The sequence below is a fragment of the Triturus cristatus genome, chromosome 4_2 (assembly GCF_964204655.1).
Source record: "Triturus cristatus chromosome 4_2, aTriCri1.1, whole genome shotgun sequence".
Classification (NCBI taxonomy): domain Eukaryota; kingdom Metazoa; phylum Chordata; class Amphibia; order Caudata; family Salamandridae; genus Triturus; species Triturus cristatus.
Window position 1 is genome coordinate 884,257,322 of NC_140586.1, and position 144,179 is coordinate 884,401,500.

At 46.0% G+C, this 144,179-nt stretch overlaps 1 protein-coding gene and 1 pseudogene across 2 annotated transcripts; both read right to left on the reverse strand.

Annotated features, from left to right (window-relative positions):
* Nucleotides 1–959: 959 nt before the first annotated feature.
* LOC146835335 (uncharacterized) lies at nucleotides 960–72,553 on the reverse strand. 2 transcript variants are annotated; one of them, XM_085602919.1, is made up of 3 exons: nucleotides 72,423–72,538; nucleotides 71,542–71,605; nucleotides 960–4,099 (listed from the first exon to the last, which is right to left on the reverse strand). In XM_085602919.1, the coding sequence occupies exon 3, from the start codon at nucleotides 3,431–3,433 to the stop codon at nucleotides 2,219–2,221; it is 1,215 nt and encodes a 404-aa protein (XP_085459045.1). In that variant the 5' UTR covers nucleotides 3,434–4,099; nucleotides 71,542–71,605; nucleotides 72,423–72,538; the 3' UTR covers nucleotides 960–2,218. The 2 variants fall into 2 exon arrangements, with proteins under 2 accessions (XP_085459045.1, XP_085459044.1); XM_085602918.1 differs by lacking the exon at nucleotides 71,542–71,605 and having other exon boundaries at nucleotides 72,423–72,553.
* Nucleotides 72,554–124,974: 52,421 nt separating this feature from the next.
* LOC146835336 (uncharacterized) lies at nucleotides 124,975–125,628 on the reverse strand (annotated as a pseudogene).
* Nucleotides 125,629–144,179: the final 18,551 nt, after the last annotated feature.

Consider the following 144,179-nt stretch of genomic DNA (forward strand, 5'->3'; position numbering starts at 1 on the left):
AGTCACCTACAGGTGCTGCTAGAGAGTCTAGAATTGGTTGGGTTTATGAGAAAGTGTTCAGTGTTCACTCACCAGCTGTCTACAGGTTCTGCTGGAGAAGGAGTACAATAGGTTTGGTTTGTAATGGGTCTATTGTTCACCGCCACTCTTCTACAGGTCCTGCTGGAAAGAGTGTAAAAGAGGTTGGGTTTATTATGGGTCTACTGTTCACCACCAGTCTTCTACAGGTGCTCCGGTAGAGGGAGTTGAATAGATTGGGTTTGTAAGAGAGTGTTTAGTGTTCAGTCACCAGCCATCTACAGGTGCTGCTGGAGAAAGGGTAAAACAGGTTGGGTCTGGGAGAGTGTTCCGTATTCACCCACCAGCCGTCTATAGGTACTGCTGGAGATGGTGTAGAATAGGATGGGTTTGTAAGACAGTGTTTAGTGTTCACTTGCCAGCTGTCTACAGGTGCTGCTAGAGAGAGTGTAAAATAGGTTGGCTTTAACAGGGAGAGAATCAAGGCATGGCTAACCTTTTTCACAAAGGGGCATTGTTGGCAGATAAATGTACACACTCTTGCTAGCAGTACCAACAGTGTCACACAGGGCTTGGCATCGCCCCCACCGTTCCTTTGTAATGCTTACATGTTTCCATTACTTTCATGTTTTACATCACAAAACCTTGATTTACAAACCTGTGTTGGAAATTTGCCCAGCTAGCAGCCCATCTGGATATGGTAGGAGGGGACCTGATCCAGTCACGTATTGCAATCAGTGACGATGATTAAGTGTTGATAAACAAGCTCAACACTGAAATCCTCTGGCTTTGAGACTTTGTGCCCTGCCCTTTAAGCTTTGACTAACCGATAGTGTTGCATTGGGTGCCTCACACTTGCCCGATGAAGAAGACCCTAGACATACATTTCAAGCATTCTCTCTTCATAATTAAAAAAGAATCACAGAAGAGCTGACAAAAAGTGAATGAAAGAATTAATCATGATTTATTTAGGAATTAATGAACATTTCACAGAAGTTATACAGTATTAGTACAGAAGAATAAGTCAATGACAAAAATGCATTTTAACATTAATCAATTCATGAACACTGCTAGGAAACAAGGAACTGATACATCAAAAGTATTCAATAAAGACAAAACTTTATTACAATCACTGTAGATTAAAAAAGTACTACACAGAACAAATTACTTACAAACACATATGATACAACATAAAACTTTTGAATACTCTTGTTGTTCCAGGAGCAGAGAAAGGAATTTTTCATTTTAAAAGACCACAGAGATTCAACATAAATACATTTGTTTCTAAAAAAAAGCTGTAAAATACAAAAAAATATCTTCTATAAATGCAAAAAAACATAAGTCAGCAAGAGTTTGTCCAAATGGCACAATACAGTATGAAGAGACCCTTGCGAGGGTAGCAACTTAGGGACTACCAAGAGAACACTTGGCATGTCTGATCCACATTGCCATTAGCAACTTGGCCATGCAGAATACAATAATACGAGATGTGTCTGTCTGCAGTATTCTGAACGCCTCCTGGTGCTTCCTGACTCCCAGGTTTCTGCAAAGTGGAACTATGCACTTAGCTCAAGAATGACTATATAGAGAGCAAAAAAATAAAACATGCTTAAGTGTCTCAGGTCCTCATTGGCAACAAATACAGTTCTCATCCATCATGTCCATTTCTTTGTGCAACTTTCTTTTAAAAGGTAGACATTCATACCTGAACTCTTAATATAGCTTCCTTGCCAGAGGAGGAAATGTTTCACCAATAGCACTCTTCACACACTCACTGCAGTGAAATAGGTTTTCTCTTGTGTGTGTTTGCTGAGGTGTTTTTAGGTTTGATAATTGACTAAAGCTCTTCACACATTCAATGCAGTGATATAGGTTTTATCTTGTGTGTGTTTGCTGATGTGTTTGTAGGTCTGATGATCGACGAAAGCTCTTCACACATTCACTGCAGTGATATGGCTTTTCACCTGTGTGTGTTCGCTGATGCTGTTTTAGGCCGGATAATTGACTAAACCTCTTCACACATTCACTCCAATAATATGGCCTTTCCCCTGTGTGTGTTTGCTGAGGTCTTTGTAGGCCTGATGATCGAAAACAGCTCTTCACACATTCACTACAGTGATATAGGTTTTCTCTTTTGTGTTTGCTGACATGTTTTAAGCTTTGATAATTGACTAACGCTCTTCACACATTCACTGCAGTGTTATGGCTTTTCCCCTCTGTGTGTTCGTTGATGTCTTTGTAGTTCTGATAATCGACGAAAGCTCTTCACACATTCACTGCAGTGATATGGCTTTTCCCCTGTGTGTGTTCGCTCATGTTGTTTTAGGCCGGATAATTGACTAAACCTCTTCACACATTCACTGCAATAATATGGCCTTTCTCCTGTGTGTGTTCGCTGATGTCTTTGTAGGTCTGATGATCGACTAAAGCTCTTCACACATTCACTGCAATGATATAGGTTTTCCCCTGTGTGTGTTCGCTGATGTTGTTTTAGGCCGGATAATTGACTAAACCTCTTCACACATTCACTGCAGTGATATGGCTTTTCCCCTGTGTGTGTTCGCTGATGTCTTTGTAGGTCTGATGATCGACTAAAGCTCTTCACACATTCACTGCAATTATATAGGTTTACCCCTGTGTGTGTTCGCTGTCTTTGTAGGTCTGATGATCGACTAAAGCTCTTAACACAATCACTGCAATTATATGGTTTTTCCGCAGTATGTGTTCTCTGATGGTGTTTTATGTCTGATAACTGACTAAAGCTCTTTACAGGTTCACTGCATTTGAATAGCTTTTCCCCTGTGTGTGTTTGCTGATGCTGTTTTAGACTGGATAATTGACTAAACCTCTTCACACATTCACTGCAATGATATGGCCTTTCCCCTGTGTGTGTTCGCTGATGTCTTTGTAGGTCTGATGATCGACTAAAGCTCTTCACACATTCACTGCAATGATATAAGTTTTCCCCTGTGTGTGTTCGCTGATGTCTTTGTAGGTCTGATGATCGACTAAAGCTCTTCACACATTCACTGCAATTATATGGTTTTTCCCCAGTATGTGTTCTCTGATGGTGTTTTATGTCTGATAACGGACTAAAGGTCGTCACAGGTTCACTGCATTTGAATGGCTTTTCCCCTGTGTGTTTTCGCTGATGCTCTTTAAGGAGTGCAGATTGACTAAAGCTCTTTTCACATTCAGTGCATTTGAACAGTTTTTCTCCTCTGTGTATTTGCTGATGGCGTGTTAATATTGATGACAAAATAAAGGTCTCACTGCATGTGTCTGATACTTCTTTCTTGATTAGTGTCTCAGAGTCAGGTATGTATTTGTCTACATCCCATGACTGTTCTTGATGAGCCAAAATCACCGATAAAGCACTTGTATTATTCCCACATTCCCTGTATCTGTGTGGCATTTTGCATGTTTGCTTTCCGATATAACAATAAAGTGCAAAGGTCACTAAATGCTTGCCACACTCATAATGTGTGTAAGGCTTCTTTATGGATGATTATGTCTTTAAACTGGATAAAGGTACGGCACGCTTTCGGGTAAAGATCCATCCTCCTTCTGGAGGTGCAAATTGGGACAGTACTCTGTATTTTAGATAGCAGAATGCCTGTTTCCTTTACCCTTCAGTTGTTTGGCTTCACTCCCTTGTGCTTTTCTCTGGTTGCTGTGGAATGGCCTGAAGAAGTAACAATACACATCTAGCACTGGATGGTGGTCTGATATCACTGTTGAAAGGAAAGCAGTACTGTAATTACATCATACCAATCGCACGATTAAAGCTGGTATTGGACATGTTTACCCAGGAAGTGGATTATCAGCGTTGTTGTCATTTTTTAAAGTTCATTTCTTAGTTTTGTGGTGTGGAGCTGCAGAGCTCAGACTCGTAGAATCATTGAATTGCCCTTGATGGATGCATCTTACAGGATCTGTCAGTTTATGTTCTGGTTTTCTGTCTCTGACTGCGCTTATGTTTTCCTGAATACTGGAGCTCAATATTTCGGACTGTGTTTTTGCAGAATTACAAGATTATCTTCATTATTCTTAAACATTTTGTACATTCAAGGATTGCTTTCTGTCGGATGTAAAGAGATTTAAAATTACTTACATGGAAACATTATGGAATGTGCATACACAATTTCTTTTTAAATTAAAAATAATTTTTATTTAGTTTTAATACACAACAAAAACAGAATCAAACTGAGTAGACGGAGGAAATAAATGGGTGGAAAGGAACTAATAAGGTATAAGGATCATGGCTAATTCACAACGTCACTTAATGTAAACATCACAGCTGTCATTGATAATGTCATAACATTATACACTTACATCTTACATGTTGATAATATCATAGCCTTAAATGCATAATTTATCACATTTATGTGTTATAAATAACATATGACAACGGTAATATCGTAAGTGTCATTGATAAACAACATCAGTATGCATCATTTGTCTAGATTGATTGGTATAGATTGAAGTAGCAAATGAAAAGGTATAGAAATAGGGCCTTCAGTTTATGGGGGTTTGTTGGTGGTGAAGTAGTTATCAAAGTATTCCCATATAGCTCCGTGTTGTGGTTTCTATGGGGAGTGTCGCATAGCAATGCTATCAGCACCTAAGATATGTGATACCAAACTAAGCCTGGATTGAAAGGAAGCCTTGTGTGTAGTCTTCCAGTTAGAGGTGATCGTCTTAACTGCCGATGTCAGTAGAAGATAAAGTAGAAGGCAGTCGGCAGGGTATCTGATGTTCGGGTCGAGGAAGCCTTTAATGAGATATGAATTTTCTTTCTTAGCAGCTATATTAAATAGGTTTGAGAAAAAGTAGAAAACCTTATCCCAAAAGGGGCCTACTGATTTGCAGCTGAATATGAGGTGAGCAAGATCTCTGTTTTGTTCATACCAGTTCCAACAGACAGGGTTCTCTAAAAAGTTTAGTGTGTGCAGGGGAGAAGGTGTCCCAAAAACTTTGTGAATTAGCCAGAATTTCATTTGAGGTAGTACTGATGAGATCTTATGTGAGGTGACAGATTTCCATATGTTGTCTAGTCGGTCTCAGATGTGGGTATAGAAGAATGAGTATCCCAGTATTCTGTTGTTCTCATATTCATTCTCAACTCATTGGGTTGCATTAAGTGATATAATTTTGACACCTGATGGCCTAGAATGTTACATTTATGAAGGAGTGTTGGCAGGGAGGTTTATCTATGGTTTAAATGTTTTTATTGAATATCAGCCAAAAGGACATGCATCGGGTCGCAAGCATACATTGCCATGATATTACTACAATCCGGGTCATTGTCATGCTTCATATAATCCAAGTGTGTGTAGCTGAATAATCATTTGTCGAACACAACTTTTAAGTGTAAAGAATACCTCCCAAAAAAAACCCAATCCCCCGAACTCCATCCCCCCCTCCCTGGATCCGTGTCTTCCCTGGGACCCCGCCGAATTTTAATGCCCATCTCCCTCAGGAATCTCTGCGATACGTAACAGTCTCAAATATCGGGGACACGTGACTTCCCTAAATTCAGAGGCTAAGAGCGACAAGAAGGGCTTCCATAACTCCCCGTATCTGTCCCCTTCTCCTGCCATGGTTAGTGCTAACTTTTCCATACCCAGGACATACCACAAACAGTGCAACCATCCCGTGAAAGTCGGTAATTGGGGCGTACGCCAGTGTGTGAGTAGGTTTTGTATAGCAGACCCTAGCGCGATGGCCATCAGCCTGCCTCTACGTGAACGCAATGGATAGGTCAAAGGATTGGGCAGCCCTAAGATTACATAAGCTGGGAAGCGCGGTATCTCCGTCTCAAAGTGGTTGTCCACTTCATCCAGCACCTGCTTCCAGTAAGATTGGAGATGTGTGCAGTCCCACAGTACGTGAGTTAGACTGCCCACTTGGCCACAACCCCTCCAGCACGTCGCCTCCCGAGAGTGGTCCATCGCATGTAAGCGCTCTGGGGTGTAATACCAGTATGTCACAATCTTCGTGAGAGTCTCCGTGAGCCCGTGTGGTATGCAGAATGCAGCGCCCTGTAATAGATGCCCTCCCATTCTTTATGACTCAGTGCTCTTCCCAGTTCTCTTTCCCACCGGTTTCTGCTAGAGTTACATGAGTGTTTGTATCTGACCTGCAATGGTTTATAAAGATCGGAAACGAGATGTTTGTCTGATGTGCGTGTGATAAGCCATCGCTTATAGGGGAAGAGGCGCCTCCCTGCCCTGGAGCGAACCTGTGTCAAGAATTCCTGTCATACGAGGGGAGGAAAACGGTAACCAGCGAAAACGGACTACATCTCCCAGGATGCTTAGCGGTTGAGAGGTTATGTAAACAGGAGAGCTGTTACATAACTCAAGGGAAACACGCCCTTATGTAAACAGGAGAGCTGTTACATAACTCAAGGGAAACACGCCCTTATGTAAACAGGAGAGCTGTTACATAACTCAAGGGAAACACGCCCTTATGTAAACAGGAGAGCTGTTACATAACTCAAGGAAAACACGCCCTATAAAGGGAGGAACCGGGAGGTACAAGGCTGTCGGATATTGTGTTTACACCGACGTACCTGCTTCGTGAAGAGCAGTGTTCCGGAGTGGTGCTCCAGTAAGGCAAGAACGGAGGTAGGTCGAGTCGTTACTCCCTGGGCCGTGTCTTGCCCCATCGTCACCTGTGAAGGACCCGGAAGCTCTACCGGTCAACCATTGAGCTTCGCTTTTTGACTCGGCTGAGTCCAAGCGCAGTGGCGCTTTTGCTGGTTGGAGTCGTAACTCCCAGCCCGACCAGAGACACAGGGACTGCCAGCTGTAACGCACACCAGGAGGTGTTTGCCGCGTTACAGACTCGGAAGTCCACAGGATCGATCGAGCGGCTGCTCTCGGTTCAGTCTTCTTGCTTGTGATTGGGGTATCGGTGACGCATCACCAGAAGGTGACTCCGCGTCCCGGTGCAGTCTGAGGAAGAGGTTGAGCGGCTGCTCCCTTCAGGTAGAGACCCCGGCTGGGTGTTTCCCTGACTCCTCGATTCTCCCCAACACTCTTCGTGCCCCTCACAGCCTACCGATTGGCATTGTCGGCCATTTCATTTCTGCCCTCTGTTGGCATACGCCGGGATCGGCGTATATGCAGAGGACGGTTAGGACCATCCGTGCTGTGGGCTGGTAACGTACTTAGCCTGGAGGATTCCAGTGACTATAACTTTTGTTTGTTCTTTGTATTTTATTTGCCTTCATTAAAAGAACTAACCCTTCACAAGTGGTTGCGTCCTCATTGTCGTGTCTGTTAAACGATCCTGAGACGTTCAGGGCGTTACAAAATATCCGACCTTAATAACACTAACTGTCTCCCGGTCGATAACAGACATGGCAACACTTGATGATGTGCTGGCTGCTTTAGTGGCCATGCAAGTTGAAGTGGCTGCCTCTAGGCAAGAAACAGCCGATGTAAAAGCCAGACTGGATGCTATCCAATTGGACCCGCTCACGCCCAGCACCTCCCTCACGAACCAGACACCTGCGGTAGTAGTGGAAATGCTGGTAGCCATCCCCTTGGCAACACCAGAGAGGTACAGTGGGGATCCTAACACAGTGCAGGTATTCCTCACACAAGTGGCGCTACATTTATCGTGCAAACCAAAGGCGTTCCCCACGAGTCAGGCTCGTGTGGCTTTCCTTATATCCTATTTGGCTGGAAACGCGGCACAATGGGCCGTACCTCTGGTGAGCAGGGACGACCCCCTCTTATGTGATTGGGGTGCTTTTCGCAAGGAATTCCTGAAGGTATTCGACAGAAGGGCTGACTCGTACACGGCGGACCGTGAAATGCTTGAGTTGAGACAGGGATCCAACGACCTGGTGCAGTATCTCAACGCGTTCCGAAGGCTGGTTGCGGAAACCAAGTGGCCTGTTGCTAAACAGACGGCGCTCTTCCATCAAGGGCTGTGCGATGAGCTCAAGGACGCCGTGGCTCATATTGACCCTCAACCCAAGACATGTGAGGGCCTTATCAACCTGGTATTACGGCTGGAACATAGGCTAAGTGAAAGAAAGGGGGATCATGGGAGAAAAGGAAAATCCCTTCCATCCTATGTGACGGTGGGAAGTCCTGAAACTTCCACCGCATCCAAGGGAGAACCCATGGACATCAGCGCAATACGAGCGAGCCTCACAGCCACGGAGAAAGAGTCACGCCGTAAACAAGGATTGTGCCTATATTGTGGCAAAAAAGGCCACTACGTACGTGAATGCCCTGCCAAACCGAAGACGTCACTTTATCGGGCCAACCGGTCGGTAACTGCCGTGGTGGACATACCGGCGGAAAACTAGAGGACTCCAAGACCAGAGAAGGGGCATCTCGGAGTCACTCATCCATCCCTTCACTTTCCAACTCGGTCACTAAGGGACAACGACACCTGTTTATCACGGTGCACGTGGGAGTGCATGACCAGTGGATACCCGTTGTGGCCATGGTGGATTCAGGGGCCACTGGCATGTTTATGGACCACAACGAGGCATGCAGGCTAGGGCTAGTGCTTCTTCCCAAAGCAGTACCCAAAGACGTCTATGCGGTAGACGGAAGGCGATTGGTGACGGGGCCCATCGGACAGCACACGGGGGTCCTTCCGATGAGATATGGGAGGAACCATTTGGAACAAATCGATTTTAACATCATCCGAGCTCCCCAATATGGCGTCATATTGGGATTGCCGTGGCTACAGAAACACAACCCCTTTGTGGATTGGCCAACACATCGCATCGAAATGACGTCACCGTATTGCATCCTGCATTGTGGAATAAGAACGGAATCCCTTGACGCAGATGAGAGCAGGAGTCAGACGGTGGCTACAGCAGCAGAAAAAGACGTGGCTCTCCCCCAGGCTTATCACAGTTTTGAGGATGTATTTGATGAGGTGAAGGCGGAAGTGCTACCACCACATAGACAGTTTGACTGCCAGATCGACCTGGTGCCAGGGGCCAGCGTTCCCAGCGGCAGGCTGTATGCCCTGACGGAGCCTGAAAACGTGCATCTCCGGGGGTACCTGGATAAACTCCTCAAGCTAGGATTCATCCGCCCGTCCAAGTCTCCGGCCGCCTCGCCACTCTTCTTCATCCCGAAGGCTAATGGGGAGCTGAGAGCCTGTGTGGACTTTAGGGCATTGAATGCGATAACCATAAAAAATCGGTACCCCTTGCCTCTCATCAGTGTACTTCTGGAACAGGTCAAGAAAGCTCGTATCTACACCAAGTTGGATTTGAAAGGGGCATACCATCTGGTGCGCATGAGGGACGGAGACGAGTGGAAGACCGCCTTTAAGACCAGGTTCGGCCTTTTTGAGTACCTCGTCATGCCGTTCGGTCTGTGCAACGCCCCGGCAGCCTTTCAGTACTTTTTGAATGAGGTATTCAGAGAGGAGTTGGATATCTACGTGGTCGTATATATCGACGACATCCTCATCTATTCGTCCAGTGTGGAGGAGCACGTACACCACGTCAAAGCTGTGCTCCAAAAGCTGAGGGAAAACATGCTGTTTTGTAAACTCAGCAAGTGTGACTTCCACGTCACATCCGTGGAATTCCTCGGAGTGATGCTGAGTCCAGAGGGACAGGAGATGGCAGAACGAAAGATCAAGGCGGTGAAAGAATGGCCGGTGCCCCAAAGCGTGAAGGACGTCCAAAGTTTCATTGGCTTCGCCAACTTTTACAGGCGGTTTATAGATGGATTTTCAGGAGTGGTGGCCCCAATCACACAGCTACTGAGGAAGTCCAAGGAGTTTGTCTGGTCCCCTGAAGCGAACAAAGCCTTTGAGGCCCTGAAAAGCGCCTTTGGTAAGGCGCCGGTGTTGGCTCACCCCGATCCGGATCTCCCCTACGTGGTGGAAGCGGACGCGTCGGATGTGGCGCTGGGGGCTATCTTGTCCCAACGCAACCACGACACAGGGGTGCTTCATCCCGTTGCGTACATGTCCCGCAAACTCAACGACGCCGAACGCAACTACCATATTGCGGAGAAGGAGCTTCTCGCAATCAAGGACGCCTTCACCGAATGGAGGCATTGGTTGATGGGGGCAAGACATGTGGTATCGGTGTACACGGACCATCGGAACCTACAGTTCATGATGGCCACTAGACACCTTTCTCCCAGGCAGCTGCGGTGGATGATCTTCTTTGCGGGGTTCAACTTCCGCATCACATATCGGCCGGGGACGGAAAACCGGAAGGCAGACGCCCTGTCCCGTCAATCTGCAGTTAAGGAACCATTGCCTGCAACCGAGCGTTCCATCATTTCCCCGAGGATGGTATTGGGGGTTATCCAACCGGATACTTTCCTGAGGGGAATAAAGAGAGGGATCAGGTCATTCGCATGGCGGAGGTGGCTCCTCAGTCACAGAGAATGGCAGCTGAAGGACGGGATACCCCTGAAGGGCAGGTGCCTGTTGATACCCACGCCTAGGCTAAGGAAACAAGCATTCATCTGGTGCCATGACTCTCCATGCGCAGGTCATTTGGGCTTTGAAAAAACGGTGGCTAGCATGGGACGGCATTTCTGGTGGCCAACCATGAGAGTGGATGTCAGGAGGTGGGGACAGGAGTGTCCTACGTGTGCTACCATGAAGGCCGACCATGGCCGAACCCAAGGGCTCTTACATCCACTTCCGACCCCGGATAGACCATGGGATAGCATATCACTGGACTTCGTGGTGGGCCTACCGGTAGACCAGGGGATGACGGCAATACTGGTGGTGGTGGATTACTTGACGAAAATGGGGCACTTCATCCCCTGCAAGAGAGTCCCTACGGCCGGGGAATTGGCGTCACTACTCCTAAAGAATGTGGTACGACTGCATGGATTACCTGGGGTGATCGTGTCGGACCGGGGGTCGCAGTTTACTGCGCAATTCTGGAAGACTTGGTGCACTGCGCTGCATGTTAAGACCGCCCTGTCCACCAGCTACCACCCTCAAACGGACGGCCAAACCGAGCGCCTGAACCAAACGCTCAAACAGTATCTGCGATGTTTTGTGGACCAGGGCAGGGAAGAATGGGTCGACTTGCTATGGGTTGCAGAGATAGCCTATAACAACGCCACTCACAGCTCCACACAGTCATCTCCGTTCTATAGCAACTATGGCCAACATCCCAGGTTCTTGCCATTTCTACATCCGTTCAGAGAGGACAGGATTCCCGCCACAGCGGACAGGGTGGCACACATAAAAGACACGTTGATGCGCTCAAGGGCTGTCCTAATAGAGGCCAAGAGAAGATACAAGGCTGCGGCAGATAGGAAGAGAAGGCCCGGGCCACTGTACCGCACTGGAGACTACGTCTGGATATCCACAAGAAACATGAGGTTTCGAAAGAACAGTGTGTTCCATCCCAAGTACATGGGCCCCTATCGAATTACCAAGTGTATGGGTCCCGTGAACGTGAAGGTGTGCTTGCCCCAGTCATTGCGGATACACCCTGTCTTTCATGTATCATTGCTCAAACCAGCACCCTCCAAGCCGTCTGGGACACCTAGGCCGGTATGCGTGGAGTCGGAGGTGGAGTATGAAGTGTCGGGCATACGGGCGTCCAAATGGCGCAGGGGGAAGCTGTGGTACCTGGTTGCGTGGAAAGGCTATGGCCCGGAGGAGCATTCATGGGAACCGGCTGAAGGGGTTCATGCTCCGCGCTTGGTCTCCTTGTTCCATCGGCGTTTTCCTGCCAGCGCTGGACCCGTGGGGAGCCGCTGAGAGGGAGGATGTACTGTCAAGAATTCCTGTCATACGAGGGGAGGAAAACGGTAACCAGCGAAAACGGACTACATCTCCCAGGATGCTTAGCGGTTGAGAGGTTATGTAAACAGGAGAGCTGTTACATAACTCAAGGGAAACACGCCCTTATGTAAACAGGAGAGCTGTTACATAACTCAAGGGAAACACGCCCTTATGTAAACAGGAGAGCTGTTACATAACTCAAGGGAAACACGCCCTTATGTAAACAGGAGAGCTGTTACATAACTCAAGGAAAACACGCCCTATAAAGGGAGGAACCGGGAGGTACAAGGCTGTCGGATATTGTGTTTACACCGACGTACCTGCTTCGTGAAGAGCAGTGTTCCGGAGTGGTGCTCCAGTAAGGCAAGAACGGAGGTAGGTCGAGTCGTTACTCCCTGGGCCGTGTCTTGCCCCATCGTCACCTGTGAAGGACCCGGAAGCTCTACCGGTCAACCATTGAGCTTCGCTTTTTGACTCGGCTGAGTCCAAGCGCAGTGGCGCTTTTGCTGGTTGGAGTCGTAACTCCCAGCCCGACCAGAGACACAGGGACTGCCAGCTGTAACGCACACCAGGAGGTGTTTGCCGCGTTACAGACTCGGAAGTCCACAGGATCGATCGAGCGGCTGCTCTCGGTTCAGTCTTCTTGCTTGTGATTGGGGTATCGGTGACGCATCACCAGAAGGTGACTCCGCGTCCCGGTGCAGTCTGAGGAAGAGGTTGAGCGGCTGCTCCCTTCAGGTAGAGACCCCGGCTGGGTGTTTCCCTGACTCCTCGATTCTCCCCAACACTCTTCGTGCCCCTCACAGCCTACCGATTGGCATTGTCGGCCATTTCATTTCTGCCCTCTGTTGGCATACGCCGGGATCGGCGTATATGCAGAGGACGGTTAGGACCATCCGTGCTGTGGGCTGGTAACGTACTTAGCCTGGAGGATTCCAGTGACTATAACTTTTGTTTGTTCTTTGTATTTTATTTGCCTTCATTAAAAGAACTAACCCTTCACAAGTGGTTGCGTCCTCATTGTCGTGTCTGTTAAACGATCCTGAGACGTTCAGGGCGTTACAACCTGTGACTGGATCGCCCAGTGTCTCACTTGCAGATACCGCAAACTCTATGTCTCCAGCAGCCCAAAATCTCTCTGCATCTGGACGAACGAGTGTACCCCCCCTCCCCATAAACATGACACAGAGACCGGCAACCCGCTGCCCTCCAGCTCGCAAAGGTGGCATCCTCTAGTCCAGGGGTGAAGTCGGGGTTGCCCATCAACGGAGTAAGCGGAGACGGGAACGATGTGAGTTCATGTGTGAGACTGGTGGCGTCCCAAACTTCAAGAGGGACGCGCGTAATATAGGAGGCATACAGGTTAGGAGGCCGGTGTATTTTGCGTAAGAAAGGAATGTCCTGCAAAGGTCGCGCTGCTACCGCCTGATCTTGAAATAGCCAATGTTTCTCGGATTCCCATCTGCTCCACTCCACTAGATATCTCAGTTGGGCTGCTTGAAAGTAGAGCCCTAGATCGGGAACCCCAAGTCCACCCGCTTCCGGTGCTAATACCACCAGCGCCCACCACATTCGCGGCTTCCGCCCGTTCTAGATAAACCGGGACAGATCCGACTGCATCGTTCGAATCCATCCCACTGGTGGACGGAGAGGTATAGCGCGAAAGAGGTAGAGAATCTGTGGGAGAATGGTCATCTTAACCGCTGCAACCCTACCCAACCACGAGAGGGGATAGTGCTGCCATCTGTCGAGTTCCCGGCGGATCCTGTCACGTAACAGTGTATAGTTCGTATGAACCACTTTATAGAGCGACGGGGCAAATTGAATCCCTAGATACGGTATCGTGTCTTCCGCCCAACGGATGGGGAGCCGGGTTTGCAAACGATCTCGGGTAGGCCGTGATAACGATAAGTCTAGGGCTAAGGATTTCCCTGCATTCACCTTGAACCCGGCAGCCTGCGCGCAAACCTCTAATTCCGCCCAGCACGCTGGGAGAGCGGCCCTCGGATCAGATAATGATATTAAGACGTCGTCCGGGTATAGACTGATTGTATGGACGAAGCCCCCGAAATGCATTCCCGTGATCTTTGGGTTTTGTCGCAGCCTCTGAGCCAGGGGTTCCATGTAAAGGGCAAAGAGGAGGGGGGATAATGGACACCCCTGACTCGTGCCCCTCTCAATGTGGAATCAGGAGGATGTGTAGCCGTTCACCCTGACGGCAGCTGTGGGGAATCTATAACAGTTAAGGATATGCGTGCAGAATCGGTCGCCTATTCCTGCCCTCTCCAGCACCTGTTGCAGAAATGGCCAATGTACTAGTTTGAACGCCTTTTCGGCGTCGATGGCCAGCATTATAAATTACCCCGGGACCCGAGTAGCCTTTTCAATAAGATGCAAAACCCGCTTCGTGTTGTCTGTCGTTTGCCACTCAGGGATGAAGCCCGCCTGGTCCGGATCTGTGAGACCTGGCATATGGGGGCTGAGGCAGGCGGCCAGTATCCCTGTATATAGTTTAAGGTCTATGTTAAGGAGTGATATCGGGCGGTAAGTTCCACATTGTGAGCCATCTTTCCCTGGTTTGGGAATTACTGCTATCGAAGCGTCCAAGAGGTCGCCTGGGATAGCTCCCTGAGTAGCAAAGGAATTGAACAGCCGGGAAAGGATCGGGGCCAACAGGGAACAAAATTTCTTATAAAAGATAGCGGGAAAGCAGTCTGGACCAGGGGCCTTTCCAAGTTTGAGACAAGAAATGGCGGACACTACCTCCTCCATTTGAATGCTTCTATCTAGATGTTCGGCCTGAGCCGGGGACAGAGCCGGCAGTGTGACGGAGTCTAGGAGAGCCATCCCATCAGAGCGGGCCAATGGGGCCCCCGCGTACAAAGTCGCATAAAAATCTCGGAATGCCTCTGCGATCTCCCTATCCTCCGTTGCTTCTGTGCCATCTTCCCGAGACATCAATTTAACCCCCTGTCTGTGACGAACCTCTCTAAGCTTATGGGCCAAAAGACACCCACACCTGTCCTCACCCGCATAGTAGGCATGTCGCAGCCTCAATGTCTTGGTCGAGTGCCGCTAGCTGTTGGCGCACCGCTTTGAGTTGCCGCCATAATCTCGGGGCTCCCGTCCGCTGGTGCATCCGTTCCAATTCCCGGGCCTGTTGTGTAAGCTCTTCCCGTTTGCATCCGTGCTCCCTATTGTCTGCCGCCAAGATCGAAATGAACTCCTCTCCACCGCTGCCCATTGAGTGGCAAGTGTAGTGTCTGTGTTGTCATTATGTGTGAGATAATCATGAATGTTGCGCCGGATGCGTTGAACCACCTCCTCTCGGTGCAGGAGAGCGTCTCTAAGACGCCACACTCTGGAGGAACGCGATGTGGGCGAGAGGGTGAAAGTCACAGTCACCGGAGCATGATCCGATATAGACGCCACCCCTATGTCAGCTGCTGTCGAGAGCGACTTGCGCCAAAGCAGATACTAAGAAATGGTCTAGTCTGGCGTAGGTCTTATGCGCATTAGAATAAAAGGAGTATTCCCTGTCACGAGGATGCATGGTGCGCCATAGGTCGCATAGCCCCAAGTCCTGCAAGCGCGCAAGCCCCTCCGCAGAAATGGCCCCGGCTTGATGAGAGCGCCGGCTGGATCTATCCTGAGCATTATCGAACAGCAAATGGAGGTCCCCCCCAAGAATGACATTGCGGTCAGGTGTAGTCGTGGCCTCTGTGAGTGCAGAATGTAAAAATCGCTCAGATCCCTCATTCGGGCGTATATGGAGCTAATAGTGAACGGCACCCCTCCGAGGGCAAAGCGATAAGTCAACAGGCGCCCCCTGATCTCAGCAACCTTATGCAGGACCTCCCCCCGACACCGCTGTGCCACTAAAATCGCCACCCCTGCTGTTTTAGTAGACCCGGAGGAGATGAACTGGGTGGGAAACCTCCTAGACCGAAGGCGATGGCAATCACGCGCTAATAAGTGGGTTTCCTGCAGGAGGCAGATATCTGCGTGGGAATTTTCTAAGTATAATAGGACAGCCCTACGTTTAACTGGGTTGTTAAGACCCCGGACATTCAGGGTCAGTACCTTACGGACATTCAGGGTCAGTACCTTAAGCGTGGTGGGTGGCATGATGTGTGTGACATGGGGGATGCTGCAACTGTAGATTATCGTGTATTGCGGCTCCGGAATATCCGGTGTGTAAACGAATCAGGGACACAGGGGCGCAGGGGGTAGCCCTAGGGGACGTTTATCTATAATGATGTTTAAATTTGGTAATAGCTGTCTTTAGTTTCAGAAAATTATAGAATTTTTGATCTATCTCGTATTGGGTTTGTTAGTTCGAGAAGGTTAGAGAAGAGTTTCTGGATCCTAGTTGTTGAGGAAAGAAGATGCTTCTGGTGATCCATGATTCCAAGTGTAGAGTCCGGCCATCATATGTGATGTTCAGGTTGTGCCAGAGAGGGCATTACTAGTATTTTTTAGAATGTATTTAGAAGTTGTGATATGCTTGCAGTTGGTTGTTAAGTAGAGTAACAGGGTCTAGTTTATGCAATAGGTTTCTTTCAACCTCTAGCCACGTGGGGGTGTAGTTATCAGGTACTTGGAACCAGGAGGTACATTGTTTAGCAGATGTCTGGCAATCTCTAAAATTGGCTAAGTTGACGCCACCTAAAATTTGGGGCAGGCAGAGTTTTTTCAGAGATATTCTAGCTTTTTTACCTTGCCAAATAAATTGTGTTATTAATTTCTCTAATTTATATTTCTTTTCTGAAGAGTGAGTTTTTCATTATGTTTTATAGTGTTTCACAACTTTCCTGTGGAAATTAACTCCTGTTATCTTCGGGTTGCCTTGTACGTCAAGAAGGAGAGGTTCAAGCGCCAACAGGAATAAAGAAGGGAAAACTTTTTCTAATTTAAGTGGGTGCGACAGGGAACTGTTAGCGCAGATGCGGGCACTTGGGTTGCTTTATTAAGCCATAATCATTGTTATAAATCCCTCTCCTAAATTGAAGGCTTTAAGGGATTTCCTTGAGAAAGATTCAGGATACTCTATCAAACGTCTTTTCAGCATCAAGTGCAATGACTATAGAGGGCGATGTGGATGATTTTGCCTTGTCTAGAACATGGCATAGGAGGGGGGTGTTATCGTTGGACATATACATTTTTTTTTAAATCCGACTTTGGTATTACTTATTAACTGTAGTAGACAAAGGTTTAGGCGCTTGGCTACCATTTGTGCATATATTTTGCAATCTAGGTTTATCAGGGAAATGGGTCTGTAATTTTCGGGAAGTGTAAGGGCCTTAACTTCTTTGGGTATCAGTATTATGTCAGCTTCGGCTGTGGTACCGGTGACAGTTCCAGAGTTTGCAAAGTCGTTAAATAGATGTAACATAGTTGTTTGAAGTGACTGGGTGAATGTTTTGTAAAATGTGGCTGTAAAGCCGTCCAGGCCAGGAGCCTTCTTTTCTTTGAGTATACCAATTACTTTAGCGATTTCAGTCAGAGAGATTGGTTTTGATAGGGTCATTTTATTTTATTCAGATAAACGAGGTATTTCCTACATTGCTCCTGTGCAGTTACTTGTTCTTTAGAATATAACGTCTCATTAAGTTTTCTAAAGGTGTCTAGGATTTTCTTCAGATCTCATTTTTGCTATCTTTGATTACCACTATCTTTCTATGGTTCTGTTTGTGTTTAATGTATGAGGTCAACATGTTGCCTGCTTTATTGGCTTCGCAAAGTTTGAGGCATTCAAATGTATTAATCCACAGCATTTTCACTAAGAGTTTTGTTGTAATCGTATTTTTCCTGTGTGAGTAGGGAGAGAGTAGTTTTTATTTAGCTTTTTAATGTTTGTTAATTCAAGCTGCTTGATTTCTTGTGCGGTGTACTTTGTTTTGTTGATTTTTGCTTTCCTATCGATGAGGGGAGTTCTTAGTGTAGCTTTGAGAGCATGCAATAAAGTTTGTATGTTTATATACGTTGAGGTGTTATCAACAATGACATTTGATAGATGTTTCTTCAAATTTCTTAATGTTGTCTGGATTTGCTATATTATCGTTACTGAAATGCCGTGTCCTAGTTGGGGTTTTAGGGTTCGTTTTGGCTAAAAGTGTATTAATGCAAGAATGGTCAGAGATTAGTCTTGACAATATATTTGTTTGGTTTATTAGATGGGTGTGCGACCCGGAAATGCGGATGTATATGATTCTAGTTTAAGAGTTGTATGGAGCAGAAAAGAAAGTGTATTATCTGGAGTCAGGATGTTGCAACCGCCAGGTGTCTTTCAAGATCATATTTAGAGAATATTTCTTTTAGGATTTTGTGGGATTTAGGAGGATGGTAATTACAGGTGGGTTGGCGATCAAGGGTCGTGTCTAGTGGGAGACTGAAGTCGCCACCTACAATTTCATTTGAGGGTACATGACTAACCTTGTCTGTTATTTTATTCCTGAAGGAGGTATCATATTTGTGCGGGATACATATATATATTCATATTCATTGAAAAAAACATAGGTTTCAGGGACATTATAGTTAGTTGAACATTTCTCTCATACAGAACCATAGAAATTCCACCGTTATAATTAGTTCAGCTAACTATAACTCGAGCACCCGCAATGCATTTCTGATGACGTCACATATTATATCATTCATGACATGGTCAGTGACATCACTGATGACATCTCAAATGACATCACTGATGACATCATCCAGTGACTGTTTGTTTCTGTAAAGTTTAAATATGTTTTATATACATATGCCAAGGTGTATTGAAGAATGAGTGAGTGTATAAGTGTGTGGATGGAGGATTTTGTAGGTGCGTGACTGTATAAGTGAGTAATTACACGTGTCTTACTGAATGCATGGGTTAGTGACTAAACTATGTGATGTCTGTATCAGTCTGTCTGTTGTTGTGAAAGCTGCTGCAAGGGTTGGTCAGTAGCTACATGAGTGTCTATATGGGCTATTGATTGGTTTCCTGAGTATTTGTATGGGTGCCTGAGTGTGTGTGTGGGTGTATGGGTGGGAGGGAGGTGTGTGACTGTGCATAGATGTGTGAGTGGTTGATTCACTGGGTGTATGGGTTCAAGAGTGCATGTGCAAACAGCTGTATGGGTGGGTGAATGTGTGTATGGGTGTGTTGGTGAGAGAATGGATGTCTCAGTGGTACATGTCCAAGTAACTACATATGTAAAATGCAATGTATGTGAGAGGTGGAGTATATAAATGACTATACATGATAGTCAGTGATTGTGAGAGTGGCTGTATGGATGAGTATGTACTTGTTTCAGTGATTGTATAAGAGAGTAAGTATGCATTTGTTTCTGTTTGAATAAGTGATGTGGTGTGTGTATAACTGTATAGGTTAGTAAATGGAAGTGTGATTGATTCTTTGCATGACTGACTAGGTGTGTGAGTAACTCCATGGATGAGTGGTGGTGTTAGTGTCTGTATAGGTGTATGAGTGCTTATGATAGTGTTGCTTTGATGAGTGACTGCATCTATAAGTGACTGTATGGGTGAATGAGTGGATGTGTGTGTAGACCTAGGAATCAGTGAGTGCGTATGTAGTTACTGGTATTGGTGTGTCAATGGTTTCGAAAATGGTAGTCTGTATTTTACAGTGGGTGTATCAAAGGTTATATTAGAGTGTGAGGAGGTGCATCAGATTTTCATGTGGATGATGTCATCAGTGATGTCATTTAAGATGTCATCAGTGATGTCACTGACCATGCCATGAATGATGTAATATGTGACGTCATCAGAAGTGCATTGCGGGTGAGCGAGTTATAGTTAGCTGAACTAACTAGAACAGGGGAATTTCTATGGTTTTGTACGAGAGAAATGTCCAACTAACTAGAACGTCCCTGAAACTTATGTTTTTTTCAGTGAATTTCTAAGGTTCTTTCAATGCTAATTTTGAACTATAACGTCCCTGAAACCTATGGTTTTTTCAGTGAATTTCAATGGTTTTTTAGATGCTAATTTCTAACTATAACATACCAGTCGCGTTTCCAGAGTAGTTGAGAAAGGTAAGCGTGGCCTCCGAAACATCTCTTAGCAATCCCACTGTGTGGGATTTACTGGAGGTAGCAGGAGGAGAAGTTAGCCCCCAACGTCAACCTTGGGGGCCAACTATCCCTTTTATTACCAAGTTCCACACAGCAGGATTGCTAACTTCTTATACAAGGCCCCGCCCCCTCCCTGCACCACTGTGCAAACGTGCCCTCTAGCACGTTGTAGGTTGGGAGATTAAGTCCCCTTGAATCCTGAAGGTCCCTGGGGGCCAACTAGCCCACCAGGTACCTCCAGGAAGCGGCACAGAGCTGCGTTGTAGAGAGGTGTTCCAAGGCCATGCCCCTTTTTACACTTCTCTGCGACGCAGCTCATGGGCGCTACCTGGTGAGCTAGTTGGACCCAAGGGACCCTCAGGATTCAAGGGGACTTAATCTGCCAACTTACAACATGCCAGAGGGCCCGTTTCCACAGTGGTGCATGGAGGGGGCAGGGCTTGATGTGACAAGTGTGCAAACACGCCCTGTGGTGCGTTTTAAGTTGGGGGATTAAGTCCCCTTGGGTCCAGCTAGCCCACCAGGAACCTCCAGCAAGCGCCACAGGGCTGCGTTGCAGAGAGGTGGTCCGAGGCCACACCCCTTTTTACACCTCTCTGTAACAAACCTCTGTGGCGCTTACTGGAGGTACCTGGTGGGATAGTGTATATATACAACAGTAATTGTTTGAATTTGCATTTTACATCGGCCATAAGTAAGAACTCTGCATATTTTTGGGATGTGGAGTTATATGTTGACAACAATGTATTGGGTACAAGACTATACAGAAAACCCACTGCAGGGAATACAATCCTTCACGCCTCTAGCCACCATCCGCAACACTTAATACGTAGCATCCTGTATGGCGAGATGCTGCGTATAAGACGTATTTGTAGTTCAGATGCGGATTGCATTAATGCACAAGAGGCCAGTAAACATCGTTTTTTGACAAGGGGCTATTCACATGAGATTATAGACAGCACAATCAGAAAAACAAGAGGTTTATCTAGATGTGAGATCTTGGTCCCAAAAATGAAGCAAACTCTTTCTAGTGAGACTACTTCCAATGTCCAATCCAGGATTATTCTAACCTATAGTAGACAACATCAGGAGCTCAGGAAAATCTACTACCGTAATTGGAACGTGGTACAAGAGGATCCCATTATTGGTGACCTAGTGGCAAAAAAAACAGCTCTAACTTTCAGAAAATCAGCTTCGATGAGCAACAGGTTAGTTAGCAATTGCCCTGAAATAGCCACTCCAACGACTTGGATGGCACAAATCAAAGGTTTTAAGAAGTGTTTTACTTGTAAGGCTTGCAAATTTGGACAAAATAAGACCCATTATATTAGTCCTTTTAAATCTGAACCCGTCCTGATAAAGAAAAGAATGACTTGTAAAACAGAATTTGCTGTGTATGTGCTGGAGTGTCCATGTGGGCTGAGATATGTGGGCAGCACCAGGTTACCGGCCCACAAGAGGATACTCCAGCACATTAGGGCTATTACAGGTAGGGATCAGGCATATCCTGTCGCTAGGCATTTTGAGCTGTTACATGACAGTAACCCTAATTTTCTCCATCATTATGTAATAGACACGGTCCCACCAATGAAACGGGGTGGTAACCGCGAGGGCAAATTACGCCTCTTGGAGACCCGTTATATTTTAGAGCTCAATACTAAAAATTCTGCTGGATTGAATGCTAGCGAAGACTTTTTTACCTGTTTATAGTCCCTATTTTTTTAATGTGGGCTCACATTATTATAGATATGAGATACAGGACAGCTTTTTTTTATATATACAGTGATAAAGGATGGGACAAACAAGATCTGAGGAATTATCAATAGTTAGAAATGCTAAATGAAAATATAAATCCCATATATCTTTTAAACTGTTTTAAATGGGGAAACTATCTGGTGCTTCCTTCAAGTTCATTGAAAAGAGGAAGGAATGAAAATAATTTTCTTATATTTTTTGCACTATTTGCACAAACTTTTTTGAGTGGTTATATTTTAGATTTAATATTTGGGAGAGTGGCTCAAAACAATGGCCCACTTGGGCTTTATTCTATAGTCGATAAAGAAAATGATTGATCAGTACATTGTCTATGAATGTGTTGGCAGCTTCTTGACTTAGGGATTTACTGATATAAGTGCAATCAATTTAGGGAATTCTACTTCGATACCTAAATAATTTTTAGACATTTATCGATGTCACAAAATGTCTATATTTGTTATGACAAATAGGAATAACATAATTGACAAGCACAGGAAAATCTGTTTTTACATACATTCAGGTTTTTATATACTCTATATATTTATATGGATTTATATTTATATTATATATTTATGCATTGACAGATTTTTCTGCGTACTTTTTGATACAACAAACAAATTTTACATGACGATATGTTTCAGTATTTCTTCTTTGTCTATGTAGCTGTCACAACACCTGAAGGCCATTTCCTGTATGCTACTTTAAATACCACTCCCTCCGTTAGCAATGTGTCATGTGATCAAGACCCGAGTGGGGGTCGAAACGCGTTATGACGGACAGGCTGGGTAACTAAATAAAGCACTTTGATTGGCACAATTCTTCTGGGTCCGCTTTTCGTTTCTGTGTCTGAGTAAGGCACTACCAGCAGCGATTTGTGTGTATATATATATATATATATATATATATATATATATATATATATATATATATATATATATATATATATATATATATATATATATCTGGCGGTCGCCAGTAGGAAGTTATAGTTAGGACCTATTTTCCATAGGAAATCCGCAACATTCTATTTGGAATAACTTTGGCGCCCGTTGACGAATCTTCGCGAAATTTCCAAACCTTTTGGCCAGCTCCGGTCCGCTCCTATCCTGAAAGTCTCGGGATGATTCATGTAGCGGAGGCTGAGAAAAAAGGGGGGTCCCAAAACATGTTTTCCCCATGCAATTTCCCATAGGATCTTCAGCCGCAGCTACAGCCCAAACTGCTGAACGGAATTACACCAAATTTGGCAGAAAGGTAGACCTTGGTTCAGAGTCGTGCCTTTTGCTTAAATGGTGTAAATCCATTCAGTAGTTCCTGAGAAAATCAAAAGTAAAATCACATATATATCTGGGCGTAGCCTAACCACACATCTCATAGTGAGATCTGATTGGCTGTCAGCACTTCATCCAAGAAGTGTTGGCAGCCATCTTGGGACCAATATACATGATAGCACCTCATTAAAAAGCATTGTAGTTAATAGAAGGTTTTAGGACTTTAGTTACATTATTAATCATTTGTTGATGGTACCATACTCATTTTAGGAATTGTGGTATGTTCTAAGGTGATTTTACCATGTGAAAAAGCCTTCTGCTGGGATATCATGAATCATGTTTGAGAGAAAACTATTTTCTCATGCTTTTCCCACAGAGGTTTGGAAGGTGATCTATAAGCTAAACTGAGAGCATATTTTCTGCAAATTCACATTATCTTTCTCAGTGATGTGAGAATGAAGTCTGACATTCTCAGTAAAACATGTACATCCAACAAGGGCGAGACTGTCAGTTGATTCCTTTGTGTTCTACTGCAGCCTCCCAGAGTGTTCCAAAGAACAACTAGAGTGCTAACAGTCCTACTTATGATAAACGTATGGCACACCTGAAGCCATCTTGATTGGAATAAAGTGGTAACTCTTAAAACATTTAATTTAAAAAGGAACAAAATGAGGGGGTTCATTTTGCGATAGAAAGTATGATTAGTGCTGCAGAAAGAAAAATTAGGGCACATTTTGAGTGACTTCTCAAATCCTCTTCTATTTCATTAAAAACATCTGACACTTCCCTGGTGAGCAGTAGCTTTACTACAGTGATCTAATGAGCAACTAGAGTGCTAACATTCTGAATTTATGGCAAATGTGTGACACATCTGAATGCCTTCTTGATGGAATCAAAGTAAAAAACTTGAAAGTATTTCTACTGAGGAGACTGTAGTAAATGAGGAAATTAGGAAACTTCATAACAAATAAGTCTCCCAAGATGGCCACCAGAGACAAAAGAGCCCAAATGTAGCGCAATTATCACCCAAAGTGAGGAGTAGAGAGTGAGTAGTAGAGTAGTAAAGAGTGCGTGGTAGAGAGTGAGTAGTAGAGAGTAGTGGAGTAGTAGAGAGTAGTAGAGAGTAGTAGAGAGTAGTAGTGAGTAGTAGAGTGAGTAGTAGAGTGAGTACTAGATAGTAGAGAGCGAGTAGTAGAGAGCAAGTAGTAGAGAGAGTAAGAGAGAGTAGTAGAGTAGTAGAGAGTGACTAGTAGAGTGAGTTGTAGAGAGTAGTTGAGAGCGAGTAGTAGAGAGCGAGTAGTAGAGAGCGAGTAGTAGAGAGTGAGTAGGAGAGAATAGTAGAGAGTGAGTAGTAGAGAGTAGTAGAGTTGTAGAGTTGTAGAGAGCGAGTAGTAGAGAGCGAGTAGTGGAGAGTGAGTAGTGGAGAGCGAGTAGTAGAGAGCGAGTAGTAGAGAGTGAGTAGTAGAGAGAGAGAGTAGAAGAGAGTGAGTAATAGAGAGTAGTAGAGTGAGTAGTAGAGAGTGAGTAGTAGAGAGCGAGTATTAGAGAGTGATTAGTAGAGAGTGAATAGTAGAGTAGTAGTAGAGAGTAGTAGAGTGATGTCATCAGTGATGTCACTGGCCATGTCATGAATGATGCAATATGTGGCATCATCAGCAGTGCATTGCGGGCGCACGAGTTATAGTTAGCAGAACTAACTATAACAGAGGAATTTCTATGGTTTTGTACGAGTGAAAAGTCCAGCTAACTATAACACCCCTGAAACCTATGGTTTCTTCTGTGTATATATATGTGTAAATATATATATATATATATATATATATATATATATATTCACTGAAAAAACTATAGGTTTCACACATGTTATAGTTAGCTGGACATTTCACTCGTAAAAAACCAATGAAATTCCCCCGTTATAGTTAGTTCAGGTAACTATAACTCGCGCGCCCACAATGCACTGCTGATGACGTCACATATTACATCACTCATGACATGGTCAGTGACATCACTGATGACATCACTGATGAGATCTGAAATGACACATTGTGGATTGCGGTCGCGCGAGTTATAGTTACCTGAACTAACTATAACGGGGGAATTTCATTGGTTTTTTACGAGTGAAATGTCCAGCTAACTATAACGTGTGAAACCTATGGTTTTTTCAGTGAATTTGCAAAGGTTTTGTAAATGCTAATTCCTAACTATAACGTGTGTGAAACCTATGGTTTTTTCAGTGAATTTGTAAGGTTTTTTAAATGCTAATTTATGTATGTTTGAATTTTTTTTTTTTTTTTTTTTTACCGGGCGCGCACCGTCCGTGCACAGTGCGCGCACCCCGCGGGTTTAAAAAAAAAAAAAAAAAAGTTTTTTTTCACCCTTCGGGTGACAAAGGCTACGGGGTCAGTAACTCTCTACCCTGCCCCCTTAAACAGTTTAAAATGTTTTTTTTTTCTTTAAGCGTTTTTCTCCTTGCGCGCACGGTTTGCGCACCCCGCGATTTTTTTTTTTTTTTTAAAAATGGTTTTTTTACCCTTCGGGGTCCTTCAGGGACCCCCTGACAAAGGCTAGGGGGTCAGGAACTCTCCACCCTGCCCCCTTTTTACGTTCACCACCTTTGTTTTTCAGTGCGAGACACACAAAATGGCGGCCGACACTTCCTGATTTCGACCGATTCGAATGTTGATTGTCATGTAACCACCAATCAGAATTACGCTCGCGCACGGTGCGCGGCTATAGATATTTATGTACTTTTAACTGCAATGTTCTCAGGAACTACTGAACAGATTGACACCATATATGCAAAAGGCACATCCCCGACCTGAGGACTACCTCTTTGCCAAATTTCAAGTAATTCTGTTCAGCCGTTCGGGCTGTACCTTCGACTAAAGGTCCCTATGGAAAATTGCATGAGGAAAACGCGTTTTGGGACCCCCCTTTTTTCTCAGCCCCCGCTTCACGAATTACCCCGAGACTTTCAGGGTAGGAGCGGAGCGGAGCGCCCCATTAGTTTTGAAAATTTCGCGAGGATTCGTCAACCGGCGCCAAAGTTATTCCAAATACAATCTTGCGGATTTCCTATGGAAACACGGTCCTAACTATAACTATCTACTGGCGACCGCCAGTAGATTATATATATATTATCTACTGGCGGTTGCCAGTAGATAGTTATAGTTACAACCTAGTTTCCATAGGAAATCTCAAAATTCTATTTTGAATAACTTTGGCGCCGGTTGACGAATCCTCGCGAAATTTTAAAAACTAATGCGGCACTCTGTTCAGCTCCTACCCTGAAAGTCTCGGGGTGATTCGTCAAGCAGGGGCCGAGAAAAAAGGTGGGTCCCAAAACACATTTTCCCCATGCATTTTTCCATAGGACCTTTAGACACAGCTACAGCCCGAACGGCTGAACAGAATTACTTGAAATTTGGCAGAGAGGTAGCCATAAGGTCAAGGAAGTGCCTTTTGCAGGTCTGGTGTAAATCTGTATTTCCTGAGAAAATAGCATTTAAAAGCATATATATATGTGGGCGGCGCCTAACCACACATCTCATCCTGAGATCTGATTGGCTGTCAGCATTTCATCCAAGAAGTGTTGGCAGCCATCTTGGGACCAATATACATGATAGCACCTCATTAAAAAGCATTGCAGTTAATAGAAGGTTTTAAGACTTTAGTTACATTATAAATCATTTGTTGATGGTACCATACTCATTTTAGGAATTGTGGTATGTTCTAAGGTGATTTTGCTGGAGCAGAGTTTTCTGTTGAAAATTTATTGGGTTTTTAAGCTCCAGTTTTGTCTATATGTCGAGACTTAAAATACTAATTTGTAATCATTAATTATTTGTTTCTGTGTGAAAATTCTGACTAACCAACGCAATTAACAAGAGAAATTACACGTGGGAATGCATATATGTTGCTTAATAATAATGTGCAGGTTTAACTAAATGAATGTTGCTAAGTGCTGTTTGTTTAAAGCACAAAACGCTTTTGAAAATAACGTGTATTAATGCTTTACTGTGTTGCAAAAGGCTAGATAATTACATACACATAAGGGTATTAGTGGGGTTAACACTGTTTAATCACTATGCTGTGGTAACGTTGTTGTTGTCTCTTTTAATTAAGATGGTCCGTTTTGGCCTGTGACAAAATGGCTGCCTTTTACAGCCTGCACTCGAGTGATCGAATTTTGATGAGAGGGCCTTGCTGAACATGGTTGACAGTCACCTGACCATGGCTTCTGCTGGAGTTTTGAAAGTTTCCGTGATGACAGTGACTCCAGGCAAGCGTCCAAATAACCTTGGAGGACAAGAGAGCCACAATGAACTTTGTGATTACAGTGGTGGTTCCGAGGAAATGTGTGCGCGAAAGTAACATTTGCAAAACTCGAGTTTCCTTCTTCCGTCTTTTTATTTTTGTGATTTTTCTGAGCGGAGATTTTCCAAATGTAGCGATGCTACATCCTTTCCTGCTCGCTCTGCTCAGTGGTTTAACGGATATTCAGAACATTTTATGTTGCGTTATTTTTGTAAGATTTGCTATAAGTATTGTTAGCCTAGAGAGGGTCTAAGGCCACTTCTTCCCAAACCTGCGTTGGTGAGGATCGATGCTGTGAGGACGGCGACTCGGGAGACTTCTACTGAGAGACCTGTCCTGACCCATTCATGACATTTAGCTAGAATAGGTAATTATGAGAATAATGATTTGCTTTGATTGAATTTCATTTGAACTAATTTTAGATAAAGTACCATTATTTTAAATACAGTGTTGGTGGTTATTTCTTGTCGTTTATTGAGTACTCTATTTTGATTATTGTTGTTTAGATCATGACTCAGGACAGTATCAAACTGATCACATTGACCTTCCTGTAGATACAGGGTGTTTAGGAGTTTTCTCTCCGCAGGTTCAATGCTGATAGAGTAATCGAGCGTATGTTAGTGAAATGGGCCCAAGTGTGTGATGAGTGCATGTGCGTGTATCTGTGAAATTACTCTATCCGTGGAAGTAGGGAGAATTTGTATGCCCTGATCTGCAGCAATTTCCTGGTAGCAGAGGATGGTTTTGATTATTGTCTTGATCTGATTAGATTGCTTGTACATTGGCTTGTTGATTCATTGATTATTGATTGATGTTGGTATGTACTAATACTATATGTTGGAGTCGTCGTATTGAGTTATATGTAGTGCTTCTGGGACTTGGGAGCTGGTAGCAGTTCCGTAGTAGGGCAGAGGGAAGTATATACTGCTCTCGGGAAAGACGGGATTGTTGGTCCTGTACGTATGCAGGAGAAACGTGTGACAATTGAAGTTGCGCGTCACATTGTCTGGGTTCGGAATCAGTGATATCGTCGTGTGTTACTATTAGGGACATATTTTCAGTATAAAAGGAGTGCGTATGGTAGCGAAGGTTATCTGTGAAACTCTGGTCTTAAGTCCCAGGGATCCGTAAGGTTCGCCGTTAAAGCTTATCGCGGGAGAAGTAATAGGTATTCTCTGAGCTTGTTTGAAGGACTGGGCAGAGGTATATACTGCTTGGTTAACGTGTGTTATAATTCTGTAGTAGGGCAGACTGTTTGCTGTTCTCGGAAAAAGCAGGATTCTGTGTGTATGTACTACATTTTCTTGTATGAAAGTGCGTGAATGTATGAGCATTTAATTGATTGTAAGACTCTTTGGAGAAGTCCTAGAGGAAACAGTTAATGGATGCATGTTAGAAGGGCAGAGTAGAGGGATGTGCTACTGTGTCAACGAGAGTATTAATTCCGTAGTGGAGCAGAAGTGAGTGCTGTTTCAGGGAAAGACGGGATTCTTGTGAAATAGATTTTCTTTACTATTCTGTGGTTAGCAAAGCAGACAATGGAGATGTTTATATGTTGTAACTAATAGATTTTGTAGAATTTGACACGAAGTCTACTGAGAAGTTTTGTAAAGGAGGGGTAGACGAGTGACAGGAGACAGAGCAGAAGCTGCAGTCAGCGGCTTCTGACGTCATAGAGAGCGCTCTCTGATTGGGTAGTGGATCAGAACAGGGTTCGCGCTGGGATTGGTGCGTTGGTGTGAGCCGCGCAGGGATTGGAAGGAGTACAGGGTGACGTAGGCGCTCCAGGATTGGTGCGTTGGTGTGAGTCGCGCTGTTATTGGACGAAAGATTGTATCGTACAGTTGTATTACGGAAGGGATTAGAAAGTTTTGGTAAACGCTACAATGTATTACCAAGAAGAGAAAAAGAAGAAATCCTTGTTCGGAAAAATTAAAAGATGGTTTGACAAGGATAAAGATGTTAAAACAAGAGAAGGTGAATTGTTACCTCCAACGAAAACGCCTGCATCCTTCATGGCTGCGAAATATGGGTATCATACCTGTATATGGTTGGACAATTGGGTTAGGTACACTAGAGAGGATGGTGTTTTGGCTTTCCCGGAACATGGTTCATTTAATATGGCCGTGTTGAGAAATTTACGGGAAAAGATGTTGTGTCTTGACCCAAGACCAAGGCCGACACAGTTTGAGGCATTGGTGGAATGGGAAGATGAAGTACATGAGCGAGAAAAACAGAGGTCTGGAGGCAACTATAGGTACATGTTCGGGAGGAAATATGATCGTGAAACTCATCATGATCGAATGAGGAGATGGCGAGATGCTAGTATGTCAGAGGGATTATATCCTATGAGAACAGTTGACGAGAAGGAAGAAAGGAAGGGTACGGAAAGGGTTCTTGAGGCAGAAGTAAAAAGATATAGAGTTAATGATTATGAGGATGAGGTCTTGGATGACATGATTTACAAGAGACCACCTCCATATAGACCAGAACCCGAAGAGAGCACACCAGTTGCTTCTCCGATAAGAGATACATTGCGTATCATTGAGACAGAAGTTGTGACACCTGATTTAAGAAGTGGTAGTTCTTTCAGGGAAAAAGAGAAAAGATGTGGTGATGAGAATACGAGAGAATTAGCCAGAACTACATCAGAACTGACTGAAAAGATTAGAGAACTGACGAAGAATCTAGAAGCTGTTACGGTGCCTGTAACCATAGGTCCGGTTATGCCTATTTTTGATAAGCAGTGGACGGGTGAAAATGGTTTGGTGGTTCCATATGTTGGGAATAAGATAACAAGTTTGGCTGGTCCCTCAGGAGAGTCAGGAAAAAGGACAGAAAGTAGTGATTTGAGACAATCCAGACATGACACATGTAGTGGAGGATTAGAGGTACAGTCTAATTCGAGATTGGATACTAGTAATACTAGATGTTCAGGGATGCCAATTTTAGAACCACAGAGGATGCCAGAAAAAGTGGTTCCAGTGAGAAAAACTACTGAAATAACAGCTGAAGATTTGAATGATTGGATGAGAGTCCTTCAAAAGAGGGATAAAGATTCACAGGCAATTGATGTGGCCAGGTTACGCATAGAATTAGAGGAGCTTGTTGTAGGGACAATTCCTACAGACATTCTAAAAAACCATCATGATGGAGAATTATTATTCATGTGCAAAAACATCACCTGGAGAGCTAAAAATACACATGACAGGTTAAGAGCAATAGCGAATGAACAAGGAGTTGACATTGATAAGGTGAAAGCATTGCAGAAGTCTTACAGGATGGATTTCACGGGCAAAGATATTGAAAATTTGAATGGTGCTGGTAGAACAGGACAGATTAAGGAAATGATTGCATTGTTGCGAAAATGGGGTGATGTAGAAAAATGGAAGGATAGGTGGTATAAGAAAAGGGAAGAATCAGTGGACAGGACTTATTCAGCATTTCCTGTGAGAGAAAAAGAGAAAACAGTGGATGCTTATCCTATGAGAGAAATACCTGGAGGAGGATATGTACATGTTCCATGGACCAGACAGGATATTTTATCATTTACGAATGATTTCCCTCGACTGAGAGAAAAGCCTGTCGAGTGGTATAGGCAGGTAGACAGGTTTGTGAAATTGTCAAAAGTGCTGTGGATTGACCTGAATAGTCTGTTTGATATAATTGTTCTAGCAGACTTGTGGGCTGAGTGTAAAATAGTTGTAAGTTGGCCTACTGAGGAATATCCAAGAGATCAGAGAACAGGAGCACCAGATCCAGAGGTAATGAGGAAGTATGATCAGGTGATTGTATACCTGAAAAGTAAAGTACCTCCAAAAGAGACAGACTGGGTTAAGATAGATCGAACACATCAGGAAGCAAAAGAATCAGTTCATGCTTTTTATGAGAGGCTGATACTGGCTTTTAAACAATTCAGTGGGGATGAGCACCTGGGTGACAAGGATTTGAGTCATTTTGTATACAGATTTGTATATGGCCTGAGACCTGAGATTATTGAGAGAATTCGTGAGCATACAGTGGACTGGCAGAGTAAGAAAATAGATGAGATTCTGAGACATGCAAAGTACTTCAGTGATGAAAATGAAGCAAAACAAAGAAAGCTGAAAGAAAAGGCAATGTGGGCACAAGTGAAGGTTGCGGAAAGACAAGAAGCACAGTTGGTGGAACAGGCAAATAATTCAGGGAATAGGCCCAGATATGCAGGGAAAGGAAAGGGGAATCTTGAGGAAGCTAAGAAAAAGTTCCCTTGTCACAACTGTGGCCAATTAGGACATTGGAGATCCGAGTGTACCAATCCACCATTAGCGAATAACGAGAGTAAACCCTTAAATCAACAGGTGCAGAACGAGGGGAATAATCAACAGCAGCAACAACAGAAGGTTGTCAGACAGCAGAGCCAAGAGCCAAAACCGCCCTTGCCGCAAAATAGAGGGTCACAAAAGTACAATCAGGATTCAGGATTCTACAATGATGAGCAGGTAAACAAACCAAGGCGTTCTAACCAGGTACAACAGTATTTGTTAAAGAATGAAGGGAGTGAGTCTGAAGGTGATTATTGACGGTGCCGAGGAGAGGAGGAAGAGTGCATACTTGGCAGGACCATTTGTAGATGGGAAAATAAATGAAGAAAGTGTTACTTTTTTAGTAGACACAGGTGCGACAAGATCAACTGTCAGGTCAGCAGATATTAGAAATCTTCCTCTCTCGGATGAAGCAATCCAAGTAGTGGGTGTAGCAAATACACAAATCAAGACACGTCTTACTGAACCAGTAAGGGTAAGAATAGGGAAATTTTCAGACATGCACAGATTTGTGGTCTGTGACACTAGTCCAGTGAACTTGTTAGGCAGGGACCTGCTGTGCAAGATGAATTGTACAATTTTTTGTACACCGGATGAAATAGCTTTTGAACCACCAGATGAGGATGTTTTGTACCGAATGACTCTAGATAATAGAGAGAGTGAGATGGTTGGTGCATATGCTGTGTTTAATCCGGAGGATTTGCCTCAAGAGCTGAGAGACACAGTGAAAAAGACAGTTTGGGATTTTACTGGAGAGGATGTGGGATTGATGAATAATGTAGATCCTGTGAAAATTTCAGTGAAAGAGGGAATTACTTATCCTAACATTCCTCAGTACAAAATGACACCAGAAATAATTGAAGGAATAACTCCTATAATTGAGAAAATGATTCAGCAAGGAGTTTTGAGAGAACTACTGAGTAGCCCGTGTAATTCACCGATAATGGGGCTAAAGAAACCTAATGGGAAGTTCAGGATTGTACAAGATTTGAGAAAAGTGAACAAAATTGTGGTGGCATGTTGTCCCATTGTGCCAAATCCGTCAGTGATTTTGTATCAGATTCCACATGATGCTGAGTGGTACACAGTGATTGATTTGTGTCATGCTTGCTTTTCAATTCCATTGCATCATGACAGCCAGCCGATTTTTGCATTTAGATTTGGCCAGCGGATTTTAGCATGGTGTCGAATCCCACAGGGGTATACAGAGAGTCCTTCGATATTCAATCAATTATTGAAAAAATCATTGGAGAGATTGATCATGCCTGAAAACTCAGTACTAGTGCAGTATATTGATGACCTACTTGTGGCATCAAAGACACGTGAAGCTTGTGAAGTAGATACTATAGCTTTACTGAATCATCTGGCAGATGGAGGGTTAAAAGTATCTCCAGCCAAATTGCAATTTTGCAAGAAAGAGGTGCATTATCTTGGACACAATATTGAAAAGGGTCTGAGAAAGGTGACTGATGACAGGATCAAAATTATCAGGGGAATGAAGGCCCCAAGGACCCAGAGGGAAGTGAGGATGTTTCTGGGGATGGTGGGTTATTGTCGTCAGTGGATTAGTAACTTCTCTCTGATAGCAAGACCACTGATTAAGCTGACAAAGAGTGAGGTAAAAGACCCATTGGAACTAGATGGAGAACAAATGGCAGCATTTGAGGAGCTGAAGAGCAGAATGTGTGAAGCCCCTGCTTTGGGCATGCCAGACTATGAAAAAGAGTTTGAGTTGTACTGCAGTGAGAGAAATGGATGTGCACTTTCAGTGTTAATCCAGAAGCATGGACAACTGAGGAGGCCTATTGCGTACTTCTCATCGACACTTGACCCTGTAGCTGTAGGTTTACTAGGTTGTTTGAAATCTGTAGCTGCAACATGCAGAAGTCTGGAACAGAGTGAGGGAATCATAATGGGATATCCTGTAAGGGTATTCGTACCTCATAATGTGGCAATTCTTTTGACAAGAAGCAGAACTCAATACATGTCACATAGTCGGCTGACTAAATATGAGAAAGTCATTCTGGGAGCATCAAATGTGACTCTTGAGAGATGTGTGAATGTGAATCCAGCAACATTATTGCCAGATACTGAAAGTGTGGGTATAAAGACAGAAGATGATCACAATTGCTTGGATGTGCTTAATTACTGTACAAAACCGAGACCAGACATAAGAGATCTTCCATTGCCTGAAAGTGACCATGTGCTGTTTGTGGATGGATCATGTCTGAGGAATGATGAGGGTGTGCTGAGTGCAGCATATGAAGTGTGCAAGGTTTCAGAAGTTATGGAAGCTTCACCATTGAAAGGAGTGAAATCTGCACAAGTTGCTGAATTGGTGGCATTGACGAAAGCTTGCAAAATTGGGAAAGATCTGAGAGGGACTGTGATGACTGATAGTCAGTATGGATTTGGAGTTGTGCATGATTTTGGCCAGCTTAAGCTACAGAGAGGTTTCTTGACGTCGAGTGGGACTCCAATAAAGAATGCTGAAGTGATTGGAAAATTACTTGAGGCGATACAGCTGCCTAAAGAATTAGCAGTTGTAAAATGTGCTGCTCATGGACAAGGAGATGATTTTGTAACTCTTGGAAATCGTTTTGCAAACGATATAGCACAATATTGTGCGAAAAATAATCACTCGATTAATAGGGAACGAGAAGGGGAAATGTCTTTTTGTTCTGTGATGTTTACTAATGTCCTAGAGACGTGGGATGAAGTGAAACAGTTGCAGGATGAGGCAGGAAAGGAAGAAAAGAAAGACTGGATCAAGGTTGTGCCCCAAGAGAAACAGATCATGTTTGGGTCTATAGAGATGGTAGACCAGTCATGCCTAACTCTATGTTGTCGACAATGGCAAGAATGTATCATGGCCAGGGACACTTGGGAAGGGATGCGATGATCAGGTCTTTTAAACAAACTTGGTACAATGCAAAGTTCAGGATGATTGCAGAGAGCATCTGTCAAAGGTGTTTGATTTGCCAGCAATTTAACACTGGGAAAAAGACAGTGGTGAGTCTGGGAACGATAGGCAGAGAAGGTGGTCCTTTTACGAGAATGCTAATTGATTTCATTGAAATGCCACAAGTGAACAGATTGAGGTATGTTCTAGTGGTAGTCTGCTTGTTCTCGAGATGGGTGGAGGCCTATCCGACTAGGAGAAATGATGGAATAACAGTGGCAAAGTTACTGTTAAGAGAGTTGATTCCTAGGTACGGGTTTCCAGTAACGATTGAGTCTGATAGAGGTGGACACTTCTATAATGAGCTCATGAGTTTGATTTGTGAAGCATTGAGCATACAGCAGAAGCTACATTGTGCATACAGACCAGAGGCTTCTGGCGTGGTGGAGCAGATGAATGGCACAATCAAGAACAGGATTGGTAAGATGTGTTTAGCCACTGGAATGAAATGGCCTGATGTCTTGCCTCTAGTGCTAATGACTATTAGATCTACTCCAGATAGAACTACTGGTTTAAGTCCACATGAGATTTTGATGGGACGCGCAATGCGACATGCATTTGTGCCTGTCAATAAGTTGATGACAATAACTGATGACATGATTTTGGATTACTGTAAAGGCCTGGCTGACGCAGTTCATTCTGTGTTTCACCAGGTTGGAGAAGACGCTACAACACTTGAAAAGAAGCAAGCTCATGATCTGAGTCCAGGGGACTGGGTGAGGATTAAAGTGCACAGAAGAAGAAATTGCTTGGTTCCAAGGTGGGGAAGGCCAAGACAAGTTATTCTGACTACGACAACTGCAGTAAAGTGTGCCGGTGTGAAAAACTGGGTGCATGCAAGTCATACTCTGAGAGTTCCTAATTCAAAAGATGGGACTGGTAAGGAGTATTTTGAAGAGTCAGATTCCAGTGATGATGAAGAAACAGAACCAGTGAGAAAGAATCGGAATTTTGAAAGAACTGAAAGAGAAAGAGAGTCAGGTGATTCTTTCTTTCCAGGAGAAGCTTCAAGAGAAGCATTGAGAGTCTCAGAGGGAAGATCAGATTCTGTAAGAGAGCCTGAAGTTCCAACAAGCAGTGGAGAAGAAAGAAGAGAAAAGAGCAGTTCCACAGAGACTACTCCTGAATCAGATGAGGAGATTGAAAAACCACTTGAGATTATACCTGAAGAAGCAGGGTCAGAAGAAGATAGAGAGGGACAGATTGCGGAAGACCCCCGAGGAGGTGTAGGGAACATTCTTGATAAGCTAGGTGAAGGGACAAGTAGACAGCAAGAAGATTGCGTGTTGGAGACCCAAGGAGGGACAGAAATAGGGAAGTCTCAAACAGTGGTGGAAAAGACTGTGGAGCGTAAGAAAACTGCTGAAGAACAAGAGGCATTTGAAACAGAATCGGATGAAAGTGAGAATGAGAAATCAGAGGGTCGAGTTCTGAGGAAGAGAACTTGGATTGGAGAAAGAAATAATAAAGAAACAAGACAAAAAAAGGTTATAAGAGGAGATCTTTGGCCTAACAACAGAGTAAAGAGGCTGAGATATAGATTGACACGAGCAAATACCTCGAAAGCTGAACAAGTGAATGAGGTGTCGAGTCAGAATCCAGCAAAAGGTGAAAAAAGAAAAGAGTCGAAAGAACCAGAGGAGATCAAAAGGATAAGAAAACCTAACCAGAAGTATAGGTCGCCGGAATGGACGTACGTGGCACTGTCTGAAGGTGAAGAGGCAGAAAGTCAAGGAAATCCAGAGGAGACCGTACGAGAAGTGGTTGAGGAGGAAACAGGTGAAATCCTGAAAGTTATCTTGACTGACATTGATGAAAAGTCAGATACTGAGGATGTTGTTGGAGATCTAATACAATTTGATGTCGAAGAAGTTGAAGTGAAGAATGATGAATATCCAAATTGAGTGAACTAAAGGAGTCACTTGGAGAAAAGTGAAAAGAGAAAGTCTGAAATTAAGCTGTTTGAAGTAATCCAAAGTTCTAGAAGTGCCAGTAGTGATATAATAGAGGCTAAGTCAAAAGACACGGTCAAAGTAGTAAAATGGCTAACATAGAGAATAATCAAAGTAGATGTGCCTTCTTAAAAAGATGGTGTAGAATGTGCTGCTGCTGTACTGGATTATTAATGCTATTATGGGGTGTACTAGCTTTCTTAGTTACTTTTAGAGTTACAATAGGTACATTTGGAATACACACTGAGAATGTGACTAATATAGAGAAGAGTTCGCAGAAAGTAGTTCCAACTAGAATTAGCAACACTTACATACATAAAGATAGGTCAATTAATGATTTTTCTAGCAATGTTTTTTCAAAGTTGTTGTACGAATATGTGAAGACAATGGAAGTTAGGGATTGCTACGTATGTATGCAGCTACCTGCATCCGTTTCAGAGGGTGTTACTTATCACCATTTACCAGCTACGTATGGAATTTCATGTAGTGTATTGAGTAGTGTTTTTTATTTGCTAGGGAAAATAGATTATGAGATGTCTAACAAAGATAACATTTTTGGGCAATTGCCAATGAATAAAAAGCTGAATCCAGCTAAAGAAGCTAATATTTTTGGTGAGATTTTTATTGAAAAAGAAGAATTAACATTAGATTACATTTTTAAGAACAATTTAACTTGCAGTTTGAAGGAAGAGGAGAAGGCTTTCCTAAACATGGTGGAGGAAAGGAGAATGAGTATGCATGAAAAGGCAGGGAAATATAAAATGAGTGAGACAATTTGGGACATTGAGATGGGGAAAGAATTGAGAAATGGGGCTAGTCCAACTTTAGCTCTAGATGCACCACAGAAGGGTAAGCTATGCATTACAAGAAAGAGATCCCAATATGATACATATTTTGTTGGGACTAGTGAGTGTCATTATACATACTTCATTGCAACATGATGGGGTTTCAAGGGAGGAGAAGATCCAGTTTTCCCAGGAGTGTATTATGTTTGTGGGAACAAGGCTTATTACAGGTTGCCTGACCATTGGTATGGCACGTGTTATGTGGGCCTGGTCTTTCCAAAGATCTTTCATATAGATAGAATAGAAGATGTAGAACATATTAATTTACTAACACGTTTTAAGAGAGAAACTTGGTCTGAAATTGTAGGTGATATTTTTGGAGCTTTAATTCCAGCAGTGGGAATTTCTTTAAATGCATATGGAATTAGGAAACTGTCAACAGTGGTGGATCGCTTAACGACAAATACCGCTGGAGGGTTTCTTTTGGTGAATACGGAGATGATTGCCATACGTGCCATGTCTATGCAAAATCGACTTGCCCTTGATATTTTATTGGCCAAGGAGGGTGGGGTCTGTGGAATGCTGAAAGTTCAACATTGTTGCACTTACATTCCTGACGAAAGCAAAGACCTGAAGGTCTATATCAAAAATATTACTGATTTGCATGAAAAATTAGTACCACTGGAAGCTGAGAGTATCTGGACCAAAATAGCTAATAAAATAGTTGTTGTTAAGAGTTTTATTGCAAAAATAGGTAGTACTATTATAGGTAAGATATTGTTTCCTTTGACTTGTGTGATTGTTGCTTTATTGATACTGAGATTGGTGTGTTTGTGTTGTAAAAACAGGGGAGGGAAAAAGAAATTAATCAAAAGAAATATTGAAAAGAGAAATAAAAGGTCAAAAAGAGAACCACAAGAAATAGAATTAGAAGAATTGAGGGAGAGTGTTTACTTGGAAACGAAGAGGGATGATGAAAGGGAGTCTGGTGTGTAGTGTTGTGAAAAGAGAAAAAGACATTTTCAATTTCTCCTAAAATGGGACTAAATTTTTTTGGGGTTGTTTATTTGGTGATAATATCACCAAAGGGGGGATTGCTGGAGCAGAGTTTTCTGTTGAAAATTTATTGGGTTTTTTTTTTTTTAATTTTTTTTTTTAAAAACCTTTATTTGTGCATAGTAATAGAACAAATACGGGCCTACAACCATCCGGCCGGCCACAATACGGTTAAGCACTGAGTCAAACATTACATCCCTTGTGCATTGATGATCAAGCTTAGCTACGATTGACGAGGTATACACTGGAGAGATCCTTGACACCAGGGGAAGGAGAAGTGAGGGTTAATTTTAAGGTTTTTAAAATAATTTTTCGGAGAAAACAGTCAGTAAAGGATAGAACCAAGGAGATTCGAGTCCGCAAGATGGCTTCACCACACAGGAGAGCAGCAGCATCATTAAAACGACCATAGAAAATCTCAGACAGTGAGGCGGTACAGTTAGATAACAGGATAGTCACGTGAGTAAATACGCACCCCTCCAAAGCCGCCCCCACTCAATCCACCCCACACCCGGACCCCGAATCGAAACAAGTATAGCGCAGAGACATAGAAGAAAAAGGCCCATAGAACTAAAAACATTGAATTACCCCCCCACCCTACACCAATGCGGAGGCTACGGCCTGCCCCCCCCCCAGCATAGTGCCTGTCGCCCAATGAACCCGAAATATAGACAAGAGAGAAAGTAGGAATAGAACGAAGAAAATAAGAAAACAAAGAAGAAAGAAAGCGGGGAGGAGCCCCACGTAACCTCGGAGCGCCCGGGACCCCCGGCCAGCCACGCCTCCACACACTGAAAACCCACTATACCCAAAAGCGATCGTGTGAAGATAACGTGTCACAGCAATTTAAATGAAGGCAGACAATTCGCGACGAGAGCGCACAACCTATGCAAACAGGTCCATTCCGAGTCCAGTCCAGCCGTGAAACCATGGTGATATAACTCAACCTAGCCCTGGCCCGATCGCGGGCTTAAGATTAGACCAGCCCCCACTTGAAGGCCCCGCATCCCGTGCAGACAAAGACAATATGGCCGCTGGGGAGAAGATGGAGAAGTAGAGTCACAAAATGGCCGCCGATCGGCTATTGAGGTCCCCTTGTGCACCATATAAAATCCAGACCTGGCCTGTAAAGTACACGAGTTCCACATAAAAGAAGCCGTAGGCCACCGTGAACGATTCCTCGAGGACGTCAGGTGTCGCTCAGCTGGATACTCTTGCGGGCGCGGTGGGGCAGGCAACAACAAGGCAGGCCGCGATGAACGGGGAAACAAAGTATCCGCAAGTGAGCAGGAGAGCGATTGATCCTGGATGCCGGGAAAGCCAGTTGCAGACACCAGCGTAGCACGGTTATACACAGTCATTGCGGCCCCGCAAGAGGACAGAAGCACCGGCCGACCCATGTCTTGCTGATAACAAACGGGGCGCTCACGACCCGCAGCCGACAGTATGGAGTCGAACCGCTCACTCAGTGTTTGCAAGCCAGCACACAAGTGCAGACGAAAGTCCCGCAGGGCAGCCAGAACGGAGCCGCATGTCAGCGGAAGCTGCGCCCCCACATCGGCAGCAATCCGGGACGGCACTGTGGAGCTAGAGCCTGGTAGAGGGAGGGCGAGGCGGGTAGCGGGCGAGACCGGAGCATCCCCCCCCAGCAGCAGGCAGGCAATCAACGCCATGTTTTACCGCTGAACGGTGCAGTGGCCAGGGGGGGGTCGTTACCAGGAGGCAATTCCCATCAGGTCTGCGCCGCAACAGGTGAAAGCCAACAGTCGCTTCCCCTCCCTCGGGCTCTCTGTGCCGCCGACTGGGCGATAGAGGAAGGGGGTCTGCAGCCTCCCACAGCGCGGTCCACAGAGCGGGCCAGGAGACCCGCCACACCGGGGCCTACCCTATAGCTCCAGTCCGTCAGGTGCAGGGTGCAGGAGGTGTCCGGGCTTCTCTCCCCCGGCTCATCTGGCGACAGTCCGCGGTGTGAGGCGGGATCGGGACCGCGGGGATCAGGTTTGCGCCAGCGGGTACGGTGACTGCGGAGCTTCCAGGGGGCCGGCCAAGGCCACAATAGAGCAGGGGTCCAGTGCGAAGAACAAAGGCACCAAGAACTCTGGCATCCGGGCGGGCTAGGACTCCGGGAAAGCGGCGGCGCGGTCAGCGCGTCGTCGCACACGGTGCACCTCGAAAATCGGCGAGGATAGGAATCAGGATGATAGTCCGAGGCCAAGGGCCGACGGAGCCGGGCGCTCAAGCGTCTGCTCCGGTCGCCATCTTGGCTCCTCCCCTCATTTATTGGGTTTTTAAGCTCCAGTTTTGTCTATATGTCGAGACTTAAAATACTAATTTGTAATCATTAATTATTTGTTTCTGTGTGAAAATTCTGACTAACCAACGCAATTCACAAGAGAAATTACACGTGGGAATGCATATATGTTGCTTAATAATAATGTGCAGGTTTAACTAAATGAATGTTGCTAAGTGCTGTTTGTTTAAAGCACAAAACGCTTTTGAAAATAACGTGTATTAATGCTTTACTGTGTTGCAAAAGGCTAGATAATTACATACACATAAGGGTATTAGTGGGGTTAACACTGTTTAATCACTATGCTGTGGTAACGTTGTTTTTGTCTCTTTTAATTAAGATGGTCCGTTTTGGCCTGTGACAAAATGGCTGCCTTTTACAGCCTGCACTCGAGTGATCGAATTTTGATGAGAGGGCCTTGCTGAACATGGTTGACAGTCACCTGACCATGGCTTCTGCTGGAGTTTTGAAAGTTTCCGTGATGACAGTGACTCCAGGCAAGCGTCCAAATAACCTTGGAGGACAAGAGAGCCACAATGAACTTTGTGATTACAGTGGTGGTTCCGAGGAAATGTGTGCGCGAAAGTAACATTTGCAAAACTCGAGTTTCCTTCTTCCGTCTTTTTATTTTTGTGATTTTTCTGAGCGGAGATTTTCCAAATGTAGCGATGCTACATCCTTTCCTGCTCGCTCTGCTCAGTGGTTTAACGGATATTCAGAACATTTTATGTTGTGTTATTTTTTGTAAGATTTGCTATAAGTATTGTTAGCCTAGAGAGGGTCTAAGGCCACTTCTTCCCAAACCTGCGTTGGTGAGGATCGATGCTGTGAGGACGGCGACTCGGGAGACTTCTACTGAGAGACCTGTCCTGACCCATTCATGACATTTAGCTAGAATAGGTAATTATGAGAATAATGATTTGCTTTGATTGAATTTCATTTGAACTAATTTTAGATAAAGTACCATTATTTTAAATACAGTGTTGGTGGTTATTTCTTGTCGTTTATTGAGTACTCTATTTTGATTATTGTTGTTTAGATCATGACTCAGGACAGTATCAAACTGATCACATTGACCTTCCTGTAGATACAGGGTGTTTAGGAGTTTTCTCTCCACAGGTTCAATGCTGATAGAGTAATCGAGCGTATGTTAGTGAAATGGGCCCAAGTGTGTGATGAGTGCATGTGCGTGTATCTGTGAAATTACTCTATCCGTGGAAGTAGGGAGAATTTGTATGCCCTGATCTGCAGCAATTTCACCATGTGAAAAAGCCTTCTGCTGGGATATCATGATTGAGAGAAAAATATTTTCTCATGCTTTTACCACAGAGGTTTGGAAGGTGATCTATAAGCTAAACTGAGAGCTTATTTTCTGTAAATTCACATTATCTTTCTCAGTCATGTGAGAATGAAGTCTGACATTCTCAGTAAAACATGTACATCCAACAAGGACAGAGACTGTCAGTTGATTCCTTTGTGTTCTACTGCAGCTTCCCAGAGTGTTCCAAAGAACTACTAGAGCGCTAACAGTCCTACTTATGATAAACGTATGGCACACCTGAAGCCATCTTGCTTGGATTAAAGTGGTAACTCTTAAAACATTTAATTTAAAAAGGAACAAAATGAGGGGGTTCATTTTTCCATAAAAAGTATGATTAGTGCTGCAGAAAGAAAAATTAGGGCACATTTTGAGTGACTTCTCAAAGCCTCTTCTATTTCATTAAAAAATTCTGACATACAGACTGAAACATGCACTTTCAATACCAGCAGCAGTTTTCCCTGGTGAGCAGTAGCTTTACTACAGTGATCTAATGAGCAAAAAGAGTGCTAACATTCTGAATTTATGGCAAATGTGTGACACATCTGAATGCCTTCTTGATGGAATCATAGTAAAAAACTGAAAGTATTTCCTACTGAGGAGACTGCAGTAAATGGGGAAATTAGGAAACTTCATAACAAATAAGTCTCCCAAGATGGCCACCAGAGACAAAAGAGCCCAAATGTAGCCCAAATATCACCCAGATGTAGCCCAAGTATAGCCCAATGACAGAATGTCCCAGAATGTTCTGAAAAACAACTAGAGCGCTTACTGTCTTCATTATGACAAAAGTATGGCACACCTGAAGCCATCTTGATTGGAATAAACTGGTAACACTTAAAACATTTAATTTAAAAAGGAACACAATGAGGGGGTTCATTTTGCCATAGAAATTATGATTAATGCTGAAGAAAGAAAATGAGGGCACATTTTGAGTGACTTCTCAAATCCTCTTCTATTTCATTAAAAAATTCTGACATGCAGACTGAAACATGCACTTTTAATACCAGGAGCAGACTTCCATGGTGAACAGTAGTTTTACTACAGTGATCTAATGAGCAACTAGAGTGCTAACATTCAGAATTTATGGCAAATGTGTGACATATCTGAATACCTTTATGATGGAATCAAAGTAAAAAACTGAAAGCATTTCCTACTGAGGAGACTGCAGTACATGAGGAAATTAGGAAACTTCATAACAAATAAATCTCCCAAGATGGCCACCGGAGACAAAAGAGCCCAAAATCACCCAGATGTAGCACAAATATAGCCCAATGACAGAAGTGTGCAAAACACTTATTATTTTGTGTTTTTGCAGTGTTATATAGTGCAGACTTGTCAGGTATTGGAGTGCTTTACATGAGCATTGGTTACATCACACAAGAACAAATTCATTTTGGTTGTAGACATGGGGAGACTAAGTGATTTGAAAAAGAATCACAGAATGTCGAGCTGAAGCAGAAACTTCAACCTGGTTCCCCAGTTGCAAAGTCTGCAGTTCTGGAAGTAACACCACATCCTCTCCCCTAAGTGCAACATTTAATCAAGTGGTCAACTGGATAAAAAAACATAAAGATAACAAATAATTTAAAAGTGCTTTGTCGCTATTTGAAAACTCAGAAAATATGTCCTTATTTTAGTCTTTTAGAGCACTAACCATAATTTTGATGCCAATAAGACCCTCTCATATATGTAATTTCTAAAGGAAATGCTCTAGGTATTACAGTTTTGATTACATCAAGATGATGTCAGGCATTCCACACTTTTGTAATAAATATAGAATGTTAGCAATCTAGTTGTTCATTAGGATACTGTTGAGAGGCAGAGGCCAGGGGCACGGACTCTGAAAATTGAAGGCATGTAGGAGGGTGCAAAGGCAACAATGTAACCACACTGAGCAGGCAGGAAGGGCCGTGGAAGCACAACAGACTATGGAGGGCAGTGGAAAGGGGGGCAGGGGCAACAAACCAACAATACAGGACTTGCAAGAGAGGCTGTGGCAATGTAATAGACCATTGAGGGCAGAAGGAAGAGGCAATGGTAGTACAACCATACATGCCAACAGACCCGATTCAGCCAGGAAACGTCCAATGTTTTTAAGCTCAAATGGGCTTTATTTGATCTGTCTCCTGTCTACAATATCCTCTTTTTCAATGTAACTCAAAGGGGAAAATCAAACCCCAGTTTTTTTTCAAAATCTCCCTCTAATCAAGTTCAAAATGTTCGCAAGTATGGCACATTGGATCATGGAAGGAAATGGGATAGGGACATGGACTTGGATAACAGAGGACAGGAGGGACATGGAGAGGTGCACCAAACTGACCCTGCAGGGCAGGCATCAGGGTTTGCAGCAGCACAATACACCACACAGGGCATGCAGGACGGGAGTGCAGCACAACAATCCATAGAAAGCAAGAGGGAGGGGACAGGACCATGCACATGGACAACAGAGAACAGAGGGGCAAGAGGCAATGGTAGCTAGCTGACCATAATGGACAGACAGGAGAGAAAGCTGCAGCATAACAGACCATAAAGGGCAGGAGGGACGGATCAGGGGCATTACAATGGAACAGACAAGCCAGGAGGGAGGGAGTAGGGGTCTGCACATGTAAACAGAGGGCTGGGGGCAAGGGGGCAGGGCAGGAGCAGCAAGATAGCCATGGAGGTCAGGCAGGATGGGCACTAGAAGCAAGACACACCATGAAGAGCAACAGTGAGACTGTGATGGCATACACACAGACCATGGAGGGAAGGTGGGAGGGAGTCAGGGGCAGCTAACTGACCACACAGGGAAGGTGGGAGGGGCCATGGCAGCACAGAAGACCATGCATGGCAAGTGGGAGGGTTAGTGGCAGCACAATGGCTATGATGGGCAAGAAGGAGGGTGCAGGGGCATGCACAAAGGACGATGGAGGATAGAAGGGAAGGTCAGGACCTGTGCACAGACAAGAAAGTTCAGGGGAAGGGGCCTCACAACAGACCACACGGGGCAGGCAGGAGGAACAGTTGCAGCACAACAGACCAGGGAGGGCAGAAGGGTGTGGCGGTACAATGGACCATGTAGGACAGGAGGAAGAGGATAGGGGCATGGAATGTGGACAGGCAGGGTGGAGGTGGCAGGGACAGGTTACAGTCATCTGACAATGCTAGGCAGGTGGGAGGGGAGTGGCAGCTCAACAGAACACTCAGCGTAGATAGGAGCGGCAGGTCCATGGGACATGGTGGGCAAAAAGGATGGAGCAGGGGCATGCACAAAGACATCGGAGGGCAGGGGGGAGGAGAATAAGGGCAGCAAGCTAAGCACAGAGTTTAAGCAGGAGGTCAATGATGGGGCATAGAATTGGGCAATGGAGGGCAGGAGGAGTGGACTGGTACATCATACTAAATTGAGGGCAGTGGCAGCACATCAGACCATTCATGGCAGGAGGGAGGAGGCTCGTCCATGGATTCACACAACAGAAGATAGGGAGGAGGGGGATGGGGCAGCAAGCTAACTGTTCAGAGAAGGCGGGTATTAGGAACTTTATTGTTTTTAAAACATTGTGTCAGTGTGAACTACTTAAAATATGAACAAGTATGCAGCATAATCTCACTTTTATTCAGGAAGAAGAGGACGTTTGTGACTGTGACTCAGGGCTCACTTGGCAGAAACACCCCCTGACCCTCCACCCCCTATCGCAAAATGTAATGCCCGTGAAAAGGGTAGGTGAACACAGTGTTATATAGAACATAGTCCTGAGAGCACGATTGAAAATGAAAACTAGATATAGTGTATGGTATAAACTATGCACCAAAAAGTGTGATATAAGATGAACCGGGCGTGAAATATAATATGCAATACATTGTGCGCAATGACAGATTCATTGGAGAGCGCGAGATAGCACAGGCACTAGCGCGTGCTATGCGATATGCGCCTTGGAGTGTAAAATGCACAGGGCAGTGTTGTGTAACCTAACTAGTCTCTTAAGTTGTAATATAAAATATGTGCTGGGGAGTGTAACGTTGCATATGCACTGTGACAAAGATATGGATCCCAGATTGTAATATGTATGGCATAGCACTGTGCGTTATAACATAGGCATCGAGGAAGGCACGTTAGATGGGGCAATATAACCCGTGCGAAGACAAGTGTGGCATGACATATTCACGGGGTGGTGTTACAGTGCACATGGGCTAGAGAGTGTCATAGCATATGCACTAGCTAGTGGAATACAACACAGAGGTGTGTGGCACTCGGCAGGCAATGGTGGGTGTAACACAGCATTGGGCTCTGTCAGGAGCGCTCTGTGACTCTCAAGGGATGTTCGTCCCCTTTCCAGAGAGTAAAATAAAAAGTATTACAAATCCGGCAGTGGATGTGTGTTTTATTAACCGTGAGAGGGGTTTCTTGCATAGTTTTGGTCGAATTTTTGTCGAATCCCCTTTGAATGGCTTGGTGTGCATGTGTATTAAATGTGCCCGTCAATAGCTACCCATGTTTGTATAAATAAACGACAAGGGTGTCTACCGGGATTAGGCACGGTAGGGCATCAGACATGTCAGAGCTTCACTAGTGGTGTAAATACATTCCACGTGGATTCATTGCATGCATAGTCGCCTTTTAATGAATATCACGCAAATCGTCATGGTGATAGGTACGTACGGTTTGTCCAGCATGTCCTAGGTGTGTCTATAAATATATATTTTTTAAAAATAATAAAAAACAGTGGCCGGCCCTGGGGATTGGGGTCAAAAAAACGTAATTAGGAGACAGGCCCTGGGGGATGGGGTCATCAGGGCCAATAAATTAGAATAAGAAGGGGAACCACACAGCCCCCCTTCTTAAAAAATTAAAATAAATAAAAGACTGGCATTGTGCCGGAGGCCATGCCCCCTCCGTGCAGCACTCTGCAAATGCGCCCCCAACAGGCAACTCCAGTATGCGCCAGGGAGCTGCGCTGCAGACAGGTGTTCTGAGGCCAAGCCCCTTTTTACACCTCTCTGCAACGCAGCTCTGTGGCGCTTACTGGAGGTACCTAGTGGTCTATTTTGACCCTAGGGACCCTTAGGATTCAAGGGGACTTAATCTCTCAACTTAGAACAGCCACAGGGCGCGTTTACACAGTGGTGAAGGGAGGGGACGGGGCCTGAGGTGACGTGTGCAAACACGCACTATGGCACGTTTTAAATTGGGGATATAATTTCCCTTCAATACTGAGGGCCCCTGGGGGTTAACTAGCCCACCAAGTGCTTCCAGTAAGCGCCACTGAGCTGCATTGCAGAGAGGTGGTCCAGGCCGTGCCACTTTTTACACCTCTCTGCAACGCAGCTCTGTGGCACTTACTGGAGGTACCTAGTGGGCTAGTTGGACCCTAGGGACCCTCAGGATTCAAATGGACTTAATCTCCCAACTAAAAACGGACACAGGGCGTGTTTACACAGTGGTGAAGGGAGGGGACGGGGCCTGAGTTAACGTGTGCAAAAACGCCCTGTGGCCTGTTTTAAGAGGTAGTTTTAATCCCCATGCCCTATTATATACTAGGGGCTTACAGGGGAGGTCATGCTAATCACAGGGGGACCCCAACGCATAATGTTCCCTAGTGTATGTAGGTGTTTTCACTGTATTTTAAGTGTCTTTTAACATAGCACTGGCTTTAGGACTGGTTAGTCAGACTCAGTTACCACCAGTATCCATCTGAAAAAGTTGAGGGTACAGGATGATTTTGCAACAAGGCTTCTTTCTGCTCTTCTTTTTGTTCTTTCTGCACGTTATCCTTCTTCCTGCACTTATCTTCGTATTTGAGGACTTCTGTTGCTTCTTTCTGCACTTCTTTTGTTTCTTTCTCTGCATTTTTTCTTCTTTCTTCACATGTCCTATCTCTGTAGGCATAGTTAGAAATTAGCATTTAAAAAACCTTTGAAATTCACAGAAAAAACCTTAGGTTTCAGGCACGTTATAGTTAGGAATTAGCATTTTAAAAACCTCAGAAATTCACTGAAAAAACCATAGGTTTCAGGGGTGTTATAGTTAGCTGGACTTTTCACTTGTACAAAACCATTGAAATTCCCCCGTTATACTTAGTTCAGCTAACTATAACTCGCGCGCCCGCAATGCACTGCTGATGACGTCACATATTACATCACTCATGACATGGTCAGTGACATCACTCATGACATCACTGATGACATCTCAAATGACATCACTGATGACATCACTGATGACATCATCGTTGTGATAGAGTGGCAGACCTCCTCTCACCCTAATATAACCTTTGATACACACATTCAAAAATAGAGACTAAAATTTTCAAAACAAAAGACATACCAATACCAGTTACAACAACCTCTTCAGTAATTCTAAGATCCACATACACATCCACTCATTCACCAACAGTCCTATACAGTCACTCATACATGTACTCACTCATCATATGTACTCATACACCTATACATCCTGTTACACAATGCCACTCATCCATAGAGTTACTCACACACATAGTCACTCATGCTAATAAAGAATCAAACATACATTTACTTGCATATACAGTTATACACACACCACCACACTTACTTCTACGGAAACTTACACATACTTAGTCTTTTAAACAATCACTTATAGAAACACATACTTATTCATACAGGAACACTTTCAATCTCTCACTCTCACATATACTCACATATATACACCAATAGTCACATATACTAGTTTAAAACATATGTAGTTACTCATAAAGACACTATTGAGACAGTCATTCACTCACTAACACACCCATACACACACTCATCCACCCATACAGTCCTGCACACATGCTGTGTTCAACACATACAAACAGTGAGTCACTCATTCATGCACCTATGCACTACGTAATACCCCCACCGAACCATGCAGACACTTAGACTGATACTCAAAAAAACAACTAATAACCTATATAGACACCCATGTAGCTACTCACCAACCCATGCAGCCACTTATACACAAAGTGAGAGACTGATACAGATATTTACATATTTAAACATTACTCACTAAGCCATGTATTCACTATGATACACTTAATCAGTCAGTTACACAATCAATTTTTCAAAAACAAATCATCCATTTAGACACTTATATACCCATTTATTCTTCCATCGACCTTGAGATATACATATATAAAACATATTTAATTTTCAGAAAAACACACATTCACTGGATGATGTCATCAGTGATGTCATCAGTGATGTCATTTGAGATGTCATCAGTGATGTCATGAGTGATGTCACTGACCAGGTCATGAGTGATGTAATATGTGACGTCATCAGCAGTGCATTGCGGGCGCACGAGTTATAGTTAGCTGAACTAACTATAACGGGAGAATTTCAATGGTTTTGTACAAGTGAAAAGTCCAGCTAACTATAACACCCCTGAAACCTATGGTTTTTTCAGTGAATTTCTGAGGTTTTTTAAAAGCTAATTCCTAACTATAACGTGCCTGAAACCTATGGTTTTTTCTGTGAATATATATATATATATACACATATTAATTATTCCCATCTTCGTAAGGTTGCTATGATCCATGTACCTTCTTCATCTATAGAGTATGATTCAACTGTGGCGTTGGAGTGCTTAGAGATTTAAATAATTACTCTTCTCTATTGCGAGGGATTAATAGAATTCAGAAATACAATTATTTGTAAGAGTGATGGCTTCTTTGTCAGTGATTTTCGTCTCCTGAGGGAGAATAATATCTCCTTTGGTTTTATACAGATAGTCTATTATTTTGCATCTTTTAACTGGATGGTTTAATCTCTAGCCGTATTAATAAGTCGGAATATTAAATGAGAAGAGTGATTCCTAAACATTGCTGTTGAAACAGTTGTCTGTGGAAATCCTAGAAGAGGTAGTGTCGATAAGAATAGTGTCTCTGATGTAAAATAACTAAGGGTAGGAGACAAGCTAAAGGGCTATGGTCCTCCCATGTGAGTGAGAAGGCGTAAATGGGGTTATTTAATAATGTTCTGTAAATTAGGTGTTGTAGTGATAGAAATACAGTGAAATTAAAAAAGAATAATGTGTGGATGAAAGTAATATGAAGGAAATAAAACACCAAATCCCCATCCCCAACCACTTGTCCCTTTCTCACACCCTTCTCCCCAGAACCATTGATCGCAGGGGAGGCGACGAAGTAGAGTGCTCATTCCCCAGCGCTGTGCAAACTATAAATTGTAGATAGCAACTTGTTCAACGTTAAATTCGATAGAAAGACAAAATGAAAAACATTTGATTTGCTTGACAAAACCGTTTGCGAGTGAATAAGGCTAACTGTGGAATAAGGCTAGCTATAGACATAAATATCTCTAAAGTTTTAACTAGATTTGTAGCTACAACACTCACAGAATAGGGTAGTGATGGGGAACTGGCCGCACCTCTTTTGTCATGTGCAATTAAGTAAATGATAGATTCCTTAAGTACTTCTCAGGGTGCATTTGGTAAATTTGCATCCCTCTACCCAAAATGCAATACCCACTCGAGCAATGACTCTCGTGTTACACACAAAACACTAGAGACCAACACACTCCTGCAAAAGTCTATAAACAGTTAGATACACAAATTTGTGATGTAGTAGTTATGAACCGAAGAATTTCATCCGCACTGCAGACTCCAATGTTGTTTAGATGATGTTTATATATTTTTTCAGATGATACAAGCAACAGCTGACATGTGTTTCATCACGAAAGTGACTTTTTCAAGGCTGCAAAGTATATATGTAAACCTATCAGAGAACAATTCATGATATTACAAATAAGTGATCAAAACCGAATAATACAAAAAAATCATTTTATTATTCCATTTTTGTGAACAGTGCGCAGAACTGCAAGGAAAAACCTGCGCTAGGTGTAATAATTAACAAACCGTTTTAAGAAGGGCTGGATTCAATATAATGCCCCTTGTGTACATAGTGATCAAGTTTAAAGATAAAGCAAGTGTCATGCTATGTGTTGCCATCCCACAGGTATGTGCATACCATTAGCCAGGTGATCCAAGAGTGTGAACAAATAAAACAGAAAGAAGAAGAAGAAGAGCCTACAAACCTCATTTGACTAACTATAAAGTGCACTGGAAAAAGGAAAGTAAAGGCACCACACCTTCCATGTCTGCAAAGTTGTGGATAGTGAGACATAGAAAAGATGAAAACGTCATGTACCACTGACCTAGAGCATCAACGTAAAGGTCGCTGGTCTAAAGGCGATCCAGAGGATAACTCCCAAAACAAACAGGAGCTACTGATGTAATACAAAGTAATAACGATAATAATTACAGGGCCCATCTACAAAAAAGAGATTTGTGATAACGGTAACCACAAATACAAAGGAAAACTAACATGTAATGTTGGAATATTCAAACACAGTCTGTGTGTTTGTTAGAAATTGCGAATTTCAAAGGTGGACCTTCTAAGGTTCTAGAAATCAAGACATGTTATTAATTAGCCATCTCCCCATCGATTAAATGTGGAATGAAACACCAATAAAAATCCGTAAAAATATGATGACTCACCAAAGGGAAAATAAGAAAGAGCATAGGTATTCTCCTCTTGTGGTGCAGCAAAGAAATGGTTTCTACACGCGAGTAGCGTCCTCCTGCTATCCAACCATTGACATGAACTGAGAAACAAGCCATGATAAGCCCCCTAAACATAAGATAACACATTACGTAGTGAATTATACTAAATGAAGTATATAAATGGTTGGTACAACCATAATGCACTAACAAGAGTAGAAAGTGCCCAACGCAGGTTACCGGTATCATAAATTGTAGGCACAACATCTATGTTAGGATAATGTAATATGAAAAACAACCAATTCACTGTTACGTCACGTTATCAATAAAATAAATGCTATTGTACTCGTCAGATTACTGCCAAGGTGGCAAGTTCATTAGTAGCCATGCACATAGAGAATCTCAATAAGTGGCTGTTATCATCATAATTACATCCAAGGGGTCTAAATGTTACTTGATATTCCCCTAGGCCACTCAAGATTCGTACCTCAATAAACAACATGAATCAAAAATATTCTCATCAGATTGCAGTCAGGGTGCAAATAAATCAATCGCTATACATAAATAGAAATTTCATACAGTAGTTATTATCACATAGGGGGTCTGATTGTAACCAGATAAAAACCCTACGTTACTTGGGATACGTATCTCAATCAGCAACACAAATGGAAAAGAAGAGAAAAACAGTCCTTTAGGCCACCGATGTACAAGAAGCCAAAAAATATACATAAGTGGCATGATAACAGCAACGTCCGTCAAATACAAATGCTAAGAGAAAGCATACATGAAGGGTCAAAACCTTTACTTCTGTTAGTAGTAAAGGCGTCCTGCACGCGTCCAACAAGTCGATCCCCGGTGGCCATGAGGATCGCGGTTTGAATACTCGTGTAATCTCAAAAAATCAAAATAGAAAAAGGACTCATGGAAATTCCAGGGCCACCCCAATTGTAGTGTCAACAAGTGAGTCAGACATCTCAAGCATAACAAGTGAAACCAGTGAACACTCTGACATGTCAAATTTTAGACCCACTGGTTATGTAGCATCTACTCCGTCTTTTTTAGCGGAACTGGAGAGGTTCAGAGGGGACAAGACTACATTTCACGAAACAAACAGGTACAAAACAACAAGAAGAGGGGGGCGTAGCAAACGTAGGAGAAAGGATAATAGCAAGGTCTGTGTCCCGCTACTAAAAGAACAGACACCATTACATAATGCCCCACTTGATCTGTCACAACAAATAACAGGTGATAACAGTGTATCCGTTATTAACTTATCAATCAATCAATCAATCATGGGTTTGTTAAGAGTGACTACTCATCCGTGATGGGCTCAAGGCGACGGGGGTTGCAGGTTCAAAGACCATCAAGGAGGGGGTCTGTCGAAGAGCCAGGTTTTGAGGTTTCTCGTGAAGATGGGGAGTGATGTTGTCTGCCTGAGGTGGAGCGGTAGGGCGTTCCAGGCACTGGCCGCGAGGAAGGAGAAGCAGCGGCCTCCTGTTCTGGTCTTCCTGTTGCTGGGAACCACAGCATAGGAGAGCTTGGCTGATCGTAGTGTTCTTTGGGGTGCGTGTAAGTTGATTCAGCTGTTGAGGTATGTTGGTCCGTTGTTATGGAGGGCTTTGTGTGTGTGTGTGGGTGAGGATCTTGAAGGTGTTTCTTGCCTCGATGGGGAGCCAGTGGAGTGTGCGCAGGTGTTGGGAGATGTGGCAGCGTAGTGCTAAGTTGAGGACCAGTCTTGCGGCGGCGTTCTGGATGTTTTGTAGCTTGCAGTGAGGTTTTTGTTTATTCCAGCGTAGAGTGCATTGCCGTAGTCAAGTCTGCTGGTGACGAGGGGGTGGGTGATGTTTTTTCTGTGCTCAAGGGGGATCCATTTGAAGGTCTTACGTAGGAGGCGGAGGATGTGGAAGCAAGAGGATGCGACGGAGTTGATCTGGCGGTCCATTTTGATGATGAAATGCCATTGTTATTTTAACGGTCATCAGCAAGAATATGTCTAGGTGAAGTGGGCAGTGGGAGCGTCCGGGCTGTGTCTTCTGCAAACATTTGCCACATTTTTTTAATGACGGGCATCGGAAATCCTTTTCAAAGTATTCTCATAGTGTTAAAAATGCCATTGGAATAGTATACCACGTTTATTTTTATTGTTTCAATGCTCCTAATGTAAGAGACTGGAAAAACGATGTTCGTAATATTTCCGGTCCTACATAAACATGCGCTTGAATGCTGCCCTACCTCTAAAGTGCAACACTCATGTGGCACATTCGCAGTGTTTTGTTACCTTCCGAGAGCCTTGCGGTGCTTAGTGCAGTGTTGTAAAAACTTTTAACGGTTCTTTCGTAATTGGTGAATGGTGATGTGCCGTGCTGCTTTAAAGATGCAGTGTTGTGTGTGTTGGATATTGAATATTGAAAAAAGAGAGTTTGGCGACCCGCGCAGGAGAGAAGAAAGGTGCGTGGCTGCCATTATAAAAGATAAAGCACTTAAAACATACACAAATACAGTGTCCACGCTGGACATGGGGAGGTGAGGTGAACTACTGTAACACTTACTACAAGGCAGGACTTGGTTAAAACAAATGTTCAGCTTCCTCCTCACGTCGTTAACCTATTATTCTTTTGCCCACCGTCCCACCTCAGTTTGGACCCAGTCATATGCAAACCAGTCCCGATTAATTTTTAAGGGAAGTTCTTCTGGGGACTTGAATCCTTTGTGGAATAACTAAGAGAAGGGTCATAGAAGGGAATGGAAAGGGAGAATAAATGAAGACACTGCAGTTGTTGGAGGATGTGCTGCCACAAGCCCCAGCAGATTGCTGCCCCATGGGGGACAGGCAGTGCTTAATTTGATCTGCTGGTTTTTGGTGCTGGGTACTGGCACTTAATTGTCAACACCGGCGCTGATGACACTTTGCCATATGGTGGCTGTTAGACCTGTCAGCCCTTTGGCTGTTCCCTCCTCATTTTTTTTTTTTTCCCTTTACCCTCTCATTTTTTATTCCTGTCCATTAACTTTTTTTGGTGTTGATGTAGAGGCTCTGGGCGCCCCTTTCTCACTATCTGAGGGAAAGGCGCAAGGTGCTTCACTGAAGAAACAGGAAGAGGGAGGTTAGTCTCACAAAATGGTGGTTCCAACTGTCGCCTCAGAACCTGGGCCATAGACTGCCATGAGAGGTTCCGGAACCTTCTGGGCCACTCTGGCCAGTCAGGCCCCAGGTGATAAATAGAGGTGAGGGCGGGCGGCCATTTTAGGATTTAGTTGAGCTGTGAGGTAGTCAGGAGTAAGGCACCTGAGTGGGGAGGTGGTTGCGCTAGATAGGGAATGGACAGGTCTTAGGGTCTGCATGACTTCCCTCTTCAGCTGACACCACCCTCAACCTTCTGACCGGTCCCTGAACACAGCCAATGACTTTGGAAGTCATCGTTCCTCTGGGGGCTCCCATGTAGTCAGTATCCCTGAAGGAGGACCAGGGGAAGAATCGCCGTCTGGGACTACCTTTCCCTCATCCCTGTTGTGCCTGGGATGTTGAATCAGACTGGCCCTAGCGATTGTCCTTCATTCCTGACTAAAAGGGGAGATGTCCGTGCCCAGTAATTAAGAGAGCTTTGTTAGCCCATTCATCTGCTCCAGTGAAATCCTGGCACCCTTAAGTTCAGCCCCCCACCTGTTTCACGAGTCCCTACCTGGAACGATCACCACCGCCACCCAGAGGTCGGGAGGTTGCCTGTTGTCCTCCGGAGGTGGCCCGCTGTTGCCGAGAGTTCTGTGGAAGGGCTTCATGTGAGCGACCGGTGAGCAAGCGACGCCGCTGTCAGGGTGAGGAGAATCATACTCCGGAAGAAAGGGACGGGCTTCGGCCTTGAAGCCGCCATCCTGCGGTCACGTGAGTGGGGCAGACGCCGAAGCGCCGCCCCGCTGTTGCCAGACCAGGGTGAAGGCCGCGCCCCCGCAAGCCGCGCTGCTACGGGTGGCTGCGGGCGCGCTTCCCCTGAGGAAGCAGAGTAGAATTAAGCCTGCGCCTAGCCTAGGAGTCCACTGTAGAGTGGGTCAACAGCGGTGAGAGAGCTCTAGAGCGAGGCCCCCACCAACTAAGGAGACCACACTATGGAGAAGCCTGTGGGATAGGTAGTCGGTGGTTGTGCTCTGTCCTCGCCCCCCCCCCACCTCTGGAGAGGACTTCCGTTTATCAACCAGTGAACTCCGCTTCACGAAGAGAGGGAACGCACCTCCCGGCATCGCTGAACTTCCTATGAGAGGGACCCAAGGTGTACACAGTAAGCTGGGCAATATCACACGGGGGAAGGTACAAGAGAGTACGTGTTGAAGGCCAGATGATGGCCCGTTAGAACCGATTGTTTGTTCCTTGGAGAAGCCAGGGGCCAGTGGTAAATACCGGCACTTTGGCACAACCACATGTGTGACTGAAGTCAATGTAATAGCAGTTTCAAGCATAGCACTGAAGGCAGCAGATCGAGTTCTAGTGACAGCGAGAGTTCATGTGTACTGCCTATCTGGAATGGATTAGTCTTGGTAATGAAGTAACCTACAAATAAACTGCCTAGAGATAACTAATTGCCTGCCAGCAGCATTGTCGTTTTCCAGCTAGTATCTAAATGTAATGAGTTGATTATTGGTGACAGTATAAGAGTCAGAAAGTATAGCCGTTAGGGAAACCATCTGTCAGAAGAACACCATGCAGACTAAATGATTTTCTGAAATTGTGGAATATGTAAATGCTGTGTGGAGCGCTCTCTGTGAGGATTTAACTTAGCGCTCCTGAGTCAAGGCAGGATGGTAATCTCAGAGGGTGCTTAAGTAGCTGCTGTACAAAAGTAGAGAAGGGAATGGTACTGTCAATTTAAATGCAATTAAATGTTTTACCCTGAAATGTGAACCTGATTAACCACGTTTGAGAAGGAAAGATAAAGACTTCTGTTAAACTTTATAATTATCCGGTGTAGTGTCATTTTTAAGTGGTGTTATGTTAAGGTGTGAGTTGAGTGTGATGCAAACACGATAGGCCATATTGGGATAAAAGCCTTTTGACCTGAGCCAAGCTACCTCAAGGGCGTTAGGTCCAACAAATTGGTGTTCAGCGGTGGGATTCTGAGTCTGTGCTTGCATCCACTCATTAGCAGTTTAGCGCGCGCCACACCCTACACCTGATTGTTTTTATTGGAGTTTCCTCCAGGTTGTCTCCCTGATTGAAATTTTTCGAAATGGTCCTGTCCTGTGGTGTACTTCCTCTTAAAGGAAGGGCCTCCTTTCGTGAAGTTCTTTTCTGCAGTGTTGGGTCCCACCTGGTAGGATGGAGTTTGAGTTGGGTAGGCTGGAAGAGTATACCGTAACCCAACTAAAGGAATTCTGCCAGGAGAGGGAGGTATTTTTTAAGCAGGGGGCGAAGAAAATAGAACTCCAAACTAGCTTGAGAGCCTGGGTTATGGCCCACCCTAGCGGAAAACAGGAGGAGGAGGGGCCAGGACCGGACATTACGGAAGGGACTGAATTAGTTTTCCCCCCTGAGAGCGGCAACATGGACGTAGGACCTAGTGCCCCTTCAAGAGCGGGTAGTAGCGCTTCGGGGGGGAGCCTGTCTTCCGCTGACTTAGTTGACAGGAGGGAGGAGAGGCAGTTCAAAATGGATCTAGCCCGCTTAGAGAAAGAAAGGGAGGAGAGGAGGTTCCTCCATGAGCTCCATTTAAAGGAATTGGATCTCAAGGCCCTACAGCTTGGAACCCCTAGCAGTCCCGTTGGTGGCAGCGTAAATAGAGAGATCACCAGGGAGCCCAGACCCTATCTGCCAAAGGACTTAGTCGCCAGCTATGGTGTCGGGGATGACATTGCTAAATGGTTGGCTGCCTATGAGGTCTCCTTACGAGCCCATGGGATCCCCGAAGCTCAGTGGGGGGGTGGTCTATATAGGTATATGCCTCCGATGGGGAGGGATGCCCTGTTAGCTCTGGAGCAGCGAGAACAGACCGATTACCCCACCATGAAGGTCGCTCTAATTAGAAAAAGTTTGGGCTGACCCCTGAGAAATACAGGCAGAGATTTCGGGGTAGTCAAAAGCTGGCCACCCAAAATTGGGTGGACTTCCTGGACTACGCCAAGAAGGCCTTGGAAGGCTGGGTACAGGGCAGTGAGGTGAAAGACTACGAGGGGTTGTATAACCTGACTTTAAGGGAGCACCTCCTCGAGAAAAGTTTTCCAGAGCTGCGTCAACACCTGGTGGACCGCAAGCTTACTAATCCTAGGAAGCTTGCAGAGGAGGCAGATATCTGGGTAAGTACCCAGGTATCCTCAAAAGGGACTGGAGGGAATTTCCAAGGGGCTGGTCAGAGCGCCCCCCAGAAGAAAGAGGGGGGAGACAAAAAGAAGGAGTTCTCTAAAGGCCCCCAAAAGAGTTCGCAAGGAAAGGGATTAGGATTCCCCCCTAAGGTTGGCCCCCACAAACCTCCTTATCCTGACCGTGGTCAGCAGCCTAGGGTTGTCCGTTGTTATGAGTGTGGCGAGATTGGGCACTACAAGGGGGATGCCAAGTGTCCCAAGAGACCACACCCTCCCATTGGAGGAAAGACCCCTGGGGTGGCGAGTGTAGTGCTCGGGGAGGTGTTGCCCCTAGACAGGGGAGGTGAGTGGGCAGGGCTAACATTAGTGTCCCTAGGGGATTGTGAGATGGTTCCTAAGACCCAGGTGCCCTCGAATACTACTAAGTACAGGCAATGGGTCACCATCAATGCCCAGAGGGTGGAGGCTCTGAGGGACACAGGAGCCAGCATGACTATGGTAAGGAGTCAGCTGGTGTCCCCAGAGCAGGTGGTTCCCAACGTAGTCCACCCGGTTGTGATGGCTGACAACCGAGAGGGTCACTATCTGGTGGCCCAGATTCCCTTTGAGTGGGGAGGGGTTGCGGGTCCTCTACGAGTTGCGATAAGCCCTGCCATGCCGGTCGACTGTCTGTTGGGAAATGACCTTGAACATTCGGCATGGAAGGAGGTCGAGTTCAGGGCCCACATGGAGATGTTGGGGACACCTGAGTGGACTTGTGCCAACACACGGTCCGTGACTGCCCGAAGAGGGAGTTCACAGAAGTTGGAGCCTGGGACAAAGGCCCAACCAGCTGCCAGAAAGGGTAAACGGGGACAGGGGAAGCCTGCCCCGGCATCTGAACCTCAGAAGGTGGATGGGGCGACTGAAGTGGTCCCGGCGTCTACAGAGGGGGATGTGACTTCCCTGGAGGGCTTACCTACCCCTGCAGAATGGCAGGTGGAGGGAGGACCTACTAGGGAGGAGCTTTGTCGGGCCCAGAAGTAGTGCCCTACCCTTGAGGGTTTGCGGCGACAGGCCGAAGCCCAGGCAGCGGGTAACAATTCGGGGAACTTCCACATATATTGGGAAGATGGTCTCCTCTATAGCGAACCCAAGGCTCCGGTGCATGGGTCATCCCGAGCCTTGGTAGTTCCCCAGCGTTACCGAGCCTTCCTGTTGGGATTGGCTCACGAAATACCCTTGGCAGGACACTTGGGACAGGATAAGACTTTTGCTCGACTTGTTCCTCATTTCTACTGGCCTCAGATGAGGATTACGTCTGACACTTTTTGTAGGACGTGTGTAACCTGCCAAGCTAGTGGGAAAACAGGGGTAAAGCTGAAGGCTCCCCTGGAACCACTGCCTGTCATTGGCATCCGCTTTAAAAGGGTGGGCATCGACATTGTTGGGCCATTAGATCCACCAACGTCTGCCGGTCACAGGTTCATCCTGGTTCTGGTGGATCATGCCACCCGGTACCCAGAGGCTATTCCTCTGCGGACCATTACTGCACCTGCGGTGGCACGGGCTCTGATGGGGATTTTCACCCGGATGGGGTTCCCCAAGGAAGTTGTGTCGGACAGAGGTACCAACTTCATGTCGGCATACATGTGGGCTATGTGGAAAGAGTGTGGAGTTACTTACCGGTTCTCCACCCCTTATCACCCCCAGACCAATGGTCTGGTGGAAAGGTTTAACAAGACCTTAAAGGGCATGATCAGGAGTCTGCCCGAGAGCCTGCGGAGGAAATGGGACGTCCTCTTACCTTGTTTGCTGTTTTCCTACAGGGAGGTACCACAGAAGGGAGTGAGCTTCAGCCCCTTCGAGCTGTTGTACGGACACCCTGTACGTGGACCCCTCAGCCTGGTGAAGGATGGATGGGAAAGGACTCCCAGAAAACTTCCCTCCGATGTGGTGAGCTATATGCTGGCCTTTCGTAGCCAAATGGCTCGGTTGTGGAAGCAGGCTTCCGAAAATCTAGAAGCTAGCCAGACGGTCATAAAGGAATGGTATGACCGAAATGCTCACCCGGTGGAGCTGGAGCCTGGCCAGAAGGTGTGGGTTATGGAGCCTGGAGAGCTTAGTGCCCTCCAGGATCGCTGGTCAGGCCCCTTTGAGGTGATTGAAAAGAAGGGTAAGGTCACATATGTGGTGGTCCTTAAGACCCCCAGGCAGCCCCATCAAGTGCTCCATGTCAACCGCCTCAAACCCCACCAAGAGAGACCAGAGGTCACGTTGATGATAGTGACTGATGGATCAGAGGAGGATGAAAGTGAACCTCTTCCTGATCTTTTCGCGTCCCAGGAAAAGGATGGGTCGGTGGAAGGAGTGATCCTCTCACCATCCCTAACTCCCGAACAGCGGAGGGACTGCCGCCAGGTTTTGGAGCAGTATGCCTCCTTGTTCTCCCTTATCCCGGGAAGGACTCATCTGTGTACCCATGATGTGGACACAGGGGACAGCCCACCTGTGAAGTCCAAGTCCTACCGTTTATGGGATAAGGTGAAGGCTAGCATCCATGGAGCAGTCACAAAGATGCTAGAGCTGGGGGGGATTGAACCTTCAAGCAGTCCCTGGGCCAGTCCGGTGGTACTGGTACCCAAAGCTGCCCCGCCGGGCACCACCCCAGAACTCCGGTTCTGTGCGGATTACAGGGGACTGAATTCTGTGACAAAGACCGATGCTCATCCTATCCCGAGGGCGGATGAGCTCATTGACCGATTGGGAGCTGCCCAGTATCTAAGTACCTTTCACCTTACATCCGGGTACTGGCAGATCTCCCTGACAGACGGAGCAAAGGAAAGGTCAGCCTTCTCCACACCCGAGGGTCACTATCAGTTCTGTGTGATGCCCTTTGGGCTCAAGAACGCCCCTGCCACTTTTCAGCGGCTGGTGAACCAGGTCCTCTCCGGGATGGAGGCCTTTTCGATTGCGTACCTGGATGACATCGCTGTCTTTAGCAGCAGTTGGGAGAACCATTTGTGTCACCTTCAGGCTGTCCTTCAGGCTTTGCAGCAAGCGGGTCTGACGATCAAGGCCAGTAAGTGCCAGATCGGGCAGGGGTCGGTAGTGTACCTCGGTCACTTGGTGGGTCGGGGCAAGGTGCAACCCCTCCAGGCCAAGATTGAAACCATCATGGCCTGGGAACCCCCCAAGACTCAGACGGAGGTCCGAGCCTTTCTGGGCCTCACTGGCTACTACCGACGCTTCGTCAAGGGGTATGGTACTATCGTGGCTCCATTGACTGAGCTCACTTCTAAAAAGCACCCTCGACGGGTAGTCTGGACCGAGGGGTGTCAACAAGCCTTTGACACCTTGAAAAAGGCGATGTATGCGGCGCCTGTCCTCAGGGCCCCTGACTTCTCCAAGGAGTTCATCGTCCAAACGGATGCGTCGGAGCATGGCATCGGGGCAGTGCTGTCGCAACTCAACGAGGAGGGTCTGGACCAACCTGTGGTTTTCCTGTCCAGGAGACTACTCCCCCGGGAACAGAGGTGGAGTGCGATTGAGAGGGAGGCTTTTGCGGTGGTGTGGGCTCTGAAGAAGCTCCGGCCATACCTGTTTGGCTCGCACTTCCTGGTTCAGACCGACCACCGGCCCCTCAGGTGGCTGATGCAAATGAGGGGCGAGAATCCAAAGTTATTGAGGTGGTCCATCTCCCTACAGGGAATGGATTTTAGGGTGGAACATCGCCCAGGAGTGGACCACGCCAATGCTGACGGTCTCTCCAGTTATTTCCGCCTTAGTGAAGAGAACTCCCAAGGGATTGGGTAGCTCTCCCCACTTTCAGCTGGGGGGGGGGGGGGCGCGTGTTAGACCTGTCAGCCCTTTGGCTGTTCCCTCCTCATTTTTTTTTTTTTCCCTTTACCCTCTCATTTTTTATTTCTGTCCATTAACTTTTTTTGGTGTTGATGTAGAGGCTCTGGGCGCCCCTTTCTCACTATCTGAGGGAAAGGCGCAAGGTGCTTCACTGAAGAAACAGGAAGAGGGAGGTTAGTCTCACAAGATGGTGGTTCCAACTGTCGCCTCAGAACCTGGGCCATAGACTGCCATGAGAGGTTCCGGAACCTTCTGGGCCACTCTGGCCAGTCAGGCCCCAGGTGATAAATAGAGGTGAGGGCGGGCGGCCATTTTAGGATTTAGTTGAGCTGTGAGGTAGTCAGGAGTAAGGCACCTGAGTGGGGAGGTGGTTGCGCTAGATAGGGAATGGACAGGTGTACAGGCAGGGCAGTGGTTTAGACAACAGTCACCACGTTAGGAATGGATGGATGGCAGGGATGAGCACCCACAGCCCACTCTGGACCACTAGTTCCTGGCCATACCAGAACTGGAAAATGGCACATTTACACACTGCAGGCTACTGCGAACTTACTATATAGCACGGCTTGGTGCACACTTGAGAGCATGCACACACACTCTGGAGCATAGCTGCCACTGGAAGACACTGCACTGCGTGCATCAGAAAACACTGAACCAACCGGAGTGCACTGCAAACACTGCACCATACACATCACAGAGATCTGCATGCACAGGAGTGCTTTACAAACACTACACGCATTGGACAGCGCTATAATTACTGGAACACACCAAACTGTGCACATTGGAGAACACTGCACACAAAAGAGTGCACTACACTGTACACATAGTAGAGCTCTTCCCACACAGGCAGAGGGAACATGCAGTACATGATAGGGGTAGGTAATAAAATGTTTTAATTGCCTATAATTGTGTCGGCTAAGACTATTGTCACCTTCCACAACAACATCCAAAACGCCAACTCCCCTAGAGCTGCAATCACTGGCCCTCTGCTTTTTGTCCCTGGTCTGCACTTTTATTCTAATGTGAAGGCAACTCTAACTTTAATTGGGCTTACCTGGTTGCTCCAGATGTGCCCTGACTCTCCATCGCTTGGGGAGTCCCCAGGACCGTGCTGGTCCGCACCGAAGCATCTTTTCTCTCCCTGCGTGGGTTGCTGTTGTCAAGGCTTGTTGGGTTCAATCCGAGCACCGACACCGCAGCACTCGACATCCTTCGTGGGACAGCTCGAATCCAGCTCCTAGTCATCGGCGATGCCTCCTGGTCCTCGTGGCTGCAGAGTCAAGCTTCACCTCTTCGCACCTGAAACACCCGACATCGGTGGGCATTCGCCTATTGTGCCCCTGGTCACTGGCAAATGACCCAGACTGTGTCCTCTCTGCTTTCAGGTTCTTCTGATCTTCGATCCAGGCTTGGATCACACCGGACACTTTCCTTCTTCCCAGCAGCAGCACTTTGCAGCAGAACGCCATTGAAATCAACAACAATTCCCGACACCATTTGACACTTATACACCCGGCTTCTCTGGGTGAGGTAACTCGAGTACTCCGGTGCTCCGGTGGGTGTTGGCCCTAGAACCCCCTTAAGTCTAAAGGGGTTTTCTCAAAGTCCTCTCCTAAGTGTCCTTAACTTCTAGAAATCCAACCGCAACTTTCCCATACAATAGCATAGGGCTTGCGCCTGTGTTCTCACACTGCACGCGTCCCCCGTGGGCCTCCTGTGTCACTACCTTTGGTGGTTCCTTGGTGTCACAGCGATTCTACGTGCTCCAGGGACTGTGTCTAGTCAAGTCGTGGTTCTTATACCACTTTCTTAGTATATGGTTTGGTGTCCCCCCAGGCCCATTGTATGTGCTATTTACTGTTGTTTTAGAACAGTATTATTGTGTATCTTGGACTCTAATCTCATAAAGGGATTAGTAGTGAGTGTTTAGAAATAAATACATATATTTTATATATACCTGGTGTGGTACTCGTTTCATTTAGTAAATCAAGAGGTTATAATCTGGTAAACCAAGCTGCTTTACGCTCCTTCAAGACTTAGCCTGAAGGCTGCTCTCCATAGCTACCACTAGGATAGCTTTCAATAAAGGTTGTCTTTAAACCTATTCATCAATAAGGGTTGTATGGATTGGTACAAGGTGTCCACTATAACTAGAGGACAGCATATACCAGGCCAACTTCTCACCCCACATACTTCCACCCACCTGAAAAGATGATCCACCACGACATCAATGTGTCCCATATTGGAAGGTAATACATAAAAAGGTCCCAAAAAGACACATCAACCACAATTCTCTGCACACACCATACTAGAACATAAAGCAGGCACATCAGTAGGCACAGTGGTCACCAAATATTTATCACTCAAACAGCATTGTCCTCTTCTACCTCCACATTCACTCCAGGCCACCAGAATTCATTTCTTGTCCTACGCTTAGTGGCACTCATACCCAGATGGCCTACATGAGCTGTCTCCAAAATACCTTGGCAGAAACATCCTTGTGGAATTAACTTAACGTCTCTTACCAACAATCCTCCTTTCAAAGATAACTCATCTACCACCTTGCAATAAGATTACAAAGATGTATCCAAAGTTTTTTCCATTGGCCACCCAAATTTCACAAAATTCATGACCTTGTTCAATACAGCATCTTCCCTCAACTGATCACACGATACCATCATATCGGAAAAATGACCAAATCTTCAACTTTGGCAATGATACATTCCTTGATTTCTTCCTGTACATCCATCTGAGCCTGACTGGATTGCAGCGTTACCATCCGGATACAAATTAGCAAACGTAGATAGGGAAGGGAAAAAAGGAGGAGGTATAGCGATTACCTACCACACCAATTTTAAGGCCACATTTGACCCTATGCAGCACTTAGGAGTAGAAGTACTGATGCTCAACTTCAAATTCAGTAATACCATGTCCTTCCCTGGATTACTACTCTTGCAGACGCTGGGCCTAGGGCCCTTTTTACAGTATCCCTCCAAACTTTTATGGAATCATGCCTTGATTTCCCAACTTATACGCAACTAGATTTTAATTTTCATCTCAAATGCATAAACAACGTGGACACCTCCCCTCTGGTAGATAGCATGGCCTGTTTTGGACTGACTCAGATCATTACAGAGCCCACACACCAGGCCTGTCACACATTAGATGTGATTTTCACTAATAACTCCAACATCATTATGAAAAACGTACTGCCGCTAACCTGGACCGATCACAGGGCTATCTTCTTCAAACTCCTTCTTCGAGAGTAAATAATGCCCTCTCACAACAGGCTGCCTGCTACTAGGACCCGATAGAAGCAGAAAATTAATAAAAACAGACTTAGAAGAGGCCTTGTTTAGTTTGGGGTGGGCATAAGTCGCGTAGGGGGTCTACGCGGAGAGGCACGGAGATGGAACCAATCGACGCACTCTCCGCATAGCTCCGCTACGCGCCGCCCACCTCCCGCCCGCAGTATTAAAACTTTACAAAGCATTATAACAATTTAAATCACCTTACCTTATTGGCGGCATCCCTGGGCTTCCCTCTGTCTCCATCGCGTCTTCTTCAGGGAAACTGCGTATGTGCAAGCGCCGCGCATTCCTCGCGAGGAATGCCATGCGCGGGCACCCGCGCATGTCCAGTTTTCCAGAAGAATTCGCGATGGAGACGGAGGGAAGCCCAGGGACGCCGCCGATAAGGTAAGGTGATTTAAATTGTTATTATAATGTTTTGTAACGTTTTAATACTGCGGGCAGGCGGGAGACCAACTCCGTTCCGCCCGAGTGTGCGGAGATTTGCATGTTTCTCCGCCTACATCATGGAAGGCGTAAGGGGCAAATCTCTGCACATTCCGTTGGTGGAACGGAGTTGTCCGCCCACCCCTAGTTTAGATACTCTCCCCCGCTAGACCAAGACAACAACAAGGCTGCTGATAATTTCGACAGCTAGGTCAGGTCGGCAATCGATCTCCAGGCCCCAGAGAAATCGATTAAACATCGCAGGAACCAACCTTCAGTCCAACGGTACACGGCAGAACTCAAAGTATAAAATCCAAGTGCAGATGTTTAGAACGTATCTGGGCGCTAGATTGTAGAGAGCAGGGCATATTAAACCACAGGCTAGCCCTAGTAGAATATAAAGAAGCAATCAAAACCGCCAAATTTAATTACTTTTCTTCAAAAATAGAGACAGCAAAAAATTAGACTAACGAGCTTTTCAAAACTTTCATTTCTCTGTCTTAACTTCAGGGGGAGAATCAATTCTCTCCGGATCAAACCTTTTGCAATAAAGTGGCCAACTTTTTTCAGACCTAAGTGCAAACAGTTTACAAGGACCTCTCAGGGCATGCTCCAGACACAGTCAAGGAGATGCTAATAGAGGACAATGCCTCTGGAATCACAACTACCTAGAACTGCAAAACTTCTCTTCTCTAACCCAGAAGAGAGTAAGTGATCTATTATCATTCATTAAGTCTGGCTCCCTGTCGGATCCCTGTCCTCCCTCAATACTTCACCTGGTTTTGGATAGGGTTAATACACGTTTGGCCCCACTCCTGAACAACATTCTTGTGTCAGGAGTTCTCTCTGTCTCTTGGAAAACAGCATGCGTATGGCCTATTCTAAATAAAACCCTCACTAGATCCCTCTTCTGCAATGTGAATCACTCTAAAATTAAACTTCAATACTTTGATAGATAATCTGGCGGTGGCTTTTTAAATTTTGTTTCTGGATAAAATATGAATGAGTGGTCTGTGATCTGTCCTTAAACAAGATATTCTTCCCCAGAGATATGGCTTAAACTTGTCAACACCCCAAACACATACCAACATTTCTTATTCTATTACAGAATATCTTGTTTCTAATTCGTTCATCCTTCTGCAGGCAGACCCTACAGTGACTTCCTTGCCATCCTTCACTTGTGGCAAAACAGCCCCCATGACGTACGCACTAGCATCTACATTCTCACAACATTTGCGTCCTTCCGTTTAAGACTGTAGTGCGGAAGTAGAGAAAATACTTTGTTTGATGCAATCAAAACTTTGTTGACATATTGCAGACCATTAAAATTTGACATTTTTTTAAAACTATTGCCTAAATCATTCAGTCAAGTCAGTACATTTTTGATAAACTTTGCATAAAATTCACAAAGACCTGAAAAAGACCAGAGATACCCTTATCCATTGGATGTGGTGCATTTACAATACCATCAATAACGCTCGGTTTGGGTTTAACCCCTTCTGATGTCAACAGATGGCCTAGGAACTAAACTTAATATACTCCAAAGATACATTTGTCTTCCCTGATAGCAACCCCACTGAATTCCAAGGGGGACAGCAATCTTACAACATATTTGCCATGCACTTTTTTCGTATCAGCAAATATCAAGATGCCATCCTGAAATATTAATACATTTGAGATGCTCTCGAACATTTTCGTCGTGTCATCTTGAAATACTGAAGCAGCTGAAGCCAGCCCAAACTGGAGTTACAAGGGCACCTAATGACACGCCGTTCTAAGGCCAATTTGTACTGACCTACAGCACATACTTCCACTTTTGCAAGCTACAAGTAGAAAGTGAGTAACAAGCATTTACAATGCAATGGTCTCGGCATTGTTAAAGTTAGAGCTATTGGCATTGCTCATGACATTATTTTTGTTTATGTTTTTAAAACATTTAAAGAAATGGCATTGTTATTTACAATATCAATAGCTTAATCTCTCTCAAATGCGGGACCTATTGCATTTGCACCCACACACAGAGCCACACACACAAAGCCACCCACACACACAGAGCCACCCACACAAAGCCACCTACACAAAGCTATTCACATAGAGCAACCCACACACAAATAGAGCCACCCACACAGAGCCACCTACACACACACACAGTTACCCACACACAGACAGAGCCACCCACGCATAGAGCCACCTACAAAAAAGCCACCCACACAGAGCCACACACACAGAGGCACACACATACACACACACACACACACACACATAGAGCCTACCACACACACAGAGCCACCCACCCACACAGAGCCACAGACATGCTGCTTGCATTCTATTTATGTTCTTACTGTCTCTTCTGTAATTCTCTGCTGAGGAGCACTGTCATTCTGTGTACTCAGGTGAGGTGAAATTGTAGTCCTTCTGCTATTTTTTTTAAATGTCCCGGTTTTTGGCTTTACAATGCTGGTCACTCTACCATAGGTAGTCTTTCGATCGCAGTTGGGTATGTATTTTTTGGGTAGTTTTATAGCGCGTTCTCGCAACACACAAATTCACGATCCTATTTTTAGGCACGGGCAGATTAAATGATTTGTCCTGAATCACAGAATGTGGTCCGTCGGCTGCGCTGCCGCCTCTGGTGCAGGAAACCAGGGTTAGGACCTCAAGGTCGCGTCCACATCCTGTGATTCTGGGCAAATCACTTAATCTCCCCGTGCCTGAATGTGTAATGTAAATACGGTGCTATGTAAAGTGCTCCAATACCTTCGGGTCGATTTCGCGCTATATAAATATGCAAAAAAAATAAATAAATAGCAGACACCAAGACTGAAACACAGTCCTCTGAGCGCAAAGTCGGTCGCTCTGGCCGTGAGGCCGCCCTCCTCCACGTAAAGATTGCCATTGGCCACGGGTTTCCAAGGGAAGGGGAGGGTGAGGTAGGCTGTAAGAAGGGAATGGGTTGTATATTTAAATTGCATAAACTTAAAAGGCGAAAATGGGGGACAGTCTATCGACATGCGGCGCTAGTTGTTGACCGATTTTGTTTGCGGTATGCTCTTGATTAATGTAAACAGCTGCAGTCCCGGAGACATAAAGAAACACCTGTTTTTTGACATTTTGCTAAAAGCCTTAAAGAGTGTCGAAAAGAACCGTTCTGGCGACTAAGTTTAACAGTGTAGTTACCCCGTTCAATGTCACCAGAGGCTGATATTCACCCGTTTCCACACTTGTAAACTCTTCCAACTGTTGTAAGTCTATACAACTTTGTGAATGGGTTATCCACAGCTCCCTGGCAACAGTGTAATCCCTAGTTCACTCCCAGCTGACTTCCCAGAGCAGTGTGTCCTGGGCCCCAGTACCTTGTGGTACAGCAATGGAGCTCCGCGGGCTGCACTCTCGCGGGCACACCCTACTGCTGCTCGGCCCGCACCAACCCTCAGCCACGGGCAGCCTGGCGCTGAGCCCCAGTGCCGTCTTTGCTCCCCTCAAACCTGAAGGGCGCCCGGCTCCACCTTGTACAGAGGGTCACCTGGCAGTACGGGAGTTCGGACCTGGAGAACATCCTTTGCTTCCCTACCAAAGGGACAGCGCTCTCTAACTTCTCCCCGAGTTACCTTAGAGGCTGCCACACTCAGAGTGGTATGGGCGCTGTGCCTCCTGAGCCCCGGCGAGACCCGGCAGCATAGCATGGAGGCCGCCATCTCTGCTGCACTCAGAGACACTGTCAGCACAACGCACATGCGCAAACTCTGAACGGAAACAAGGCAGGGCAGCACGGGCTCCGGACATGATGTCCCGGGAGCTGCAAGCCTGTCCTGTGGTGCTTTCCAGGTCATTTTGGCTTTGAGGGTCCCATTTCTGCCAAACGAACCAAATCCCTCCTCCAACTTTTCCTGGCTTTTAGCACGACCACTCAGCGTGCTGTCCATGGGAATAGTTTGACTTGATCCAGCGCATCACCGTCAAGTGGATCCCTCGATCCAGTCAATCCAATAATTTGTGTAGGAAGTTATACATGTTTTATGTATACAATTAACATGGTAAAAGCCACCTATGATTTTTTGTGCATATTTATATAGCGCGAACTCGACCCGAAGGATCAACAAGCGCAGCCTTCGGTAGCCGAGACCTAATGAACACGAGAACATCCCTGTAAAAATAATTTTAAAAAACATGCCCACCAGTGTAAAAGTGGCGAGGCTTAAAAAAGAGAAAGAAGCGAAAAAACACCCCCCCCCCCCGAATCCGAAAAAGCCGGGGCTTGTTTCGACAGACAAAGCTCTTCTCCAATGGCTGACCAGCATTTAAGAGGCCAGCCAATGGAGAAGAGGGGCGGGTTCAAGCCCCACTACTAGAAAATGTTAAATCTCGCAAGCGAGACTGCGCAAGCGCAGCCTTAGCTAGCCGAGACCTAAAAAGCAGTGCACTGTGTACAGATTACCTTTTCTGTAAACATCTCTCATAGTGTAGTAATGTATTGTAGAGTAGCATGCAAGCATTGCTCCTTCTAGAAGTCCCCCTTTTTTGGGTTATAAAAACCAGTGCCCTGTAAATTCCCTCATGGAGCAGTCAGTGTGCACAGATTTCTCACAGAGAAGAATAAAGCAGTGCAGTGTGCATACATTTCTCATAGTATAGTAAAAAGCAGTGCAGTGTGACAGATTTGTCATAATATGATAAAAAGCAGTGGAGTCAACAAGTTTACTTTAAGTATGTCCCTAGTAGTGTAGTAAAAAGCAGTACAGAGTGCACAGATTTCTTAGTTTGGTAAAAAGCAGTGCAGTGTGTACATATTTCTTAGTGTAGTGAAAAGCAGTGCAGTGTGCACAGATTTCCTGTTTAAGTTGTAAATACGTCTCAGTGCAGTAAGAAGAACTGCAGTGGACATATTTCTCATGTTATAGTGAAAAGAAGTACGATGTGTGCAGATTTCTTGTAGTACAGTATAAAGGAGTGAGGAGCTAACAACGTTCTAATAGTGTAGCAGAAAAACAATGAGGTTTGCACACATTTCCTATTATGCACAAAAAATTCTCAGTAGTGTTAAAAGATTTCTCAAAGTGCATTAAGCAGGAGTTCCGAATGCACAATCCTTTGTGCACATACTTCTCATAGTTAAACAGCATTGGAGTGTGTATAGATTCGGCAGAGTGCAGTAAACAGCACTGAAGTGAACATTGATTTCTCCGAGGGCAGCAAAAAGCTGTGCAGCGAGCCCTTATTTCTCAATCTGCTGTAAACAGTAGAACAGTATGCACATACTTCTCATAGTGCAACAAACAGCAGCATGCAATGCTTTATCATAGTCTAGTAAATGTAATGCAGAGTGTACACAAAGCGCAATAAATAACAGTGCAGTGTGCACAGATTTATCAGTACAGGAAAAAGCAGTGCAGCCCATATGTTGTCATCACACAGAAAAAAGCGCGGTGTGAACGGATTATTGAGTGTAATTAGATGCAAGGTGCACAGAGTTTGTATAGTGTAGTATAAAGTAGTGCAGAATGTAAACATTTCTCAGTGTAAGATTCAGTGCAGTGTACACAGATCCACCATATTGTAGTATGATGCAGTGCAGCGTGCACAGATTTCTTACAGTGTAGTAAACAGCAGCGGCGTCACTAGGGTTGGTGTCACCCTGTGCGGTAACTCATGGTGTCACCCGTGCAGTCCGCACCCCCCTAGTGACGCCAATGTAACTCTAAATAGGCATTCTCTGCAGCTAAAATTTCCCTGCACTAGGAATTTGGCATCAATGCCCGTTGTGCAACTTTGAAGACGTATTACTTTTACACTCTTCCCGTTTGTGCTGAATAATGCATTCATAACTGAAGTATGGGCTTCTTCTACTCATATAGGGCCATTTCTAGGATCCCTGGCTCATTAGCCCTTTTTTCCAGATATCCTCCTTTCCCTTTTCTATCAATCATTTTATCCATGTGACATATGAGCTGAGGTCAAACACTTTAACTACGAGGAAGGGGGTAAATTAGGCCCTTTGAGGACCCTGGAAACAATCTGGGAAAATACAGGAAAAGAAAGACCGTCTGTCAGACATATGTGAGGGCGAAGCAGGATTACCGTAAATCATATAATGGGGGCCTTATTGGAAAACAGGCGCGTTGACGCAACTGGAATCGGAAGTGTAATTATTGTTCTTTCTAGTTCTCGGTTGCTGTTACTATGTGGACTGTGACCAGAAACATTAAACGCCGTGTGGGTGGAACACGCATTCCTCCTAAGGGTATGTTACCACTATTCACAGATAACGAATGTTTATTCTTACTTAAACCAATGGTACTCACTTTATCGACCTTAGAAGGGTGGAAGGCTGCTTAGCCCCCCTTGATTTGTAACTGTTCCCATGAGCTGAAAAACAGCAGTAGGTGCTTTAGTCTACTGAGCAACCAGGTGTGGGGTTTGAATCCGTTAGACCTTTAAAATGACATATCTTAAAAAACACATAACGATTTTCACATTCTTAAAGAGGCCTAGTGGTAAACAGCAGTGCAGTGTGCACAGGTTCCTCATAGTACATTAAAAAGCAGTGCAAAGACTCACATTGCAGTAAGAAGCAGTGTAGTGTGCACATATTCCTCATAGTGCAGTAAAAATCAGTGCAGCGTGCACAGATTTTTCACAGTCCAGTAATATGCAGAACAGCATGCACAGATTCCTCATAGTGCTGTATAAAGCAGTGCAGTGTGCACAGAACCCTCATATTGTAATATGATACAGTGCAGCATGCACATATTTCTTACAGTGTAGTAAACAGCAGTGCAGTGTGCACAGATTCCATATACTGCAGTAGAAATCAGTGCAGAGACTCCTCATCTTGCAGTACTATGCAGTGCAACGTGCACAGATTTTTCACAGTGCAGTAATATGCAGAGCAGCATGCACAGATTCCTCATAGTGCGGTATAAAGCAGTGATGTGTGCACAGATCCGCCAGAGTGCAGTAAGATGCAGTGCAATGTGCACATATTTTTCACACCGCAGTAAAACGAGTGCAGTGTGCTCAGATCCCCTCTTTAACACAAATGAGGAACACAAACACCCCCAGGGCCGTTTGGAAAGCCCACCAGAGGTCTCTGGATAGAAGAGCCCAGCCCGGCCGGCTCCTGGCAGACATTTCGTCCAGGAGTCTATTTCTACAAACACAGCAGGTGCTGACAATCTCCTACCTGAGCAGAAATCTGTGCAGATATTTCTAGGCTCTCTCCTGCTCCGGGGGCTGGAGTGGGGCAGGTGAAGATTTGGGAGGTCTACAAGGGTCTGAAAGTCAGCTTCCGTTACTAATGCTGTCTCTGCCGCCGCTGACCCGGAAGAGGAAGCCCTTCTCCCTTTACTACAATGTGCTCAGTGGATTTCATCAGCCGGAGAGGAGCGCCCTCTGCTGCTCACTGATAGAAACTGCCTCCAGTCGTGAATGCATTTCATACAATTAAGCATTTTGTGTGCAGGAAAGGCCAGGGTTTTAAGATGTGACAGATAGGGTTGCCATCTAAAACCAGCTGAGATGGCAACACTAGTCGCAGACTTGGATTATTTTAACACACAAAACAAAAATGGCATGTCCAATCCAGAACCCCTCACAAATGCGGTATTTCTAGGGGGCTGGTTGTTTTAATTTACAGAATTATTAATTTTAAGGAATTTCGGTTGTTTTAATGTATTTTTATAATTGGGTTGGGTTGTTCTGTTTTAGACCGGATTTGAGAGGTAGCTTGACACATGCACAAGCTAATATAAAAACACGGGGGTACATCATTTTTGTTTTGGGTGAATATCCCAAATGGTATTATGGGCCTCATTTATGAAAGTGTTGCATCGCTGGAGGAAACCAGCCATGCAACACTTGTCATAGCGCCATCCTTGCGACACCATGGATGCGCCCAGTGGTAGAAGTGGGGAAAAAAAAGTAGGGGAACTGTGGGCGGAGAATGAGAGGGCAGGAATAAACCGAAGATTGGATCAGTGAGCGGATTTGGAGGTGTGGCTAGAAATAGCAAAACATATCAATTTTTAGTACGTTTGGCATTTCACTGACCAGTTACAGATTATAATGTTATTTAATTCAAACAATGGATAAACATGTTTATTTGCGGTCTAATTTATAAGTTGTTTACATTTAATACATTTACAATCTGGGACATGTTTCCAATCACAGAATGTTCCAAATACGCTTATAAGTGAAATCATAAGACATTTGTGTCCGACCATGCAGTTTCTTTCATCGGCACTTCTCCTCCCTTTTTCTAACCATTTCTGAACAAAAAATTCAGGTTTAAATTCTATGACAGGAGAGGGCGTGGCTTCGCCGTGCAGCAAAATGGCCGCACACTAGCGCGGCTCTGCCGGCCGAGATAAGCAAATCCGTTAAATATCCGACTTAGCTGCCTGGAGTTGGTGGCCCACCGAGCTCAATCGCAACCGGAGTTGCTTGGCAAAGCGGAGGAGCGCTGACGGGTGCTGGTGTGGCTGTCGGGGAGAGATATAGCTGCGGAGGGCGAGGGCCTGCTGGCGCGAGAGCCTACCTGAAGCCGGGGCCTCGGGTGACTGCCTGGCCCGCCGGCACAACCTGGAGGCCGGGGCCGGGGGGCTGAGTGAGGCGGTCCTGCCCTGATTCACGAGGCTCCCGGCTGAAAGATAAGGCGGTGAGTGCTGGCGTGAGCAGGCTGTGGTCTACCCTCTGACGGATGCCTGAGGACGACGTGGGGGCAATGCGCTGAGGCCTGAAGATTGCTTCCACAAAAAAAATTGGTCGCTACCTTTGAGCTGCCCTGGAATTTGCGCAGAGCTGAATGCATGCTGGACTAGGCCGCTACTGAGACGGCAACCCAAGCGCTGGCTCGGCAGAGGGAGGTGTGGACTGCGGCCCAGCCGGTCTCGCGCGGCACTGAACGCCATGCCAGAGACCACTTCTGATTTATTGTCGACGGCTGTGCAGACTCCCATACTGTTTGCTTGCGGCCAGGGCGAACGGAGGAAGACGAAGGGAGCGTGCTTGGCGGCCGGTGTCTCCTGCGTTGACTTGGCGCCGCGTGGGCTGATTTCCTAACAGGGGTGGTGCGGTGGGGGGTCGGACCTCGGTGGTGGCTAAAGCGGACACAGACTCGTGATCTACACTGGGGCTGTTGTGGTCGTACGCCAGAAGAACCCACCCTGTGAGTCTTCGTGGTGTGTCCTTGTGATGTTTTCTCCTATGAAGCCAAAAGGGGTGAAATAAAAGCAAGAGGTGCAGCTTTCGGATGACGAAGGAGGCCCCCATGCACCAGCAATACTGATTGTGATCATGATCTCTGGCCTCAGGAGTAGCGTGGCTGCCGGGAGTCCCTGGCTGTGGGTGTGTGGTGGTAGCGGCCGGTGGCATTGCTGTGGGCTTGCTTGTTGGCGCCGACCCTGGGCGTCGCCGGGCGGGGGTTCTCACGGCTCTGACGTTCACACTCCCAAAGCGGGGAGCACGCAGGTGGTGGAGTCGGTGCCGGTGGGGGGCCCTTGGTCAGCGGCGGTATACTGGGGGACGTCTGCGGGGGGCGACGCTTGCGTGTGCACGGTGTGCCGTGGGCCGTGATCTGCCTCTCTCTTGCTGGTGGGGATTCTGTGGCCAGCGACGATGGGTAAGCCGGACACACGCCAACCTCGGATAACTTTTGATAAAAAGGCCACTAAAACAGCAGATACCGACACTGGACAGCAGGAGCCTGCTGGGGACGGGGCGGCTGCCCACCTGCCTGCGGAGGATATCCGGGGGATGTTTCGGGATCTAAAAACGAGCCTTCAAGGTTTAGACTCTAAAATGGATTCGCTTGCAGAGAGAATGGACAGGATAACACAGCGAATGGACAAACAGGAAGGTCGTACTAGTGTCTTGGAAACGAGAGTGACTGAGACGGAGGAGGGTCATACGGAGTTGGACAAGAAAATGCGGGAAATGGATGGCGTACTCCAAGTGATAAGACAAAAGAACGAGGATTTAGAGGCCCGGTCGCGGAGGAACAATATCAGAATCACGGGGGTTGCGGAATCCACAGACATTCAGAACATGGAGAAATACATAGAGACGATGATGTCTGAGATCTTTGGTTCTGCCCTATCCGCGATGTTCTTAATCGAACGAGCGCAACGGACACTGGGGCCCAGGCCGCGACCGGGAGCACCGGCACGACCAATAGTGGCAAGAGTCTTAAATTATAGAGATCGGGACACAATATTACGGCTGGCGCGAGAAAAAAGAGCTATTCATTACAAAGGAAATAACATCGCACTCTATCCAGACTTTACACTGCAGGTACAGGCGGCAAGATAAGAATTTTTGCCTGCAAAGAAAATCTTCCAGCAAATAGGCACCAAATATGCCCTGATCTACCCTGCCAAGCTGCGCATTCAGGGCAATGGCAGACCTACATTTTTCACGGACGCCAAAGCAGCTCTATCATACTCAAAGCAGTTGGCTAAGGAGCATAAACAGCGCTCACTGCCCGGAGATGCCTCAGCCGAGGGCAACCTGAGCGACAATGACTGACGGCCCGAGACCAGCGCTCTGACCACTCAGGTAAGTGCCCTAGATGGGCTCCCGTAATTCCATTGCTTAATCATAGCATGGGAACATTACTGTTGAATGTTTAGAGATTTGATGCCATATCTTCCTGCACTATAATTACAATGTCATGTTGTTGGGGGTTCGCGGCTCCAGGTTGGCGTGCTATTATCTTGGCCACCCTGCCAAGAGTGCAGGGGTGTATTGCTGGCGGACCCACGTGCCCCCTTGGGATGAATCCCTCATGTTCGCAACTGTGGGCAGTTTGTTTACAGTTAGTGGGGAGGGGGAGTAATGTCACAACCTAATTGGGGGGTTGGTGTGGCAGGGGGGATGGGGGAGTTAATGTTTTATTGTTTGCACCTGTCAGGACCTACACTGCATTACACAAGCACACTTGCCGACATGACCTATTGGAATGAGGTGTTTGCTTCTATGATTAGGTTGGCGCAAGACCCTGTTTTTTACATTGTATTGTGTCGTTGCATACTGCTGATGCACCCCATGTCCATAACACAGCTCAGCTATGGTCCCAAGACCTGCAATTATCGCTATGCCACCCTACTGTCATGACTGCCCTTACATGCATTTCATGGAATGTTAGAGGCCTAAACGATCGCAGAAAGACCAGATTAATTCACTCCTACCTGTGCAGGCATGAGGTTGACATTTGTTTGCTTCAAGAAACACATTTAACATCTGCAGCGGCGGGTTTTCTCCGACACAATAGATGGGGAGAGGTGGTGGAAGCGGTGTACTCAAACTACTCCAGGGGTGTTGCGGTCCATATACGCAAAGGCCTACATTGGAAAACGCATCGCACCATAACAGATAAGGAGGGGCGGTTCCTTATATTGCAGGGCACCTTGTACAATACCCCAGCGGTGCTGGTTAACACGTATGGCCCCAGTACAGACTGTCCTGAATTCTTCCACCTTCTTTGGCAGAAACTACGGACAATGGACGGGGGGCGGTGCTCTGGGGGGGTGATTTTAATGTCGTGCTTTCAACGGCTTTGGATAGGCAGGGGACGTCCCGCGACCATCAGCCAAAAGCTGCGGGAATGTTGTCAGACATTATAACGACCCTTCAATTGGTGAATACCTGGAGAGTACTCTATCCAACGGCTAGGGTTGGTACATGTGTAACACACCATAGGAATGCATGGTCCAGACTGGATTATTGGCTCATGTCCAAGGACATACATATAGGGGTTTTGGATGCCCGGCACCACCTGCGCACATTCTCTGATCACGCGCCCACCTATATAAAGTTGCACATACCAGAGCCATATAAACAACCGTTTACCTGGAGATTCCCTTCAGGTGCTCTCTTAGATCAGGTTTTTCGGGAGGAGCTGCGGGGGAAACTGGTGGATTACTTCACACTAAATGAGGGCACAGTGGACTCCCAGGGAGTATTATGAGAAGCATTCAAAGTGGTCACAAGGGGGAATTGTATAGCGCTAAAAACAGGGGTTCTCAAAGACATTCGGAATACCCTCCGTAGAGTGGAGTGTGAACTTAGAGAGCTAGAAAGGGTGCTGTTGATAAATCCTGCCCCAGAAGTCGTGGCCCAGTTTTGCTCTAAATTAACGGAATTCCAACAAGAGGTGGAAAGGGAAACAACATTTTTGCACAAATACACTCACGCAAGGCGTTATGGAGAGGGCGAGCGTGCAGGGAAAACACTGGCGGGCCTCCTCAGATCCCCTAGGTGTACGGAATATCTTACTGAACTCCACATAGATGATGGGGGGTGGCAAGATCACCATCGGACATATTGCAAATAATGACCGATTTTTACCAACGCCTATATACATCTAAATTTAACCCCTCACAGACGGATATTTCAGATTACTTAAATACTGTTGCACTGGCATGGTTCAATGATAGGGCCAGAGAATATATGGAATTGCCAATATCGGCGGAGGACATATGGCAAGTGATCAATAGCATGCCGGTTGATAAGGCACCTGGTGCGGATGGCCTGACGGCCGCCTTCTATAAGGAATATGTTGACATTATAGCACCCCGGCTACTACAGGTATACCTGGAGGCCATGGAAACAGGTACACTACCTTCCACATTGCGTGAGGCAATTATCATCGCCATACTTAAACCTGATAAAGACCCTACTCGGCCAGAGTCATATCGCCCCCTGTCACTAATTAACTTGGACGCCAAAATATATGCTAAATTGATAGCGAATAGGCTGCAACCGATGCTCCCGCAAATAGCCTTACCAGACCAATCCGGGTTTATACCCGGGCGCTCAACTGCTCACAATTTAAGAACTCTCATTGGGATTTTGCACTATCTGGCCCCTCATGTCAAGGCAGTTGCTGCACTGCTTGATGCGACTAAAGCTTTTGACTCTCTAGAGTGGAAATTCCTCTTTACGCTATTGCCCAAAATGGGAACCAGCCCCTTGTTCATCAAGCAGATGCAAATAATATACACAAAGCCAATGGCGAGGATCAGGGTGAACGGGCAGGTGTCAGACTCTTTTGAAATCACGAGAGGGACAAGGCAGGGTTGCCCTCTGTCGCCCCTGCTATTTGCTATAGCCACAGAGACACTGGCGGCTCCTTTACGCCAACATCACACGCATAGGAGTATAGGATTCACTTCTAGGGGCCTCCTGATTTCTATGTATGCCGATGACATGGCTATCTATTTGGTCAATCCCAGTGATAATTTCGATGCGATCATGAGAGAGCTGGTTAGATATCGGGGATTGACAGGTATTCAAATAAACTGGACTAAATCCGCGTTGTTCCCACTAACTGATACTACTGGCCCATTTGACACGGAATTTCCGATACACTGGGCTGAGGACCCAACAAGATATTTGGGGATCAAGGTGAGCAGATCCCTGCAAGAAATTTGGTTGGCCAACTATGGTGGTGTAATAGATTGGATGGAAAGCAAAATTCACAGATGGAAATCACTACCGCTTTCCCTGACAGGGCGCATCACGATCATTAAGATGGTTATCCTACCCAAATTATTATATCTGTTTGTAAACATCCCCATGCCATTGAAGAGTCACTTTTATAAACGACTTCGCTCCCTTATTCTAGAATTGGTATGGGTGGGCAAACAACCTAGGGTTTCATGGAAACTATTGACACTGCCGCTGACACAGGGAGGTTTGGGCGCCCCAGATTTTGAGCTCTATGCCTATAGTGCGCAGGCACAGTATCTGCACTTCTGGCATAATCCGACCCCGTTTCAACCCCATGTGGTGATAGAAATAGATCGTGTTGCTCCAATACCTCTGAACGCAGCTGTTTATCAGCTATATAAACGACCTCATCTAGAAATAGACACAGTGGAGGTGACACGCTGGGCATGGGGATGTATTGCAAGGAGGGCGGGATTGCAGGAACTGTATGCACCATCAATGCCACTGGGGGGCAATCCACTACTAACACCGCTGATGGATAAAACAGCCACCAAGAGGGCTATGGCACATGATTTGGTGAAAGGGGGTGACCTCTATCCTGAAGCTACGTTCCTATCGCTTCAGCAGATGTGCGGGGCCCAGGAGTCAACAGCGATAGACAGGCTGTTGTGTTATCAGCTGAGAGCTGCCTGCAGGGCTAGGTATGCGGACTTCCCAAGGGAACCACCTGCTTTGCCGGCACGGGACAACGTATTGTCAAACCCGTCTCCCCGCAAATTGATCACGCGAATATACAGTATAACACAAAAGCACTCTCCCATTATTGTCCCAGTTGCCAAGGCAGATTGGGAAACAGAGGCTGGCATAACTATCACAGATCGACAATGGCAGTTTTGCTGCTCCCAGCTGGAGCAACTGTTGCCGAATTACAGATTGAGGCTGGTACATTTTAATTTCATACATAGGGTTTATCGCACACCACTGCAGCTATTCCGTATGGGCCTACATCCTGACACAAACTGCTGGAGATGCGGTACACCCACAGCCACATTTACACACCTGGCATGGCAATGCGGGGTAATAGCACAATATTGGGAATTGATCTTTTTACATGTCGGGCAAATTACCGGATTTCACATTCAAGTCACACCATTGATAGCGCTGCTGGCCTTTGTGCTGGTGGTCCCAAAGAGCTCTCGGAAACTCACAGCCATGCTGCTGCTATTAGCAAAACGCCAGGTGGCCATGCATTGGAAAAAGCAACATCCTCCCACAATTGCAGAGTGGCTGAAGGCTGCCATTTACTGCAAAGATCAACTAACATGCTACTGGGAACTAATGGCAAGCAGATCGAGGCCTAAAGATATATACACTCCATTTGTGAACTGGTTGGCGACAGGCGGGGCAGACCTTCTGAGAAATAATGCTGCCTGAAGGCTGCTGCGGCTAACGGGATTATTAGACCACATTGTGCTACTGGACAGGGGGGGACAGGCCCAACGCTATAGGAAATTATTCTGCAAAGTAGGTCGCAGGGCCTATGTAGCAGTGGTGCACTTAATGAAATTGGGGGAGTCGACAGGTGGGCAGAGTCTTGGTTGATAGTTTGAGATAATGACAGGTGGGGTGGGGGAGGGGTATTTGTTCTAATTGTCAAAGATGGGTTAGTATATTTTGTATCCTTTGGTAGTCCTTTGTACAACCTATGCCATTGTATCGCGTGCTGTCTAAATCGCTGCCGGACCTCTGGGTTGTCGGTGTAACAGCTGTGTCATCCCACTTCTATTTCCTCTCTTTTAAATCTAAAAAATCATCCTTGGTTGCCAGCCTCTGGGATGTAGGCACATGGTTGTGTATATATATTGTCTCTTTATTTAAAAAAAAAATATTCTATGACAGGAGACCCCACGATTTTTCTGAACATTATAGAAGACAGACGATTGATTGATATTCTGTTCCGCAGTGGCGTGAGCACCTCATTCATTACACTAAAGCCCCATTCACATTCAGCAGTGGAGGTGCAAAAGGTGTCTATAATGTGCACTGATGGTTTCAGGCTTCCAGGGATGCAATTTTTATTTTGTTTGTACTCTTTGAAACCAAGGATGTACTGCCTAGTATCAAATACCTGCAACCTGCTACAACGGTTTAGTAATTCTGCCTCACCATATAAGATGTCTACTGGATCTGGCCAATAAACTGGTTGTAATTGTATGTACCAATTCTTTGTATTCCATTTAGTCATTGTTTGTGGTTGTACCTCTAGAAACATTTGATGCATTAGTCATTGTCATCCTTTTTCGCAGGTTATTTGCTAAGCTCCTAAAGAACTGTGCCCTTTTGATGCTAACACAGCCTTTGTTCTGTTGCAGTCCTACACCAGCAAACTGCATCTGTTCCGCAGCATTTAATGCGGTTGTAGCAAAGGGCCCAGGTGAACCAGCCATTGATTCAAGCACTAAAATCTGCATCTGTATTGAACAATCCACCTCATATATGGTCATATCACGCCGCAGCAGCCTTCTGGATAGGTCACCCAGTTGGAACTTTGCGTTGTGCATGTACCATGTTGCAAAGTGCAAGCATGATGTAATGCCCTTGTAAACATTCCCCTTAGTCTGGTGTGCATGCAAATCCTGCATTGCCACTCCCTGGTGAGTTGCATTAGTACTGCTGGAACAAGGCAAATGGAAGCACAAATGGGTGAGGCGGACTGGCCTCAAGGGTCCTGTGAGCTCAGTGGCAAAGTCACTGCTGCTCTAGGGTGTGCTGCTTTGTAGGCCTGCCCGCAAGACTGGAGGTGACCTGCAGTATGGATTGTGGTGGACAGGGCTTCAAGGTTAACCAACACTGGCCACCGGTAAGGTCCACCTGCTGGTGCTAAAAGACCAGGGCTTCTAAGTTCTAGTAGGGCCTTCTAAGGTCTAGTAGGGGAATGTGCTCCCTCAGGAGAGTGGTCTGAAGGACTAGTCATGAAGGCTGAATCAGGTTTTCCAGTTCCAAATTCTGTAGCTCTGGCCATAGTGTCACATCCTATCCCCCAGAACACCCTTCTGCCCCACTGAGTGAAACTCGCACTGTCTTCAGCTGCAACCCAATTCTGCCCCATTATAAACACCTGGATGTGACTCAGATGTGAAAATGCAAACACTCATAGGGAATGCAGGATTATGTAAAGCATGCGAAATATAATCAGGAACAACATGTTACCTTAACACTTTTACTCTCATTGTTCAGAAATCAATGAGTATTCTTTTGTCTCAAACATTGAGGACATGAATACAGGGCTCCTCCTGTACACATGTGTTAAGCAGGGCTCAGAAGAGAAAGGGCCTCTTCAAGAGAATCTGATCTGACTCACGGAAATCCACAAGGGCTCCTTTATATTCATGTCAGCTAGCTAGCTGCTCAAACATAGTATAGTACATGTGTATTCAAGTGTCCTGCAAAGGATACCTTTTGAATTGTCCTGCTTGACCAACTCTTCTACTCACAAAAAACAAGAGTGATATTGGCATTGCTGCACAAAGCGCTGTCGATGGGCGTGAGATTTTGTAGGAGAGTAGATTTGAGAAGGGGACTTGAAGCCCCGCCCCTCATTTTTATTGGCTGGAGTCACCGTTTATGGAAATGAGGATTTTTTGTTGATGCCCTTTGGCTTCCGATTCGGACTGGGTCGCCTGCTTTGCTGCGGTCGCAAAGCACTTTCTTATCTTTATGGGGCCATGTGTTTCTAGATAAAAACAGATGGCCCTATAAAGACAAGAGATCGATGCTTGTTTTCTTAACCATGGTGGTTTGTAGTAATCAGCCGGAAGATGATGATAGGTCATTACTTGGGAAGATGAGAGGCTGTGCGTTGTAACTAACTTGTAACACTGAACAAAACTATTGAATATTAGAGAAACCACGAAGCAGGTTGTCGTTTTACAGCGCGTGCATTCCCACAGTGATGCAGGATGCCGACGTTGCTTTAGATGACTCGTATGCAGGGCCGGCTTTAGGGCAGTGCGACTGGTGCGGCCGCACTAGACGCTGACCTGTGGAGGGGGCGCCGACTTCTATGTTTAGCAATAGTTTAGGTGTCCCCTCACGTTTAGCAACACCCCCCTTATGACCTACGCAGACTAACACGAAACCCTAATGTATTTCTGCACAGAAACTTTCATGCACCCTGCGTGCAGAACGCCAGCATTTGTCACCCATGTACACAGCTGAACAGAGGCTCAGGCGTGTACAGACCAACCCGGAGCATCTCATATGAAGAGAATTCAAGTATACGTACAGTACCAGATAAAGCTCAAGGGGTATTCGAGAGATGATTTTAAGATGGACAGAAGGCTGTATAGATGAATAGATGTAGGTTTCATGTACACTTTATGCTCAGGAAATAGAATTCGAAGTAGAGAACAGAGCAGAATGCTGGCACCCATACAGTCATTAGCCTCTCCTTGGTACGTCCATTCACATCTAGTAGTCAAAGGCCATAAAGTGGGGGACATTTTTTTTAGAACTGAGGGAAAAAACAGTCACCATGAACAGCAGGTGCTAGCCTTGGGCTATCTTGTAGTATGTGTTTCTATCACCTGGTCCTGTTTGATTCTCACTCGATACTCTCTCTCATTCTTTAGGGCTTCCCACGTGATTACTGGCAAATCTGAACTTCCGTTTAAGATGACTTTGTTAGGTGTGGCAAATCGGAGTGTCCAAAGAATTACTGAGTGATGTAAACTTTAGAAAAAGAAAATAACTCAGTAGTTTTTTAAAATGTTGCCCGTGTCATCCTGTTTCAGTAATGACTCACTACCAAGCAATATGTAATCTGGGAAAGGTTGAAACTGGTCCTTGAGCAAGAGGGATGAAATCCAAAGATTGGGACAAGGAAGACTTGGAGTAATGCAGATTTCATTCCTGCATTGGGGAGCTGGTACATTTAATACTCAACTGAGCCCATTTGCTGGGGAACTCGCATTCAAAGCGGAGAATGAGTAGAATATCAATGCCCATTCCATCCATGGCCTCTTATAGTAGAAATCTCTTGCACAGCATAAAAGAAGGCTTTGCTGCAAGTTGAAATTTCAGGGACCCTAATAGATTTCCCTTGGCTCCAGGCTGCAACGAAAATAGACTTGTGCCTCATAACTCCTCCATCAAATCTTACATAAAGTACACATCATTTGCGTTGGACAGTCCTGTCAGAGAATGGAATGGTTGTTGGTGAGTTTCCCTCGGCCTACCCTCCTGGTTAACACACAACTGAAAACATATGGCTTGGAATACTAATGGCTTCACCACCATATAAACATATATACGAAAATAGAAAAATTACAAGCAAATTACCCACAGCAATCTTAAACAAGCATTTGCAATGCAATAGGTCTCGCATTTACGTGAGTTTAAGCTATTGGCATTGTAAATGACAATGCTTTTTATTTATGTTTCAAAAACAAACATAAATAAAAGGCATTTTCATTTACAATGCCAATAGCTAAAACTCGAATAAATGCGAGGCCTGTTGCATTGCAAATGCTTGTTTTTTCCTGGTGGCAACCGTCAGTCTGCGTGAGCCTGAAAATAAAGGGCAGAGGAGGTCAAGGGCGGGGACACCAAAGTATCCTGAGGTGACCATTGTATTGGTCACAGTGGGTGCAGGCAAGTAGCGGCCCCACTAAATGAGGTGTGAATCACGGCAGCAGCGGGGCCATCAGAGGTAGCAGTTTTTGTGCTAACCTAAGACTGATGGCCCTTTCGGTGTTGTTTTGCAGGCCCCTAGACACAGAGGGAAAAGGGGAGGAGGTTGTGGGCACTACAGAGGCCTTCCTCAATGTGCACCACACAGGCTGAAAGTTAAAGTTGCAATTTTAAAAGTAGGGCTATTCCTGCAGTCCCGGGACGCTTTTTTAAAACAAAGAAGTAGGGGAACGGACTGAAATAATTTTTTAAAGTAGGGGCACGCCGTGCCCTTCCGTTCCCGCCCACTTCTAACACTGGATGCGCCTCATTTACTGTACGGCACTCCATGTTGCAAGGATTTACAGATAGGTCAGTATTCCTGGCGTATCTGTAGGTGCAAAAATTACGCATTGTTGGAGTGTGTCTGAAAACAGACGCAACTCCAGCAATGCGTCCTTTCACATAGGGCAAGCCCCATGTGAAACGGCCTGCGTCAGTCTTACACCTGCTGTTAGGCAGGCGTAAGGATTTGATGCAGTGGCGTCCTAGAAGTGTGTAGTGAAATCTGATAGATTTCACTGCGCCACTTCTACGACCGTTGTTTGCGGGGAAACGCCTACCCTGTATACATTATACCCGATGCAGGTATAATGTAGCGCAGGGGTTTACAATGTGACACATCTGCTTAGATGCATCACTTTGTAAATATGTCGGAGAGTGGCGCATATTTTACGCTGCCAGTGCGTCACAAGAAGTGACGCACCGGCGGCGCAAGGGGCTCCTAAATAAGTCCCTATGTATATACAGAGTGCTTACATTCATTCAGGAGTGGAGTTTTAACTGTGATTGTGTATTTTATGGTGTAAAATATTTGTTTTAGAAGTTTGAAAATTTATGAATGGTATACAAATTTTTAGGATGGATTTTGGATAGAATTGATTAGGATTGAGCCACATGGATGTTTTATAAGTAGGTAGTTGTTAGAAATGGGGATCTCCAGTTGGCAGTGGCTGGCGCCAATGTCCAAATAGGGACCCTTCTTCCTAAGTCAGAGTAAGGGGGCTACACCCTTTTTAACCCATGCTCAACCCTGTGGTAACGTAGCACGAGCAGACAGGCCTATCTCAGAGGCGGTGTGTGAAGCATTTATGACCATACACAATAACACAGTGAAGACACTACAAAGGGACACCACACCAGTAGTTATAGAAAAGTGAGTATCTTTGTATAGGCTTAAAACAAGGCTCAAAAGCGACCAGGAAGCCACAATGCACGTAAATATGGATTCACCTAAAAAGCAATAAAAGCAATCAAAAGCGTGTGAAACGAACTTAGTTCGAGGCTGGGGTCGACGCGACCCAGTGATGCACAATGTACCTGAAGTTTAGAGGGGCACGGCACGCACCTTCGTGAGGAAGCCGCGATGATGACAGGTGGACTTGCAGTGCCCACAGCTCCCAGCTCCAGCAGTCCGCGGCATGCACTCACGATGATCCTGAGACGGTGGTTAAAGGCGGGCACTCAGCGGGACAGCTCTTCAGCTGCAGCGGCCCACAATAGCGATAGCAATGATTCTCGTAGCACAGGCAAATGCGGGCTCTCAGCGGCAACAGCTCCTCAGCTGCGGTGGCCCACAATAGCGATAGCGATGATTCTCGTAGCACAGGCAAATGCGGGCTCTCAGCGGCAACAGCTCCTCAGCTGCGGTGGCCCACAATAGCGAGAGCGCTGATTCTGATAGCACAGAGAGATGTGTGCTCTCAGCGGCAACAGCTCCTCAGCTGCAGCGGTCCACAACAGTGATAGCGATAATTCTCGTAGCACGGACAAATGCAGGCTCTCAGCGGCAACAACTTTTCAGCTGCAGCGGCCCACAATAGCGATAGTGATAATTCTCATAGCACAGGCAAATGCGGGATCTCAGCGGCAACAGCTCTTCAGCTGTGGTGGCCCACAATAGCGATACCAATGATTCTCGTAGCACAGGCAAATGCGGGCTCTCAGCGCCAACAGCTCCTCAGCTGTGGTGGCCCGCGATAGCGCTGGGGCACAGAAAGATGCGGGCTCTCAGCAGCAACAGCTCCTCAGCTGTGGTGGTCCACAATAGCGATAGCGCTGATTCTCGTAGCACAGAGAAATGCAGGCACTCAGCGTCAACAGCTCCTCAGCTGCAGCGGCCCACAATAGCGATAGCGATAATTCTCGTAGCACAGGCAAATGCGGGCTCTCAGCGGAAACAGCTCTTCAGCTGCGGTGGCCCACAATAGCGATAGCGATGATTCTCGTAGCACAGGCAAATGCGGGCTCTCAACGGTAACAGCTCCTCAGCTGTGGTGGCCCACAATAGCAATAGCGCTGATTCTCGTAGCACGGACACATGAAGGCTCTCAGCGGCAACAGCTCCTCAGCTGCAGTGGCCCACAATAGCGATAGCGATGATTCTCAGCCTGCGTTCCCTGCAGTAGACCCAGAGGCTCTGGAATTCTTGACAGACACCTCACCTGCGTGTAGAATCCCCCTCAATAGGAATTCAGAAGGCTCATGGGTGAATTCTAATGTCCCTGAGAATTCAGCAGGAGGCAAGCTCAAATCAGGCCCTTGGGTAGTTGCTTCAGCAAAATAGATAGAAGTTTCAAAATCCTTTCCCTCTAGTTACACGGACAGAGGTTCGTCTTGACATCCAGAAGTAACACACCGTGTAGGGGTTTTTGCACAGATATTTATACCCCAAAAGTCTTTGTTCTCAAAGGTCACAAGTCACTGAACCCAGCCAGAACCAGTCTGGTGTGGTCCTGGATGTCGTGACAGCGTTAGAAGCAAATCGGTGCGAAAGCCACTAACCTGACCAGAAGGCAGCAAGGACGGTGTTCAGAAGAAAGTTCCTTCCTTCCCGATGGCGCGTCGTTCCCCAGAGAGGAGTACACTACTCTGTGGGAAGACGCCCTCCCGGGGGAGAAGGGAGTAACAAAGGATGGCTCTGGGAGGTACTCCTTCAGGACGTACACTACTCTGTGGGAAGACGCCCTCCCGGGGGAGAAGGGAGTAACAAATGATGGCTCTGGGAGGTACTCCTTCAGGACGGCTATGGAGAGCCTCGGTATCCGCTCCCGTGTTGTAGGAGTACTGTATCAACAGAAAGTAACAAAGGCAGGCGTTAAAGGGAAGGAACGTAGTCTCTCCTGTGGAGAATTACTACCCTTTACACAAGTGATTTCTATCCCCCCTCCTACCTGAACGTGAGTAGGTTTGAGTGGAGGAGCTCCCCGTCTGGGGAGACACAAAGGGGAAACAAGAAGTCTAGTGCAGGATCCTCTACGTACCGGTGGCTCAGAGAGGCGTTGAAATCCCAGCAGTTAAGCCTGTCCCACACTCACGCGGTTAATAGCACAACGTGGGTATAGCCGCTCAATGTCACTGCCAATGTAGTCTCCCTCTGTAAGTAGCCAGGGAAATACAGGGAACACGCGTTGAAGTGCACGCGCGAAGGTCCTAAGTACCTAGGTTAATGGAGGATCTCAGCTAAGTCCGGGAAAATGAAAAGCGAGGGTCTCGCCCGAGCAAGGAGCCCACCTGTTCCTTTTACAAGTGATGCGGAAAGTCACGTAAGAAGGCGTCCGACCTCCGGCGGGGAAGCACCATCCGCCTGGCGCTAGCCTGAAGTGCAGAAAACCGCTCCGGGAAGCCTCGCTGCAAACGGAGTCCTTGACGGGTGGAAAAGCGCCCGACCTCCGGAGGGGAAGCACCGTCCGCCTGGTGCTCGCGGGTTGCTTCGGATCGGAAAAGATTGTCAAGCCCGTTTCCTGAAACGGGCGGGGCTATATTGCCGCCCAATCAGGGAGCTCGCTGGTTCTGGCGGTGCGTTGGAGAAGAAGGGGGCGTTCTGGGAAGTGTAGTTTTTTGGCCTTGGCGTGTCGTTTGAACGGGGGAACTGGGGTTCGGCAGCCGTTCCCTACGCAGGTCATGACACTGGAGCACTTTGTTTACAAGGCTGCATCCTGCCTTTCAGGAAGAGGGGGGTCTGCCATCAGACGCACAGTGGGAGGTGGAGCCATCATTCACCGTGCCAGGCACAGCCCTGCTCAGATCAAAGGGTCACCCCTCCCCATACTCCAACTGCAGATCTCTCTGTTCAATCCAGGTCAGGCTCAGCCTGCCCTGTCCCTCCAAAACCAGACGGCCAATACACGTAGCAGCAGAGCACACTGGAAGACTTAGGCAAGAAAATACCCACTTTCCAAAAGCGGCACTGTGAAACACAGAATACAAAAATAATCCTCACCAAAAGATGCACTCCAATACTCTGAGCTCAGGCATACTAAATTCGACTTTCCAAACATGTTCCTTAGGTCAGCTGAATACCAATTCATACAGTCATTTTACAATAGGGAGTATTCACGCTGTGGCACTAAATAGAAGTGGCACAGCACCCAGAGCCTCTAACACCAGTAAATACAGAGGACACAAAAGCGAAAGATCCATGACCAAGCAAGTCAACGCAGTCTCCTCCTCCTGCTTCAACACCCTCCGCATGCTCCGCAAGATCTACAGGTGGATCCCGACAGACACGAGAAGAACTGTCACCCAGGCCCTCGTCAGCAGCAGACTCGACTACGGAAACACCCTCTACGCAGGAGCCCCGACCAAGCTCATCAAACGACTGCAAAGAATCCAAAACGCCTCTGCACGCCTGATCCTCGACATTCCATGCCACAGCCACATCACCCCCCACCTGAAAAACCTGCACTGGCTCCCCGTCGACAAGAGAATCTCCTTCAAACTCCTGATCCACGCACACAAGGCATTCCACAAGACCAGCCCAGCCTACCTCAACAGTCGACTCTCCTTCTACGTTCCCAACCGTCACCTCCGCTCCACTGACCTCTCCCTGGCCACCGTCCCACGCATCCGAAGAACCACCACCGGAGGCAGATCCTTCTCCCACCGCGCTGCCAAGATCTGAAACACCCTTCCCCTCAACCTACGACAGACCCAAGACCTGCTGACCTTCAGGAGATGACTCAAGACCTGGCTATTCGACCAGAAGCGGCAACCCCCCCCCCTCTCCCTCGGCGCCTTGAGACCCTCGCGGGTAAGTAGTTCGCTTTACAAATCTTGTGATTGATTGATTCAAAGATGGAAGGGAGACCCACGCCAATGATGCCAGGTCTAACAGTAGTTTTCCACACGTATGCTGGGTAACTTGTGGTGTTCTCCATGCCCATGGGCTCTAGGTGTTATACACTTTTTGGGGTGTCTTTTTTGTTCTTGATACAACAGACTTCTTGACAAGAAAGAAACTGTTTGCTTTGACATGTTTCAGGTCTTTTTTGATTCTTCTTATGTTACTGTTACCTGACTAGTGAACCGATGGGTACACTTAGTAGATACCTTCGAATTTAATAACTAAATACTCCGGGAGATGATCTTTTAGCATGGATCTTCCGGTGACTGTTTTTGGTTATTCTATTATTTTTTGGCAGATTTTAATGGTAACTTTTGTACAAGTTGCATGCTTTTCTATCCTCGATGAAGGCGCAGCAAGAAAAAACACATGTTGGCAAGACTGGAGGGGTGATAAAGAAGATTTTGAACATCAACAGTGACCGGAGGATTGTACATCGAACTACTGTAAACTTGAGGTGCTCAAATGATCACTGTGCAAAAACCAAAGGTATCAGTTATGGTTGGATGATAATGTCAGTAATAATGTTACATTTTAAACTTAAAAACCACTGACATTCACCAAGTATAGTTTGCTGAGCTAACCATAACTTGCGCCCCGCCAATCACAGGTTAAGACCTCACACAGTACACCACTCATGACATGTTAAATAACATCATTAATGACATCTCAAATGACGGACCATTTTTTTTCTTTTAATTGGGCCTAGGCAGGGTGTGGGGGATTAGGGTATCCCTACACTGCCCCTATATGTACTTTTGTTTGTGAAATGCAGGACACAGGGACTAAGTCTCCATGTCCTGTAAGGATAACCACAAGAAGTTTCTTGATGTTGCAGCCACCCAGTCACATCGCTCGCTCCCGCTGGACCAGTCTCAAGGTGAATTAGAATGTTTTTTTTAAAATTTCCCAGTACTTCCACCAGATCAACCGTCCACATATAACTACCTTTTAAATTTTAATTTCTCAAAAACTGCCTAACAAATTTACATCAAATCACAACAATCTTTGGCAAAGTCAATAGGCCACGCTTGCATTTTATGTCCTGGCTAACACATTAAAGTAAAGCCTGCTGGGGGGAAAAGAAAAACAAAACAATGATCGCTTTCTGTACATAATGCATCCATGAGATAAAAAAAATAACGCGATAATTGAGTATACTTTTCAGATGTAAAATAGACCGTTATGCATTGGAAAGCAAATATTCCAGAGGACGAGGAATAACACCACCAAAGAGTCAATAGCATGAGGTGAGAGGGTAATTCTCCTCTGAGTGGAGCCAAAGCTCAATCTATGCACAACTTGATAACAATAGGTGAACAAATAGCAGCACCATCACGCTAGACCTAAAAAGCATGAGACACTATGGTTAATTGTTCAGGGGATTTACGCCTGGGAAAAATAAACTCAAACTTCAGAACGTTATTATAAACAACATTTATAACAATTTACTTTTCTGTAATTAAACAAAAGCTTGGCAGTAAAATCCCTGAGACCTTTTTTTCCATACATTCTCCAAAAGGTTGCTTGGGCCTTCTTCCGTGCACAGTACTATTTCCCAATGCAATGCAACAGTGAAAATTCAACCGTTAATGACCGTCCCATGTATTTGGAGATTCTGGGCCTCATCGCTCCCATCGAACCGCCGCTATTTTCAATGACTTCAGAAGCCTCTGTATTCCTCTCAATTGAACCAAATCTTGCCTGAGATCTCGGGCACCCCCTACTTTGGAACACCACTTTTTCTGCTGCGCAACACCAATCTAGATCCTCCCTCCATTCTGTAACACTAGGAGGTTGGTGCTGTGGAATACTTGGGCCATCGGACCTCTCCCGTCACACACAGTATGTGCCATCTAGCCTCCAGTGCGACCTCCTGGTACACTACAATTATCTGCGTTACCTCCTGCCAATACTGCTGAATTTGAGGACATGTCCACAATGTGTGGAAAAAAGTTCCCACCTCCCTACAACCCTGTGTGCAGTGTCCTTGTGGTGTATGATCTGTGTAAGATAAGTAGTTTTATAAGGCAGAACCGTGACCAGACCGCTACCTCCCTAGGGCTCTTTATCACCTCTGCCCAATTGTCGTCCTCTAGAATACCCAGCTCGGTTTCCCACGTGTCCCAAAGGGGCCTCAGGGGATCAGGCATGTTGTTCAATATTTTCTTGTATACCAGGGAGTTTGTCTTGTCAATCATAGGATGTAGTAGAATCCTGTCTTCAAGCGGGGTGTACTCTACCAATTGTTCACCTTTCTGAATGTGGCAACTAAGTGCATGTTTCAGTTGAATGTATCTAAACTGTTTGGAGTCAGTCATCTGGTACTCTGTTTTTAAGACTTAAAGTCAATCAGCTTGTCCCCCCTTCATACGCCTCCTAAGTAATCAATCCCCAACACGCCTCACTTGCGGAAACCCTTTAGTCCACCCACTTCTTGCAGTAGGCCACTATCCCACAGAGAAGTCCTTTCCATCAATTTCTCTTCCCAGCCCAGGAGTGTTGTCGTCTACCTCCATATACGTATTGGTGTTGGTGTGTGCGTTGGCAGTTGGTTTGCAACCCACCTTTGATAGAATGCCGCTACGTATCCCCACCAGTCTCATTTTTTTTTTTTGAAACATTTTTTTATTATTTTCAAAGCAACCACACAATACAATTGCTCAACGCCCTCCATCCCCCATCGGAGAATTTATACGAAACCATGACATCAAGTGTACAAAAGAAAAGTCACCCATCCTGCGCAGAGCTCCCCCCCACCCCCTCCCTCCCCCACCCCCTGTCAGTGTGCCTCCCTCTGCCAGCCCTCGTCCTGATGCGCCCCACCCAGCTCCATGAATCGTGTATGAGTGCCTGAACCTTCCCTAGGCAACTAAGGCTTTCCCCCATGCCTAACCACACCTCATGCGACCTGTGCACCCCCCTTCTCCCCCATCCCCACCAGTCTCATAGAATAGTGATCAACCCTGTATGCTGGCTCCTCCCACCTCATAATCACCCAGACGTTAATACTGACCAGCTATGCTGGCCAGTAGTATTTCCTGATGTCAGGGATTGCCAGTCCGCCGTAATACACCCCCCTCTCCAGTTTATGCAGGGCTATTCTAGAACTACCTCTGTCCCACAAAAGCAGTTGTATTTCGTTGTCGACCTTGCACAAAAAAAGCAGATGGTATTTTGCCGGGCACGTTCTGTAGGAGGTATAGTAGTCTTGGCAGCGCCATAATTTTAAACAAAGCAGCCCTCCCCATCAAAGACAGTGGCAGCTGACTCCAGTGTAGCACATCCCTGCACAGTCTATCCAGCTGAGGAAATAAGTTATCCTCTAGGAACTCTCTGTTCTTCTGCTAAATTATTGTCCCCAGATTCTTGAATTTGTACTTCATCACCAATGTTTGTGCGCTGGACGGCAAAGCCGGCATATCTCCAGCCAGCACATAAAGGAGAGATTTGTCCCAATTTATCCGGTAGCCAGAGTATCCACCGAACAATTGAAATACATGTAGTACCCGACCTATCTAAGACCACGGATTTGTGACATATAACAGTATGTCATCAGCATACAGCGATATTTTCTCATCTCATCCATTGCCTCCCCTATGACCCGTATTAATGGGTCACTTCTGACCCACGCCGCTAATGGCTCCACTGCCATAGCAAATAAGATAAGGGAGAGTGGGCATCACTGGTCGGGGTGTACTATGGGCGTTATGACACCACTGAGTTTGGTCGCCAGTACCTTCGCCAGCACTTTTGCCTCTATGTTTAACAGTGAAATAGGGCGATATGACCCACAGTCATCAGGGGACTTACCCTGTTTTAGAATGGGCACGTGTTAGACCTGGTACCATTGGCGTGGGTCTCTCCTCCATTTATTTTCTGATTGCCTCCTCTGTTTTTGATATGTTTGGCTGGTTTAGATGCTTTGGGCACTGTGCCACTGCTATACAGTTCCACAGTGCAAGTGCTCCCTGTGTTAACTTGATGTTGTGATTAGTGACTCCATGATTGACTTATTTGGGTTACTGTCAGACCCTCGTATTGTGTACCGCGTGTGCCCGGGGCTTGTAACTCAAATGCTGCTGGTGGGCTTGCAGCACTGATTGTGCCACCCACCGAAGCAGCCCGTAAAATGTAACTCGGGCCTGCCACTGCAGAGCACCATACACAGTCTGGGACTGCATTGTCGACCCGACGAGTGCTCCCACTCGCCAGTCCTTGAACCTTCCCTTTTCTGCATATCAGTCACCCCTATGGTAGGCCTACGGGCAGGGTGCGTTGTATGTGAAAGGTAGGACATGCCCTGATGTGGGTGGCGTGACCTAGTAGTGAATTACAACCTATTTCATTTTTCACTATTCAAAGGCTACCTGTTCCCATAGGCCAGAGTGGGCAGTCTGATTATAACATCATATAATCCTAACTGACTCAGGGAACTAGGTAGAGATTCGAGTTTAGTATGCCTTAACTCAGAATGATAAAATGCGTCTTTCAGTGAAGTTGGTTTTAACATTCTGTGTTTGAAAATACCACTTTTAGAAAGTTGGTATTTTCTTACCTAACCATCCAGCCTGCCTCTGCTAGCGTGTGTATTGTATGTCTGGTTTTGTGAGTGACAGGGTCTGGGGGACTCTAGAAGGCAGGGTGAGTCAGCGCTAGGCTGAATAGGCCGATCTACCTGAGGAGTGGTGGGAGAAGTAGCACCTGGGCCTGAATAGAGCTGTGCCTGCCTTCCACAATGCTGGCTCCACCTCCTGTGGTGCGTCTGATGACCCTGGCCTACCCTGACAAAGGAAGATGTTGTGCACTGGCAGAATGCACCCTGAACTGGTTTGGATTAGGTACAGAACCCTCTGCCTTCAGAGGACAAAGGATTTCTAAGTATAAACATGAGGACCCAGGCCCCAAGAACTTAGGTCACTTCTGGGAACACAAGATGAACCTCTGCCGAGGAGAAGCGCCAAGGGAAGCTGCAGGAGTTGTACTGCTGTAGTGGGTTGGCCTGCAGTGGTGTCTTCAGTGCCGAGGAGAGGAGAAGGAACCATTTAAAAGGAACTTCATCATCTTGCAGATTATTACTCCAAGGGCTCGATTTGAGCTTGCCTCCTGACCGAAGTCTCAGGGATACCAGACTTCACCCCTTCTGTTTGCATGCAGCTGGAACTTGCTGTTTCAGTTGCTACAGAAGATCTCTGCAACCCCAAGAGCCAGCCAACGTCGCCACCATCTGCCTCAAAGTCATGAGCGCTGCTCCGACTTGAACGGTAGACCGACGCCTGCAGCTGTGCCATATCGACTCAGAGACCGACATCTGCACGGAGCCGATCATCGACAAAGGTGACCAAGAATCCATCGGCTTAGCGACATCGTAAGGAACAGTGGTGCCAGCATCACCGCAACATCACCTCCTCTCCGGTCAGGACCGATGCCTACCCTGCCTGCGCAAGCATCCAGGGCAACAACGTATCGCTTTCCCCCGAAGGAAGGAACCGGCGCTGCAACGCACCAACGACATTGCATCTCCCGGACGCCGTGAACAGCCTTTGTTTAATTTCTTTGTGTACCGTTCTGTGGGGGTCTGGTTTGACTACGGGCCCGTCGCTGCGCCCATCGCACTTGGTGCCGTAATTGTGAACACTTTTGCTTCGTTGTTGTGTTAACTCCCGTTGAGGTTAACTGTTGCTAGAGACTATTTGAATTGAAGAGCCTATTTTTTTATTACTTCTACCAGCGTGAAGTATTACTCATGATTATTGTATTGTGGATTTTTGTCGTTTATGGTCTTGTGATAAGTCTATATAAAGAATACTTATTTTTATACATCCCCGTGTGGTGTCCATTTGTAGTGTTTCACTGTATTACTGTATGTGTTCACAAATGCTTAACACACTGCCTATGAGATAAGTCTGTCTGCTTAAGCTACCAAGGGGGTAAGCAGGGGTTATCCAGTAGCGTAATCCCCATTCCCTGACTTAGACGCCAGGGTCCCTATTTGGGAAAAGGTGTATACCCTTACCAACTAGAGACCCCGAGTTCTAACATCACTGTAGTGGCCAACCATTGGTCTTCTGGGAGGCTACCATGTTCCAATGCCTCCTGAAACAAATTAAGCATATGTGGGGCCACCACCAATGCCACTCCCTTGTATAGCTCAGCCGGTATGCAGCTGGGTCCGGCTGCCTTGCCTGACTGTAGTTCCCTAATGGCATGCCCTATATCCTTGACAGTTCAATCCTTATCTAACTCCTTAATTTCCTCCTGGGATAACCTAGGGAGGTGGGCATCTCTAAGAAATTCAGAACAGTCTAACCCCGTTCTTCTTAAGGTGGACGTGCACAGTTTTTTGTAGTTGTCCTGCTAAGCTCCCCTTGGGGAGTCCAAACCTCTGGCACCCAATTTCTCTCTGTATCTTTCTTATCCAACCATGCCATAGGTTTATTGGCCTTGTCCCTTCCGCCATAAAGTCTCCTGTGTTTTGCCCTGGTGGGCCAGGCCATCTCCTCCATTATATCTCTCATGTCCTGCTGTTTAACCCATATGTGCTGTCGAGCAAGGGCATCCTTAACTCCAGTCTCCGCATCCCACATCTCGATCCTCATGATTTCTTTCTATAGGGTGTCACATTGGAGTCGCTGTTCCTTCCTCTTCTCCACAGCTATGCCTGGAAATGCCCTTGCATGACTGTCTTGTATGCTTCCCAAAATATATAATACTGTTTCGTCCATTCAAATAATTTCTCTCTGACCTGTCTGTCTCTAAAAAGCCAACGGTCCAGTCGGGCGGTAGTGTATTGTCTCTGGGAGGCCACAGCAGGTGTACTTCCACAGGCTAGATGGTCCGATATCCCACTCGCTTTATGGGTCACTCCCCTAAACCTATGAGCATCAGTATAGTGCGTCATCAGGTAGTCCAAACGGGAGCAACCCCCATGTGGTGCTGAATAGAATGTATACTGCCTGGCCCCTGGGTTGTGTTCTCTCCATAGATCCACAGTCCAAAACCTCCCACCACCCGAATTTGCAGAGTGCCTGTCGCCCCATGACAACAATTCAGTGTGTGTGCGGGCTTAGGCCGTGTGAAGGCCCACTGGTCGCCCCCTCATCCCCTCTTATGCATAACACAGATGCAATATCTTCATTCACATGTACAATAATCAAGCAAGTAAACTAATGCAAATTCTCAAGCAATAAAGTTAGATCTTAGCTGTATATGAGCCCCAGTCCACAGATCCACCAGACCATCCGACTTCTGTATTGTAGCTTCTGTATTGTTGAGTGCACGATTCTTCGACTGCTTATTCATCCAGTGAAGTCTCGGTCCAATTGTTATTACCTCCTGGTCATGAAGTGCTCTGCAGCATACAGAAGTCTTTCCACATGTTCTGAGGTGGAACCCGCCTAATCTCTGTCTGATGTTTCAGTTTTCCTGTTCTTTTGTTGATTTTTCCCAACTGTCCTCCATCAATTGAGGCAGTCCCACACCTCCTCAGGAGTAGAAAAACACCAGACCCTGCCGTCATCTGCTATTCTGAGTGTTGTGGGAAGGAGCATGGAATATTTGATAACATTAGTGCGTAGGGCCTTCTTTACCTCCAGGAATCTCTAATGTTTCTCTTGTACCTTCATGGTAAAGTTGGGGAACAAAGTGATGAGGGCCTCTCATATCTGAGTGGTGGCGCACTCCAGGCCGCCTTCAGGATTACATCCCTGTCCCGATAGTTGAATATTCTTGTGATTATGGGGCGCGATGGAGCTCCTGGTCTCGACTGAGTGTCCGGGACTCGATGAGCTCGCTATGCTTTTTCTGGCACCGCAATTTTGCATACATTATTGCAGCGGGAGCGCCCCTCCTGGTCTTCCAACTTGGCTGCCAATGTCCTAGTTGCCATTGTTAGCTCACAGGCCTGCTTTTTCAGAGTTTTCATGTCTGCCACCAGGCCAGTCGTAATCCCCTCTACCTCCTTCACAAGGGCTCCCATGTTCCGCAGGTCCGCCCTCAACAGGAGACTTCCATGGGAAATTGGGTTCGAGTCTCGGCAATGATGCTGAACATCCTACGATTCTAGGCAAATCACGTAATCTCCCCGCGCTTAAAAAAAAAAAAAAGAATGTGTCCTCATGTAACGCAACTGGTGGTTTGTAAAGCGCTCTGATACCTGATTCGGGTCAAGTTCGTGCTATGTAAAACTCCGTAAAATAAAAAAATAAATAAAAAAAAACCAAAACTATAACTTGCCTCTCTACCATGCACTCTGTTCTCACAAAAGTATGATTTGCGATGTCATAACTGTTCTTGTACATACTATGATTTTATATAGTTTAAGTGAGATAATATAAAATGGTAGAAGTAATGCATGGAGAGGGCACCAGTTATAGTTACTGTAGTGTGTTTACTGAGCCGAATACACTGTGTAGGAGGCGCACGTGTTGTAATAATTTGAAGGTGTTGTGTAAATTATAAATTAAAGATTTAAGTTTGGTTTGTAGATAAAGAATAAATAAATGTGTATTCATTTAAAGGTGGTGCATAGATTATATAAATTTAAGGTAAAACTATAACTTAAGACTTTGTTATGTTTGTGTATTTTAAGTTTGATTTGTATAGAATGACTAAAGCTGTCCTAACTATAAAAAAGGTTTACCCTTTTGTTTTTTCAATGAATTTCAATGGTGTTTTATTTTTAACAAAAAAATAGCTTCATATCATACAGGTTTCTCACTCCCTCCCTTTCGCGGCCAAAGTCAGCAAGATGACCGTCAACACCCAACTAACAAAATTCATTGAAGAAAACTCTATAATCGACCCCTCCCAATCAGGATTCCGCAGCAACCACAGCACTGAGACCGCTCTACTCGTCGCCACAGATGACATCTGCACCCTCCTCAACCAAGGACATACCACAGCCCTGACACTACTCGACCTCTCTGCAGCGTTCGACAGCGGCTCCCTCCATGCACTTTCTGACAGACTCTGTGTCACCGGCATACAGGGAACCGCCCTCGACTGGATCCGCTCCTTCCTCACCAGCAGAACCAAAGAATAATACTGCCAGCCTTCCTCTCTCAACCCACGGAAATTAACTGCAGAATCACTCAAGGATCGTCGCTCAGCCCCACGCTCTTCAACATCTACATGGCCCCCCTCGCCGCCATCTTCAGACAGCACGGTCTCCACATAGTATCCTACACCGACGACACCCAGCACATTCTCTCCCTCACCAAGGACCCTATCACCACCAGTCTCAACTTTCCAGGAAGGAATGAAAGACGTCACATTCTGGATGAGCAGTAGCTGCCTGAAGCTCAACTTGGAGAAGACAGAGGTCCTTGGACCCTCCCCCTCTGCATGGTACAACACCTGGTGGCCCACGGCAGCCCACCCACCCCCACAGACCGTGCCCGAAACCTCGGCATTGTACTCGACTCCTCCCTCTCCATGACCCTACAGGTCAACGCCGTCGCCTCCAGCAACTTCAACACCCTCCGCATCCTCTGAAAGACCTTCAAATGGATCCCTCCCGAATTAAGGAAGACCGTCACCCATGCACTCATAACCAGCTGACTGGACTGCGGCAACGCCCTCTATGCCCAGATCAACCAGTCTCGGCTCCGCAAACTCTAGGCCATACAGAACACCGCATCAGACTAGTCCTTGGCATCCCTAGACACGAACACATCACCCAACACCTACAGAACCTCCACTGGCTCCCAGTTGAGAAGAGAGTTACCTTCAAGATACTCACCCACGCCTACAAATGCCTCCACAATACCGGACCCCAATATTTCAACAAGAGAATCTCCTTCCACGTTCCCAAAGAGAATCCTCCGATCTGAAGACCTCGCACTCGCCGAAACCCCGGGCATTCGCAGAGCCAGAACAGGTGGAAGAGCATTCTCCTACATCGCAGACAAGACCTGGAATGAGCTGCCGATCGACATCAGACACGCCCCCTCCCGGAACACCTTCAGGAAGGCACTCTGGACCTGGCTTTTCTACTGAATGGAGCACCCCCTCCCCCCAGCACCTTGAGACCCTGGGGTGAGTAGCGCACTTACAATTCTCCTGATTGATTGATTGGTGCTGTGGTCGAGTAAAGTGTTAGTAAGTGGAGTGTGGTAGAGTGGACGAGAGTGTCGTACAATTTACTGGCATATAGTGTCGTGGAAAGAAGAGGAATGTGGTACAGTATAGTGGCTTACAGTAGAATAGCATAGAGTGGAGTGGTGCACATTGGAGTGGGGTAGAATGGAGTATTGTAGAGTAGAGTGAACTGGCATAGCCTACAGTGGAGTACATTGTTATATAGTACGGTGACATGGTATATAGTACAGTGGGGTGCAGTACACTAGAGTGGACAGGTGTAGTGTAGAGTTGAGTACATTTTTATAAATTGGAGTGGCGGTTTCTACAGTATATTGGTGTGTCTTAGAGTGTTGTAAACTGGGATGTAGGGGCATACAGTGGAATAGAGGGTTGTACGGTGTGAAGGCAGTGTGGTATAGTGGCACAAAGTGTAGTTGCATAGAGTAGAGAAGTGTGTGCTACAGTGGACTGGTATAGAATGGAGTGTTGTACAGTGCTATAGAGAAAGGAAAATGTTGTACAGTGGAGTTGAGTGCAACAGAATACAGTGGAGTGGCGCATCATAGAGTGGAGTAGCGTATTATAGAACACAGTGGCACCATAGTGGCATTGAGTTGCGTACAGTTAGTGGTATAGTATAAGTTGGAGTAAAGTGTTTTAGATTAGAGAGGTGTTTGTTACAGTGGAGTGGACTGGTGTGTTGTAGAGTGTTGCATCATGGAGTAAAGTGTCACAGAGCGGATCAGCGTGTTGCACAGTGGAGTGGCGTGGAGTAGAGTGCGGTACAGTATGGTCGAATGGATTGGGATAGAGTGTGCTGTACAGCGGCATTTGAGAGAAGTACATTGTTGTACTGCTTGTTCGTAGCGCGTGCCCTCTGGCCCCTCACTGCATTTAAAAAAGCGCACTCTGCGCCTCCAAGCACCACCACTTTGGTGGGTCCGGGATCCAGGGATCGATCTTGGGTGCCATTTTGGTTTGGGGCATCACTTTCAGCGGCGGACGCCATCTTGGAGCGGACTCGCGCGCATAGGGTGACGGGAGAGCCTACTTAAGGCGGCTCCTTGCGTGGCGTTGTCCCTGACCACCTACCACTTTGCATAGCTCGCGCTGCACTAGCGCTGTGTTTTTAACAACTTTCCCGTTTTGTATTTGGGTTTGTATTTGTTCTGCACTTACCCTTGCTTTTAATTGCACTGCCTCGTGCTGCTGCTTGTTCGTAGCGCGTGCCCTCTGGCCCCTCACTGCATTTAAAAAAGCGCACTCTGCGCCTCCAAGCACCACCACTTTGGTGGGTCCGGGATCCGGGGATCGATCTTGGGTGCCATTTTGGTTTGGGGCATCACTTTCAGCGGCGGACGCCATCTTGGAGCGGACTCGCGCGCATAGGGTGACGGGAGAGCCTACTTAAAGTCACCCCCTCCGCGCAGCGGTACGCGCAGGTGGTAGCCCTCGCTTAGCCTGAGTCGTGCCAGAGTCCTGCCCGTCTGCGCTCGTCAGCGTCTCGGAGGCGGTGGGGCGGCTGAGGACTCTGATCGGAAGCGGGGAGTATGTTACATTATACCTCTGCTACGCTCCGAGCATTGCGCACTACATCTAGCCTGTGTCGGTCTGTTTTCCCCGGTCGACACAAGGGTAAACGCCGCTGCCCAGCGTGTGGCTGGTCGCCCACTGGGTCACTCTGCTGTGCCCCTAGGGCTTTTAAAGTACATACGAAACATCTCTGCCTGCTGCTGAACACAAGATCGGTAGGAAGACATGCCCAGTATATCTACGATCTTCTAGTCAGGGATAATCCCCTCTGCCTGCTCCTGACCGAAACTTGGTTGGGAGAGGCGTCCAATCCGGACATCTTTACTGCGATCCCTCCAACCTATAACATTTTTCGCCAAGATAGGGCGAAGGGTAGGGGGGGCGGAGTTGCTGTGGTGGTGAGGAAGAACATTTCTTGCTCTGTTCTTCCTGTTAACTCCATTGAGGGCTCTGAATCCCTCGGTTTCACGCTTAGACTGTCTCCAGTTCAAGCACTCAAGGGTCTGTTGGTCTACAGGCCTCCTGGCCCGGTGGGTTCCTTTTGGGAGGACCTTCAGACAGCCATCTCGGAGCTGGCGCTGTCTGCACAGCACTGTTTGCTGGCAGGCGATTTCAACTTTCATCTCGATGTCACGGATGATCCGAATGGGGTTAAACTGCTGGACATTACATCTCCGCTTGGCTTGGCACCGTTTGTGTCAGGGCCTACACATGAGAGAGGGCATACCCTCGATCAAGTGTTCTCTTCTGTACCAATTGTTGACATCGAAATACGGCCGGTGCTCTGGTCGGATCACAGCTTGATTGGGTTTTCCGTGTTGGAAAATGGGCGGTCTGACATCTGCGCCCCCACGGTGCCCAGAACGGTCTCGAGAGCGCTGCACAGAGTGACGCCTGATATGTTGGAGCAGGCGCTCACGGAACATCCCTGCCCCCTCTCGGGGGATCCGGAAACAGACACAGAGGCCCTGCAGCTATGGCTTACTGAGAGATTAGACGATCTTGCACCAAGGGGAACCCCCCGGTCCTCGGTGATACGGCAGTTGGCGCCATGGTTTACGGAGGCGTTGCGTTTGACTCGCAGTCAATGCAAGGTTGCTGAGCGGGCCTGGCACCTTCATTATGACGGGGAGGCCAAACTTACCTATAGATCGGCGGTGAAGGCCTACCATCGTGACATTTTGGGTGCCAAACGGGAATATCTTGCTAGGAGGATTGAGGCGGCGGCGAACTCCTGTAAGGAGATCTTCACGATCGTGAAGGAGTTCACGGCCCCCTCCTCCTATTCATCCCAGCCTGTACCATCGGATGCGTGGGCATGTGATCTTGCCACTTTTTTCACCGACAAGATCAAGGCAATTCAGGCCTCCTTCTCGGAGAGCGTGGCGGAGGGTTGCTGTGGCCTCGGGGCCGGACTCGGAACATCGTCCCTGCCTATGGCAGTTCTGGCTGACTTTCCTCCTGTTTCCAGCGATATGTCCCGGGCTCTGCTGGCCAGTCTTAAATCTGGCTCCCCACTTGACCCCTGCCCTGCCAAATTCTTGGCCGGGATGGCGGCAGTGGTGAATCCCCTGGTCAACCCGATCCTCAATGCCTCCTTGAGGGAGGGGAGTGTCCCTCGCGCCTGGAAAAGGGCGATGGTGATCCCCCTTCTGAAAAAGTCTGGCCTTGATGCCGAGGTTTTGGCCAATTACAGGCCAATTTCACTTCTCCCGGCCTTGGCTAAGATCACCGAGAAACATGTTCATGGTGTATTGTCGAGCTTTTTGGAAACTAATAATTTGCTCCATCCATCCCAATCCGGGTTCCGTCCTAATTTTAGTACGGAAACGGCGTTGGTGGAGGTCTCTGAGATCATCAGGGAGACCTTGGATGTGGGTGGCAAGGCCATGCTAGTCACGTTGGACCTGTCGGCGGCCTTTGACACCGTCCCCCATGAGGCGCTCCTCGCTAGGCTTCATGACATCGGCCTAAGGGGGACGGTGTTCAGATGGTTTTCATCTTTTCTAGAGGGCCGCCGCCAGACGGTCTGGGTGTCCCAGAGCTCCGCCGAGATGCCGTCATTGGGAGTGGGGGTCCCCCAGGGGTCTGTATTGAGCCCGACATTGTTTAACATCTTTATGTCCCCCCCTGGCGGCTGCGGTGGAGGCTTACGGAGCCCAGATCGTGTCCTATGCTGACGACACGCAACTCCTTTTCACATGTGCTAAAGATCAGCCATTTGATGGGAAGAGTATACGGGACTGTCTGGATATGGTCTTTGGCTGGTTCCAACGGAACAGCCTAAAGGCCAACTCCAGTAAGTCGGAGGTGTTATTCTTCGGCTGTGTCATCGATCCCGAGTGGCGGCAGTGGTGGCCGGCCGCCATGTGTCCCCCGGCGCAGTCTTCCTTGGTGGCCAAAAATCTCGGCGTTAAGCTTGACAACCAGCTCTCTCTTAGATCGCATGTTCTTGGCCTGGCTGGCACCTGTTTCGGGGTTCTGAAAATGCTCCGCAGGTTTCTTCCACTACTATCTGCGGAGCATAGACGGATCACGGTGCAGGCGCTTATCGGATCCAGGCTAGACTATGCCAATGCCCTTTTTCTGGGTCTTCCCGACTATTTGGTCCAGCGTCTGCAGGTGACACAGAACTCTGCAGCGCGCGCAATCTTTGGCTTACATAGACGCGCACGGGCTTCTGGTCTTCTGCAGACGCTGCACTGGCTCCCGATCCGAAAGCGGATTATGTTCAAATCCCTGACGCTGGTACATAAAGCTTTGTTCGGCTCAGGTGCTGGCTATCTCCAGAAGAGATTGGCTTTCTATCGTCCTGCCCGCTCACTGCGTTCGGAATCCCTCTTCACGGTTGTGGTTCCACGCGTGAGGAAGGCACGGATTGGTGGGCGCTCTTTCAGCCACAAGGCCTCCCAGCTGTGGAACTCGCTCCCACTGGCATTGCGCAGTACCTCCAATCTGCTTCAATTCAGAAAGAATTTGAAGACTTGGCTTTTTAATTTTTCTGTTTAGGTGGACTTTCTTCCTTTTCTCTTTTGGGGCCTCTGCTTTTCTTGTTATGTTGTTATACACTGCAGCTGTATGTGGAAAGCGCCGGGACGCTCTTTTAGAGCAGCCGAGCGCTATATAAACGCATTTTAACATAACATAACATAACAGTGTTATACATTGGAGTATAGTGTGGCATACAGTGCAGTAGCATACAGTGGAGTGGCGTGCAGTGGCATACAGTGGAATAGCATGTATGGAGTGGGGTAGAGTGGAGTTAAGTACAGTGGAACAGCGTAGAGTGCAGTGTTGTAGAGTGTAGTGGCGTACAGTAGAGTGGTGTTAACTGTAATAGGGTAGAGTGAGGTGCGTACAGTGGAGTGGTGTAGAGTGGAGGTGGGTAGAGTGGAGTGCAGTGGCCTACAGTGGAATGGCATAAACTAGAGTGAGGTACTGGGGAGTAGCATAAAATGGTATAGAGTGGCGTACAGTAGAGTGGCGTACAGTGGACTGGGGTACAGTGCAATAGCGTACAGAGGAGTGGTATAGAGGGGATCGGCCTACAGTGGAATAGAGTACAGTATTGTAGCCTACACTGAAAAAGCATACAGTGGAATAGAGTGGAATAGCATACAGTGGAATAGTATACACTGGAGTGGAGTAGATGGGAGTGGTGTAGGGTGGACTGGGGTAGAGTGGAATACCATGGAGTGGAGTAGTGTAGAGTGGCACATGGTGGAATAGTGTACACTGGAGTGCAGTAGAGTGGAGCGAGGTACAGTACAGTGATGTAGAGTGGAATAATGTAGACTGGAGTGGCAGGGTGGTGTGGCGCAAAGTGAAGTGGTGTAGAGTGGAATACCGTAGGGTGGAGTGTTTTACAGTGGAGTGGGATAGACTATAGTGGCATACAGAGTAATAGCATATTGTGGAGCGGCTACAATGGAGTGTTATAGAGTGGAGAGGCATACATTGGAATTGCGTACAGTCCAGTGTTGTACACTGAAGTAGAGTAGAGTGGCATAAAGTGGAAAAGTGTAGTGTAGGGTCATAGAATGGAACTGCATACAGTAGAATAGTGTACAGTGGAGTGGGGTAGAGTGCAGTAGCATACATTAGAGTGTTGTACAGGGGAGTGGAGTTGAGTGGAGTGGCACAGAAAGGAGTGGCTTGGAGTGGAGTAAAGTGGAATCGCATCATGTGCTGTAGAGGAATAGCGTACAGTAAAGTAGCATACATTGAATAATGTACACTGGAGTGGCGTACAGTGATGCAGCGTACACTGGAGTGGCATAGAGTGGAGCGGCATACAGCGGAGTGATGTGGAGTGGTATACAGTGCAATAGCATAGACTGGATGGGCATAGAGTGGAGGTGCATAGAGTGGAGGGGGGTAGAAGAGTTTCATACAGTGGAATAGCGTAGAGTGCAGTGTTGTAGAGTGTAGTGGCATACAGTGGAGTGGCTAAAACTGCAGTGGTGTGAAGAGGGATGGGGTACAGTGGAACAGGGAACAGAGGAGTGCTCTAGAGTAACCGTGGGCAATGAACTCCGCTCCGCTAGCAGGGGCTGCGAAGATTTGTTAACTACGCATTACATTGAAAACACGGAATTCATGCTTTGTTAACTACGCAATACATTGAAAACACTGGATTCATGCAATAATTCCGACTCCGCCAAGTAGCAGCACTAACTACTGCACCCATAACCCTTTGATAAAACAACTTTACCTTTACATAGTAAAAGGCATATAACCAATTCACAAAAGTGGGATTGTATTTTTGCCAATAACTGTGCTTGGGGTGGTCCTAGGATGATGGGACTACCACCGAATTGTTCAGCATGGTGTGCTCTTTGTGTTCAAGGCATCTGCTTAGTTCTCTCCCTAGGTTAGGGTGGACACCAAAATCATCACCTCTCTCACTGCTTGCTGTAATTTCATTTTCACTTTTATGAGATGACTATATGCATATTGCATGTAAAGATAGAGTTACATGTTGTTTTATCAAGGGTATGTAAGGTTTCTGTTTTATTAGTGGGGGTGAGAGGTGTTTTTGATCAATTCGGCAGAATTCCGTGTAGTGGTACTCCACCAACTACGCCCACCCTTACTCTAGAGTGGACTGGCATACAGAGGAGTATCATACGGTATAGTAGCATGCACTGAAACAGGGTACAGTGGAGTTGCGTACAGTTGGGTCTTGTACAATGGCAGTGGAGTGGTGTAGAGAGAAGTGAACAGTGGAGTGGGGTATAATGGATTAGCCTACAGCGGAATAGCGAACAGTGGAATGTGGTGATGTGGAGTGGGATCAAGTTTAATAGTGTAGAGTTAACTGGTGTTGAGTCATTTATTGACTATGTGCAACAAGTACCTAACACTCCCCTCTGCTAAGCCCATTATCGCTGTTTCCTGCCGCTAAAGCGGCGATAATGTTATCGCCGTTCCTTGATAATATGACCCCAAGGCTGCTCGACCACCCTGCCACAAAATAGAGCATGCTAGGATTGCTAAAGCAAGCTCCTGTACACTAATAAGGCATACCTGAACTCTGCACAAAGCACCTCTTTTTGGTACACTATATAGAGCACCAGCTTCCTGCAACCAAGGCCCAGGATGAGTCTGTCTTAATTTAGGTATTTTATTTATTCAATCCATGATTGATACATCAACATTTAAATAGCAAACCATACATTTCTACAGTTCATGAAACAAGCCAAAATAACTTTGAATGCAGTTCACGTCTACTCATCCTTTCACAAATCCCTCATACTCAATCATTCTAAACACCAGCCACTCATTCTCAGACATACAAAAAGCTTTGTATCTGTATTTATAGGGTCTTTATACTGCATTGTTATCACTGAAACTTAATACAATCTTATACTTTGGCAACTGCATATTGTAGGACAGTATCCCTTTTCGAAAGTTATCCCCCACTTTTTGGTTGATATCTGATGCACTTTGACTGAATGTGCCCTGGGTCCCTTCCAATCAGGTTGCCAGGGCTGTGTTCCTTCCCAAAAATGTACCTTTCTTTCCACAATTGGTACACCTCTGGCACACATATAAGTCCCTTGGAAAAGGCACCACTGGGACTATGAGCCTTGTGGCCAGAAACGGTCTGCAAGAGCTGCAGCATGTATTGTGCCTCCCTCAGAGACCCCTCACCTAACACACACACACACACACACACACACACTGCCACTGCATACTGCGTGTTTTAGTGCAGACAAAATTGAAGAGCCGACATGACACACATCCCTGTATGCCATGCCCACAAACACTGCCTTTGCCATAGGTAAGTCACCCCTCTATCAGCCCTCACATCCCTAAGGCAGGGTGCACTATACCACAGGTGAGGGCATAGTCACATGAGCAGTATGACCCTACAGTGTCTAAGCCCATTCTTAGACATTGTGGGCCTCATTTATGAGAAGTGACGCATCGCTGCGTGAAAGCAGCGCTGCGTCACTTCTCAGTGCGCCCTCCTTGCGACACGATGGATGTGTCATATTTACAGTATGGTGCATCATTTCGCAAGGAGTTACAGATACATCAGTATTTATGACGTATCTGTAGCTTGCAAAAGTGACGCATTGCTGGAGTGTGTCACAAAAGTGACGCAACTCAAGCAATGTGTCCTTTCACATGGGGTAAGCCCCATGTGAACGGGCCTGCGTCAGTCTTACGCCTGCTGTGAGGCAGGTGTAAGATATTGACGCATATGCGTCCTAGAAGTGGTGTCGTACTTTAGAATTCGGGACCACGTAGGAGGCAGGGCCCTACCCCTGTCTATCCCGGTATTAGTGAACCGCGAATGGTTAATGCGGTATGTACAAGTGCTTTTTGTAACGTTTTAGCTATGAATGCACTGTGTATACGCTATTATACATCACTACGTGGGTTCCATTTTAGAAGCGGTGGCCATCTTATGGTTGCCCTCACATAGGCTACATAGCATGAAGCAAATACGGGCCTTTTAGAGCACATGTGCCTTTCTTTGACTTTTCTGTGACCTGGGCAGCTTGGCTCCGCTGCCCCAGGTCAGTCCGGTCTCACGAGTTCCCCGTCCTCTGGCCACCTGTGATTAGCATCAGGGCTTGACACACCATAAAGTCTTTTCATCCTACACAAGCCTCCAGCTAATCTCTTTCTCACCTGACTGTTCCTGCTTTATGGCTTGTTTTCCAAACAGGAGATGCTCATGTTTATTGGGGCCTATCGATATCTGATGTGGGATCTGAGCCTTGCTGGGTAAATAATTACGGGCTGGCTTAACTGGAATGTGGGATGGTCATCATGACTCTGCCTTTTTCATTTGTAATGTATACATGTAATGGCCATATCGTAAACCAAGGAATGTGTGCCTGAAGCAGGATATTTTGTATTTAAGGAGAAGCCCGTTTCTGTGATTTTCGGCAGTCTCCTAAGAACATACACGCTGTTGTACTTCTTGGATACCTGTAATTGGTCTGCAGCCAATAAACTGATCTCTGACTTCACCCAGAAGACTCTGTGTTTCTGTAGGTCTGAAACAGGAAGAACCCGAAGTCATAGGGTGTGTTCCCCTGCACCGCTGGGCTTAAAATACCCAGTACTTCAGTTGGCGCCCAACTCGGCACGATTTCAGCGGTACCGGTCCAAGCCAGAGGTTCGTGGGGAGCTTCGTGTGGAAATTCTGGAGGAAGGCCGCCACTTCATCGACCCCTGCATGTCGACGTGGTCCGAAAGTATTTTCTGCGAGGTTCTCCGCGTCCCGACGGCTACGAAGGACTGCTGCCCTGATTAATCGCCCTGTTTTGGACCCTTGACGATTTTGGTAGAGCAAAACAATCAAGAGAGTCTTCTGGTGACGCCATTGATCATCGATATTCAGTTAAGTATAAGTGGAGCGTCTCCCAGTTTGAATCTGGTATCCTTCGGGATAATTTTGATTTGGAGTTTGCAAACCCCAAAGCCAGAGGACTCGTGTATTCACGAGACTATCATAATCGATAATCCTTTGAAGTTGGGAACTAGACTAGTGAGCAAAGATGCCTGGTGCTAGTGTATTTGGAAGATTATTTTGTTTGGGTTGTGGAAGGGATTTCCAGTTAGAGGATTCATGTCCGGTTCCTCCAATTGGAACTTCAACTTATGAGCTTTATGTAAAACATGGCGTGGGCCCCATTGCATATAATGAAGTATGGATCCGATACACCAGAAAGGACGGTGTTTTAAAATGGCCCCAAAATGGTAGTTTCGATACAGATATCTTAGATAATTTGGAAGTTAAATTGTTTAAAAAGAAAGCCCGGCCGGCGATGTTTGATTCTTTCCGCCTATGGCGAAAGGAAGCCAAACAGAAGGAAATTAAGCTAGCGAAAAGGAATAAGAGAGAAAGAGGTATGTCAGTGATGCAAGCAGCTGTTTACAGATAATGAGGAGGAACAAATGAAGGAACAGTTACATAGACTAGGGATTGATAAATGTTACCCTGTTTTGTCACCCCTTGTGCAAGATGAGACAAAAGAGAATGAGAAAGATTCCCTAATGTCCCATTTGCTCAGTTCGCCACCCCCATATGCGCAAAATGCCACCGCACCTCCACAGCTTGTAAATGTGCAGCCTCCAGTAAATATGCTGCAAGCCTTCCCGCAGCAGCCAGCTCCTCTTCAGCCGGCTCCTATCCCTGCAGTGCAGCCCTCTCAAGGGCCGCCAGTTTTGCTACCTGTTGCCCCTGCGCTTCCTGCGACTTTGCCTAGCACGCCAGCGGCCTCCTCTGGCGCTCCCTCTTGCACTACCCCGGTACCTGTATCTGAATCCGTTTTTCTTCCCTCTGTCTATCCACCTGTTTTCGCCTCAACTTCTCCTTCAGCACAACAACGACTAGCTAATGTAGTTACTAGTTTAATGTCGCCTCTCTTTGGGTCATCTAGTGCGACTCCTGATTTACAGCATAAGCAATTGCGCAGTCAGCTGCCTGATCCTGAAGAGAAAAAGACATTAGATCATATGGCGCGTAGGTGGATTATTTTTTCATCACTCTATGATGTGGAATCAGTTGTTGACGTTTTTCATCAATGGGATGCCCCGAAAGAAAGGTATGTGTTCGAGAAAATGTGTGAAATCCTCTGTGAGGAATTGGATGATCATGGTAGAGATCCAAGCCCGCAGGAGTTGTGTCGAGTGAGATTCGATTTTGGAAAAGGTACGATTGTGGGCCCCGATGTCAATAGAGCAGTTGCGATTTTATTATCCTTGAGGAATGATGATTGTCAACAGTCGTTGTTTGCACAAGATTTCCCTGTGGGGAGAAAGGGAAAAGCGCGACAATACCCTATATGAGAAGTCCCTCCGGTATGGAAGGAAGCTGTTGCGGCTGATGCCGCTCATGGTATTGATGCTATGCCAGCACATTTTCAGCATGTTTGGGTGCATGTCCCTTGGAAACGATCTGAAGTAATAGCGCTTAAACAGACATTGCCTGATCCCCGTAAAAACCCTGCAGGATATTATAAGGAGTTATCACAAACTGCAGAATCATGTATCATGAATTTAGCTGACATTGATATGTTGTTTGGAAATGTTGTTCCACAGCCTTTGTGGGGGTCAATTCGCAATGTAGATCACGATGCAGAACTAGGTGCTACATGGGCTAACATTATTGCCGCAGACACTAGACAAATTGGTGGTGCAAAACCTGAGCCTTTGGTAGCAGAGCTCCCTGGTCGAATTATTACCTACATGAAAACTATAATGCCTGCGATGCGCGTAAATTGGGATAAACTATCTGCATGTAAGCAGAAGAAAGATGAGACAGTGTCTGATTTCTTTACCAGGTTTGAAGAAACGTTTATCGACCACAGTGGTCAAGACATGAGCACTGAAGGTGGCCAACGGTTATTTGTTGATAAATTTGTGCAGAATCTACTTCCTGAGTTATGTAAGAAATTAAAAGACTCAGAAAGTTCTTGGGCTGTTTCCTCTTCAGCACAAATACTGGCTACTGCACAGTATTATGAAAATAGAGACAAAGATGAGAAGGATAGAACAGATAAGAAAACGAAAGAACTAAAAACAAAGGTCCTCTTGCAGCAGGCTTATCCACCACGTGGAGGACAGAATAATTATAGGCAAACACAAGGTATCTATCAGCAGCCCCAACAATTTCAGAATAATCAGCAAATGAACGGGTATTATCAACCACGAATCCCTGTAGGTCCCAACCAATGTTCATATTGCAAAGAGGAAGGTCATTTTAAATATAATTGCCCTAAATTAATGCAGCGTAACAGTAATGCGTATGGCGCAAGAGGTAGAGGTGGTCAGCAAGCTCCTAGAGGCAGAAAGCGTGGAAATGCTCCCCAGAACGCGCGTCCTCTTCCGCCTCAAAATACCATAAATAGCTTTGATCAGCAAGCCAACGTGACTGGTAATACAGCTCAGTACTACAATAATGATTATTATGCAGAAGACGACAATGTAGAAGATAACGATTACTAGGACAGCCGTAGACAGAGAGAGGGAGTTGTTTCAGTGCCAGTGGATCAGAGCGGACCTTATGTTAAAGTAACTACAGCAAATGTAACGGAGCCCTTTCTGCTGGATACTGGTGCTGCAAAGAGTTCAATCATGCATTCAAAACTCCCTGGCGCGCCTTTGTCTGGCGAAATAAATGTCTCAGTAGGTTTTTCTGGCGCCCCAGTTAGGAACCCGATTTCTAGTCCTATGTCACTTTCTGTTGGACCTTGTGAGCTAAAAGCACCCCTCATCCTAACAACAGGTTGTGGTGAAAATTTGCTAGGATTAGATTTGCTAAAAAGATTGCATGCAACGCTATATTGTTCTCCCTCAGGAGTACAACTTACATTAGGCAAGAAAGTGATTTCCCCAATGTATTTGTCTAAAAATGCAATGCCACCTGAATTGTCATCCCTTCCGGATGTCCTTTGGGCTACTGGTCCCAATGATGGGGGTCTTTTGGAAATACCGCCATATGTGGTCACTTTAAAAGCCAATGTCAGATTGCCACGTATTCCCCAGTACAAGATCTCCAATGAAGGTCAGAAAGCATTGTTAGCAATTGTCAGTGATTTGATTAAAAAGGGTGTAATTGAAGAGACAAGAGGCAACGTTTGCAATAGTCCTGTTTTACCTGTCTTATAACGAACGGACCCTTCACAGCCACCTGTTTACAGATTTGTGATTGATCTTAGAGAGGTTAATAAGATTGTTGTGCCACAGTTTCCAGTTGTCCCTGATATAACTGCCTTGTTAACTATGATTCCAGCCTCCGCTGCATGGTTCTCGGTGATCGATCTAAAGAATGCTTTCTTTAGCATCCCAATTGCAGAGGAGAGCAGAGACATTTTTGGCTTTAGTTTAGGAGGTCGAAGCTTCCGCTTTAAACGCGCTCCCCAGGGCTACTGTGAAAGTCCATCAATATACAGTCAGGCTTTAAAAGCGCAGCTTGATGCACTTGTTTTACCTAGTGGCGCTATCCTTATTCAGTATGTTGACGATTTACTAATCGCCGCGGATACTGAAAAGATTTGCAAAAACGCTACCATGCCATTGTTGCATCATTTGTCTGCCTTTCATCACAAAGTGTCTCTCTCAAAGCTGCAATATTGTCGACAAGAAGTGACCTACTTTGGTCATCTCTTATCGAAGGAGGGAAGGAAACTGACCCCAGAAAGAATTCAAGCCATTGCACAGTTGAGTGTGCCAAGAACACAGAGAGAAGTGCGTGCTTTCTTGGGCATTACTTCATACTGTAGGCATTGGATTCCCAATTTTTCCTTGTTGGCAAAAACTTTGTTAGCATTAACATGTAAAGACACACCGAATCCTATTCCATGGTCTGAAGAGTGTCAAAAAAGTTTTTGGGAATTGCGTAATGCATTGTGTTCAGCTCCTGTGTTGGGTACCCCTGACTACAGCAAGCCTTTTACATTGTATGTTCACGAGAAAGATGGTTGCGCATTATCAGTGTTAACACAGCCTTTTGGCGACAGACCGCGTCCATGCGCATATTTTTCGTCAACCTTGGACCCGGTAGCGAGGGCATTGCCAAGTTGTCTGAGAGCCACAGCCGCTGCAGCTATGTCTATTCGACAGTCTGCTGGCCTAGTAATGGATAACACATTGATTGTTATGGTTCCACATGCTGTGGACACATTGTTAAACAGGACCAAGACACAACACTTAACTAGTGCGCGATTCTCTGGTTATGAGCTGACACTGTTAGCAAACCATATACACATAAAGAGATGCAACACGTTGAATCCAGCTACACTATTACCAATCCCAGCAGACTTAGATGAGATTGAGCAACATGATTGTCTGTTCAGAACAGAAGAAGAGACGAAAGGGAGAGTAGATCTTAAAGATACTCCCCTGACTGAGTGTGATGGTATTTTATGGGTGGATGGTTCGTGTTTTAAGCTTCCGAATGGTGATACGACTGCTGCATATACTATCACGACTTTGCACACGATTGTGGAAACTGCGCGTGTGCCACAAAATTCGGCTCAAGCTGCGGAATTGATTGCCCTTACGAGAGCATGCGTGTTGTCTGAAGGAATGAAAGTGAACATATATACGGATAGCCAGTACGCCTTTGGGGTGGCTCATAGTTTTGGGCGATTGTGGAAGGAACGTGGGTTCCTGCTTTCGCATGAAGCTAAGATTCAGAATGGCAAGTTGGTGAATGATCTCCTTGAGTTGCTGACCCTACCATCACAAGTTGCGATTATGAAATGCAGTGCGCACAAGAAAATCACTGATGATGTTGGTCGTGGTAATGCGTTTGCTGATGAAGTCGCGAAAGAAACAGCAAAAGATGTGAAAACTCGAATGTATGTTGCAGGCCCTGCCAGATGGGTTGGTGATGTTGGAATGTGTGAAAACACAATAGAGAGTGTAAAGTCCCTTCAAGCTGAAGCCACAGAGAAAGAATTAAGCAAGTGGAGAGAAAGTATGGGTAAGTTGGATGAGAATGGTTGTTGGATTGATTTGTCAGAACATAAGCGATGGTTGTTACCCGATGCATATGTGCTTCCAGTGGTTACTATGGCACATGGAATGGCACATATTAGTACGAAAGGAATCTGTAAGTTGTTGGCTCCAGTATGGCAGAATGCTGGAATTCCTAAGTGTGCAGAGAATGTGGTCAAGAATTGTATGGTATGCTTGAAGTACAACCCTGGTAGGGGAACCCCAACTCCAGCTGGTCATTTTGCGCCTCCATCATATCCATTTGAAGTTTTGCAGTTGGATTTTATCCACATGGAAAGGTGCAACAACCTGAAATATGTGTTGGTGGTTGTTTGCGCTTTCTCCAAATGGATAGAGGCCTATCCCCTAAAGGATAACACTGCTCTGTCCACAGCCAAAGCCCTTGTGAAGGAATTTTTCCCTAGGTTTGGAATGCCAAGAATGGTGTGGAGTGATAATGGGAGTGAGTTTGTGGGTCAAGTGATGAAGAATGTGTGTGAGGGAGTAGGGATAAAGCAGAAATTTCACGCTGCAAATCACCCCCAATCAGCTGGATTAGTAGAGCGCTACAATGGCGCTCTAAAACTCAAACTGGCCAAAATCCAAGCGAGCTCAGGTCTTAAATGGCCTGACGCTCTGCCTCTAGCACTCCTGTCCACCAGAATGACCGTGCATTCACGAGTGGGACTTAGTCCCTATGAGGTCGTTTTTGGCCGCCCGGCCAATGTATGGGGTGTGCCAAGACCGACAAAATTCAGTGAAATCGAACATCCAGTACTGCTTGATTACTTGTATGAATTGACGGCTAAATTACGTGTTTTACACCAACAGGTGCACGATACTCTTCCCCAGGCCTCTGAGGCTCCAGGACACCCTATCAACCCTGGCACGTGGGTCTTGGTGAAAAACTTCCAGCGCAAGAGCAACGATGAGCCTCGTTGGATCGGCCCTCATCTCGTGCTCTTATCTACAAGATCAGCTGTTCGAGTAAAGGGGAAAAAGAACTGGATCCACGGTGCCCACGTGAAGAGGATACCTTTGCCTCTGCCGTATGACCAGTGGGTCCAGGAGGGTATCGCTGACTCTGAAACAGACACTGTACCTCGTTTTGTGCCGTTTAGTGATGCACGCATAAAAGACACAACTTCAGCACAAGAAAGAGACGATATTTTGCAAGAAGCTGTGCCACCGTCAATTCGATTGGACACTACAGAGCCTGAACTCTTGTTTCAAGATCAAACAGTACCTGGCCGTTGTCATTACAATCTAAGACCAAGGCCTATGGACAAATAAATATTCTTTTTCTTTTACCTTTTTATTTTTTGATAACCAGAGCTCTCCCATCTGAAGGACTTTCTTGAATTTTGTTTTTCGAACCACCATCCGGGTTCAGCCGCAGGGTCGCGGTGCCAAGACTTTGGGGTACAGGCCGAAGACGTTAGGTCGACGGTTCTGGTTGGTCTAGGGCGTTCCCTGGACTGACAGACGTACTCCTTAGCAGAAGCTACTCACCCGCCGCGAGCGGCACGGTTAGAGGAGGGAGTTTTTTAAGATGGAGAGACTCACTGAGGAAATGAACTTTAAAGCAAGAATATGTAAAATAATGAAGAACAAACGTTTTGTATTTTTATGCCTGTTTGTATTATGTAGTATGGTAGCGTTTACTGTAGGATTTGTATTCTTCTCCTCTCAAGAGCCCATTGCACCCACTGTACAGCCTATACCTCCTCCTACTGTCTCCTCACACTCTTTTCACCCTCTGCCTGAACATGAACAAGCTAGACGGTCCGAATTTGTAAACAACTCATTTATTCAGCTCCTGCACCAGCACCAACTAGTTATGAATACAACCAATTGTTGGGTGTGTGGTTAAATGCCACATACTATTAATAAGGGTATTCCCTATCTAGTGCTGCCGTTTAGTTACCATGGATCGTCATGGGCATTCCAGACCATGTTTCTCTTTGCATTAGATGCCTACTCCCCGCGACAACCGCGTTCCATCAGACCTAGCACCAATAACAAAGCTTTAATGAAAGGAGTTGCCGATATGAGCAGAGATATCGATGCATACTCATCTATTCCCAAAGAAGAGTTGAGAGCTTATGTAGGGTGGAACGCGACGGGGTATAGTATTAGTCTGGGTGAAAGACAGCGAAAAATCTCATATAGGTCGGTTCTGTTTGCAAGGTAATGGTCAGAATCCTAGAGCTCAACTGGGGAGAAGTGACTGTACTGAAACGTACACTTTTCCGTCACAGTTTTCCCCTGCGTTTTTGGCTGCCAAGGGTACATATTTTATCTGCAATGACCGAGCATATACATGGTTGCCCCCTGACTTCTCGGGCACATGTTATATTGCGAATCTGCTACCGCCAACATTTACTGCCGCCTCTGACTATCACAAGACCAGAGTTGTGAGAGGCGTGATTAGTAAGGAGGATACTGCCGGTCAGGAAGCGGGAGATTTCTTTTTGGGTTTCCTGCCGTTTTGGGGACCTATGGTTAATAGTAGGAACTTGAGACAACTGACTCGTGTGGTTGAATCCACTGTTAATGTTACGGCTGGTGCCCTTGGTAATTTGACAGCTGAGCTCCAAGCGGATCGCCTCATGACTTTGCAGAACCACATGGTTCTAGACGTCATACTTGCAGACCGCGGTGGGGTATGTAAGGTTATCCAATCTAGTTGTTGCATTTTCATACCAGACAACACTCCAACAGTTTATCAAGCCATCTCCAAACTACATAAAATATCTGAGTCCATACACGTGGATAAAGGAGATTGGTCACTGGTAGGGTGGTTCTGGGAACTGATATCTGCCTGGGGTTGGAAAGTTCTGATGGTCATTGGAATGATCTTAGCCATCCTTTTCCTGTTCTGTCTGTGCATACAGTGTGCTCCTGCGATATGTGGCCTCTGTGCTGCATTATGTGTAAGGAAACCTGTATCGAGGGACGAGCTAAGTAATAGGATGATGCTACAGCAACATCTCCATGACTTCGTGAATATTGACCTAGACTCGGATTGAAATGAGTATAGTTATTGCCTATGTAAGGGCAAAAGGAGGGTCTGTCGTACTTTAGAATTCGGGACCGCGTAGGAGGCAGGGCCCTACCCCTGTCTATCCCGGTATTAGTGAACCGCGAATGGTTAATGCGGTATGTACAAGTGCTTTTTGTAACGTTTTAGCTATGAATGCACTGTGTATACGCTATTATACATCACTACGTGGGTTCCATTTTAAAAGCGGTGGCCATCTTATGGTTGCCCTCACATAGGCTACATAGCATGAAGCAAATACGGGCCTTTTAGAGCACATGTGCCTTTCTTTGACTTTTCTGTGACCTGGGCAGCTTGGCTCCGCTGCCCCAGGTCAGTCCGGTCTCACGAGTTCCCCGTCCTCTGGCCACCTGTGATTAGCATCAGGGCTTGACACACCATAAAGTCTTTTCATCCTACACAAGCCTCCAGCTAATCTCTTTCTCACCTGACTGTTCCTGCTTTATGGCTTGTTTTCCAAACAGGAGATGCTCATGTTTATTGGGGCCTATCGATATCTGATGTGGGATCTGAGCCTTGCTGGGTAAATAATTACGGGCTGGCTTAACTGGAATGTGGGATGGTCATCATGACTCTGCCTTTTTCATTTGTAATGTATACATGTAATGGCCATATCGTAAACCAAGGAATGTGTGCCTGAAGCATGATATTTTGTATTTAAGGAGAAGCCCGTTTCTGTGATTTTCAGCAGTCTCCTAAGAACATACACGCTGTTGTACTTCTTGGATACCTGTAATTGGTCTGCAGCCAATAAACTGATCTCTGACTTCACCCAGAAGACTCTGTGTTTCTGTAGGTCTGAAACAGGAAGAACCCGAAGTCATAGGGTGTGTTCCCCTGCACCGCTGGGCTTAAAATACCCAGTACTTCAGTGGCGTAATGAAAATTTCACTGCATCACTTCTACAAGGCTTACTTGTGTCAGAAAGCCCACCTTGCATACATTGTACCTGGCGCAGGTATAATGTGGCACAGGGGTTTACAAAGTGGCGCATCTACCTAGATGCGTCACTTTGTACATTTGGCGCAACATGGTGCATCTTTTAAGCTGCTGGTGCGTTACAAAAAGTGACGCACCGGCGGCGCAAAAGTGACGCAAGAGCTCATAAATAAGACCCTGTAAGTGCAGTGAAGCCATATTGAGTACGTGGGCTGGGAGTCTGTCATTATGAATGTAGGAGCTTCATGATGGTTTCACTAAAAGCTAAGAATCCTCAGCACAATGAACCCACACTGATGCCAGTGGTGGATTTATTGTAAAATTCACTGAGAGGACATCTTAGAGATACCCCCTGAAAAACAACCAACACAGCAGTATACAGCTGACTGGTCTGCACCAGCCTGCCACAAACACACGTCTGACCCCCTGAGGTCAGGAACAAAGTCTGCTTGGGTGGAGGTTCTTCACACCTACTCCCTAGAAAGAACAGCATTTAGGGTGGTGAGCCTCAAAGGCTTCCTGCTGTTTGTAATGCTAGCCAGGGCCTCTATAGGCAGTGTAGATGACTCCCCCCCGACCAAGTCCCTTCTTTTGGCCACTAGGTCAGCTTGAAAATTGGTAGTCAGGAGAGGTGTGTCCCTTCACAGCCAGGACCACCCCTAAGGTGTCCAGGACTGATGCGACCCCCCCCCCCCCAAGGGATTTTAGCCAATTAGGTAAGAGGATATCCCCTCCCCAAAGGGAGGGGACATATTAAAGGTGTAGTTCCCTTAAAGGCAAGTAGCTCATTGGCTACTACCTCACAGGCGTAACAAAACTTGAGGGGTTCTCCCTGCAAGGCACGTGAAGGAGCCCCACTCCGGGCTCAATCATGAGCTCTGCAGCCAGAGTGCTGTGCTGAGGGGGCTCCCTGGAACTTGGGGGCCCCCTGCACCACGGGGCCTTTGGCGGTCTGTGTTACGCCCCTGTACTACCTGCCAGTACCTGTAAAACCCCTAAATTCAGTATTTAGTGGCACCCCTGAACCCTGATCCTGTGACAAGAAGAAGAAGGACAAAGAAGATGCCATGCAGCACAGCCTGAAGACGTCCACTGACTTGACCTCAGCCCTACCAGACTGTCTCCAGCTGTAAAGATCCTGCAAAGAAGATGATGTCTGTCCACAGCCAATGACCTTACATGTGGCGGGCTGCCTGCTCTTCAGCAAAGACCAGATCTCCAAAGAACAGTGGCCTTATCCACAAGAAACCAACACCAAGGACTCCCTTACCTTTTTGCGCTGTGAGTCCTGCCCACTCTGCACCCGATGGCCCCAACCTGGGTCTGAGAGACTTACCTGTCCAGTGAAGTCTCCCCAGTGATCCTGACCTCGAAACCTTTGGCGGCGGACCTCTCCTGGACCCCACGAAGAAGCCTGCAGCCTCAAAACGAAGGGTATTCCTGACTGCGACCAGATCTGGTAAAGAAAATCCAACACCTCAAGGCACCCCTGCATCCTCCACGCTCCAACTTTGACGATGGTACCCAGGTGTCAATCAGCATCTCTACTTATCTGCCCAGCTGTTGATCAAGCCTCCTGGTCCGAGCCTGTAGCCTCTTTGTGTGATCGAGATTCCCCGTTGAGAAACATTGGGCGCCTGACACCGAATTTGCATCCTGCACCTGGTCGCCCCTGTGCCGCTGGTTGTGTATGGTTGATGCTGCCTTTTGCCACCCCGTGCTTACTTTAACCCCTGGGGCCTGTGTCCTGAAACCGCAGGTACCAACCTGCAACTTGCACCTCTTCGAGGTACCCCCAGTCTCCATTGACTAACATTGGACTCAGTGACCTCTGCATCCAGCCACCCCCATGTCGCTGGCCATGCAGTATCTACCTTAAACTAACCCTTGCCCAGTGTTCGTCTAAACTCTGAAGACTGGAAGACTAAATTGTGCACTTACCTGTAATTGTGCATAACTGTTTTCCTTCCATAGGATTGCATTGCATTCACATCGTAATGCACTAAATGTCTACCTCTTACCTATGCTAAGTTTTTCTATTGTTGATTGACATCCTAAAAATATTTCTATACTCCTGTAAAATAATTCTATTACCTCTTCAACACTATACATATTGTATTTGAAAAGTATTGCTGTTCTTAAAAACTGATACTTACCTTAAACTGAATACAAAATAATTGGTCTGGATTCAGTCTTTGAGTGTGTGTAATCATTTGTTGCCTGAGTGTGTACAACAAATGCTTAACACAGCCCTCTGATAAGCCTAACTGCTCGATAACACTTCCAAAAAGAGAGCCTTTAGTATGTTCTACTTTAGCCTCTGTAAAGCCTCTGGAGATCCACTGCACTCTGTGCACACTATACCTTACTTTGGTATAGTATATACAGAGCCAGCTTCCTACACATTTAAATCTTTAATTTCATTATTTTCATAGTATCATTCTCATCAATTCAATAGTCCCAGAAAACAAACTTTTCCTTTAGATGGTTCCATCCATTTACTATGCTCTTTTTTTCCAACCCTTTTTTCCTCTCTTTCCCCCCAAACACAATGCTGTTTTTCTCCGTCTACCACTTATTTCTATATTTTGTGGCTTTGTATGTTGTTATTAACGCACTTTTTGGCGTGAAATGCCTTCATCAAGACTGCCACATTCTTAGACCCCACATGAAGTCCAGGTTACCTGCAAAAACACAAAACAAAGTCCTGCTGATCCGCACTCATATAATTGAATGTATTACTTCCCAAAAAGAATAAACAGGCATGAACCGCCTGTAAAGAGCCTCCACCAAGAAAACAAAAACTCAGTTCGGAACCCTTATCCATCCATGCATGACCAAAAAATAAATAGACTGATATCATAGTGCACCTGTATCAGTGGGCATATCACGTGTAGTGACTAGTGAAAACTGCAAACATATGACCCCACAACAGGAGTGAATAAAAGTCTCAAAAATAGGCCCAACAACAGCTAAGAAATTAAATCAAGCAAGATCATCATGATATAAATACTTATCTGGTCAATAGTCTGATTTTCAAAAGAGGTCCTAAAATCACACCAAATAAGCAGTCAATGCAGAACAAAGGGAACGGAAGCCCTCAAACATGGCTGACTCAACAGGGAACTCCTGCAAGTGATTACTGAAAAAGGCTCCTACTCGAGAAACTCTACCTGTTGAACTGTGAAGTGCCCATTGGAGGAGGAAGGACTGACACTCTTGTTGCTTTAGAAAGCCTCCTCCCTAAAAGCCCCAAAGTCGGATACTACAAATGAATGCAACAACACAAATAAGTTTAGCTCTGGGTAAGGCAACCAAACTTCAAGAATAGCACCTACATCACCAAAATATGCTTCTCAAAAATACAAACTATAAGACGCGTTAGTGGCACAGTTAGACGGTGCGGTGATGCTCTGCTCTAGTCATTGGTTTACGTGACTAGTGATGTAAAAGGTGTGACTCAGCTGGCCCACTTAGATCATGTAAATTGAGATTTTCCTAGCCTCGGTGTCTGAAAGACTAGGTTATATTAAAGACAAGGAGGCGAGTATTATGCTTTCTTTTCTTGCTTTAATAAACACAGCAGCCAAAAGAAAAAACGTCATTACCCAGAACACCCTGGGAAAGAACTACTACATTACATCACAATAGTGTAGCCAATAAGATGTTGAAAATAACAATAACTATCTTGGCTGAGAGCAACAAGCCGCCCTCTTTTCTTGAGAGAGTAAATCAAGATGAAATTCAGAAAACAAAATTATAGCTTAACATAAAGTTAATATCACAGTCACCAAATCCTTAGAGATGTCTATAAAGAAAAAAAGAGCCATGCCCTGAAATGCAGAAGTAGGTTGAGAAATCCGTAAGGAGGAATCCAGAGGAGGGGATACTCGAGTCGAGCTAATTGGATGTAGTCGAACTTATTGAAGGCACTAGGATTGCAGATAAAAGAAACCAGAGAGGGTTAATGAAACTGTGGTGGGATAATACGCGCCTCTGTGTCTTTAATAAAATCTAACCTTTCAGACACCAAGGCTAGGAAAATCTCAATTTTATTACAAGACCGGAGGCTCATATTTTGCTTGTTCAAAGCAATGATATAACAAAGTTAAACGGATGAGCAAATGGTTTACAATAAAAAGTTTCTGACGTATTAACGTTTCACCAATCTGCAGATCCGAGAATATCATGTAAACTTGCCCACACCCAGAACGCCCTAGAGGCCATATCCCCTCTGGCTGAATGGGCGCCAAAGGAATCAGTGGATATGCCAGCCAAGGGTATGACACGTCTAACCCAATGGGACAAAGTAGGAGCAGAGACGGGCTTATGGGGTTTTTGAAAGGAAACAAGGAGTTGGGTAGAGGAGAAACTTCTGAGATCTGTTACATAAGTTTTTAAACAATTACCAACACATAATTTAGGTTAGGAGGGGAAAAAAACAAAATAATGGACTGATGATAAATTAGATTTGGTACATCTGTTAACTTGAAAATAATCTCCTAAGGAAGAATAATGGAAAGAGGATACATCAGGTTCTCTAACATCAGAGACACAGTTGATAGACACCAAACACAAAAGAATAGTGAATTTTACAAATATACGTTTGAGGGATAAGTCAGCCTCGTCTGGCCATGAAATAAACAAACACAATACCAATGGTCTTCCATCCGCTCTGACATGTTCTGCAGAGATTGCCGATCTGTAGGTATTATTGGTGCAATAGGCTTTCCCTTGTGAAGCCAAGAGGCTAGGAAATTAACTAACAAGGTTACATTTGTTGAAAGGGGATCTGAATCCCTGTCCAAACACCAACTTCACCAGACTTACCAAGCTGGCTTGTGCACTTTTGCTGTTCCCGGAGCCCAGGATTGTTGGACAAACCGGACAGGCTCCTCTGAAATCCTCCTTGCTATGAGGGAGCCCTCTAGAATGAGATTGTGACGAAGACCACGAGGGTTGAGAAGTAAATCGGGGAATGGAAGAATCCACATCTGACTCTAAGGCAAGATCTGGGGCAGCAGAGAAAATCATTCTGCCGTTTCAGGCATCTAAGTAACTTAGCCAGCAGAGGAGTTCTTCCCTGGATTCTGAATCCAGTGTTACCGGATCTGGGTAACCTAACACTATGCACAGATGACAAGTCTCTGAAGGGCCCTGTAATGCAGAGGGTTATGAAAAATGGCTTGAACTGAAGAAGCAAGAAGACCCACCAGACGAGCTAGCAATCTGAGGAAACACAGAGGAAGAGACAAAGTGTGACGTATCTCCTTCTTTATTAGATCCACATTTTGATGAGGGAGTTGCAGAATTGACCGAGAAGTGTCTATGACAAAACCTAGAAATTCCAGACGTTATGATGGAACCAGAGAAGACATTTGAACATTTATTAGGAACCCTAGCCTTGATAAAAGATCTTGACAGAGATTTAGGTGACTAAGTCAGAAACAATTTCACTTTAGGTTATTTAAAGCATACTCTCATGAATACACACCACTTACATACGCTTCCACAAACACCACCAGCAATCATAGCTGGAGCCAAAAGCGAATATAAAAATGTTTTATTAAATGGATCCCTAATTAGGGTTAAAAAGTTAAAAATACATCATAGATAGTAAATCAAATGTCAACACAACACATTACAATAATCCTCATAAAATAAAAAGAAACTGGCAGAATATAATTCGTCACAAGATTCTAAACATATGAAGCACACCAAGTACATGAATCAAAAATCCTAAAGGGTTCAACACTTATTGATGTTCTGTTGTTATTTTATCAAAGGGAACCCATTCGGCTTGGTGTTAAACACAAGTAGCGACGCGTTTAAGTGGTATAGTGTCGTCCAACCACCTTCTTCAGGCTTAAAGATACGATACGGTGTCTCACAACACTTTCATCAAAATTGATGATGAACAATTATAAAAGGGGATCTATCTCCTCCCAAACAGTATATCTTCACTCTCATGGATTCCTCAGTCATAGATGGACTGGAAACGATGAAGAACTCTCACTTCTATCCTTTGATAAGACCAATAGGTGTACAGCCACTGACAACTCTGGCTCAAGATAAAAATTATATTAAAAATTATCTCCACTTGCTGTCACAAGACTTCTATTGGTAACCACTAGTCTTTGTCACAAAGCCGGTTGCCGGGACTCAACAGCCTCCTGACGTGCTCCGGACGTTATTCGTTTGAAAAGAGATTTAGGTGAGCCAGAAGACAAGACTTGTCCTGAGCCATGATTAAGAAATCATCGAGATAGACAATGAGTCTAACACCCTGACTTCTGAGGAAGGCTACTACTGATTTGAGAATCTTTTTGAAACACCAAGTGGCTGATGAGCGATCAAAAGGTAGAGTTTTGAAATGGAAAAAGGACAGTCCCCACGGAAGTTGAGGAAACTTCCTGTAAGATGGATGAACTGTAACACTCAAGTAAGTGTCGGAAAGATTTAGACGCACTAACCAATCGTCTTGAAGAAGTAGATCTCTGAGAAGAAGAATGGTCTGCATCTTGAAATTATGGTATACCACGAAGTTGTTGAACACCTTTAGATTGATGACTGGACGATATTTCTTGTTTGTTTTTAGAATTAGGAAAATGGTGCTGAGGAATCCTGATGGATCGAAAAGTAGTCTTTTCTGTAGCCTGTGTTGAGAGAAGGGATTGCACTTCCTCCTGCACAAGGAGAAACTGATCCTGTGAGAAACAAAGAGGATGGGTAAGACAACAGTGCGTCTGAATCTGATATAGATCTGTGCAATAACCCTGAATAGTCTGAATCACCCAAGCATCTGATGTTAGAGACAACCAAACATCTAGACAATACGCTAACCTACCTCCTACGGGAGGAAGGCCAAAATTGGACGTTCTTAACTGAGAATTGATCTCCTTTGGCTCTGTATTCTCTGTTTCAGAATCCATGGGAACGGCGGCGGAAGCATTGGGGTTTGTACTCCTGATAATATTCTTATTGGGAGCATAGATTATAGGAGCCTATGTGGAGGAATTGATCCCTGGAAGAATAATATCCGGCAAAGCGACTCCTACCTTTGCCAGCCCTGCCAAAAACCAGAGAAAAGAAGATCTTCTTCAAAGAAAACTGGGCTTTGTCAATGGTAGCAAAAGTGGAAACATATTTGCCTATTTCCTTTATGAAGGAATCTCCAAACAAAAGGCCATTAGCCTGAGGTCCCTCTTATTTAGTGGTTAGGCTATTCAGCTTCAGATTTGTTTTTAGTAAAAGGGTTTTACGTCTTTCTTGTGAAATGTAAGCATTTGTATTGCCCAACATGCTTGTGGCACGCTGAGCCCAATTCGACAGGGTGTCAGGGTCTACCTGTTCCCCTTCCATCTATGCCTCCGTGGCTTAATCCAGAATCCTTGTCAATGGGCCCACTAGATCCAAAATTCTGTCCTGGCAATTAGACCAGGCACTATCGGTTCCTTTCTTATGGTCTTTTCCAAATTTAGTAAAAAATAATAACATATTTGGTTTAATAATAGGGGTATCAGCCAATTTATTGGTAAGGGACGGACAAAGTAATTCTGACTTTAATTTATTTATGGAGGACGTATCCAAGGAGTGTCTTAAAAAAAGAAACATATTCCGACACATGGTCAGGAGGGAACCACTCTGTGGCATTTGGGTAATGGATTAAAACAGGGTGAAACTTAGGTTCCCCTAAATGATCTACAAGATCATTGGACACTGGGTGGTACATACCATCTTAAGGAGAAATTCTATGCCTTTTCTCCAGAGGCCCATTATCAGAGAGGTCATCAATGACATTCAAATTAGCTTGGCTTGGCAGTTCGGGCTGGACTGTTCCCATGAGGCACAGGGTCAAGACTGATTTGCATATGGCCATGTCTGAACTGGGGTGGCATGGTGAGCAAAATAACGATGGATTAAACCCAGATCTGTGACTGGGGGTGAATGTTTTGCCATTGTGCAACATTCCGTCCATCATCTTGTGTGTTTTGCTGTTCACCCTATGTGGGAAGGGTATGCCCAGACGTGGGTCCCGTGCTCACTACACCACTGGAATCAAGCTATCCTGGTTGATGACGGCTGATAGCCAGAAACCGGTCCTAGGATGCTTGATTCCGGTCCAAGGAAGACATGGCTTGGCAGTTCGGGCTGGACTGTTCCCATGAGGCACAGGGTCAAGACTGATTTGCATATGGCCATGTCTGAACTGAGGTGGCGTGGTGAGCAAAATAACGATGGATTAAACCCAGATCTGTGACTGGGGGTGAATGTTTTGCCATTGTGCAACATTCCGTCCATCATCTTGTGTGTTTTGCTATTCAAATTAGCCCTGTCATAATCCAAGATGCCATCATCATCACAAATCAGTGTGCTGCAAGCTGGTAGGGGTGTGGAGGCAGCGCCGCTGTGCTCGTGATGAGCCCAGCTCGTCATGAGGCACAGTGAAGCTGTGCTCATGTCGAGCTGAGCTCATCACGATTCCGCCCACTAATTGATTCTCCCACACAGGTGGGGAATCAATCGCTCGTGGGCGGAGCGCAACCGTTATGACGAGCCCAGTTCGTCATGAGCACAGCTCCACTGTGCCTCATGACGAGCTGGACTCGTCATAAGCACACAAGGGGTTAAGGAGGAAGGAAGGGAGTCTCCAAAAAGCAACCTCTCGTGTGGGAGGACCAATCTTGATAGAAACGCTTTCTAAAAAGACCCTCTGACGTGCAGGTCATTTCTTTTCTTTTTTAGAAGGAACTTCATTGGGGCTATGCAGCAAGAAAAGAGGGCTTATTTCTCTCAGTCAAGATAATTATTGATATTCTCTATGTCTTAATGGCTACACTATTGTGATGTAATGTGGTAGTTCTTTCCCAGGGTTGTCTGGGTAATTACGTTTCTTTATTTTGGCTGCGGTGTCTATTAAAGCGATAAAGAAAGCTTAACATGAGCCTTCAGTTTTTTAATAAAATTAAGCCGTACAGTAAATGTGTCCCAGAAGATCCCACAATATAAACAATTGCTAATGGACTCTCATATCTCTATCTCGTAAAGTAGCAGACGAACATATTCAAGTAGCGGCTTCTTTTACCTTCTTGCATCAGAATCCATGTGGTCCGTAATCCCATCAATACAACAGCATGCAGAGAGAAAGCCATTTAACCTGCTACTAAAGTACCGGAAATCCGCTGATTTCTAGAGAAGGTACCCCTGGATCAGGGCTATAACGCATCAGCCATCTTAGCATGGTCTCAGATGTATTCATGGCTAAATATGAACCACCAAACATCACCGTAAGTGTTTAACTTATAACGCAAAAATTGACTGGTCACAGAGACACACTGTGTGAACCCTGGTTGCTAGAGGGTTGCAGGGGGCCTAAACCAAATGTTAGAACATAAAAATGGTGGGCATATTATCATAATGGAAACTTGACATACTCATTAAACCACTTCCCAATAATTAGACAGCTCATGTAAGCATAATCCATGCCTTAAAATGTGTATGTGAGCCTATCTATATGCTGTCCACAACAAGACTTCCTAACTCAAGTATGATGGTCACAAAATCTAGCAGGACCCAACCAAAGGATAAGGCAACATTCCAGTGGCCATCTGAACATGGTGTTCACTCCTGTATTCAAAGGTCTGTGCAATGCTATCTTAACGGCCAGAAGGACACCAGAATAAAAGTCAGATGACTTGCGATGGATATGACAGATGAGTAACAGGGAGTACTGGAATATAGGAACCCTATCTTAACTGTAACAATTGCTATCAACTGAAAATGGGAATCAGGATGTCAGATGCATTGCCTGGGATATAACAAATGGGTAAAAAGGGGTAAAAAATATACTCACTGTATCCATTGCTATCAACAAGAAAAGAATAGTAAGAGTACAATCATCGGGCCCATCGTGATGGCAGGGCATCCTCAGCCATATCTAATTGCATTTCCCCACAGGATTTCACTATTAAGACCTAAAGTACATGTTTGTAACATTAAGATCCAGAACACGTCTCGCAATTTGCTTCCATCAGCTTAATCTTTCACCCCTTGCCAACAATTGTTTCTATAATTAGCCATTTTATATTCTCTGGTGGATGTTCCTGTTCTGGGAAGTGTTTTACCATGGGGGCAGTTAGAATCCTTGTTTTGATAGCAGATCTGCATTCTGTCAAATAGATGTAAAATCTCCGGCCCATCCCCCACATATTGCTTGGCCACAAGGGCATATCATTAGATATATAACATTCTGTCTTTTGCAGTGTAGAAATGAAATTGATTTGATACATGCACAACCTGAAATTCAGTGGTGGTTTGTGGTTTGTATCGTGCTCCGGGGTGCGTCCTCCGAACTAGGGCGTGAATGAATGTAGAAAAGCACCCCCCAACAACATGGGGTGTGTCCCCCAGGCGCGTCACTGTCCTCAGAACTGGGTTTCAAAAGATTGTACTGGATTCTTCAATGTTCAATGTTGAAAAACTTTATTTGTTATTCAAAATTCATCATGAGCGTTTTTTTCAATTCAAACGCATTGCAAAAATAATAGTGTTGGTTGTACATTCCCAATGCATTTCGGCATAAGCCTTCCTCAGGGGAACTCTAGAAAAACAATAAAGATGACGATAAGCGCTATGTCTGAGGTATATTGGTTACTCATGTGTTAAAAAAGACAGGTGAAGGTGAAAAAAGTGATTAAAAACCGGTCGGATATGAACACGCGTAGCTGTGGTGAAAATAAAAGGAGTTTTTAAGCTCAAATGTTTCCATGCTCGTGATGATTATAGAAAGCTGTTTCGGAAATCGAAAGTGAATAATAGTGGTTAAATCAACGTGTTGTTACAACTATAGATTAATTCAAGCGTGGTTTCAAATGAAAGACGGTAACGAACAATGTGGTTACTATCAAAGTTTGCTTCCAGTCATAAAGTTAGTAAGAAGCGTAAAGGCATTCTAAAATGGTGACGGAGGTCGTTCTTACCCGGTGTTGAAAAACAAAGGTGCGTGCTCCCGCGTTTGATCACAAACGTGCTGGTAGTTGTGAATCGAAGTCTAAAGCGGAAGTAAAAAAGGCTAACAGCGTGTGACGTGATAAAAAATGATATACATAGAAATGGGACTGCTGTTAGATTATAAACAACCTGAGAGGACTAATATAACTAACTGAAGGTTAATACTAGTGATGATGACTTGTTAAGCGCACGTCGGGTGGACATGTTAAAGTGTTTCGACACAGTTTCACATGGTAACATAAAAGAACAGAAGCGTCAATGTGGATGTTAATGGCGATGTTAATACTATATACAAGAGTATGAAAAACTGCGTGTTAGAACTAAGGCAATTGGTGACCATACAAGAAATATAAGAAATATAAACCACATTAAAGATCCACAGTATTTAGAGCAATTACAGATAACATAAAAATTCTGTGCGGTCATTTAAACCGTCAGGTTTCATCGAGTTCAACAAATATATCCAATGGTTCTCTCTTTTGAGAAGAAAGTTATGATTGTCTCTTCCTTGAGTTTTAGTAACAGTCTCTAAAATGCAGAATTTCAACAGAAATCATCGGTTGCACAACATTTTTTGGAAGCCGGGCACAACATCAGCCAATTGAAATTCTGCATTTTAGAGACTGTTACTAAAACTCAAGGAAGAGACAATCATAACTTTCTTCTCAAAAGAGAGAACCATTGGATATATTTGTTGAACTCGATGAAACCTGACGGTTTAAATGACCGCACAGAATTTTTATGTTATCTGTAATTGCTCTAAATACTGTGGATCTTTAATGTGGTTTATATTTCTTATATTTCTTGTATGGTCACCAATTGCCTTAGTTCTAACACGCAGTTTTTCATACTCTTGTATATAGTATTAACATCGCCATTAACATCCACATTGACGCTTCTGTTCTTTTATGTTACCATGTGAAACTGTGTCGAAACACTTTAACATGTCCACCCGACGTGCGCTTAACAAGTCATCATCACTAGTATTAACCTTCAGTTAGTTATATTAGTCCTCTCAGGTTGTTTATAATCTAACAGCAGTCCCATTTCTATGTATATCATTTTTTATCACGTCACACGCTGTTAGCCTTTTTTACTTCCGCTTTAGACTTCGATTCACAACTACCAGCACGTTTGTGATCAAACGCGGGAGCACGCACCTTTGTTTTTCAACACCGGGTAAGAACGACCTCCGTCACCATTTTAGAATGCCTTTACGCTTCTTACTAACTTTATGACTGGAAGCAAACTTTGATAGTAACCACATTGTTCGTTACCGTCTTTCATTTGAAACCACGCTTGAATTAATCTATAGTTGTAACAACACGTTGATTTAACCACTATTATTCACTTTCGATTTCCGAAACAGCTTTCTATAATCATCACGAGCATGGAAACATTTGAGCTTAAAAACTCCTTTTATTTTCACCACAGCTACGCGTGTTCATATCCGACCGGTTTTTAATCACTTTTTTCACCTTCACCTGTCTTTTTTAACACATGAGTAACCAATATACCTCAGACATAGCGCTTATCGTCATCTTTATTGTTTTTCTAGAGTTCCCCTGAGGAAGGCTTATGCCGAAATGCATTGGGAATGTACAACCAACACTATTATTTTTGCAATGCGTTTGAATTGAAAAAAACGCTCATGATGAATTTTGAATAACAAATAAAGTTTTTCAACATTGAACATTGAAGAATCCAGTACAATCTTTTGAAACCCAGTTCTGAGGACAGTGACGCGCCTGGGGGTCTTTTGCAGTGTGTCATAGTGCGCAAATTGATAGTATATCCATTATGGGTGTGGGTGTCTGTTTCCATGACACTCTCAGAGACCAGGAATTGGCCACATTTGAAATTGCCCTTGATGGGTGTTGGACCCGGCCCTTCCGGCAGGTTTATTACCCAACTTTTTGGTTTTGGCCTCCTGTTTTTGACTTCCTTATTGTTGTTTTTAGGACTCAGGGCACTTTACTACTGCTAATCAGTGCTAAAGTGCAAGTGCTCCCTGAGTACATTGTATTGGTGATTGGTTTATCTAAGATTGGCATATTTCATTTACTAATAAGTCTCTAGTAGTGGGCACCAGCTGTGCCCACGGTCTGTAAATCAAATGTTACTAGCGGCCTGCAGCACTGTTTGTGTCACCCACGAGTCGCCTTGCAAACATGTCTCAGACCTGCCATTGCAGTGTCTGTGTGTACAGTTTTAAACTGCTATGTTGACTTGACAAGTGCATCCACTTCGCTTAAATAAATATAATTCACCCATAAGGTAGGCCCAAGGCAGCCCCATGGGCAGGGTGCAGTGTACTGGGGTGTTTTACATGTCCTAATATTGACATACTGCTAATTGTATTTTTAAATATTACAAGGCCTATCCTTCCCATAGGGTAACATGGGGATTGCCTTAAAATATCTTTTAAGTGTAATTTCCCATTGGGAGCAGATAGAAATTTGTGGCCTGATTCACAAAAGTAATCAGAGACAAACTCCTAACTTTACAACTTTTGGTATTCACAAAAGGCATTTAGGAGTATTAAAGTTAGGATTCCTAACTTCACTACTCCTAAATGCATTTTGTGAATACCAAAAGTCATAAAGTTAGGATTTTGTCTCAGTTTAGTAGTAGTAAAGTTAGGAATCCTAACTTTACTACTCCTAAATGCCTTTTGTGAATACCAAAAGTTGTAAAGTTAGTATTTTGTCTCCGATTGCTTTTGACAATCAGGCCCTCGGGTGTCTGAACTGACAATTTAAAAATATATCTTTCGATGAAGTTGATTTTTAAATTGCGTGTTTGAAAATACTCTTTTAAAAGCAGACATTTTCTTGTTTAACTATTCTGTGCCTCTGCCTGTCTGAACAATCCACATCTAGGTTGATTGACAGTTTGGCTTTTGTGCATGCACTCCAATCACTCACACAAAGGGGGCTGAGGTGTGCCCTGCATCTTCTGATGGCCTATCACCAGGCGGATGGGTCTTCCCAAGCTACAATGGTGGGAGGAGTTGTCGCTGACACCTGAATAGGGCTGTGCCTGTCCTCACCGCCCTGTAGTGTGTCTGGAGCCAGGTCAGGGAAAGGCAGGGTCCTTTGAAGTTTGTCTACTTGAAAGGCAGAAAGGGGTATAGTATTGGACCCCTGACACCATAACTTTGGAACACTTCTGGACTGAGGGCTCTGCCAAGAAAAAGAGCTGGATTGCTGTCAGGAGGGACTGCCACTTGGATCTGTTGCTTTGTGTGTTGGCCTGATGCTGACGCTTCTGACTTGGGCAGTGAAAGGACTGGACTTTGCTTTCTGTATCCTGCTATCCCTTTTCCCCAAGGGCTTAAGTAGAGCTTGCCTCCTGTTAGAAGACTTAGGGATATCAAAGACTTCATCCGCATCTTGTTGCCAGCACTTGGACTCTACTGCTGTGAGTCCTGAGTTCACAGGAGGCACCAATACCAGTCCTGGGACTGTGGAACTGTGTGGTTGTGCAGGAACAGCAAGAAAAAGATAACTGTAGGAACCTCCATAGGATGAAATAAGTAGCCGTGACACAGGAGATCCTTAGGATAAGTGCAGGTTTATTCCAAAACAATAGGACCCATCCAATCCTTCACCCAGCTCCCAAGCATTACAGTTTCACCAACCGTCCCTGGTCCCAGGACCCACCTTCAAACCAATACATTCTCTATCCTAGGCAACGGCTAGAACATTCCTACATCATAATGACAAGCTAGAGATACCAGATGACACATGCAGGGCATCGCTGTGACATCCAGAATCCCACAATAACGCTGCCTGTACCTAAGCCGCAGTCACTGCTCGTGAGGAGCACAATGCATGGAACGCGACACCAGTGTTACTTACCTCGATTTTACGGAGTTCGATCTGACTAGAAGCACGCATCGACTTCTGCACCGACTTTCGACCCGATGCCAGCAATGCCTCACCTCCGCACTACATCGCAAGGTCCACGAGACCTCTTCATTTCCAAGGTACTGCTTTGCGGGTCTTCCTGATGCCATATCTGGTCTGCACTCCCTTGCGGTCGGGCTGAACTGTTGGATTTGATGGTCACAACACTGCAATAGCCCCAGTTGGAGACATCGACTTCAAGGAACATTATGTGGAGTTTATTCTTGCAAAAATCATACCTTTACTTGTGTATGTTGGATCTTTATAATTTTGGTCTTATTTTTTTCACATAAATATTGGCTTGTTGTCTAAACTGGTGTGGACTCATTGTGTAGTATTTTCACTGTGTTACTGTCTGTGTATGTACAAATGCTTTACACATTGCCTCTGAGATATGCCTGACTGTCCATGGCAAGCTACTAAGGGGGTGTGTAACTCCCTTACTCTGAGTGAGGGTCCCTAATTGGACATGCAGCAAACCACTGCCAACTAGAGACCCGATTTCAATGGGATTAACACTATCTATGTTTTTTTAAATGAAATTGGTACTCGTCGTAACTCAGGATCTCACTAAGTTATCATTCAGATTTTTGTTGCAGCAATGTTACTTTCTCATTAATGTCTTATGATGCATACTAATTTAGGATCCCTTTTTTCCTTCTCTTGCCACAAAATATGGTCTCTGTCATAAAATCTTGCTTTCTTATAGACCCTTCTTACTTGTCTTCTACGGTAACCTTGTGCACAGAGCTACTCTCTCATGATTGTTTCCTTGTCATCATAGTCTACTAAATTAGTGCAATTGCATCTCAGTCTGAGGAGCTGGCTAAAAGGGTGGTAACTGTTGAAATGTAGAAGTGTGCTACGTGTGGTAGGATTCACAAACTGATCTACTTCCAGTTTACCATCTTTATGTTGTATCCATATTTCCCAAATTCTCATGCAGGCTTATATTTGCTTTGAACCTTACATTTTGGTTACATAAATTGATCCATTCTATCAACTCATAGAGTTTCTTGTTCCCTTTCCCAAATGAAAACAATGTCATCCATAACGCGTCCAAAATGTCTCTGACTCAAAAAAGCGGGCCTACATCATTGTGAATATTTCTGCCCCAAATCACTCATGAAGATGTTGGCTACGCTGGGTGCACAAGATGCTCCCATACTGACTCTGTTTTCCTGAAGAAATAAATCTTCACCAAATTCAAAGGTAAGACAATCTTCACACATTCTACTATGAATATTCGAGGGGCTTCTTTCAGGTGACACTGTATGAATTTATATACTACAAAGATGGCTGCCTCTTGGGGGATGTTACTATATAATGCTTCAATATCTAGGGTGACATAAATCTCATTATATTTGTTGTAAGCCAAGCCATCAACACATGTTATCATATGTCTAGGGTCTTTGATGTAGGTTTTGAAATGAGGTACTATGGGCCGTAAAAATGAGTCCACATACTTCGATAAGGGTTCAGTCACAGACCCTATTGTGGCGACAATGTTCGTTAAAGGTGGAACCTGTTGATTTTTAGGAATTTAGGCACCCCATAAATGTATGCCATGCAGGGTATGTTAGCATTAAGAGATTTGTATTTTTTTGTACATATGAATCCCTCATTACGGGATTGAGGTTCAATGTATATTCTATGGCACTCGGCTTGTGGGGTCAGTGGTGATACTCATGTGGTGCTCCATGTTGCTCAGCATTCATTTCAGCTTCTGCACATAACGGACAGTGTCTATGAGCGCGATGCCCCTCCTTTCTCACCATTTTTTACTGTGACTTTCTTATTTTGAGACAAAGTACACATATATTATTTTTGAAGACGGATTGCTAACAATATACTGTAAGGTTAGAAAGGGTATGTTTCTTGTATTGTACAGTGGAATAGTGTCCAGAAGAGTAGTTTAGAGTGGAGTACAATAGAGATACATACAGTGGAGTGGCATTGACTGCAGTGGTGTAGAGTTGAGTGGCATACAGTGGAACAGCATACAATGGAGTGCAGTAGCGTAGAGTGAAATGGCGTAGATTGGAGGCATGTAGAGTCGAGTAGCATAGAGTTGAGTGGCATAGAGAGGTGTGGCGTGGAGTGGCGTAGAGTGGAGAGTGGAGTAGCGTACAATGAAATTGCATATAGTATAGAGCATTCAATAAAATAGCGTACAGTGAAGTAGCCTAGAGTGGAGGGGCGTACAGTAGAGTGCTGTACACTGGAGTGCCATAGAGTTGAGTGGAGTAAATTTGAATTGCATAGAGTGGAGTGGCGTAGCGTTAAGTGTGTATATAGTGGAGTAGCATACAGTGGAATAGTGTACAGTGGAGTGGCATACAGTTGAGTGGGGTAGCGTGGTGTGGAATAGGGTTGAATACCGTAGACTTGAGTCATGTAGACTGTAGTTGGGTACAGAGGAATAGCATATAGTGGAATGGCATAGTGTGGAATAGGGTACGGTGGAGTGGTGAACAGTGGAGCGGCATAGAGTGTAGTGTGGTGGAGTAGAATAGGGTACACTGGAGTAGCATTGAGTGCAATGGCATAGAGTGGAGTGGTGCACAGGGGAGTGAGGTAAACTGTGTAGAATAGCATATAGTGGAGCTGCATACAATGGAATATTGTAGCGTCGCATAGAGTGGATTAGCATAGAGTCAAGTAGAGTGTCGGATAGTGTAGCAGCGTAGAGAGCAGTATGGTACAGTGGAGAGGAGTACACTGGAGTGGGATAGCATATAGCGGAGAAAAGGGTCAGAGTGGAGTGTCGTTTTGTCAACTATAGTGGTGTGGAGTGCAGTAGAATGGAGTGGAGTGGTGTAGCATATAACTGAGTAAAGTCTCATAATTTGGAGTATCATGTTGTACAGTACAGTGTAGTGATGTCTCATACAGGATTGGAAATTGATGTAGACAACAGTAGAGTACAGTGGCATACAGTTAAATAGAGTTTTGTGGAGTGGCGTACAATACCATTTTGTAGCGTGTGGGTAGAGTAGACTAGCAGTGTTATAGAGTACAATGGCATAGAGTGGGGTACAGTAAAGTGGCATACAGTGGAGTAGAGTGGAATACTGTGTCAGAGTGGAGTAAAGTGGAGTAAAGTGGGATGCAGTGGCATACAAAGAGATGCGTACAGGGTTGCCTTGTGGACTAGAGTATTGTAGAACGGTATAAACAGGAGTAGATATTGTACAGTGGCCTACAGTATAGTACAGTGGAGTGCAGGGGTATAGACTGGAATAAAGTGTTGGAGAGTGCCATACAGTGTAGTAGAATGTTGTTGCATAAAAGTACAGTAGTGTGTCAGTGAAGTTGCGTAGAGTGGATTGTTGTACAATAGTGTAGAGTGAGGTAAGTCTCACAAAGAGGTGTTTAGTGTAGTCGTGTAACGTAGTGTGGAGTAAAGTATGATAGAGCATATTGGTGTGTCGTAGAGCACAGTGATATAGAGTGTAGTGGAATAGCGTAGGTAGAAAACTGTTATAAATTGGAGTTGGGCCTCGTACAGTAGAGTGGAATGCTGTGTCGTGAAGTATAGAAAAGGGTTGTATACTGGAATAGAGGGTTGTACAATGAGTGTGCAGGCAGAGAGTTGAGCATAGAGTTAGATGGGGAGTGTATCGGGATAGAGTGGAGTAGAGTGTCAAAGTGTAGTAGTCTTCTGTTATAGTGCTATATGGAGTGGAGGTGTGCCGTGCAGTGGAGTAGCATAGAGTGGAGTGGCAAAGAGTGGATTACCGTACAGTGGAGTAGCATACACTAAAATTGCGTACAGTATAGTAGCATTCACTGAAATAGTGTAAAGTGGTGTATCCCAGAGATAAGTGTCATACGCTGGAGTGCTGTAGAGTTGAGTGGCATAAATTGGAAATGAGTGGAGTAACGTATAGTGATGTGGGGTATAGTGGAGTAGCTTACAGTGGTATAGCATACAGTGGAGTGTGGTAGAGTGGAGTGGCAAAGGGTGGAATAGTGTAGAGTTCAGTGATGTAGAGTGTAGTTGCATTCAGGGTAACAGCATATAGTGGAATGGTGCAGAGTGGAATAGGGTACATTGGTAGGGTGTACAGTGGAGTAACGTACAGTGGAGTAACGTACAGTGGAGTGGTGTAGATTGGCATAGCATAAAGTGGGTTGTTGTAGAGTGGATTGGCTTAGAGTGGAATGGCATACAGTAGAATAGTATACATTAGAATAGCAAAGAGCGGAGTGGCGTAGAGTGTACTGTGGTAGAGTGGAATAGCGCACAGTGGAGTACCGTAGAGCGCAGTCATGTAGAGTGGAGCAGTGTACAGTGGAGTGAGGTACACTTTAGTGGCACACAGTACAATAGCGTACATTGTAGTGGCGTAAAGTGGAACAGAATATAGTGGATTAGTGTAGACTGGAGTGGCGCATAGTAAAGTGGAGTAGAGTGTAATAGTGCAGAGGGTTGTAGAGTGCAGTGGAGTGCTGAAGACTGAATTGGCATACAGTGGAGTGGGGTAGCGGGTATAGCATACAGTTTAGTGGCGTACAATGGAATGGCGTCCAATGGAATAGTGTAGAGCAGAGTAGTGTAGAGTGGAGGGGGGTAGAGTGGAATTTCATAGAGTGGAGTCCAATGGACTAACATAGAATGCAGTGGCATAGAGAGGAGTGGTGCAGAGTTGAGTAGCATATAGTGGAATGCCATATGGTGGAATAACGAAGAGTGAAGTGCCATAAAGTGGAACAGCGAATACTGTGATCATCAGAGATTCCATGAAGTGCTCCAACAGTAGTTCTTTGTTGTTCTGCTCCAAGTTCTTTAACTCAGAGATTCATGGCCCATACCTTTGGCACATACCTGTGTCGGGTCATCCGACCATGCCTGACCCTTGCGACCACGCTCCTGTGTGCTGTAAGGCTTCCTGTATGTTCTCCTGCAGCTTCTCTCCACTGTCGCTCTCTCACCTCTATCTTGCTCGACACACTCTATTTTCTGATGTATGTTTCTAGCCGCTGTTTAATTGTTAGTATCTTGCTTCCGTTTTGTTCTTTGACTCTTTTCTCTCTGCCTGTTTTTGTGCTTTTACCTTGCTGATTTGTTATTCTCGCTGTGTTGTCATTTGTGCTTGGTTTACAGCCCATCTGTGCACTTTTTGCTCGTTTCACTCATTTTACTGTGCCTTGCGCTCTTTTTCAGAATCTTATCTTCACATCTTGCTCATTTTGAACTCCCTATTTTTTCCGTTTCCGCTCTTTTCACTCTTTCTCCTCTCTTTCTATTACCCTTTGGATATCTTTTCCCCTCTTTCAGCCTCCAACATGATCTTTACCTTTTTCCCACCTTCAGCCTGGTGCGCTATCCTGACTGCACACTCTCCCAGCTCCACCCCCTGCTGTCCCTTCCCCTCCTGGACCTACTCAATGGCTGCCGCTGTGCCTGGACCCCTGGACCTCCACTCTCCTCCACTTGCCCATCGCAACCCAACATGTGTTCAACACTCATTGCTGCTCGCTGCACTGCTGCTGTGCAGCAGAACATCAGAGGCATTCTCATGTGCCACCTGCTAGTTCTCCTGTACTCTCCCCACCCACCTCACCACCTCCGCAATGAAAGCACCCACCCCGACTCACTCACAAGCACACACATCAGTCACCTACCACACAGCACTCCACTCCATCATGCATATTCCTCAACACCCACTCTCTCACCAAACATGCAACTGAACTCTGTGACCTGCTTCACGACCACTCATCAGACCTGCTCTTCCTCATGGAAACCTTCATACCCTAGACATTGCTTGACTATTCCCCCGGCTACATGATTGCCAGACAGAAGAGATGACACATGCCCAGAGGCAAATTGCTATCATCTTCAATGATTCCATCCCCTGCACCACGACCTCAGATGCAACCTCTGGCAGCATGCAACAACTGACCTTCTAGCTCCACATCACAGCTAACTGAGCAACACCCTCATCTACTCTCGACCAGAACAATGCACCAACTTTGCCAGCACAAAAGCAGACTTCATCATCACACCCTTCAGCCTAAGTTATTTGATACTCTCATAAAACAAGAGTCTGCAATGCATCCATGCTTTGAAACCATGGTAACAGCGAAAAACTTTAAAACTTTACCTCCCATGAGCTAAGAATCCCCATCTGCATTCCAAGTGACCATGGTCGTCCAAGGATGTTTTCTTGCAAATAAACCAGTGGCCTCCTCAGTTGCAAAACTTACAGCCATTAGCCAATTGCAAAACGTCTCTGGCAAACAAATCTCTGAAGAAGACTGGAAGCAATGTAATCCTCTCACACATAAATAAAAAAAAACAATGACATTTAAAAGATGACTCCTGCCTTCCCTTTTAAAATGTGTCCAAAGGACTGCCTCGCAGAGCGCTAAATAAAGTCAAGTCAAGTCAAGTCAAATAGCTTTATTTCAATAACAAGTATCATAAAAGCATCAGACAATCCTTCAGTACAAAAAGGAGAAAATACAGTCTATTAAAATTAATAAAATATAGCAATACATGAATTAAAAAAACAATCAGGATATAAAATTATTTCATCATGGATTGAACATTTCATAATTGTTTTTAATTAGTAGGATAACAAGCATTGAAAATGCAATAGGTCTCGCCGTTGATTAAGTTAAAGCCATTTGCTTTGCTAATGGTATTGTATAGCAAAGCAAATGGCTTTAACTTAATGAAAGGCGAGACCTAATGTTAGTGTCAGTCAGTGTCAGTAAATGTCAGTCAGTGTCAGTCAGTCAGTTTCAGTCAGTTTCAGTCAGTCAGTGTCAGTCAGTTATTGTCAGTCAGTTAGTGTCAGCCAGTGTCAGTCAGTTAGTGTCAGTCAGTTAGTGTCAGTCAGTGTCAGCCAGTCAGTGTCCAGTGTCAGTCAGTCAATGTGAGTCAGTCAATGTCAGTAACGTTTAGTCAGTGTCAGTCAGTCTGTCAGTCAGTCAGTGTCAGTCAGTCAGTCAGTGTCAATCAGTGTCAATCAGTCAGTCAGTGTCAGTCAGTGACAGTCAGTGTCAGTGTGAGTCAGTTAGTGTCAGTCAGTATCAGTCAGTCAGTGTCAGTCAGTGTCAATCAGTGTTAGTCAGTATCAGTCAGTGTCAGTCACAGTCAGTCAGTCAGTCAGTCAGTCAGTGTCAGTCAGTCAGTGTCAATCAGTGCCAGCCAGTCATTGTCAGTCAGTCAGTGTCAGTCAGTCAGTGTCAGTCAGTCAATGCCAGTCAGTCATTGTCAGTCAGTCAGTCAGTCAGTGTCAGTCAGTTTCAGTCAGTGTCAGTCAGCCAGTCAGTCAGTGTCAGCTAGAGCAGCTCTGCTGACCTGGTTCTCTGGCTCTAAAGCAGCTCTGCTGACCTGGTTCTCTGACTCTAAAGCAGCTCTGCTGACCTGGTTCTCTCCCTCTAAAGCAGCTCTGCTGACCTGGTTTCTCTGGCTCTACAGCAGCTCTGCTGACCTGGTTCTCTGGCCCTAGAGCAGCTCTGCTGACCTAGTTCTTAGGCTCTAGAGCAGCTCTGCTGACCTGGTTCTCTGGCTCTACAACGGCTCTGCTGACCTAGTTCTCTGGCTCTAGAGCAGCTCTGCTGACCTGGTTCTCTGGCTGTAAAGCAGCTCTGCTGAGAAGGTTCTCTGGCTCTAAAGCAGCTCTGCTGACCTGGTTCTCTCCCTCTAAAGCAGCTCTGCTGACCTGGTTTCCCTGGCTCTACAGCAGCTCTTCTGACCTGGTTCTCTGGCTCTAGAGCAGCTCTGCTGACCTGGTTCTTAGGCTCTAGAGCAGCTCTGCTGACCTGGTGGTTCTCTGGCTCTAAAGCAGCTCTACTGACCTGGTTATATGGTTCTAAAGCAGCACTGCTAACCTGGTTCTCTGGCTCTAAAGCAGCTCTGTTGACCTGGTTGTCTGGCTCTAAAGCAGCTCTGCTGACCTGGTTCTCTGGCTCTAAAGCAGCTCTGCTGACCTGGTTATCTGGCTCTAAAGCAGCTCTGCTGACCTGGTTCTCTGGCTCTAGAGCAGCTCTGCTGACCTGGTTCTTAGGCTCTACAGCAGCTCTGCTGACCTGGTTCTCTCCCTCTAAAGCAGCTCTGCTGACCTGTTTTCTATGGCTCTACAGCAGCTCTGCTGACCTGGTTCTCTGGCTCTAAAGCAGCTCTGCTGACCTGGTTCTCTCCCTCTAAAGCAACTCTGCTGACCTGGTTTCCTTGGCTCTACAGCAGCTCTTCTGACCTGGTTCTCTGGGTCTAGAGCAGCTCTGCTGACCTGGTTCTTAGGCTCTAGAGCAGCTCTGCTGACCTGGTGGTTCTATGGCTCTAAAGCAGCTCTGCTGACCTGGTTCTATGGTTCTAAAGCAGCACTGCTAACCTGGTTCTCTGGCTATACAGCAGCTCTGTTGACCTGGTTCTCTGGCTCTAAAGCAGCTCTGCTGACCTGGTTCTCTGGCTCTAAAGCAGCTCTGCTGACCTGGTTCTCTGGCTCTAGAGAAGCTCTGCTGACCTAGTTCTTAGGCTCTAGAGCAGCTCTGCTGACCTGGTTCTCTGGCTCTAAAGCAGCTTTGATGACCTGGTTCTCTGGCTCTGGAGCAGCTCTGCTGACCTGGTTCTCTCCCTCTAAAGCAGCTCTGCTGACCTGGTTCTCTGGGTCTAGAGCAGCTCTGCTGACCTGGTGGTTCTCTGGCTCTAAAGCAGCTCTGCTGACCTGGTTCTATGGTTCTAAAGCAGCACTGCTAACCTGGTTCTCTGGCTATACAGGAGCTCTGTTGACCTGGTTCTCTGGCTCTAAAGCAGCTCTGCTGACCTGGTTCTCTGGCTCTAGAGCAGCTCTGCTGACCTAGTCCTTAGGCTCTAGAGCAGCTCTGCTGACCTGGTTCTCTGGCTCTAAAGCAGCTTTGATGACCTGGTTCTCTGGCTCTGGAGCAGCTCTGCTGACCTGGTTCTCTCCCTCTAAAGCAGCTCTGCTGACCTGGTTCTCTGGCTCTAGAGCAGCTCAGCTGACCTGGTTCTCTCCCTCTAAAACAGCTCTGCTGATTGGTTTCTCTGGCTCTACAGCAGCTCTGCTGACCTGGTTCTCTGCCTCTTGATGCACAGCGAGTGTGTGTACATCAGGGGGTCTCATCTCCTCCAATCGTTAAATACAGCACTGAGCTGCTTCCCGACAGAGGATCATGATAATGTACACAAAGGCCGAATACCCTCCAGGCGCCTCTGTTCCCGTAGCCCTGCTTCCGATGGCCCTGCTTCCGTGTGCACAGCACCAGGGCACAAGCGTGGAGTCACAACAGATGCACATGCGGGGTGCACAAAAGGCACTTGTGTTCATTCTGTTGTGTGTCTGAATCACCTCAAAGCAGTGAGTGTCCCACTGGGGTTCACTGCATCCTGCATTCAAAATTTAAGGTGACGCTGCGCTCTCTGTGTGACGAGAGCCCACGTTTCTTCCAAGGCCTGGCTAACTACCCTGAATACCACTGGGTTCATCTCCGCAAACCAGAACATGTATTACAAATATACATAGTATCCTTAACTAGGACCATTCAAACATACCTCTGTAGTCCAACCCCGCCTCATACGAAATATACTCGTCAGCTCATCATAATGCGCAAATTAATGCATGAATAGATTGCTTTAAAAAACTAAACACGGGGGGCGTGGCCAAGATGGCGGGGTGAGCGGACGCTTCCTCCCGTAGCTCCTCCGGCCCGGCCAAGCTTGAGCCCTTTTCTTACGCTTTTCTCCCCCTGCTGCGGCTCAGCGCGGGAGAGGAGAGTGGCGGAGCATCAGGGGTGCATATTGGTGCTGTTTTGGTTCGGATCGCCTCGGGGGAACCCCCCCAAAAGTTCGATCGAGTTCGAGAGACGACGGCGAGCCCGAGGGGCGGAGCGCATTGGAGTGCTGTCCGGACACCTCGGTTGGGCCTGGTGCTGAAAGTTGCGATTTGGAGGGGATCTGGCCCGCCGCTCGACGGAGATCGAAGGAGCCTTGCGGGAGAGGACCCGGCGGGGCGGAGGGCTTGAGACGGGCGCCCCGGCACTCGGACTTGTGACGGCGACACCTCGCACTGCGGGGGCCCCTAACCCCTAGCCGAGGTACAGCGGACTCCCTGATGGGGTTGGACCATCTGGGCCCTGTGCGTGACGGACTGGGGCCGGTGGTGGAACTTATTTGACTGTGGGGTGCTTCAGGGGCCCCGGTGGTGTCGTCGGGCCTGGTCATTTTGGCCTGCTCCGCCCTGCCGCCATTTTGTCCCCGAAGGAGCAGTGGTGGCAGCCTTCGCCGGAGTCCTGGCTGCTGGATGCAAGTGACCCCCGCTACTGCTGGGCTGACTCTCGGAGGGATGTGCTGATGAGACCCCCCCACTGCGGCCCCCTTGGTTGTCTCGCACGGGCTCCTGCGGCTGACGGTGACCGGACTGGGCCGCCATTTTGTCACCTGTGACGCAGCGACTTCGCTCGTGGGGGATACCCACGGCGAGTGCTTGCCGGCGGCTGAGCACCCCTGGGGCGCCTGGATCTGTGCTCGACTGCGGAGCTAGCGATGTCTGGAAGAGGCGGCCCGAAGAAAGGGGACCGTACCCTGCCGGACATGCTTGGCAGGGCCCAGCAATTGCGGGACAGGACGCAGCCCTCACCGGGGTCCTCCCGGGCTCCGGCGGATGTGACTGGGGGGGGAGCCACCCGTCACGAGGGCCTTTATGGAGGAACTGTTTAGCTCCCTCAGGGAGGACTTCCAGACACTGAAGCGGGAGGTGGCCAGTGAGGTCCGAGAAGTGCGCAGGGAGGTGGAGGGCCTTGGCGAACGTGTTGAAGCGGTGGAGACGGAGGGCCAACATCGAGCGGAGGAGATAGTCCACCTACAGCAGGACGTTCTCCGCCTCCGGGAGCAGTGTGTGGAGCTCCAGGCCCACTCTGAGGACCTTGAGAACAGATCTCGGAGGAACAACATCCGAGTGCGTGGTGTGCCGACTGCGGATGAGGGGTCCGATCTGAGGGGCTACCTGCAGGCCCTGTTCCGAGGGATCCTGGGGGAAGCTGCGGACTTTCCCATCAGCATTGATAGGGCGCATAGGGTCGGCCGGCGGCGCCAGTCATCGGCACCTCCACCGGACATTCTGGCCTTCCTGCCCGACTTTCCACTGAAGGAGCGCA

Bases quoted from the DNA above. Each gene is read 5' to 3' on its own strand.
- LOC146835335 (XM_085602918.1), bottom strand. From the start codon at position 3,433: ATGCCACACAGATACAGGGAATGTGGGAATAATACAAGTGCTTTATCG.